Genomic DNA, 144179 nt, shown 5'->3' with positions numbered 1-144179 from the left:
AAGCATTGTGTTGTAAATTTAATCGGCAGGGTTTTTTTGTATTGTTATTACAATCGGGTTCGTTGTCGGGTTGGGCTGTTTAACTGTTTGGTTTGATTCGGGGTACAGAAGACGGTAAGAAATGATATTGTGCATAACAGTGCATTGTTTTCACAAATTTTTACCAGCGAATACAGAATAGACTTGGCGAAATTACAGGAGATGAAATAAAGAGTATTATTTTACCTATTTCCTATTTAATTTCTATATCAACTATATAGTTTTAATTTCCTCTGTTCTTTTATCTCTGATTAAAGCATGACATCTCGTTTACAATAGCTTTGAAATAGTTGTGTGCTTGGAAGCTTTCATAGAATAATACAAACCGGTAGGGGACGTGTATTGCTTATGCAATACTCTCAGAATGCTTGTTAAATTTACATCTATTAGTAAAATTATTGAAAATTGGCCTAGGACCCCTCCACCGAAAAAATTGGCCCCGCTTATGAAGCTCTCTACCATAACCGCATTTTTATACAAAGGGGGTGAATAAAGCCGGGGTTTAAACTATTGGTGGTGAAATACCCCCAGGGTTCAAACGCATCAGGTGGAAACGCACCAGGGAAAACAAAATCATTAAGATTTGCGAAACGGACTGCATTATTACTAGTCTTCTTAAATATTCTGTGTAAAAATAAATACAAATAATTATTTAGCTAGCTAGGGAGAAGTGAACATAGCATTTATTTTTAAATAAACTAGCTGCGCTAGCTAGCTAGAGCATGAATGAATGATCTTTATTTTGAACAGTTTGATGTCGCTTGGATACATGTTTTCAGTTTCTTGATTTGATTGGTTAATTTAGAGATTGAATCTCGAATTTTGAATCTCGAATTTCGAATTTCGAATCTCGTATTTCGAATCTCGTATTTTGAATCTCGAATCTCGAATAAGCCTTCTCGGCTTTCGTAGGTTATAAACGAGATGCACAGCATACAATTCTTCGTTATGTAAACAAGGATCGTGTCATGCTTTGTGTACATCAAAGTTGTTGAATAAAAAACACATAATCTTAAAACAAAATAAGAAGTGACAGAACAAGAAACTATTAAGTAATGATAATTTTTTTTTATCCCTATTTAAGGAACACTTGTATATAAAAAAAAAGAATTGACCTATAGGTCCGGTATTGGTTTCTGTCTATCCAAAAAGCAAATCAATTTCCATTCCTCTTGATTTTAGGTTCTAGTTCTCATGTATTGTGATTGAAAAAAAAGCTTCTTAGTCGAATTCCAAGAAGTATGAGTTATTGACGCTTTTTTTTACTTTATTATCTGTGAATTTAATTTTCAGCTTACTTTTTATAATACAATACGTGTACTTCATATGCTTTTATTTACAACCAGGGACATATTAGCGTGAAGCAACTTCGGTCGTTATATGCATCGATTTTGTTTTCTTTTATTGAAAATGATAAAGCATATCCATTAAAAGATAAGGAATGTGTTATTTTACAGTAACTTCATTTATGTAGAAGATCCAACAATCTCGAGTAACCCAGAGTGAATGATTCTTGTCCTCAATCAAATGGTTGTTACACAACGTTATAGTAACGAGTTATTGCTTTTAATTAAGTACCTACAGTTTTATAATGTCTTCAATTTGAAGAGCAAACGTGCACTAAAGAAAGAAAATCGGAGTATGATACAAAATACACATCCCTGTATTAAAATTATTAAATCGTGTTCATACAGACCGATAATTTATGAAAAGAGAAAAATCATGCAAATAGGTGGAATCGAACCAGGATACAAAAAACTCCTTTAGGTATGCGGTAAGCGACAGTGGTGAAACCAACTGAGCTATTCAAACCTTACAGGTATAACGCATATAGATAAACCATTATAAAACAAATTTTATTTTTTTTAATTTTTGTAGTTTTTTTTTTTTTTGCAAATTTCGACCTCAGGTTAAGGGTGCCCCTAAAAAGTCTTTCCTTAATTTATTCCTTTGATCAAAACCTATCAAAATATCTTTTTTATGGACAGGCCAGCTATGATAAAATTCTAAGCCAACATTTTTTAGCCAACTTTGAAAGAATGACAAGCGCAATATGCTAGGTTCTAAATGATAATTTGAAAAATTCAAAAATATGTACACAAGAAAATATCAAATGAATTTTTAGTTTTTAAAGTGATATTTTCCGGGAAGTTAATATCCCTTTTAGGACAATTATTTTGTTATATACAAGTGATCTTTTGTTGCATAACAAAGAATTATCGGCTCTTGTATCACACTTTGAACTTGACAACTGACAGAAAAAATTTAAACACCTTTGTACAAAATGTAAAATTTAAAAATAGAAAAGTAAACTTTTAAAAAAGAATCGTGACTCATGTCCCCCAGATAAATTGACATACACCTCGACTAACTGAATTGGCACATCCAGAGACCTTATCTACGGTAGCATAGTTCTGCCACTACTAGCTTATCAAATACTTCTGTTGACTTGTCAGATTTTCAAGTCGACTTGTCAAATATTTATGTCAACTTGTTCGATCTTTTTGTCGACTTATCAGAAAATGTTCACCATGACTAGGAAATCAATATTTTCTTATTCAATAGTGTGTTGTCACTATGGTGGCATAGCTCCATCACCACTTGATAGTTAGTTATGTTGACTTTATTCAGTTAATTTGAATCAATATTGTATTACCATTACACCATCACTCATTTGTTTGTTTAATTTTCCAAGTGCTGTTTAAAAAAAACCATGACAGTCTATCATAATCATTCTTTAAATGACCTTGCCTTTTGTTAATTACAATTTTACCAGTATTAGGTAAAGAATGACTGCACTTAAGGACAACTAAAACTTACGACAAAATAACTTTTAAAAATGGACATATTTCTTTTAATCGTAGGTATAACCAATGACTTAGCTGCAACTTTATCTCATAACATTAATCAAAAGATCATATTTACAAAGTATGAAGTTGTTTTTATTAGCAGTAGTTATAACATTTTTTTAAATCTCTATTGGATAATTCGAACATCCACTTTTTTTACTGACTTAATAAATCTGCGCAAGTTTGACTATATATTGTTCAACATTAAATGGTGGTTGTATATTTATTTATATCAACTTATGTTAAAAGGGGATCAATAGGCACTTGATTTATATCAATTTATGTTAAAAGGAGATCAATAGACACTTGATTTATATCAATTTATGTTAAAAGTAGATCAATAGACACTTATGCGCTCATGGTTAAAAAGAGAAAACTCTGTTTCTTCTTGTGTGTTTGCGTTCCGTGTTGTAAACGACCACATGGCTATTTCATGAATAATATAATTTATCACGTGATTTCTACCTTCAGGTAACTTTGTGAAAGCCGAAATTCCGTCACGTGACGTGTAAGGTAGCATGCGTTCTACGGAGCGATATTGATTGTCCATACCTATATCAATCGTTTCCCATCATTTCTCTACGATATCTTGAGAGACATCTTTTATCTATTTCAAAAGCCTTTAATATTTTTTATAATTGAATATTTTAGCGTATTTGCGGGTTAAGTAGTTTTATATAGGCTATAATCTCAGTGTGGTAAGATTAGTACTAGTCAGAAGATATTAGAATTATACATAATTTATTTAAATGATCAGGAATTTATGACAGTCATATAATTGTATAGTCTGCAACAAGAGAGCAACTGCTCCACATCGCCTTTCATCGTTTTTCGAGGGGGTAAAATTAGAAACATAACGGAAAGATATGTCATTGTTGTTGGGTAGGAACGTCACAGATTATGATTGCTTTTGTGGAGAGTGTCATAAACGTTATTCTAAGAAGAATTTATTGAACAAAAATATAACTGCTGAAACAAATGTCCAATTGTTGACTTTTTATTCCAGAACAAAATCCCGTAAGTAGTGTGCGATATGTGGCATAAAAGAAAAAACTTTCAAAGAATTCTACAGGCAGGACGTACAGACGTTTTGAGGCACAAAATATAAAGTTTTATGAAAATACACGTTCCTTGCAATTTTGTAGATAAATCTAGATTTAAGAATTCGGAAATTCTAAAATGCTCATTTAGGTTTAAGCGAAGCACAAAGATCATAACTTCAAATGGACTAATGGAACCCCTTACAATATGCAGAGAGTTACTTAAAAAGACAACTTAATTCTCAAATTAACTTTGTCAATGTAGATTGTTTAAGGGAAGAAGACTATGTGTCTCTTACAGACACGAGGCCCGTTTCTTTTATATGCGTACGTCTGTCGTAAATCCGGACCTTAGTCAAATATTGAGACTAAGGTCCGTTTCACTAAAATGCGTAACTTTTTTTTCATCTTTTATTTCTATTATTGCCAATCAATACAAAAGTTCTATGTATGAAGACAAACACACCAAAAAGACAGAACACAAACTTTCACTCTCTCACTCATTCTAATGTACATTTAGTAAAGGGGTTATATGCACGTCATAATTTCTCCTTTTTTTTGGCATCAATATACATGTTGATATAGATATATGTGTCATGCCCATTATAGCAAGTAAGCTTATGGAGATGATTTAAAAGAATTAAACATGAATGTTTGCAATAAGATTCTCAATAATTTTCCACCATAGTTTTTCCATAGTTAATAAAATCATCACATCTCATTTTTATCTCATTTTTATTGCAAACAACTTTCTCTCTATCAAATAATATGCCAATGACTTTACGATATCTAAAGGGTTTGGTCACATGCAGGGGCAAACACATAGGTACTAACTTTGTATCGTCACAGTGATTGGCGATAGCCCATTGCTTTATATACATGTACTTATCAGATTAGGACATTGTTTTAAAGATATTCTCTCTCTTTCTTTTCGAACAGAGTGTTTCCATATATAACAGGCTCTCTTCCGCACGTATAAAACCAAATACAATAATGATAAATTCTGGCTTCCCGTTTCACACGAATAGGGAGTTACTTTAACCAACTCAGTATCAACTTAAGGTAGCTCCATACTCGTAAAATTCTCTGAGGAAAGTTGAAAAACCGAACTGATTTCGACTTAATAGACTTAAATGTCATCAATTATTAGAAAAAATATACATGTCATCACACTTTTTGAGATGCCAGATAAACATAAACCAAAGCATATTTTAGCATTAGAAAAATGTATTTTTTTTCTGTTAAAAGTAAAATCTTGTATGCAGAAATTTCTTTTTCTTGTTTAATTTTAATGTGAACTTTATCAGAAAACTAAAGTTACAAAAATATTTTAAAATTAATTGTTGGAATAAGAAAAACTATAGCATTTAGACAAACAACTGAGAGAAAAGTCAGAAAAAGAGTTATTTCCCCTTTGCATAGATAAAATATATTAAAATTTGGAAATTTGGTATAAAATTAAGTGCAAAAATATCTTTAACGTGCCAATAATTCTAATTACATCCATGTGATTATATTCACATAAAATAAATAAAACTATTTTGCACAATTTTTAAAGAATTCAAAGTTTTACAAAAATGTGTGACGTCACAGAACACTGGATCTACTTTAAACAACTAAGATTATGCTCTTCCAGATTTGATAAAAAGGCTATTTTAGCTTGTGTAACATAAAGCGGATGAAATATTTTAAAAAAAACCCAAGCACTTGACACGAACTAGACCTGTACGTGCTATTCTTTAAGGTCGCATTCTGTACAATATTGATACCTTACTATTTAAAGAAAACAATCAAACTTCTGGTCAACTGACTAGACTACCAAGACGGATAAACTTGAATGATTAAAAAGAAAATATATTAAAATCCTTGTCCCTTAAATAAAAATGGCATATATGCATTCTATGTCTAACGGGTTCATTACATTAAATGTTGAAACTATGAAAATGAAATTCTCAAAACAATATTCTAAAATGCAAATTAAGATTTAACATCAATCCTCTGTAAAAACGAAAATTTTAAAAAACCCAGGGGTATTCATGTAATAAACTGGCAAAAATAATGTTCAAAACAACACCAGAGCGGCAAACATTTGAAAATAAAAAATAGTAAGGCGGGGGTCCGGTCGCTGTAAATTTTCTGTAAATGGACATGCAATTGGTGCAATTTGAAGCATATTTCTAGTCTCAATTTAATTAATAAATGACCCCACTGTATAATTAAAAAAAATCCCAGATAAAGTATAAAACAAATATATCGAATATTTTTATATTATTTTAATAATAATAGCACAAAAACCACATTGTCAGAACTTTATAATATTAGGTATATTAAGTTTCTTATTACTCCATGTCAATAGCTCAATATTTTGTTCACCCCCTCCCCCCGAATTAAACCTTTTGTGATAAAGACATATATGTGGCACTCTTTGCCCTTTTAATGAATTCCTCAGTGAATAGCTGTTGATAACACCGTTTTCCTTTGGAGGACATGTTCGTTTTGTTCACAAGGATTGATTCCAGTGCTAATGTTTTCATGGATCCTCTGAAATCACTGTGGTTCTTCCGAACTAAGGGGAAAACTTGCTCACATCCTGCATTACTGTGAGGAATAGACTTAATTAATTCTGAAAGTAAGTTGATAGCACACCAGCACTCAGTGATGGGTAAACTCAAGTCCACTTTTGACAATTTATCACACTGGTAGGAATTGAATTATGTTTGAAGATTATTCATTAATTCTGCTGTTGTAGTCCTCTCTTTCTTTAAGAAATGTTCAAATTTATCTGCAAAATACACCACAAAATCAAATGACTGATCACTCCTTTTCTCAATATCAGCTACTTCTGCATGTTTTAGGGTAACATCTGACAAGGCAATTTTTGTTTCATGTAATCCAAAACTGTCACATAGTATTCATGAACATGTCAATAAAATTCACCTTTTCCAATTTGTTTAAGTTTTTCTTTCCAATCATAACATTGGCATTGTCCACTCCAAGTGAAACACAGTTTTTTATGTCAAGTCCATTTAATGCACCACACAGTAAATTTGCAATGTTTTCACCTGTCGATTTTCCTTCTAAGTTTGGAACAGATAAAAGACAATTAACAATTTTTGAAAGTTTTTAATCCAAATATGTTAGCACAATTGGATATAGTTACATGTCACCATCGTTACTCCCGCCTATTGATACAGTGTAGGCTTTCACATTTAAATCTAATACCATGCAATGTCTAACATCTTTAGCCATTTCGTTTATTATTGCTGAAGTTTTAGTGCGGCCACAGCTATATTTTTTTGCCATTTCAGAGTCGGGAAACATCCTATGAATAAGTTTAGTGGCGTGGTCCGCAATACTTATTGGAGGATTGTGTTCAATGATTAATGACGTACACAAACATTCTGATTTTTTCTTGTTGTAGAAGATTTGGATTCTTTTTTTTTTACAAAGAAATTGTCCATTCTCTTAGATGAACATGCACTTTTGCAAGCCTGTTGATGTGTTATATGCTTCTTTATATCGTTTTCTCCCTCAAACCATACACTTTGCATATAAAATACCTCTTTCTGATTTCGAAATACAGTCGTATTTAACATTGTAGTCCTCTTTATACTTTCGGTTCCATTGTGTCTTTTTTTTTACAGGGAGTATTGTTATTTTCGTCCTCATTGGCATTCTGATTTAATGTTGACCTTTCGGCGGGTTCCATTTTGTTTACGATAAAACTTTAACATGAATATGATTGCAAATATCGACCTTCTAAAAGCAAAACAAGATACAAGTAAGCGCTGTAGAGAGTATTACTATATCTATTATTATTAATAATAGTCAAACGGATATGAAAATTCCGGTATTCCAGATCTTGATCGAAAAAAAAACTGAAATCGGAAGAATAAAAAGAAAAATCGTAAGGCGTATTTTATACGCTAATTTCATAAGCCTTACGTCAAAATCGTAAGAGTTGGCAGCTCTGCAAAACCAAACTCTCAGTTCCCTGAGTACATGCATTTGTATCTAGCTAATTTCACCCCAAAAGAGTACAACTATCCTTTCGTTTGCTTTGAAATGCTGTCAGGCTGAACAATAAACAATTACATTAACTGAAGTCATTTTGAATAAGTTGACTATGAAAAAGTATTTTAAGACCCTGCAGAATCAGCTGCCAATGGCAGTAGTAGTTCAGCTATATGAGACCAAAAGTTGCGATCAGCATCACTGAGACTGAGATCTCGTATATAGTATAGGAAACCATAAAAATAAATATAGAATATCACACTGTTGTTTTGATCTGGGCCCTGGTATCAGCCCGAGCGGTTGGTATCGACCAAAGCCCGAGGGCTGATACCAGTGAAGAGATGAAAACAACAGTGTGATGTTGTTTATATCATATACCTAAAATCAAAGACTTTTACTTTAATTCAAATTCCAGATATGGAATATAATTCATCATGAAGAAGCTATAGATTTTTTTCGGATTGACAAAACTCGTTCGTTTTTATTCATTTGTATATGTGTTAGGAACTGTAAGAGTTGCCGGACTTTGTTGACAAACCATCGTCGTTTGAAATACAGTAGAAGGGAGACTGTCGTCTGAAGAAGCACTATCTTCTAGAATTCAAAATTATCGAGAGAGAAACTTCCATCCTACACAACTTCGTAATGAATTTGAATAAGGTGACTATGAAAAAGTATTTTAAGACCCTGCAGAATCAGCTGCCAATGGCAGTAGTAGTTCAGCTATATGAGACCAAAAGTTGCGATCAGAATTACGGAGACTGAGATTTCGTATATAGTATAGGAAACCATAAAAATAAATATAGAATATCACACTGTTGTTTTGATCTGGGCCCTGGTATCAGCCCGAGCGGTTTGTATCGGTCAAAGCCCGAGGGCTGATACCAGTGAAGAGATAAAAACAACAGTGTGATGTTGTTTATATCATATATCTAAAATCAAAGACTTTTATTCTAATTCAAATTCCAGATAAGGAATATAATTCATCATGAAGAAGCTATAGATTTTTTTTCGGATTGACAAAACTCGTTCGTTTTTATTCATTTGTATATGTGTTAGGAACTGTAAGAGTTGCCGGACTTTGTTGACAAACCATCGTCGTTTGAAATACAGTAGAAGGGAGTCTGTCGTCTGATGAAGCACTATCTTCTAGAATTGAAATTATCGAGAGAGAAACTTCCATCCTACACAACTTCGTAATGAGTCAAATTCTTTCACTGGGATTTCGTAAGTTTCCTGTCAGATTCCATCATAAAAATCCATACATAGTTGTTTGAGAACGTTCATAAGCGCGTCCATTACTTTAACCACTTAACTTTTACAATCTACACTGTAAGCTCTGGTTTTCTAAGATTAAGTCTCGTTTCATTCTTCTCTATATCCTTCATAATTTAAATGTTGATTGATATTAAGATAGACGTGCTATTGTTCTAAATACACAACCATTGTGTAGGTTACCTCCCCTTACTTAGATACATATCACTCTTTGGCGCTCTTTTTGAATTATTAGCAATAAATAAAAATATTCAGACCTTTTAAGGCGATGCTTTGTATTATTTATTTGTTATTCTATCGTTATTTTACAATCTAGTCTTATTTAAAACAGAGGTAGTTGGGAATTAGCAATTTTAAATTTGAGGGCAAAACAGCCCCTTGACGTCGGGCTGAGACAGAGAAATATAAGCCCGGAGGGCGATACAGCCCTGGCTTTCAGTTGCTGTCTCACCTAGTCCAAAAACGTGTATCAGGGCCGATACACTACTAGGTATATGATATAGATAGTTATTTATCATATAGAAGAAACTTTAAATCAATTCTGTATCTACTTATCTGATGACATGTAATGATAACGAACAGGGACCAAAATCAAACGTCTAAGGGAAAATACATAACATAAGAAGAGCAAACACGAATATCTGATAAAAAAAGAGGTATGATCACGTGCCATAGAGGAGTGAGTCTCCTCTGCTGATCAGTCACATTCGGTCTGTGCTCTTTTTGTCGTAATCGGGACAACGGAAAAAATCCGTAGACAACTAGGTGAGTAATTATGGTCTAACAATAAGTATGAAAAACGTCAGTTAGCGTGCTACCCAGTGGAAGATTGTTTTTTCTTTAAAAAAAAAGGTCGTTGTATCGACAATAAAAGTTACGAAATGGTAACTTCAATCGAGATTGCTGTTAGTCCTTTCTGTCAGTAATTTGCCTCGCCATAGAAACTGTTCGTATGTAGAACATGTCAGGCACGTAGCACCACTTTTTGCGCATCAAAGATTTTTCTTAAATCTACAAACAAAAACCTTAATTAACATGGAGTTGCCCCCACCCCCCCCCCAACTCTTTTATGGAACCATGTAAACAATTGAATTTAAAATAAGGATATGAACAGTGAAATTGAAGTTAAAGGTTTACTTGCACCCTTCCACCGATTAGGTTTTTCAGGATTTTGGAAAGAATGCTATGTTGTTTTTTTCTTTGCTTGTTAAGATTTTTTGGATGAGTCTGCCCCCCCCCCCCCCACTTTCAAAAAATATGCTACGTGCCTGCATATCCTTGCGTATCGAACTAACTGAGAGACAAAAACTCCATATGCAGGTGATGAAGGTATCTAGCTACATAAGTAGGGAAAGTTGACCATAGAAAACTTAAAGTCGTCCGGGACGTTTATCCTAATTTTTCTTGTTATCTAACTAATCAAATGCAATTCCTTTTTTGTTTTAAAGATAAGTTTAGGTTGTGTTAATAAATGAGGAAAAAAACTGAAAAAAACAAAAACAAAACATTACTAGTATTCAGGTGCCAACCTCCTTAAGTCCGAATTTACGCCAGGTGTAATTAGGTTACACCGGGTTTACGTATTTCAGTGAAACGGGTCCCAGGTCTGTAAGACACATAGTCTTCATCGCTTAAACAATCTACATTGTCAAAATTAATTCCGGAATCGAGAATTTTGTTTTTTTTTAAAGCAACTCTCTGCTTATATTAAGGTGCTCTATTAGATAATTTAAAGTTATGATCTTAGTGCTTCATTATAACCTAAATAAGTATTTTAGAATTTCCGAATTCTTAAATCTAGATTGATCTACAAAATGTCAGGAACACGTACGGCCCTTTATAATATCGGGCCTCAGCATTTTAAGAACATTATTCGATGGAAAAGGTGAACTGAATTTAAGGTGGCTCACTACACTTTGAAATATTTTCTCAAATCAGCAGAAAAATTCTAGATAATGATAGATGCCATAATGAAAAGAAATATTTAAGTCAAATAGGCAAAAAATTATATTTTCGAAAATATAAGTTCAGTAAACATGAACCAAAGCTTCAGGCGGATTCGGACTCATGATCTGCGGTTCAGAAGCCCAATACTTTAGCCATTGAGCTACGACGATATACAATCGAATCGAACGATATAAACAGTTTAACAAAATATTTAAATCGCCATCTTGTGACGTAGTGTCTTAAAAAGTTTAAGTCTGGGTGTAGTGAGGTACCTTAAATTGAATAATCAAAAGAGCGAGAGAGGTTTTGGTGACTAATTTTGTCCCGAAATATCTTGGCTTTGAGAATATTTTTTTATGTTCCTTTGTTATTAAGAGAAAAGACGACTGCACTAGATTTTTTATGAAAATAGAAACACATAACATAGTTGAGGATGAAAATAGGCCATTTATTAAAAAAAATGACAAAGATGTAAAAAACAGTAAATATTGAGGGGGTCAGACGGGACTAAAAAAACACCGCTGATACATTTTCAAAATATTTGGAAACATATAATATAGCATCTGATCCCTTACATAAAAAAGATAGAAAAGTATGACCCTGATACGCCAATCATTAAAAAAGGGTGGGATATACAACATATAAAAAACGCAAACATTATACAACATATTAAAAGTTAAACTAATAACCTAAGGTGGAAGAAAGTTGTGGGTGTAGGGTTTTTGCCGAAAATAATTCTTAGCCTATTTGAGCGTGGCTTCTCCTCTAATTTACAAACATATGAAGTCACGTGACCTGAGAAGCCACGCTGATTGGTCGAATCCTATCGAATTCTAAGAATCGATTTAAAAATAGAACATTGACCCAAGGACAAACAAATACGCAACCTTTGGGGCTTTTCTGATTGGTTAAAAGTTTTGTATAACACAGGGCAGTTGAATTTAGCAAATAAGACCAAGACCTAGCATTTGCTATTACATAACACTTGTCGAAACATTTTAGATGAACAAACAGAAACAATAAACATATAAAGATTTACATGTAGACAAAAAGACATTCATCAAATAAATTCACATGTCACATTCAGGGTATTATCATTTGTCAATGATAATAACTATTTTATGTTCCTTTGTTATTACGAGGCAAGATTGCTGCACTAGATTTTTTGATAAAAATAGAAACACATAACATAGTTGGAGATGAAAATAGGCCATTTATTTAAATAAATGACAAAGATGTAAAAAACAGTAAATATTGAGGGGGTCAGACGAGACTAGAAAAACACCGCTGATACATTTTCAAAATATTTGGCAACATATAATATAGCATAGAAAAGTATGGCCCTGATGCGCCAATCATCAAAAATGGGTAGGATATACAAAATATAAAAAACACCACAATCCAATTGCAAGTTGGATCCCCCCTACCAAAGGTTGTTGATACGAAACCCTTTGAGCTTATTTTTGTAGTTAATAATTTATTGCTAACAAACGCGTAACATTCGCAAATTCGCATTTTTTGTAAATGGTGCTAAATTTAGCATCTTCTAAATCTTGAACAGACTTGCCTGCCTCATAACGAAACTGAAGGAAGTATTTTCAGGTGTAAGATTTTTTTTCAAATACCTTTTTGCCGTGTAAGTGGTTTTACAATATATACTTGCAATTTAAATGCATGGCTTACCCAATCAAACATACTTCTTATAATAAGAAATTCATGAAATTTTGACAGAGTCAAACGGATCATATTACAAAATGATTCTATCAGTTTTATCAAATTTGACCTTTTTGTTTTCTCATAAGAGCAGGTCAAGGTCACTACCTTTTTCCTCAACGTAAAGGATGATGAATGTAGCTCTTTGTAGTTCTATAGTCATTTATTTAAGATATGAAGATTCTATTCTTCAATGAAATGATAGAATATTAGAATGTCTATCAGCTTATACTACTAAATTGGAATAACTATTTATACTAAAACTGATATTGCTTAGCCCGCATTTCCTCTAATTTTCTTAAATTTTGAGGGAATTTATATTATTTTTTCATGCTTCCAATAATAAAATATTTATTATTTTTTATGTATAATAAAGACTTTATAAAAAGATATAAATTGACAGAAAAGCTAATAAATTGACCATTTAATAAGAGAGAAAAACTGATTTTAGTTATTTTTTCACAAAAATCAGTGTATAGAAGGGCAATTTAAAAAGCCTATAAAAATGTAGTTTGATAGGCAAATCATATTTTAAACACATATTCTGAAACCCAAGAATCATATCATTTGTTTACATTAGTGAAAAAATCCAACATTAATGTTACTATTTTTGAAATGCTAAACCAGACTCATTAATCTGCAGCAATTCTGAATTCCGCAATATGTGATATTTTCCTACGCCAATATTACGCCAAAAATATAGTCCTTGTTAGATTCTAAACTTTGATTACTTTTTTAATGCCAAGTTGTTCGATAATAAAAAATGAAAGAAAAATACTCTATTATAATTTCCTTTCATCTTGATTTAATGAACAATTAATCAATTTTACGTTTGACAAGTCAAAAACCATAAAAGACTCCTTCCTTAATGCTTAATGACATAATCTTATGTACTTTCCTTTTATTTCTTGTAAATTGCGCTATATTAAAAATCTTCTAATCATTACCCATATCTTAACAAAACTAGCCTGTCTCATAACGAAACTAAAACATACCCCACGTCTTAATGAGGAATAAGGATCGACATTTTTGAGTGGATTCTTTAAATGATAAAGGAAGCATTTTCAGGTATATAATTTTTTCAAATACTCATTTCCCATGTATGTGGTTTTACAATGATATACTTGCAATTTAAATGCATTGCTTACCCGCTATGAAAAGGAGACTTTAAGATATGTTTTAAAGAGATGCACAAAGAAATTAAAATTATACCTTGTTTAAAGTAGACATGGGTCCATTTTAGTGTCTTCTTTTCAACGTTCAATTTGTTATTTTTAATTCATAATTCAATCAAAGTTTCCTCAACACAGAATGAAATATACAGTAAATTGGGTTATGTATGAACGTAAGTTTTGTGAAAGAAATAATAGAACTAATTGCGTAATGAAACAGATAGGAATCATTTTGCAATGTAATGATTTTTTATGTTTTTTGCATTGCCAAGGGAAGCAACAAAATTAACACAATCTGAGGAATAAATGTATCTATCACATATTTTCCTGCATAAAAATACAATGATTACCTCTTTTAGAGATATGGTGGCACACAAAACCATATCTCGAATTTTTAAATGATTTTCACATATTTCATATATTATGTGAAAAGATAAACTTTTAAAAAGTATTTAAAATCAAAACATATTATCATGATAATTATGACTATTAAATACTAAGTAACAGTCACTGATAACCAGTGAACTAATAATCCACACAATCAATATATACATACTCGTTACAAAAAGAATTAAATGGTTATATTTTTATAACGACATTTCTTCAAATGTTTCAGAAACCAAAGCCTATTTTGAAATTTCATCGGCACTTTAAATCACAACCTTTTCAAAACTGCTGCCATGACCCATTTGAAATAAACATACATTTATTTAGCACCCTTTGCAAGTTTGAATCATAGTTTATTTTATTAAAATCCTACATTTACAGTGTAAATTAACATTTTTGTATTGTTTTGCTGAATCTATGAAAATGTTATGTTTTTTTTGGTTGAAAAATCATAGTTTCAGTTGCTTTTGTTCCAATCATGAGTACAAAAATTCTATTAGACCAGACTAAATAAATTTATTTATTTATCAGATTCTAAAAAATTGATTTTAAATAAAGAATTTACATATAAATAAAACAAACTAACAAAAATAATGTTCATAAGCAAAAAGAACTTTCAGTTTTATTAGTATTTGTTCCTAACTAATCTCACCTTTATTGAGTTCAGTTATCCTTCTTTTTTAATTGCTTTTGGAGACTTCAATTTTTCACTTTTATACATTTATTCATTCGAATATTAATAACTCTGTATATAGCCTTGTCTAAACCTTAAGTGTTAATTAATGACATACTTTTAATTGACTATGTCATTATCTTGATGATCCTCAACACACCTATGAAAATGGCATTTAAAATTCGAGTCTACATTTCAGTAAGTTCTGTATTTAGTTTACTGAGCTCAATTTCAATAAAGGGTGTGTGTCATTTTTTTTTGCTTCACTTGAAATGAAACGTTCCTATCCAATTAAAAGTAGAGAAAGGTCGCCCGTTCAGACAGCTCTAGGAGAGTGACGTATAATGGAGCATGTATTTTTCGTGTAGAATTTATTCATGTTTTTAAAAACAAAAAATATTGTTTTCGTTCAGTCCTCTGTTTATAAACTTTTAATTAGAACAAATGTGTAACAAGATATGTTTTTTATAAATTTATTATACATTCATGTAAATGATTGTTTTTTCATGATACATTTTTATATCTCTTGGCAGATAAAAAATGTCGAGTATCCTAGTTGTGGCAGCTATAGATTTTGGTACAACCTTTTCTGGTTATGCATTTTCATTTCTACATGACTACAAAAAAGATCCTTTGAAAATATCAGCCAATACATGGACAGCAGGTGTAGGCAATTTGGTGTCGTTGAAAACCTCTACGTGCGTTCTCTTTGACTCGAGACAAACATTTAACTCATTTGGCTATGAGGCTGAGGAAAAGTATTCCAACTTAGCCCTTGATGACGAGCACCACGATTGGTATTACTTCAAAAGATTCAAGATGATGCTGTACAACAAGATGGTATTAATTTACACTTTGTAACTTACTTATAACAATTGGTAAGAATACATGAAATTAAAGTTTACTAGTATTTGGTAAATAAGAGAAACTCATTTTGTTTCTTTATGGAACAAATTGATTGATTGAAGATTTAACATAATGTATAAAATTGAACTGAGGCAATTTTTTCATTTTTGCGTCATATCATTGAAAAAAGGCAATACAACATAAAAAACAATACTATTTTTGTTGTTCTATGTTAATTCGAATATGGTGGTTGTTGCATAGAACTGCTCAAAAATTCACATCAGCAGCCTTTGTAATACAGGTACTTTTGTAAAATTCGCCGTTCATATAGTTTATTAATGCTACTGTTTTAATCTCTATTAACTTTAGTTTTATTACCATCATTTTATTGTCAATTTTTTCTTCTATATCTCAAGTCTTTAGAGAAAGCATTTTATGCTAGCACGCAAATAATATATTATACACCGGAGTATTTTAGAAATAAAGAAAAAAGATTTCATGAAAAAAGACTTTGAGAAAATGGCATCAGAGTAATGAGACTACAGATGGAACTAGTGCTGATGATTCAAGACGGATCATTATATGGTTGCTTCGGTAGAGACCGTTATTTGCTTACAATTGCAGAGACAGGTTTTCTTTAAAGATGTGTCTAAGTTTACTCTAACTGTACAAAAGTTTAAAACAAGTGAAAAACAAACAATATTTTGCGTAGAAGAGTATTGCAGCTATTGTTAAAGATATGTTGTAGTGAGAAAATGCATGTGATCAAAAGATGTCCTTTGTAGAGATAAATGTAAAGTAAGGCTTTCAATATGAAAGCCTTAGTTGGTCAATATAAAATTACGCTATTGAAATAAAACACTCAGCTAGTTATGTTTTCAATAAACTCCTGTAACTATGAAGGAGAGCGTACTCAATATTGTCCCCTTGCCCCCAAGAATCTTCAGAGATTGACTGATTGAATAATTAATTAAGTGAATGGGGTAGGATTCCGCAGCTTACCAACAATACACTCATCTAGTCATTTCATTAGGAACGTTGGCCGGCGAAGAGTATATTTGAGTTTTCATAGTAACATATGTACATGTAACCATAACAAATTCAAAACATTAATTTCGGGTCATTTTATCTTAACTTTTTTTATTTATAGTGCGAAGAAACACAGATAGAGCGATAATTCTTCGAAAATTGATTTTTTTTTTTTTTTTTTTTTTGCAATTTATGAATACATTTGGAGTAGGAGAAAATGTTAAGGAGTGTAAATATAAGAGTATACAGCGTGAAAGACTTGATTGTTATAAAGAAATTATATCATGAAAATGTAATTTTGAAAATCTATCTTAAGATTATTATTTTACAGGGGCTGACAAGGGAAGCTCTTCTTGAAGATGAAAAGGGAAAGAAAATGGAAGCAATGAAGGTATTTTCTTCAGTGATTGGTTATCTAAAGGACCACATGTGGACTACCTGCAAAAGCCAGCTGAGTGACATACAAGATTCTGACATAACATGGGTATTGACGGTACCTGCTATTTGGAACGATTCTTCAAAACAGTTCATGAGAGAAGCCGCTGAAAAGGTATATTGTTTTTTTAGTTTTTGAAGATACCGTCTTTTAAAGACCAAAGTTTTAAATGTGAATGCAACTTAACGTATATCAATACAAATTTTATAGGTTGGAATCTGTGCGAATAAGTTGATAATTGCACTAGAACCGGAAGCTGCTTCTCTGTATTGCATGCACCAACCAATCCAGAAGAATACCGAAAATTCTATATTTGGGGTCTTTAAATCAGGAGCAAAATACATGGTTGTTGATGCGGGTGGTAAACACAATCATTTTCTCTAACTTTGCAATCCTAATATTTTTTAAGTTGTTGTTGTTTTTCTATATAATTACATAAATTTGTTGATATCAATCTAGGTGGAACAATAGATATTACTGTCCATGAAGTTCAGGAAAATGGAAAAATAAAAGAACTCCACAAAGCCAATGGTGGTGATTGGGGTGGAACCAAGGTTGACGAATCATTTAAAAGTCTTTTAGCCGATATTGTAGGACACGACGTTATGGGGGCCTTTGGTTCTATTCACAAATACGATTTTCTTGAATTTTTAACAGACTTTGAGGTAAAAAAGAGGACAATATATCCCAACCTTGCTGAGAAAGTGACTTTTAAAGTCCCAATCAGCTTGCTAGAAACATATCGCGAGACGAATCCGAGATGTAACATCAAGACAGCTATCACGTCAAACCCCAAATACGAAAACAAACTGACCTGGACTGGCGATAAGCTACGAATGGATGCAGAACTAACCAAGGCTCTCTTCGATGAAAGCTGTAAAAAACTAGTTGACCATTTGAAGCAGCTCTTTATGCATTCCACGGTAAAGGATGTGCCATCTATTTTACTGGTAGGGGGATTTGCAGAATCTCCCATGTTACAGATGGCTGTAAAACAAGCATTCAAAACTAAAAAAGTTATTGTACCACAAGACGCAGGCTTGGCAGTCCTTAAGGGGGCTGTATTGTACGGACGCGAGCCTAAAACAATTTCTGCTCGAGTTTGCAAATATACATACGGTGTTGCTATGTCGAAAATATTTGACAGTGCTATACATCTCGAATCTAAAAAAATCATATGTAATGGTGTTGAACATTGTAATAATTTATTTGATATCCATGTACGCGTGGGGCAGTTGGTTAAAGTAGGAGAACCACAGGTTAGTCAAAGTTACTCTGTTGTAAAACCCGATCAAACGGAAATTGATTTTGAAATATACATTTCAAACAACAAAGACCCAACATACACGACAGAAAAAGGTTGCACATATCTGGGTAAACTTACTTTCAACTTGCCAGACACAACGAAGGGAATGGGTAGAGGCGCACATGTTCATATGACGTTCAGTGGTACTGAAATTGTAGTCACAGCGGTTGATAAAGATGATCCTGAAAAAGTTGTCTCGACTACCGTTGATTTCCTTGGATAGAAGAAGACTGTTTTGTTCGGAATTTCGTATCCGCCATTTCAGCATGAATAAGCAATTTAGAATTTTGATTTGAAATCAATATATCGTATTAAATTAAGGTATTAAATCAGGTTCCAGAATTTTTTTTTTTATATTAAGGGGATCAGTGGGCAACAACAACCCCCCCCCCCCCCAATCTAACCTGGTTATAAAGATTCAGTCTTCTTAATACATTCTTACATGTGTACAGTAGCAAATCTTAAATCATTTCTTGATTGCTTTTTCTCTCGTGATTCACATTAACATTTTGGAAATTGCTTAATTCAATTTTTAAGATTTATAAACAAAATGTTATCTGCATCATTTCCATGTGTATAATTCGCCTATATGGGGCAATTGTAAGTCTCCTAAACAAAGCAGTGACATCATTAGGCTAGGAATTACCCACATGGATCAAACACTATTGTATAACATATGAATAAAATACACTATTATTTCTAGTTCTAAAATGTCAGGGTGTCTCCAAGGGGGCATAATCGATATACAATTTTACGCGCAATGACACAAAGAGCAAAAATAAATTATATGGTTTAGGGATGAGGATCTCCGATCTCAAAAGTTAACAAAATATACAGTGTATCATATCATTTCCTATTTCATAAAGGCGCGGGGGGGGGGGGGGGGTTAAGACAACACCTGGGGGGTCATTAATGTACTTTACACCATTTGATGCATCATAATGACATTAGAAGATATTTTGTATTTTCCTGTTTTGTGGGGTCAGAACAGTCCCATAATGTCATGACCTACATTGTATTTGATGCATTATTATACATTAAGAAAGAAATACTCCTTCCTTCCTATTATAACTCATATCAAAATGATAAGTGTCTACACCTACTTACATGTAATACATAAATTTAATAAGAAATTGTTTATACAGGGTCAATATGGGGTCAACTCAATAGTGCATGCAGACTGACAAATGAAAAAAATAACTTTTGCAACTAAAATGACAGAAACTTTACAAGTGCGATAGGATAGGTAACGATGACAAGCTAATCTAAATATTAAAAGATGATGATACAGTATGCTGTCAAAGGGAGATCACATTTAGGAAGTGAAAGTAGAACTTATATATATATATATATATATATATATATATATATATATATATATATATATATATATATATATATATATATATACTAGTATATGCTGACATCTCATTATATTGTGCTACTGCTACTACATGTATAATGCTTACCTAAATTGGTCAACATCATAATGACAATCCAATTAAAACACAATAATAAATTCCTTAAGCTGATCTTAACTAATCCTTTTCTGCATACGGAAAACACAGACATGTATGTATGGGTGTTGCTAAAACAAGGAACGGAAAACTGAACGGAAAGCGGAACGGAATGGAAAATATCATCACGTTTATCGCTTAAAAAGGGTATAGACCGGCCAGAAACGATTTACTTTGTATCTTTTATTTATATCTAATGAATGATTATCAACATGTTGTTATCTTATTAATATTCATATGAATGTCTATCAATTATAGCATTGTATTCATTCGGCTTTAGTTGAGTACGAAACGGAAAAAATCAAATGTATACGAATTGTGAAACATTAAAATGATTAAACGAGCAAATTAGCTATAACTTTTTACTTATTTTTCTTATATGGTATTGCTGGCATATTAGCGTAACGTACGCAGTTAGTGAAAGCGTTTTATGCGTGTTTTGAGTATTTTTATATTTCAAATATGATGTACATGTATATACTTACATCAAAATTGAATTTTCGGTGTTCTAGACGATCTTTCATTATACAGACGATACAGTATCATTGAGATGGAAGAAAAAAACCCGTAGGATTGACGACATTAAAAATTAAAATACAGTAAACATTAAAATACTCGGTAATTTGTGAAACTAGTAATTTGTGAAACTAGTATTTTTAGCAATGCAATTTTGTTTACGTTTGCATTACTTAGAGCAGTTGTTTATTCCAGCAACTATATACATATGATCCGAATAGAAAGCTCTAGACGTTGCCTGGTTTGATTTTCCGATTATATATTGGGACTATAGTCTGTCGATTCCAAAATATTCATGCAGCACATTTGGACGATTTATAATGGAAAATGTTGACATCTTTTCTCCATTTGGAAGTCACTCAGAAGACCTTGCACAATTTTTCAACACTATCATCCGGGTCTGTTGAAATGCAAAACCCCGTAGACCAGCTGATAAGCTAGAGAGGACGTTTTAAAGAAAGAATAATGAGAATGTTTAATGCTTCTAAAAGAGAATCGCTTGAACCCTGAGGTATATATAAATATACAGCAAAAAGTGAATCGAGGATATTTTGGGACAGAATATAGTGGTCAATGCATGTACTGTTCATTTTGAGGAAATAAATATTCTTGAATAAATAATCTAATATTGCTAATCTTTCAAAAAAAATTAAAAAGGTACATAAAGTATATCGTTTTAGCATGATTAAAAAATATATGAGGTAAATAACATTAGATAAGATTTTCCGTTTTCCCTTCCGTTCCGTTTTCCGTTCCGCGTTTTAGCAACACCCATGTACGTATACACGTGAACCCATCTAATCGAAGAGCTGGGTAAAACTAGTACCCGCTAATGAGACATGCAGACCTGTGTTGTGTACGTAACCTCAGACGAAGATTATTCATTTGTAACATGCATGCATTTTTATGACCTATTCTTCAAATCTACTTGCACTATTTTATTAGGTAAATAACAGCAGGAGACCTGCATATTGTGATGTACATGTATACTTTCTATTGAGATAAACAATATTAAAGTATATTAAATATTGATTAAATATTTACCCCCCAAATAATGTTACCTAACATTGAAGCGCAATGGGTTAGAGCGTTTACATGTCTGTAAAAGCATTGGGGTCAACGGTGTATTTTTGGTAATTTTACAATTCATATAAATGAATTTTCATGCGGAGGGGGGGGGGGGGGGGTCTGAACCCCTCACACCCACCCCTTCTCTAAATCAGTGCACACGATGATGTACATGTAGGCACACAGAAGCAATTCTAAGACCGGCAACCGGCATGGGGAGGGGGCATAATTTAATTTTTAATTTTGTTTGTAATGATTATATAGACCATTATACTTTCTATGACATGAAATGTTAAGATTATTGAAAATTACTGAAAATTCACTGCAAATAGTTCAACCCCAAATTGCACATAAAGTGCTGCTCATGTGTATTATCATATGGGACGGGATCTCATCCTTCAGTTATGAAAATTATAATTTTTAATTGTATTACCGGAGCTTGCATGTGGCCTTCATTTTTAATTAAACTGGTACAAAACAGTGTTATTTAGGGGCAAACACTTGGTGCGGGTATTACTGTCTAATGACAGCATTTAGTTTTAAATTACATTCAAAAATTGTCAAATATATGACTTGGAACCCCCACCCCCAAACAAACTCAAATATAAACTGTTCTCTCCCCCCCCCCTTAATTGTCGAATTATCTATTAAAATCAAAATATAATTTGGGTGTCAAAAAACTTTTAAAAACTAGTAAAAAAAGTTATTCTTAAAAAAATTACATTTATAACACCTTGCATATTTGACAAATGATCTAATGAGATATGATCAGAGGTCATATTTCTACCTTGGGATCAATAAATAGTATTCATTGACAAGTTAAAATTAATTACAATAAATGATTCAAATTATAAATATTAATACTCCACATTCACACACACCCAATCTATAGCTAACATGGTTCTAAAGATTCAGTCTTCTTAAAACATTCTTACGTGTGTACAATAGCAAATTTTAAATCATTTCTTGATTGCTTTTTCTCTCCTGATGCACATTAACATTTTGGAAATTGCTTAATTCAATTTTTCGTGGGGTCAGAACAGTCCAATAAGGTCATGACCTAAACTGTATTTGATGCATTATATTACATTAAGAAAGAAATACTCCTTCCTTCCTATTATAAGTCATATAAAAATGATAAGCATCTACACTTACCTACATGTAATACACAAATTTAATAAGAAATTCTTTATACAGTGTCAATATTGGGTCAACTCAATAGTGCAAGTCTGACAAAAAAAATATCTTTTGCAACTAAAATGACAGAAACTTTACAAATGCGATAGGATAGGTAACGATGATAAGCTTATTTAAATATTAAAAGATGATAATACAGTATGCTGTCAAAGGGAAATCACATTTAGAAAGTGAAAGTAGAACTTATGTATGCTGGCATCTCATTATATTGTGCTACTGCTACTACATGTATTATGCTTACCTATATTGGTCAACATCATAATGATAATCCAATTAAAACACAATAATGAATGTCTTTAGCTGATCTTAACTAATCCTTTTCTGCATATGGAAAACACAGAAATGTATGTATACACGTAAACCCATCTAATCGAAGAGCTGGGTAAAACTAGTACCCGCTAATGAGACCTGCAGACCTGTGTTGTGTACGTAACTTCAGACAAAGATCAGTTATTTGTAACATGCATGTATTTTCATGACCTATTCTTCAAATCCACTTGCACTATTTTTTTAGGTAAATAACAGCTTTAAGGTGGTGCAATACACCTGCATATTGCGATGTATACTTCCTATTGAGATAAACAATAAAGTATATTAAATATTAATTAGATATTTACCCCCCAAATAATGTTACCTAACATTGAAGCGCAATGGGTTAGAGCGTTTACATGTCTGTAAGAGCATTGGGGTCCAATGTGTATTTTTGGTAATTTTACAATTCATATAAATGAATTTTCATTGGGATGGGGGTGGGGGTGGGGGTCTGGACACCTCACTCCCACCCCTTCTCTAAATCTGTGCACACGATTATGTACATGTAGGCACACAGAAGCAAATCTAAAACCGGCAACCGCCACGGGGAGGGGGCATAATTTAATTTTCAATTTTGTTTGTAATAATTATAAAGACCATTATACTTTCTATGACATGAAATGTTAAGATTATTGATTCACTGCAAACAGTTCAACCCTAAATTGCACATAATGTGCTGCTCATGTGTATTATCAAATGGGAAGGGATCTCATCCTTTAGTTATGAAAATTATAATTTTAAATGTTTTACTGGAGCTTGCATGTGGCCTTCATTTTTAATTAAACTGGTACAAAACAGTGTTATTTAGGGGCAAACACTTGGTGCGGGTATTACTGTCTAATGACAGCATCTAGTTTTAACTTGTTTTGACGCAATAAATAAATAGTGACATCCTACTGAAAGTCCAAGGTCTTGTTAAAATGGTTCTATAAATAATTAAAACATTTTTGTTTTGTAATCCTTTATGTTTTTGGTACATTATATAGCGTAATATATTTGGATTTTTAAAACCTGTACATTAAGTTACCTGTAGCTGTATATTAAGTGGGAAAAAACTGTCGATTCTTAATTTTAAATGTTGAAAGCAATACACACACATGGTCCTCCAGAGTTATGAAAATTTACTTTAATTAAAATATAAACATAAACACCAAATTGACAACATTAGCATTTAAAATACTATTTTACAACAATATGAATTGATCATCTCTGGAGAAAGGCATACATGCACAAAATTTGCTGACCATTTCAATGAATGGTTCTGTAAATATGACTCCAGAAACATCAAAATTTAAATGAGAAAAACATATTTCCAGATGAAATATTAATTTCACTTGGTGCACTGCTATTGGAATCACAGGGATCGCACATTTTCATCTTTTTTCACACTGGCCATCACTTGAATTTCCTTCTTTTCCATTACTTGAATTTCCCCTTTTCCATGAATTATTTCACTCACTGAATTCATTAATTGCCCATTTTGTTTTCTGCTACGTATTTTCTGAGATACCTTTCTTCCCCAAGTTATCTAACTCTGGTTGGTTAAGCGGTTTTAGAAATCTCCATATTTTCCACACCTTGACTAGCTTCTATTTATTCTTTTTTCAGATACATTTGAGAACAAATCCAATCTTAAATCAAACCGTGTCGGTGGTTTGCTGTTTTCTTTTTCCATGTCTAAAATGTCACGCAAAATGCCATCCGTATTTACACTTTCTTCTGGATCACTAAATTTTGATTGCGTCAAAAAATATACTTTAAGACATCTTTTCTTATTGTGTTTTACCCAGAGAGTAGCCAGAAATCACCTTAGGTATTATTTAGATATAAACGTACATGGCACTGTCCATTAAGTTCAACAATACACCATTATCTTCACCCCTTTTGTTGTTGTTTTTTTAAATCGACAATCAAGTGTTACGTAATCTTAGCAATCATTCAAGCCGACACCTGAGACAGTTTTTTTAAGGTAACAATAGAGAAACTGTTTTAAGTTGGAGAAAATCCGAAAACTTGCCATGATTCTGTGAGAGAAAGAACTGTTCGAGGGGCGAAGGGCCGAGAACAGCTCTTTCTCTCACAGAATGGACAGTTTGAGAATTTTATCCTTTACCTAAACGACCTGACCGACGAGACAGTTGTAAAAATATCAACGTATTTGATTGGTCAGCCACTTTGGCGGGTCGTGCATTTTATAAAAACCAGTTAACAGGTTCTGAGAGTGACCAGACCAGTTACGACTCAGGGCGTGGGCAGTGCATGATTCTAGCCATTTACATAAATAGTTATTTACAGCAAGCACAGTAAGTAGTTTTTATCTCGTACTAATATTTCCTCTTTTGAATGGGTGAATGAATGAATGCTTTTATAGTCTGCCATACTTATATAATAGTTTAGTATTCTAATAATTTTACTTCATAAACAATAAAAACGTAATCCATGTACATTTTAATTTAATTACGGCACTGTTCCATATATAGGTAATTGTGACTGCTACATTGCCCAGAGATATTTATGTACACACCTCACAGCCTTATTAGCATAATCGGAACCTTTCTGGTTTTTATATTCACGAAAGAATGAAAAAACCCGAGAAAGTCAAAACTTCGTATATCTCGGGATTTTAACGAGACCAGTCTAATACTCGTGAAAATCGAGAGAGGAGTTTAAATGGAAAAAGTAAGTAAATGTTTTTGTATCTTATATTGGCAAGCTTTTAAATTATTTAAAGTTGCAGAACAATTGTTTATTAATGTGAATTCGAAGTTTGGGGTGATTAGCCTTATCTCGTTAAATTTTGTTCAGCATGAAACAGTCTGAACAGCCATCCTCGATTTTGTCAACAATCTAAAACGTGCTAAGGAGTAGTCATTCGTCGGTAAGAACACACTTACTTACATTGTTAAACTACTCAAAAACTCTTTTAAAAGCCTACAATGCATTGAGTCTAGTACACATGTTACAAAAATGTCGATAATTAATGGTCGTTGTGAAATGTGACTTGAAAGACATGTTTTTGTATGAAATGTGTATGCAGGGTTATTATAGTCAGTTTTTACACATATTGTTACGTAGCATACGTTTAAGAAATATTGTATGTTTTTCCTAGATTATTGAGTTGGTGTCAATCATGCTTCCAGTCATTTCCATACAGAATTTCCTCGACACGTACATGTACAATGTACACTGTACATGTGGTTTTGATATCTGTATCTCATTCAAACTGTTAACTTTATGTCTTATTTATCTATTAACGATGAGAGTGTTTATGAATCAAGGGTCTGCATTTGTTATGTAAATATAACATTATACGATTGAGAGTATGAAAGAGAGATAGACTCTCAGAGAGAGAGAGAAAGAGAGAGAGAGAGAGAGAGAGAGAGAGAGTGTGTGTAATTACAGTGTACATGTAATTGTTATTGATTGCCTTGCTTCCATGAACCATATAAATATTTCAATAATGCCACATTGCACTAGAAATATTGCTGACAAAGATGTTGAGAGAGATCATGGAGAGAGAGAGAGAGAGAGAGAGAGAGATCATGGAGAGAGAGAGAGAGAGAGAGAGAGAGAGAGAGAGAGTACGAAAAGCCATAACAAATTTTATAGTTATATGTCATTTCCCACTTAATGAGTTGTTATAGCTGTTATCATGGTAATGTTTTGACCATGTCTCCAGATACTGCATGTGCCCATAAAAAAGTGTAATCTAGGACACACCCTTTTGTTTTGATAATGACAGCATTTAGCTTTGTAATGATAGCTAGTGTATCTTTTTTCTTCTAATTTACAGATTTACCTTCGGCTTCCAGATGATCTGAAGATCGGGAATATAGAAAATATTGTCAATTTGATATTGCTAATGACCCAGTCAAGTCTGCTGAAGCCCAGAAGGTACTTCTTTGTCATGTAATAAACTTACAACTTGTCTTCCATATGTAGATATATTTGGTTTAAGCTGATTGAAAGCCAAGCAAACTTTAAGAGATGTGTTTTACACTCTCTGAGAAAATGGGATTTGCAGTAATCCCATGAATTTCTTATGCTGGAAATATGTTTTTCAGATTAGTTTTTGTTATTGATGCAATCATATTTTGGTGTACATAGAATGTTGATAGTTGAAACTCATACATACAATCATATGTTACATAAGTGTTACATAAGTGTTTATGACTTTGATCTTTGTTCAATATATTTTATCTTTCTGTCCACTGGATATCTAAATATCTTTGAAGTTACACCATTGAAGTTACACATTCATTACATTTATCATGTGTGTGCAGAATTGATTAAGCCAGGTTTCCTGATGTTGTCATATAAGTGATACATTGTACTGCTTTAAAAAGTACCCGGTATATATCACTTGTGACTTACTGGTATATTAGTACATATTTCATTTGTAAAATCATTTGACAAATTTAAAGTGTTTTGTAGTACTGAAATGTTTTTATGGCTTTTGAAATTACTGAAAGTACATGCACATGATGCAACTATCTTTTGATGCTGTACATGTATATATAACAAAAAGAAACTGTCAGCTGGGTTTAAAATTAGTGGCAAAATGATGTAATACATGTATGTACAATATTAGAAAAGATTACATTGTTAGTAATTGCACATTCCATAAATAACTTCATTGAATATATACATGTAAGTATTTGATGAGTGCACAATGTTTGCAAAAATTACATGTAATTCTCTTAACACTTTATGTTTATTCTATTTTAGTTTCCAGACCATGACATTAATGAATATTTCTTGAATGGAATGCATGAGGATTAGAATGGAACCTTATTCTGCCCTTTTACCAACCATCTTTACAAGATTTATGGAGCCAAGTACAGAAGAATTTGATCCATACACATTCATAACATTCTTATTTATGTTGCATAACTTTAAATGTTACTGGATGAATTGTGTTCACATAATGAATACCAGCAATCTTTTTATCGAGTGCACTTAATTTGTATTTTTCCTACCCATCCATCTAACATATGTTTTTATATAACATATTCATATACATGTAACATTTTTGGAAACAGCTATTTTTTTTACAATTGGAATTTAGCCTTACTATTTTATACAAGTTTTTTTTAAAGGGACTTGGACACGATTTTAGATCAAAATTTTGTTTTCAATTTCTTTATGCATAAAATGATTTACTTGCACATTTTGAATGATTGACCATAATTTGAATGTTAGAAGTCAAGTTATAAGAGAGATACAGGGGTAAGAATTTATTGTTATATATTTACATTCTACTGTGGTTTTCCATTAAGTTCGGTGATGTTTAAATGCCTCTAAATGCAACACCTATTCACTGCGTATGAATTTACGAGTATTTTACATAAGTAGTTCTCAAACAGTGATTTCAATGTTATCAGTTAAAAAATGTATTTCATGAATGTTGTCAAAACACCATGTTTTATAATTATTCAACAAAAAAAGTTGACTTTATTGTTAAAAGCAACATTTAAAGAGTTATTTATCATGGATTATATTTTCATGCTCGTCGATCTTATCTCAATAGTCTATGTGAAAACCAGTTTTAAACGGTTTTACAAAACAGCTGCTCTTGCTGTTACTTATTCACTCCCTCCGTGATCTGCACTTTAAATCGATTTATTTAAGTAAACAATTGATTTCCTCAGTAAGGGAATGTAAATATAAGCATTAAATGATTCATTTTTGACGTCGTCGTGTCAATAACCGCCGTCGGGTGAGCAGACAAATTATCATAACACGCTAACGCGAGTTATTCAATTTGTCTGCTCACCTGGCGGCAGTTATTGACACGACGACGTCAAAAATAAGTCATTCAATGCTATAGTAAACAAAGCTCGAGTCTTATGTTTGTTTACAAATAATATAAAGTATGAAATTACCACTTCTTTGAGAAAATGATTCATAGAAAAGAAGGTAAACTGATTCGATGTGATCATAAATGATAATATTAATAGAAAAAAGCAACATTTGAATGAAACTTACACCAATAAAACACAAATGTAAATAATAACAAGACTTGTGCTTTGTTTACAAAACAAAGAATATTTAATTCTTTATCTTTCTTTTAACTCAGTATTTGACTTTCAAATTTTGACAAAGCATTAAAAATACCCACATCAACCATTCTAAATATTGAAAATGGAAATATAAAATTTTGAATTTTAAGCTCAAATCGTGTCTAAGTCCCTTTTATATACTCTTTTGTATACAAACAGAACAAAAATACTTAGTTACAATGGGAAATGGACATAATATATATAAAAGTGTCTGATAAAAGTATAGGTCTTGTTCATGAACAGAAGAAATTGACAGAAAAATATTCAGATTTAGCCATGAAATACAAATATTAATATTTTTTAAGAATATTATTTAATCTAAATAAGTTATATAAGGTTTTTTTCCTTTATTCCAATGTTTGGAAACAAATCCAACATATAATTAAAATTGCTGTACAGTATATCCTATTGATTCCTATAATATATCACTTTAGTTTCTTGAACAGCATGTTTATTACTTTTTTTTCTTAAAATGATGTATGTACAAGGTCATTAATTTATTTTCATTATATTCAACTAGATACAAATAGGCCTTCTGCAACCTTTTCATTTTTTGAATGGTATGGGGTTTTAATTACCTTTCATATGAAAAATGACATCTAAATCTTAAATTGCTGTACATTATATCCTATCCATCTAATGTATCACTTTATTTATGTTGAACATCGTGTCTATTAGTATTATGTTTTTTTTTAGAATGATACATGCAATTTCATTAATTTATTTTTCATTTTAAGAAAATTCATTTTAAAAAAGATCTCTTACAACCTGTGTATTTTTTTTTCAGTTTACATAACACAGTGTATTAATTGAATGTAGTTGTGTAGATTTATGCATGTACCTACAAGCAATATACATTTAATATTCACCAGGTACATGTACCAGCCTATATTTGATAAATAAATGTACTTCTTTCATGCCTTTTTCATGCCTTTTACTCATTGTTATATGTATTATTTATAATTAAAATACTTTGAAAACTTTTCTCAATTTATTTATTTTAATAAGATTAAGAAACGGACTATAGTTAATGCACGTTTTCAAGAGTTGTCTCTCTTGGGGACAATAATGAATGCTCCCCAGGGTTCATGACCCTGAATATTGAGTAGGCTGTGAGGTGTGATGTAGACTCAGCTCGATTCCATAAATCGGTACGATATCCTTAGAAATGCACATTATTACATTGGTATTATATGTAATTCTAGATTCCTATAGCTAGTTATAACGAGTAACTGAATACATAGTTGCGGATATCATTTTAAATTATCAATTTCAAATCATAGACGAGATTAATTTTTTACAAATGTTAAAGGCTGTGGGACTGTGTGTTTTGTTATACCCACACTTTCTAAAGAAAGTTCGGTTATATTGTTGTTACCCTTTTCCGTCCGTCCGTCCGTCCGTCCGTCCGTCTGTCCGTCCGTCCGTCTGTCACGTTTTACTTTCTCAAACTGCTCTTACATCTTATAAACCAGCAAACTGAACTCTTGGAGTTTGATTTGGGGTATCATGTTGTTTTGTAAAAAGGTTTCAAAAATTCTCTGTTAGACCTGGGGGTCAAATAATTGGTAAAAAATGACGTTTTTTCACAAAAAACCTTCTTCCTCGAACTCCTCCTACATTTTCAAAAGTAGACAAATCATCTTTTGGAATATGTTTTAGGGTATCCTATAGATGCGCAACAAGGTTTCGGAATTTTCAATTTTGTCCTGGGGGTCATTTAATGGCTAAAAAATGACGGTTTTTTTTTTACAAAAAAACTGGTTTCAAAAACGTCATTTTTTTTAAGCAGTAGCCGAATGATCTTCTAGAATATGATTGGGGGTGTCATATTGAGGCATGATCAGGTTCCAGAATTTTTTTTTTTATTAAGGGGATCAGTGGGCAACAAAAAATGACGTTTTTTGGCCAAAAAAATATGGTTCCCAGAACTCCTCTTACAACCTTGTAGAGTAGCTACGTCATCTCTTGGGATATAATTGGGGCTGTCCTATAGATGTGCAATAAGGTTTTAAAAATTTAAATTTCATCCTGGGAGTCAAATAGTAGCAGAAAATTGACGTTTATCACTAAAAAAACAAACATTGATCCAAGAGCTCCTCTTATGATTTAATGGATAGACAATCATATCTTGGGATATGATAGGGACTGTTCTATAGATATGCAGTAAGGTTTTCAAAATTTAAATTTCATCCAGGGAGTCAAAATGCAGCAAAAAATTGACGTTTATCACTTAAAAAAAAACATAGATCCTAAAAATCCTTTTATGATTTAATGGATAGACACATCATATCTTGGGATATGAAAGGAACTGTTCCATAGATGTGCATTACGGTTTTGAAAAATTAAATTTAACCCTGAGGCCCATTACCTACCGGTACATACCTTTTGATGCCCTTTAAGGATCAAGAATATATATGGTTAAGGGGTGGGGACACATCATATCTTGGGATATGAAAGGAACTGTTCCATAGATGTGCATTACGGTTTTGAAAAATTAAATTTAACCCTGAGGCCCATTACCTACCGGTACATACCTGTTGATGCCCTTTAAGGATCAAGAATATATATGGTTAAGGGGTGGGGATCTCAACCGTTTTCGAGATATTCGTGCACTTCCTGTTCAAGGGGGGTCATGACCACCCCCAGGGCCCATGACCTACATACCGTTTGATGCCCCTTGACACAAGGAACAAGAATATATTGTTTAAGGGTGGGGATCTCAACTGTTTTGAAGATATTAAGGGACTTGCTGTTTGAGGGCGTCAGGACCACCCACAGGGCCTATGACCTACATAACATTTAATGCCCCTTGACATCAGAAACATGAATATATATGGTTTAGGGGTCATGATTATAACAGTTTCTGAGATATATGGTAATTTCAAATTCCTGGGGGGTGGGGATGACCCCAGGGGTCAGATCTATTAAACCCTATATATTGCCAGTAACAGCCAATATATGATTATGAAAACCCTATATTATTATCTTTGTCTGTTTTCAAGTAACCATTTACAATAGAGTCTATGATTCTTCCTACAAGGTTCAATGTTAGACCCCACACCCTTTTGCCACCCCCCTCCCCCCCCCTCCCCCGAAAAGTGGTTGTCTAACCCAAAATGAGAAAAATCAAACCAGGGTGCACAACTAGATTTGCAGGCCTATCATATCCTAGAGTTTTGTACAATTATGTTCAGCCATCTCTGAGAAACAAGTTCAGAGCGGGAAAGAAGAAAAAGAAGATGAAGAATATATACATGTATTAAGAACCGTACAAAAACAATAAGTCTCCAAACTTCATTCAGGAGACTTAATAATTAATAAAGATTAAATAGAGATAGGATCATCAAACATCAATAATTTAAAGATAATTGACAATTTCTGATTCTAAGGGGGTCAGGATGACCCCTTAGGGTCATGACTTACATGCCATAATGATCTGATGCGCCTGCATGACCTAAGGAGGAATAATATCTTTGGATTAAGGTGGGGATCTCAATGGTTTTTATGATATTTGATAATTTCAGGAAGAGCACTTGGGATCATGACCTACATACCATCTTAAATGCCTTGAACAAAGAAAAAATAATATAATATGTACATGATATATGATTCAATTTAAGAACCCAGATATAGATCATCATCTGTTTTGTAATACTTCCTATGTATATATACATGTACATGTATTAGTTTGTGTTTTGTTCTATACTATTCATGTTCATGACTGTAGTATGGCTTAGTCTTATTTTAAATTACATTAAAAAATTGTCAAATATATGACTTGGAACCCCCACTCCCAAACAAACTCAAATATAAACTGTTCTCTCTCTCTCTCCCCCCCCCTTCCTTGTCGAATAATCTATTAAAATCAAAATATAATTTGGGTGTCTAAAAACTTTTATAAACTGGTAAAAAATGTTATTCTTAAAAAAAATTACATTACACCTTGCATAATTGAGATACGATCAGAGGTCATTATAATTTCTACCTTGGGATCAATAAGTAGTATTCATTGACAAGTTAAAATTAATTAATAACAAGAAATGATTCAAATTATAAATGATTATACTCCACATTCACCCCCCCCCCCCCCCCAAATCTAACCTGCTTATAAAGATTCAGTCTTCTTAATACATTCTTACATGTGTACAGTAGCAAATTTTAAATCATTTCTTGATTGCTTTTTCTCTCGTGAGATTCACATTAACATTTTGGAAATTGCTTAATTCAATTTTTAAGATTTATAAACAAAATGTTATATGCATCACTGCTATGTGTATTCACCTATTTGGGGCAATTGTAAAGTCTCCTAAAAAAGCAGTGACATCATTAGGCTAGGAATTACCCACATGGATCAAACACTACTGTATAACATATGAATAAGATAAAATACGTACATTATTATTTCTAGTTCTAAAATGTTAGGGTGTCTCCAAGGGGGCATAATCTCCCGTACGAAATGAAGAGCAGGAGTGGGCACGGTTTAGGCACGGGTTTCACATGGTTTCCGTACGGGTTTTATGTGAAATAGGCAAAACCCGTGAGTCCAAAACACGGACACGGAATCTTTTGATAGAGCCGGTTTAAAGATTCCGTCTCAGAAGAGAGAATCCGTGTCTTTAAAATATAAAATCCGTGTCCTGCTTCATGGCTTCCATTTATGCATCCAAATAATTCCTGCATTGTGACACGGGTTTGTCAATCATAGAAATATGGCTAAAGAACTTTCACTAGATTACACGGGTTTTGGACGTAGTTTTCATTCTTATGCTACACACGGCTTTTCGACTTAGAAAATTTTAGTCTGAGTCCTGAAAAAGACGGCTTTCTGACTTAGAAATTTTCCCATCCAATTCACAAATGTAAGTTACCATTAATTGAATATTTTTTTCTATCATTTAACTTAACCATTCTAACAAATAATCCACCATTGTATGTTTATAGGGATATATTTATTTCAACAATGTCATGTAGTAAATTGTGAAAAAATTACAAAATCAACTTAAAAAAAACATACTAGTCACATTCAAGTTTGTTTGGGAACATACAAACATAACATGAGTTTGTTTTGGGCAAATCCACAAGAATACATGATGATTTGATACTTGTCACTGGAATTACTGTGACAGTATTTGTCTTTTGAACACTTCTAATATTTGTGTCCTCCCTGTAATTTTGACAAGACAGCTGATTGACAAAAGCAACTATTTCAATGTCATCATCACGTTCCACTTCGCAAAAAAAATGAACCCTACAGAAACCTTTCAATGTTCCAGTATCAAAAAAAACTGTGGAATTATCCCTTTTAATCATCCTTGAATAATCTATTCCATATATAAGCTGTTGTTTTAGCTCCAGTCTATTAAATGACAAAAAAGTATCAGTAAATGGGACAATTTCCAAATAGTTTGTTAATGCATTAAAATGTACATCATCAAGTTGCTTTCTCTTCACAGCACCCAAAATATACACTTGTTCACCTATTTGTTGCCCTCGCTTTATCACATTTGGATTTTCAATTGATTTACATAAAGTATCTTCAAGTGTATCTTTAAATATACATTTTTCTTTCAATTCGGGCAACTTTTGCACAAAAGATATCCCTGTAATTATTTGGGAATCAATGTTTTGAGTTCCTCTGATTGTCTTCAGTAGGAAACCATTTTTGTCCTCAAATGGAAAACAACTATGGGTATATAATGGACCCAAGGTTCTGACACTATCAGATAAATGAACGAGTTGGTGTATATTCAAAGTCATATAACATTCATCATATAAATTTGCAAATTGTCTACAAAAACTATAGAGGAGTATTTCTGCATGATCAATTTCATTGGTGGTTGAAGCAAATTTTAAAAGCAAAAATAATGCTTGAACAAGTTTTAAGTAATGCTGAAAATAATCAGGGCCAATAATTGACTGTAGAGTAGGAGCCCCATAGTACAGAAGAAAAGACCTATACTCTGACGCTTTCCAGTATTTAAGATCTTTAAGTGAGCGCGGGAGTCTTGAAACATCAGAAGTGGGGTGTATGCACTCTAGTAATTCATCTAGCTTGGAGGAAGAATTGTGAAAATTAAATGGTTTTCCAACAAATGATTTATCAAACCACAAACGTAAAAGCAATTTTTGGACCCCTAATAAAACCCCATGCATATAGTCGATAGCAATACCATCTACAACAGAAAAGTCAGGAAATAAAAGTAGCCAGGAAGGTCCTTTAACACCATGCAAATTTTGAATATTTTTTGTCTGTTTCAATTGAACAATTTCTTGAGCATCTTGTACAACATTTTCTTTTGTTCGTGGTGGTCCCTTTGGATCACCGTGACAAAATGGAAAAACATGGGTGTGACCCTTTCCGACTTTGGCTGTTTTCCCCTTTTGTAGGCATTTCCAGCATCCAAATGATCCATTATATTGCACTGAATTACATATCAAACTACGTGCAGGTAAATCCGCTGTACCAGCCAAAAGGAATCCACGGCACACAAAAGCACCCCGATCAGCAGATATTATTTCAACTCCTTTGTAAAATTCAAGCATAGTTTGTTTAAATGGTTTGAGAAAGGTACTCATAGATGGCTTCTGTTTCCCAAACCATAATCCAGCAAGAATCATGTTTTCTCTCATCATACGAATTTTGTATGGTAATTCATTGATGGTCATCAAAACTGGCCATATAGAAGTGTTGTTACTTTTAAAAACTGAAGCACCATCAGTATTAAAGACAAAGGAAATGTTCTCCGGACAGCTTAATGGTCCACCATTTACAAAATGATTTTTATACAGAGTGCCATCATAAATGTCTTTATATTTGTCATCTGCTGGTTGATGAAATCTTCCTTGTAATTGTTCGTAAAATCCACTTTGTTGGAATTTGCTGCGTATTTGTTCGATAACTGGAATCTCCAAAAAATATGGAACCTTTTCTCTGAATTCTTTCTTGCAAATTAAATGTGAACATGTTGTTTCCATTGGATTTTCTATATATCCTGAACAGGAAGGACAATAATAGTGCTTTTTCAATGGGTTTTTCAGGTGTTTAAAAAAGTCCCTGAATGCTTGTAAACTTACACTAAAGTTGTGTGTTGATGGCAGGATAAGTAACACTATCTGCAGAAGCTGTTGTATTCCATCCCCTGATATTCTGTGTTTGGAGGTAAACAACGCAAGTAATAGCATAAATGCTCCTGTTGTTACCCTGGCTCCTTCAAACAATGGCTGTGAATCTTCGTCATTGAAGATGTTTAAATTTTCGGCACTATTTAAATCACCAGAATCTAATTCATCGTCTTGAATAAATGACATATCTAAATCTTCTGGAACGTGGAACGACATGTCTGCATCCGATGTCAAAGTAAATTCTGAAACTGTTGCATCATCGTGTTCCCCGAAAAGATTGAGAAAATCATCATCACTAAAAGTATGAGAAACTTCTTCCAATTGTGTGTAACTTGCAGATGCAGCGCAAATTTCTGATTCTAACTCTGGTTCTTGATCAAGTTGATGCAATGTCTCTGTAGTGTCACCACAGGGGCTCGTCACGAAGTTTTTTCAACCTTCTATATATACCACCTCTATACTATAAAATACACAAGGGAGGAATCAAAACTCGAAAAAATCGCTACCTCTCGATTTCGGTCGCCTCGTTTTAATTTTTCTCGGACGTTAATCCTTGCACTCTAGGTAGCAATAGATCGGGAAAGAATCACACTTTTTAGAAATACCTGCGAAATTTATGCATCGGCAGCAATTTTAGAAGTTTTCAAGCATTTTCTACCAGTTTTCGCTCCGGTGACACTTTCTTCGATCAGCTACCGCGCACCAAATTTATCCGTGCGCTCTCATTGGTCAATTTAATGTTGATCAAGATAACTCGTACGCGGTGTCACAGAATGAAAATATTGCGGGAAAAATGGACAAAATCGAGGAAGCAGTGTTAGCAGGACATAATGTCTTGATTCTCGGAGCCGCTGGAACAGGGAAAAGCGTTCTTATTAGGAGACTGTCAGATAAATTGGGGACTAATAAATCAGTAGCAATAACTGCATCTACTGGCATTGCTGCATGCAACATCAAGGGTGTAACAATTCATAAATTCATGGGCATTATGGATGGCAGGTTTCAAAATGAAGAAATTGCATCAAAAATATTGAATGATGAAAAATTCTATAAAACTAAAGAACAAATTAAGAAAATTGACTGCATCATAATTGATGAAATTTCAATGCTTTCTTCGAAAACATTTCAACAAATAGAACATGTTTTAAGAAAAGTTAGAGGAATACATATTCCATTTGGGGGTGTACAAATGATCCTTTCTGGGGATTTCTACCAGCTCAAGCCTGTAGCAAACCTTAGGTACCAGGATCCTGGTGACATGGTTATTGCTGCTGAAAATTTTAAGGACCTCATACCACATCACTTTGTGCTGACAGAAGTTTATAGACAGAAAGAAGGTATATAAATATACACATCAAAAAATTATTTTTGAAATATCAGTTGTCTATGACTCACAAAGAACAAGATATCTGTGAACCATTGCAATACCCCCAATCTGATGTGAATATACAAAATAAGCAAAGTTAACATTGAACATGACCAGAATTAACACAAAAATATATCTCCCATGTGTGGATGCATGTGTATTTTATCTATCAGAATAACCATGATATAACCAGATTAACAATTACTTTCAGAGCAATTAATATGTGCTATTCATGAGCTTAGTAGAGGCACACCCTCAGAGGAGACTTCTAAGTTTTTGACATCCCTCCAGCATCCCTGGCCAGAGAATACTCAACCAGTCAAGCTTTTCTCATTGAATTATGATGTTGATAAATGTAATTCGGACAACCTCCTCTCACTACATGGTACAAGTTTTGGCCTGCTTGTTATTTACATGCATTCGTTCCGCTTTATTTTCATTTTATGAATCGGGGAAGCATTTGTATATACATGTAAATAACTACTAAGATATACATGTATAATTATTTAAGAATGGCATTTATTTAAGTTTTCATATTACATTTAATTGAGTGAGCTGTTTAAATGACAGTTTAGCTTATTGAAATACATGTACTTGCACCTCTATTTGTTTATCAGAGTGAATATTGAGAACAAAATTAAATGTAATTTATACAGATGCTTTCCATGTGATTCTTTTCAATTTATCATGTTATTGTTGACTTATTAACCATGTTCGCTGTTTACAGTACTAAAAGTATTTGGTTTGTATTTTTTTCAAGTTACTTTCAAAATAGTTGAAGATTTTTCCTTGAGATGATCTTTGAAGATGGACAAGATCTGCATGGAGATTAGAAACCCGTGTTACCAGGTCACTGAAATAAGGCCACATAAACATAATTACTTGTTCATCGGACCCCGAGCGCACATAATGCAATAAAACTGTACATAAATATAACCGTCCGCACAAATTTATTATATATATACTGCCTAAAAAATTGGCTTTCAAAAGAAAATGATTTTATTATTTAAACACTGGCCCGCTCATACTTGGATGTCCGACGGTCAAGAAATTATATAGGTGTGGCCTTAAGCATTGTTATTCAACTGAAATATTTCCTTAGCTTTTGAAATACAGCTTAATTATATAAACAAGATTACCTCTATATAACACACATTTAGAATGATGTTGTCATATTCCATGCAGACTTTCTGTTAAACTAACACCAGCAACATTTCAATATCAACTCTGGCAAAGTAGACTTTTTCCAATTCATTGTTTACGAATAAAATTATAAATATTCTCACCTTATTAACGCATGTCCTTAAGAATTTTCATTTTCTTGGCTGGAACTTGGTTCATACTGATGTTAGTGCTTATATTATAGCATGATGCTGCACTCAATCCAGCATTAGACTTGCGGCCTCTTGATTTTAGTGATTGTCCAATTATGACAGAATTTACAGTAGTACAATAATTACTGTATGTTGGATGTGATGTACAGCCATTGTACATTCCTCTTTGTTGACAAAAATGATTTTCTACGATGTCAGAATTTATACGAGAGGGCACAATATAGCTGTTTGGATATTTTCTTAGGTGGATCCTGCAGATCTCCTTAAATGTAAGAAGCATGCTGTCAATGTCTTCCAAACACTTGTATGATATGAGCATTTTTGTTGTATTAATTCCTGTCGATTTGAGAGTAGATATTTCTTGCTTCCATTCCTGGAACCAGTCAAACACTGACTTGAGGATATCTAGTCTAGGATCCGACATTGACATCACTGGGCGCTGGTCTCTGAAAACTTTGATTATTTTTGAAGTTTGTTTTAGCAGCTGAATTGAAGAGTTAAGGTATGTACCATCATGCAGACTGGCCTGGAAACATTCCATCAAGTATAGGAAATCTTCATTCAGCATTTCTTCTGCTAAATGGTTTCTCATCTTTTCTGCACTGTTTGGGTATAGATGCGAATCAGTGATTTTGTGACAGATTGGGCGAGTATTCACATCTCGATCCCATTGAACTGCAGATTTCCAATGGTCCCATATTATATCCTGTCCATCCTTCTGCATAAGTCTTTTACAGTGTTTTTTATGCCCACTACTAAGGATACTGTTTCGAATCTTTTTGATATTGTGTGAGAAATCCTGAATATGGGCAACCTCTCTGCTTGGATCCACTAAATTGGGACTTACATAGTTATGTTGAAGTGGGTCTCCACTGAAGTTGGATTTAATGAACTGTCTGTTTTCCTGACCTCCATCCTGAATGATAAAGTCCACATAAAATCCCCAATCATAGAGCATTTTTATTACAGACCATAGAATTGTATGAAGCTCAGATGCACTAACACCCTTCGTTGGATAATGGCACACAGGAAATCGAAATCCAGTGTAACCAACAAAAACTATTTGCAGAACGTGGGTTGCCAGGCTCGCCTGCAATGCATTCTTTTTTAAAACAGTAGCATGCATATTCTCCTCCCCTGTGTCAACCCATCCAATCAGGTTTGGATAGCCTCCTTTCATGCTGAGTACTAGACCTTCCTGTATCTTGGTCTCATCATGCACCAATCCACCTGAATATCCATTTTCCTCCAGGTTTTGTTCTTTGGCTGCTGAGTACATCCAGTGGAGAATTTCATCATTAATTCCAGATTTTTGGGGCACTTCATTTTTGTATTTTCTCAGCTGTCGTCCTGATGGGAGAATAAGAAAATTACTCTCTCTGAGCTGCTGGTAGTTTGCTGGACTTCTTATCCACATTGATAAGCACAAACTCAAAATTTTTTTGTCCCATCTAATGGACTTTCTGTTTTTACACTTCAATGCTTGTGCTTGACTTTGCAATAAAGTTTTCATTTCGGTTGATGCTCCAGGAAAAACACTTTCAAATATTTCTGTTAGGTCTTTCTGGTCTTTTTTACTTAGAGGTATTGAATCACCATCATTATCCTCATTTACCTCATCATCCAGACTTTCATCGCAAATACTTTGCAATTCCTTGTTTATTGTGATTTTTTTCTGGCATGTTCGACACGCCTCTGTAGAAGACCCCCACTTCAATGTTTGATCACAGTTAACATATCTAAGTTTTGTCACAGAGGTGTTCTCATCTCCAGATATACTGATGAACTCCTTTATTACTGTCTTTTTGTTAATATCTATGTACAAGTGATCCACATCTGTTATTGTTACTCCAGTGCACACTTTTATTTTATTCACAATTTCAAAAGTTTTCCTCAAACACTCTTCCGTATTGATGAATGTGCTGTCCACTCCAATATCTTTAAGATTGATGTCTTTCCCTCGAATGGATAGATTATATGTTGAATCCTTGATAGTAATTCTTTTAAACAAAACATTCCCATTTACAATAATTTCTGTAGGAATACCTATGGTAACGTAGTTTTGTAAATGTGACTGTACATGACATGAAGATGGAATATGCTTAGATATGTCTGTCAAGTCAAATGGAGTTTGGACACAGTCATCTTGAAGTTCTAAATTCACATATGCTGTTTCTTGCTTTCCAGTTACTTTGTTTCTTGGATGACTTGTTGAAATATTTGGAAAAAGTCTCCTTATAAGGCGGCCCAATTTCACTAGGTCGATGCTAGCATTGTAGATAGTTCTATACCTATCAGATATCTGTGATGCTCTCAGGACACTGCCAGTGTTGCTTTCTCTCAGTGTGGTCATTAACCTAGACATGAAATGACACAAAATTGTAAATAATGATATATAAATCTTTGAAAACATTTTAACTGTATTTTTGACAATGTATAACAGTCAATTAAAAAAAATTTCTATTTAATAACTTTCATTATTTCACAATCTCACTTTTAATGCAGGGTAATTTAAGGTAAAGTAGGGTAATTAATGCTAAAATATTTACCTTATAAGTGCTAATATAAGGTAATGTAGGGTAATAAACTGCATGGGTAGGAATATGATATAATTTTGAGTGATGATGACAATTTCAAATACCCAAACACTTTTAACTTATTTTCTTTTTTAAACATTTATAGGAGAAATGGTTGAGTTCAGAAGTGCCGATGATGGGGATACCAAACAACTCCGGTCCTGTGAAGCTCCCTCAACATTGTATCTTAAGTTGAATGCCAAAGTTTTTCTGATGGTCAATTTGACAGATAACTTAGTAAATGGTAGCAGAGGGATAGTTAAAGATTTCACAAAGGATTCCGTTACGGTTTTCTTCGAATCTATAAACTCCACCGTAACTGTAAGAAAACATTTATTCACAGTGTATGACATAAATTTAAAACGTGAAGTTGCTTCACGAAAACAAATTCCATTGAAGCTAGCTTATGCTTTCACTGTACACAAGGCTCAGGGAATGACATTGGAGCATCTTGAAGTAGACTGTCGCAACATGAATTTTCCAGGTCAGCTGGGAGTAGCTATTGGAAGAGCAGTGTCTGTAGAGGGGTTAAGGGTGCTCAATTATGGAAAATGTCATTTACGAAAACAACCAGTTTGTATAGACCAATTTTATTCTTCTGAAAGCGAATCAGTTCTGCCGGGAAAAAATTGTTGTAAAAAAGAGATTTCTAATATTTCAAGCATCAACATTCCAAGAGAATGTGAATTAACTTATGATTCATCAGATTCAGACCCATTTGATGATGAAGGCGATGAAGAGATTATGAAAATAATAACCAATACAAGTGATGCTGATGTTCAGTTAGGTGAAATGACTGAATTGCCCACCGATTTGGAGTTAGCCTCTTTCATTGAGTTATGGATGTATAAAAGCCCGGTAACACAGAATCAGGTGCATCTCAATGAAGATCTTCAATATCTTCTCATGAACATTGATGCAACTTATACATTTAGTAAAGAATTGTGGAGTGTAATGCTAAATGAATGTCAGAAAATTTTACCAAATGAAAACGAGCGTGTGGATAACAGACACATCATAAATTTTCAGAAGGCTGTGACACAGTTCATTGGCACAGAAGTTTACAAAATTCTTGTTGCGAAGATGTTTAATAGAATTGACATTACCAGCAGACACTTCAGAGCTGCTTACAGTATTGTTGAAGAATTAAGGAAGAGAGTTATACAAGAGAGAACTAGGGAAATTATTCAAAAGACCAAAGATTCCATTGCAGAGGGTAAACAATTTAAATCATCAAATGCCGGGAGAGCTAAGATAAGATACATCGCAGGTTGGTGTGTTGCCTCGTTAAAAAACAACAAGAGAAAATATGTTAAAAGAAATTTGTACAAAAAGAATAATCAAGGAAAGGTCAATTTAATCGATAAAGAGATAAGATTTTTGGAGGAGCTCATAGTGTCAGAAGAGGAAATATTTGAAAAGTCAACAGAGATTACTTCTCTTATTGAAATTCAGAGGAAACAAAATATACGCCATGGGCTTACTAATGTGACTGATGCATGTTTTGAATTTTTTATTGAAATGGACAAGAAAATCCGAGATCTTGAAACACTTAATAACCTAACTTTATACACCAGTAACATTTATTCCTTTATTTCAGCCGAAATTAGCGAGTCTGAGTCAATTAATCAAAAATGGAGAGCTTTGTTCACTGAGAATGAAAACTTCAACATCATATCAAGTCTTTTTCAGGAAATTTTGTCAAAATATTTAAAAATGTCTTCAAATCAATTTATAAGGGAATGTAATCAACGCTTTGCAGCAGAAAAGGAAAAAGCTCACAGAAAACAAGTCATGCAGAAAAAGACCAAATCATTTGGTTCCGAAAAAACATGGTCCATAGAAAAGTGTATTTCAGATAACTCAGCTGGAAAAATGTCCACGCATAGGTATCTTCAAAGTCTGTTTGAATCTGACCAGTCATTTTCTATTGGCAGTCTATTACAAAAGAGGGACCTGGTTTTGTTATGCAAGGCTTATGGTATTCAAAGTTCTAAATTTAAAACAAAACCCACACTATCAAATATCTTAAGGAACACTATACTGGGATGTGAAAAAATGAAAAATCCAAAAGTGTTTGAACCTTGTCATGGTCCATCTTCATTGGATGATAGTGTTGAGGATGTAGAAGAGGAGCCTACCACCTCAGCATGTTCTCAAACTTCTAGTACACCAGATGAAAATATTCAAGCACCAGACAAACCAGAAGAAAAATCCTTAACACGTTCGAAGAAAATCCGATCAAAATCTACGGGAAAATCAGTCCAGAAGAAAGCCTTGAAAAATCCAAGAGTGTCCGAATCTTGTCATGGTCCATCTTCATTGGATGATAGTGATGAGGATGTAGAAGAGGAGCCTACCACCTCAGCGTGTTCACCATCTTCTACACCAGCTGGAACTATTCAAGCACCAGACAAACCCAAAGAAAAATCCTTACCACATTCAAAGAAAATCCGATCAAAAGCAAAGGGAAAATCAATTCGGAAGAAAGCTAAAACAGTAAAATGGCCATGTGGTATTTGTGAGAACGATTGCATTACTGACGCTGTATGTTGTGAGTTATGTGACACGTGGCATCATTTTACTTGCCTTTTTATTGACATAAATGACCCTGAATTGGAAAATGATGACTGGATATGCCCACAATGTAAGAAGATGGACATGTAGGGAATGATGGGTAATGGTGCCAAGCGCAGAAATATCGATGCAAGAGGTAAAATAAATATGTAATAGTTGTTTGGTTTTTAATATAAATGATGATACTAGGACCATATATAATAGCTTGGACATTAGGTAGTTGTCCCTCCCATTGTCAAACAGCAATGTAACTTAATAAATTAGGACTGTCTATTTCAATCAATGCATATTTTACTCTTGAACCAGTTTCTTATTTTACTTGCTTTGATGCAAGAAATACATAGTAACGTCCTACCAAAACTCCAAGGTCTTGATACATTATAAAATCTTATACATATACTCAATACTCACCATGTTATAAGAACTTCTTCACTCATTGTTTGAATATCCCTCCAAAATACAGTCCTCGTACGAGTTATCTTGATCAACATTAAATTGACCAATGAGAGCGCACGGATAAATTTGGTGCGCGGCAGCTGATCGAAGAAAGTGTCACCGGAGCGAAAACTGGTAGAAAATGCGTGAAAACTTCTAAAATTGCTGCCGATGCATAAATTTCGCAGGTATTTCTAAAAAGTGTGATTCTTTCCCGATCTATTGCTACCTAGAGTGCAAGGATTAACGTCCGAGAAAAATTAAAACGAGGCGACCGAAATCGAGAGGTAGCGATTTTTTCGAGTTTTGATTCCTCCCTTGTGTATTTTATAGTATAGAGGTGGTATATATAGAAGGTTGAAAAAACTTCGTGACGAGCCCCTGTGGTGTCACTGGCAAATGAGTGCTGCAAAAGAACATCAATTTTGATTAAGACCTACAATCGTTAATTTTATTTTGATATTATTTACACGTGGATCAAACATGGCCTCTCTTTGTTGCTCTGTTTGTCAAATTACATGCAATTGTATTTAATCTAAAGATGGTTTACCGTTTTTGCATATCGAATTTCTCCATCTCACGTTTTATCGTTATCGTTTGTTTATGTATACAACTTCCGGTAGAAATAATATTGAAATGTAGACGTTTTGTTTCCGGAAAAGTTTCAGCGCCTTTGAATAGGACCAGGCACAAACATCGTTTATAAAAGTGGGAGAAAAAACCCCCCAACAAAAACAAATCCTTTCTGCAAACTTCAAAATTCTAATCTTATTGAGAAGGTGATTAGCGATAGTACACAAAAATTCTATTTGTTAGATTGTAGTTGTTGCGAGAAAGGGGGGGGGGGCACGTACCGCCACCCCTCCACTGATGCTACCCCCTTCCCCGATACTACGCGCCTGCAAATGATACCGTGGAAACGCCATAAACAATGAAAATGCAACCTTACCTCTTTTTCACTTGAGGATTGACTTGTTGTAGGACCAAGCCACTTTTCTTCTTCATATTCCTTCATTACTTTGTCGGGAATTCTCATCAGCGCATCATCTTCTATTTTCTTCTTTCCGTATGGTCCTCTCCTCTTTGTTTTTTTCTTTTCCATAGTTTTAGTTATTTTTACTTCTGTACTTCTTCAGCTATCAAATTACCTACACGTCATATTCAGCATGTATTCTAATTCGTGTAAGCGATGCAAGCCTATCAGTGAAGCAAGGGACTCTACGGGGGCCGTGAAACGGGGGGGGGGGGGGCAGTAATTGTATTCAATTTATAATTTCATGCTACATTGTCTCTGTTGGTACCTGTACAATTGTTTTAACTAATTTCAAGTTCAGTTTTCATCTTAAAATCGAACATGTTGTGTTATTTCAATGACAATTTTTTTGGGTCTTATAACTTGTTACCAGATTATCTTAATTCAGTGAGAGGGTTCCCCTTACCTCCCCCCTAGACCATCTTGGCCAGTTCCAATGATGTCCAAGCTTCCCGCTGAGCCTAGCCTCTAACAGAAACTGAAATCTGATATCGAACCGCGTCTTTTTGGATAGAAATTGCGCAAAGTCGGTCGTAGGAGTATTGAATTTGAAACATGTTTGCTTGTATATATTTTTCGGAGGATGATTCCCTTAGTGTTGTCGGTAAAGCTGACAAAAAACTTCAGTTTCGTGAAGATGGATGGAAGGAAAAGGAGCAAGTAGAAATGAAATGGTGGAGAAAGGACTACAATGGAACGATAATTCGAATCCACGGTACGTTTTACTTAACATTCAGCATGTACGTGTTACACAGTGATGTATCAAGCATCAAAATATCAGCAAATAAATATGAGTTTAACGTCATTTTCCTTTATCATATTCCTTTATCTATGCATAGTATATCCTACACTTATCTGATTATACGTTTTGTAAATCTATACAAGTTATACAATTTCAAATATAATTATATACGTTACTGAATTAAATTGAACCTATTGGTTTAGTGCGTGCTGCAAAAGTTTTCTCTTATTTTATCATTATTTCTTTGGGTTTTTTAAAATAAGCATTTTATAGTGAATTCATCTTCCCTAACTTGTATAATGTTACGGTCTTTCGGAACATCCTTTTTCTTATCAATAACGCTCATGTATGCAAGGAAATCGCCCGAGGTTTGTCAAATATTAACTAAGCTCGTAAGATAAGTACCGAGGTGTACCGAACGAAGCAAATGTTCGGAACATCGTAAACTCTCAATCGCAACTTCTCGGGCCTTTCCGGCAAGCTCGGAAAAACACCTCGAATGTATTAACATCACCGGATGTTAGAATTTTATACAAAATGGAGTCGCTTCCCATTAAAATAAGTATCGGCTAGACAGTCTTGTATGTCGCTTCTGTGTTATATTTTATTGTATACTGGCACGCCAGTATCGTTTACTTTAATGAAGTATAGCTAACATATCAACAGATCGTAAAATGTGTTCTATTTATTTCAAGTTTTACAAAAAGGGGGGTTGTCATGGACGCCTAGGTAATACTTTCGAGGTGTTTTTCCGAGCTTGCCGGAAAGGCCCGAGAAGTTGCGATTGCGTAAACTCTGTCTCTATCGAACGAAAGCTGTATATCGCGCATAACAGACAGGCATTGCCAGTCTAGTAAACATGCTGTCACTTTTCATAATCATAACTCATTAGCCTTCTATTTGATGCCTGATCAAACAATGTAGGTATGTTTGTTAAAAATGTCTTATTTATAATGTCGCCCTGAATAAAACTTAAAATGAACAATTACGGCTAATTTCTGAGATGATAGCATGTCTAACCGAATTTCCTCGCTAATCTGTTGCGACATTTGATCACTGTTCACGATGAATTAATCCTTCATAATTAACAATTTATCTTTTTTATGATTCTTAGATAATGAGGAACAACTTAATAAGTTTGCAAATGCAGCAAACAAAAAAGTTCTGCTAAACAAAGACGTGTGCACCGAAAACAAACTGAAAGAGCTCCTAGCCTTTTCCTTTAAACCGGCAAATGCCGATCATACAACTAAGAGGATTCGGGTGCAGACAGAAAAGGTAAAAGAAAGCAAGGAGCAGGCCGATATATGTAGCCCCAAGAAAAAGAAAAAGGAAAGCAGTTGTGCCAGTGGCAATAATGAAAGTCCAAAAAAATCAAAGGAGAAGAAGAGAAAGGATGAATCTGCTGCTGCAAGAAGAAAAACGGAGAAAAAAAATCAGGAAACAGTAGCTCTATGTACTGAAAAAGAAATCCTGTCGGATTTAAGCAGTCAGTTCAGCTTGGAATCTGAGCTGAATAAAAAGTCAGAAGAAGGAACATCTCTCACTTCAACATGGAGATTGTGTAAACCAGCCCTTCAGTCTGAAGTAATTCCTGAGACACAAAGTCATGTGCAACAAACAGTCAGTAAGTATTATTTACATTTAGAAATTTAAGTAGGATGCTGTCAATGCTGTTCTGAATAAAACGAAAATTCACAACATCTGTAAGTAAAGTTTAAACAAAAGTGGAGCATGGGGTTATTTCAATAAAACCACTTGAGGCAGTAGGGACAATGCCAAACAAAAATAGTTTTATTTTGGCCTAAATGAACATGTTTATATACTGTTTTAAGGTATAAATACCTTCCAGTAAATTCAATTTCTTAAATTGCACAGATGCACACATACCACCTCCTCAGAAAGTTTTGCAGCTTTTTTCATTGCTTCTCGATCCAAGTGTGACTGGTTATATGAAGAAAATGGTTGATCAGTTTGGAAGTCAGAATATCCAGGTAGTATAACATTTTATAATTATGTTTTTTAGCTTTAATATTTTCAATAATCACTTGAACATTTTGTCATTGATTATTTATTTTGAGTTTTGAGTATATAATTGAAGTGGGTACACTAATTTGAATAACTTAAATAAGTTTTTGCTTATTACAAGTATGATAAAACAAGTGTTAAATTGAATTCTTTGCAGTTATTATAAATGCCTTGGAACTTTTTAATATTGACAGGAATGTGCCTCCCATCATGGCCATGAGTCGGTGTTTTTGAATTTGGACTCACCAGAACACAGTAAAGGATTCGACCACAATGCTTGTTCATCAACACCACTCATTTCCTTAGATCAACTGCCTATGTCAAACATGCTTTCTGAAGCAAGTTCAGATAAACCCTACTTTGATTTGTCTCAATCCTTCGAGATGCCTTATAGTGCCACACCACCACAGACAGTGACACTCAGAAGATCACCTCGGAAAAAAATTAATTTACCAGCCATGCCTGTTGAAGATGAACTTCCCTATGATCAGCCTCAGCAGTTCAACTTATCTAATGACTCTCGACCTATCTCGATTTACTTGCCAAGGACCCCCTCAAGAAAAACGAACATTTCTTCTTGTCCTGGTCAATTCAACTCACTGACTGAATCCCCTCTTCCCATCACTCATTCGCAGATCAACAACATGGTTACTCCGATGGAGGCACAAAAAAACTACAGCAAAACGGATCATTTCACCTTCCCCACTAATTCCCCAATGGCTACCAATACCACAACCTCTTCAAATTTCAGGACATCCCCAAGGAAGATTCCAACCTCAACCCCCTCTAACAGTAGGATATCTCCAAGGAAGATGTCATCCAAGAGTACCCTTGAAGTTGATATCTCAACAGAAAAAAACAATGTGAGTAAATTGTAAAATTTTAACAATGTGTTATTCAAAAGTTAAAGATCAAAGCAATTTTTATTTATGGTAAAGAATTATTCCATTATGAATTGAAAATACATTTAAATGTTATTTTAATAAATTTAAAACTGTAAACATTAAATTCATTTTAGTTCCTATTTTAAATGTACAGTTCATTCATGCAACTTTTCGCTAAAAAAAATAATTTTACAGCTCAGTAAACTTCTGGGGAACAGTAACATCACCATCGACAAGGAGGTATTGGCTGTGGCTGTCAGGCTAGCCAAAAAATCGGCCAAACCAGCTTACACCTTGACGATGAAGTTGATGCCTGGCCTCTTCACAACTGAGGAGATGGCGCTGTCAAGAGGTCAAGGCCTTATAGCCAAAAAAGGGGACTTGAGGCCAGCTTTAGATAAAGACAAAGTCTCAGTTTTGAAAGGTATAAATGATTGATATTGTTTTAAGTGAAATAGCTGATTATTCTAATTAAGTTCAATTCTATAGATTCACTTAAATGGGTTATTCCTTGCAGATTATGTCAGATGCTGGTGTAAAGCCAATGGTTTCAGTGACCCCTCAGATAGTTTGATTAACGAGGCCATCACTGAAAAAATCAGCTATGCTAGAAAACAACTGAAAAGGAAGCTGTATTCAGCTTGAAAGAACAATTTATGGTGGATTTCCTTCGCGTGGAATATAGTGAAAGTGACAGTGAGATCTGAATAATAGTGATTGAAACGAGTAATTTTTGGTAGAAACAATTAACTTTTCAAAGTTTAATTTCAGAATAAATGTACTTAAGTAATGAAAGCATTTTGATAAAGAAATTTATAAATATATATATATTCTTCACTCTTATCTTTTGAAAAATGACTAGATGCTTAAATTTGTTGGATATACATATTTATGTACAAGTCATGTGCAGATTTTCTAAAGCAGTACTCCTACAAACAGGTTCTAAATATGGCAGAGACTCACGGGTTTTGGCACGGCTTTCTTAAATCCGTGTGCTAAATATGGCAGAGACTCACGGGTTTTGGCACGGCTTTCTTAAATCCGTGTGCTAAATATGGCAGAGACTCACGGGTTTTGGCACGGCTTCCTTAAATCTGTGTGCCAAATATGGCAGAGACTCACGGGTTTTGGCACGGCTTTCTTGATTTTCTGTGCTATATTTAGCAGATTCACGGGTTTTAACATGACTTTCTCACGGCTTTTGGGAGTCCGTGTGAGCGAATTTAAATAATTTGGTTAAAATCCCATGCCATAGCCGTGCCATTTTATTGAGGGGATTTATTAAGAACAGGAATCTAAGAAACACGGTTTTTAACACCATGATTCCGTGCTCATTCCGTGCCTTGGCCAGTTGGCTCATTTCGTACGGGCTTACAATACAATTTTACGCGCAATGACACAAAGAGCAAAAATAAATTAAACGGTTTAGGGATGAGGATCTCCGATCTCAGAAGTTAACAAAATATACAGTGAATCATATCATTTCCTATTTCATAAAGGCGGGGGGATGGGGGGGGGGGGTTTAAAGACAACACCTGGGGGTCATTAATGTACTTTACACCAGTTGATGCATCATAATGACTTTAGAAGATATTTTGTATTTTCCTGTTTCGTGGGGTCAGAACAGTCCCATAAGGTCATGACCTACATTGTATTTAATGCATTATAATACATTAAGAAAGAAATACTCATTCCTTCCTATTATTACTCATATAAAAAATATAAGTGTCTACACTTACTTACATATGTAATACACAAATTTGATAAGAAATTGTTTATACAGGGTCAATATGGGGTCAACAGTGCATGCAGTCTGACAAATGAAAAAAATAACTTTTGCAACTAAAATGACAGAAACTTTACAAATGCGATAGGATATGTAACGATGATAAGCTATTTTAAATATTAAAAGATGATGATACAGTATGCTGTCAAAGGGAGATTACATTTAGAAAGTGAAAGTAGAACTTATATACGTGTGTATGTATGCTGGCAGGAATCCCATGCTGGCATCTTATTATATTGTGCTACTGCTACTACATGTATTATGCTTATCTAAATTGGTCAACATCATAATGATAATCCAATTAAAACACAATAATGAATTCCTTCAGCTGATCTTAACTACCGTAATCCTTTTCTGCATACGGAAAACTAGCTGCAATAATGTAGCCCTCTCCCGATTTTTTTTTTTTTTTTTTTTTTGGGAGAGGGCTACAACTCCATAGGATCTCCGTAATGGTGCAAGTGCGGGAGTGATTCACTCCCGCAACGATTTCGTCTCAAATCGTTTATAAATGACAATAACATTTGCATTTCTTACCTGACCTCAAACGTTGTAGATGTCTATGGCATAAATTAATCCAAAAATATCAAGTATAGTCCATATATCGGTTACTTTTCGTGTATGTCAACAACGAAAGTTGAATTTGTCCGCCATGTCTACTGACCTTGACCGGTTTTATTTTGGGACAGCCAATGAGAATTCAGGAGCGGATCTTGAACTGAATATAGGAATTCCCCTATTATAAACATAATTAACGCGGTAAATATGAATTTTCCATTATATACCATTTCCTTAAATGATGTTTTAGTGATATAACGAGGTAAGATCAATTATTAACACTGACATTTGCGTTATCAAGCCCATCAAAACTCCAAGCGTACATCCCATAAAATCACGCGAGAACTGTCATGGCTGCTGAAAAAGACGACTGGTAAACATGCTGATGTATTTTATCTGGTTTTGATTTATATATGATTAATTTGTTCAACCTGAATTAAAAAATCATTTTATCTCAAGGAAGACAAATATAAAATCGATCTTTTCAGACCGAAGTCAGCCGCATTAAAAACTTAATTTTGCACCATTACGGAGATCCTGTGGAATTGTAGCCCTCTCCAGTAAACATCAGATATAAAAAATCGGAGAGGGCTACATTATTGCAGCTAACGGAAAACACAGACATGTATGTATGGGTGTTGCTAAAACGCGGAACGGAAAACGGAACGGAATGGAAAATATCATCACGTTTATCGCTTAAAAAGGGTATAGACTGGCCAGAAACGATTTACTTTGTATCTTTTATTTATATCTAATGAATGATTATCAACATGTTGCTATCTTATTAATATTCATATGAATGTCTATCAATTATAGCATTGTATTCATTCGGCTTTAGTTGAGTACGAAACGGAAAAATCAAATGTATACGAATTGTGAAACATTAAAATGATTAAACGAGCAAATTAGCTATAACTTTTTACTTATTTCTCTTATATGGTATTGCTGGCATATTAGCGTAACGTACGCAGTTAGTGAAAGCGTTTTATGCGTGTTTTGAGTATTTTTATATTATTTTCAAATATGATGTACATGTATATACTTACATCAAAATTGAATTTTCGGTGTTCTAGACGATCTTTTATCATACAGACGATACAGTATCATTGAGATGGAAGCAAAAAACTGTAGGACTGACGACATTAAAAAATTAAAATACAGTAAACATTAAAATACCCGGTAATTTGTGAAACTAGTAATTTGTGAAACTAGTATTTTTAGCAATGCAATTTTGTTTACGTTTGCATTACAAAGCATGCAGTTGTTTATTCCAGCAGCTATATACATATGATCCGAATAGAGAGCTCTAGACGTTGCCTGGTTTGATTTTCCGATTATATATTGGGACTATAGTCTGTCGATCCCAAAATATTCACGCAGCACATTTGGACGATTTATAATGGAAAATGTTGACATCTTTTCTCCATTTGGAAGTCACTCAGAAGACCTTGCACAATTTTTCAACACTATCATCCGGGTCTGTTAAAATGCAAAACCCCGTAGACTTCTTTATTTTTAATATATACCAGCTGATAAGCTAGAGAGGACGTTTTAAAGAAAGAATAATGAGAATGTTTAATGCTTCTAAAAGAAAATCGCTTGAACCCTGAGGTATATATAAATATACAGCAAAAAGTGAATCGAGGATATTTTGGGACAGAATATAGTGGTCAAGCCATGTACTGTTAATTTTGAGGCAATAAATATTCTTGAATAAATAATCTAATATTGCTAATCTTTCAAAAAAAATTAAAAAGGTACATAAAGTATATCGTTTTAGCATACTTAACAAATCTATGAGGTAAATAACATTAGATAAGATTTTCCGTTTTCCTTCCGTTCCGTTTTCCGTTCCGCGTTTTAGCAACACCCATGTATGTATACACGTGAACCCATCTAATCGAAGAGCTGGGTAAAACTAGTACCCGCTAATGAGACATGCAAACCTGTGTTGTGTACGTAACTTCAGACAAAGATCAGTCATTTGTAATATGCATGTATTTTTATGACCTATTCTTCAAATCCACTTGCACTATTTTATTAGGTAAATAACAGCTTTAAGGTGGTGCAGGAAACCTGCATATTGTGATGTACATGTATACTTCCTATTGAGATAAACAATAAAGTATGTTGAATATTGATTAAATATTTACCCCCCAAATAATGTTACCTAACATTGAAGCGCAATGGGTTAGAGCGTTTACATGTCTGTAAGAGCATTGGGGTCCAAGTTGTATTTTTGGTAATTTACGAATTTTCATGGGGAGGGGGGATCTGGACCCCTCACTCCCACCCCTTCTCTAAATCTGTGCACACGATGATGTTCATGTAGGCACACAGAAGCAAATCTAAAACCAGCAACCGCCACGGGGAGGGGGCATAATTTAATTTTTAATTTTGTTTGTAGTAATTTTATAGACCATTATACTTCCTATGACATAAAATGTTAAGATTATTGATTAACTGAAAATTCACTGCAAACAGTTCTACCCCAAATTGCACATAAAGTGCTGCTCATGTCACGATGTGTATTATCATATGGGCAGGGATCTCATCTTTCAGTTATGAAAATTATAATTTCTAAATGTATTACCGGAGTTTGCATGTAGCCTTCATTTTTAATTAAACTGGTACAAAACAGTGTTATTTAGGGGCAAACACATGGTGCGGGTATTACTGTCTAATGACAGCATCTAGTTTATATAGCAAATACATGTGAGTGTGCAAATGAAATTGTTATTTGTCATATTGTATATAATTATTTATGTTGATTATTGTAGAGCTGATCCCATATATATTATAGTCCTGGGATCAGGCTGATAAATTAGATAACCCACAACCGGACTTGTTTTTATCATATTAACACGGGATTCATAATGTTATGATATTAACAAATGTACGTAACTTCATGTGTATTAATTGATGTATGCAATACATATAATATGTATGTTTAACAAATCGTTTATTTTGGTTTTTAAACACATGAAACGTTTTCATGTGTTAACAAGTAAATCTAGATCCCCCTTTTTTTTAGCTATAGTTTTTTCTTGTCTTGCTTGGTTTTATGTCCATCAGCTGCCTTGTTTCTTGACCAAAAATAGCATCTTCCATATTACAATCATCAATGTATTCATGAACAAGATAAATTGTGGTTGGTGCTCTAGCTACAGCCAGGAATAGAACAATGTTTGGGTGACGGATCCTAGAGCTGATGTTTATCTCTTTTTCTACCATCTCAAGCATTATACTTCGATTCCTTTTGGTAACAGTGAGTGCCTTTACTGCAACAACTGATCCTGCCTATTTGCCTTTGTACACTGTTCCAAATGCCCCAGATCCTAATGCAGTTGAATAGTCTATGTGTAGGTCATCAACTTTTACTTCAGGAGCAGCAAAACACAAATTCTCTTTGACACATGAAGAATTCTTTTCTTAATCATCTGGATTTCTCATCCAATCAGAGTTTTCAATTCTAACCTTCTTTGAAACAGGAATTAATTACCTCTGACTGCTGTACTTTTTGTAATGATATGCCTGAAACTATAAAACATGTTTTTGCAACTTGCAAGAAAATCCAGCCTCTATGGAATGCACTTAGTATACTTATATATGAGAAATGCAACAAAAATGTTAGTTTTGATGTCTGTTATGTATTATTTGGTGTTTATCCCCTTGATTGGGAGAACAGAATTCTAAATTTTGTAATCCTATATACAAAGCAATATATATTTTTATGTTTAAAACAAAATAAGACGCCAAATTTTTTAGGGCTTTTACACTATTTAAATCAAAGATACAAGACTGAAAAGTATATTTAAATTCAGAAATCAGAAATTGATGAATTTGAAAAAGCATGGTCTCCTTGGAATGATTTTATTAATCATCCGGCAGTTTAGAACTAACATGTGTACAATAATGCATCAATTTAACATTTCTTATATTTTTCGTTTTTTGGTTTTTTGCTGGGTTTTTTTCTTTGGTTTGTTTGTTTGGTTTTTTTCCATAGATTGCAGTTTTACTGCTTAGGCATAACTATCACGAGCAACTACCCTACTCTTTATTTAATATTACAATGTGGGATGAAAATGTGACCATGTGAGAAGTGAGAGAGTGAATATTTCATAAAACGATTTATATATTCAACCTTTGTTTAAAAAAAAAGAAGAAAAAAAACATTCCCCTGTGGGAAAATTGACTTCCTTTGCTTACTGAATAACAGCTTTTCCATCAAAATCTAGTGAAGACCACAGGGGCCAAGCCCGTTTTAACATTAATTTCAATGTAACCATAAATAAAGAAAGGAGTCGAACTCCGACCCAGATAAAAAACTACCAGCTCGCTTCAAAAGCCTAATAAATCAATTATTTTTTACAACATTTGCAATATGCATGTATTTTTCAGAAAAGTAATGTCTAAGATACACTCATGCCGAATTTCAAGTTGATGGGTCTTAAAATAGCGGAGATATACGTCATTATTCTCTCGAAGTCGCCAGTTTATTTTTACTCGGACATTTACCGGTCCAGGGCTCACAATGGGATTTTGCCGATGACAGCAGCAGTAATGCAACATGTCGAGAAAAATTCGCAGTAATCTTTTAAAATCTCACATCAAACGCATGCTACTTACATCCTTAAATTCCGATAAAATTCCGTAAATACTCTCCAAACTGAACTTTTATTCTGCAGCCACATCAACTTCTGACCAGCCCGGCCATTTTGACGTCTCGAGAAAGACTGATTCTGATTGGACCATCCGGAATATTAACCAATGAAACTGAGTTTAAACATTTTCTATCACAATGGCCGGTCTGGTCAGAAGTTCCGATTCCGTGTGTACTTTTCATTGTAGGAGGATGTAGAATCAATATTTCTCTGTAAAAAAAGGAAGATAATTGAGACTCAGATGAATGAATATGCAGTGGATATATCATATCACATGTGGGTTTTTTTTAGTTGGTATATTATTGCCTAAAAGTAAGGCCAAAAAATGTATATGCATGTATATGCATTGGTTCTTGATCAGGCACTGCTGCTTTAAACAACTGCTGTTGCATTAAGTTTTTTTTTTCTGAGGGGGTCTGTACCCCCTCTCCAAACTAAGCATGCAGCCATCAGATGCACAATATTTATGAAATATTTTGCATGAATTGATGAGCAACTCATTAATTTTTGGGGCCTTATTATTATTTTAACTACACGTATTGCTAATGGTCAATGCAGATAACACAACATTACCTTCTGTGGTTGTGCGCATGTTTTTTCTGATCTCTAATTTTTTTCATGATATTAGCAATTCTTTCATCTCTCAGACTAGTATTTTCAGCTTCTTTTCCTTTTAAAGTAAAAAAAAAACCAAGTTAAATTACAAATAAAATTTACAATAACAAATAATTCAAAGCAATATACATGTATTAACATTAGCTTATTACATGTAATAATCTTTCATTAACATTAAAATTTTGATAAAATTAAATGTCAAAAATAATGAATAATAACATACCTTTGACTACATGAAATGTTCGTCTTTGTTTGAACCACCTCCCCCCCCCCCCCCTTCTGGTGTAACAAATAATCCATTTTTGGATGGAATTATTAAGGTCTTCCGTTTTCCAACGGAAGACCTTATTGTTTTCGTTCGGTTTCTTTTTCCCTATTATTATTATAATTTTTTTTTCTTACAAAATTTGTGCAGGCGATTTCTCGGAAACTTTCAGATCAAATACATGTAGATATTAATCCGAACTTAATATATATCTTTTTATTTTGATGACGTCATTTCCATTCTTAAGAAAATGGCCCAAAGGGCTTTAAAGTCTTTTACCTGTAGCCCTTAATGAGGGATATTTTGTGAAAAATTATAGAAGCAAATGTGTTTATCTTACAGTTATGTATCCAAGTAATGTAATGATTTTATCATGTGTTAGGTAATTAGGGGGTTTTAGGGGCCAAAATTCCAGAATTTTGATCAAATATACATGTATCTCAGAAAGGAAAAATATTTTTGAAATGCAGTATAGAAGAAAAGATGCTCAATATGATGTATTAAATCATATGCAATTTTCAAAATTTCGTTGAACGGCCCCTAAAAGGAGTTAAGGGATCAGTCCCTAAAATGTTCTTTCCCATATATCTCAAGAACGGTAACGAATTTCTACACAGTTGTTGAACAAAATGTGTTGAGATTTAAATGACCTTTTATTTGATATCAAGAAAAAGGGACTGGCCTCTAAAATTAGGGGACTAAAGGGCTCTAAAGTCTTTTATCTGTAGCCCTTTACTGAGGGATATTTTGTGAACGGTTATAGAAGCAAATATGTTTATCTTACAGTTATGTATCCAAGCAATGTAATGATATAATCATGTGTTACATAATAAGGGGTTTTATGGGCCAATATTCCAAAATTTTAATCACCAATATCTCAGAAAGGAAAAATATTTTGAAATGCAATATAGAAGAAAAGATACTCAGAATGATGTATTAAATCATATGCATTTTTCAAAATTTCGTTAAAAGGCCCCTATAAGGAGTTAATGGATCAGCCCCATAAACGTTCTTTCCCATATATCTCAAGAATGGTAAAGAATTTCTAAACAGTTGTTGAACAAAATGTGTTGAGATTTAAATGACCTTTTGTTTGATATCAAGAAAAAGAGGCTGGCCCCTCAAATTAGGGAACTAAAGGGCTCTAAATTCTTTCATCTGTTGCTCTTTACTGAGGGAAATTTAATTAAAGGCTATAGAAGCAAATATGTTTATATTACAGTTATGTATCCAAGTAATGTAATGATTTCAAATGTGTTATGTAATAAGGATTTTTTAGGGGTCAAGAGTCCATAAACTATGACCACCTATATCTCAAAAAGGAAAATATTTTGAAATGCAGTAAAGAAGAAAAGATGCTCAAAATGATGTACTTTACAAAATGCAACCTTCAAAATTTGGTTCAGCGGCTCCAATAAGGAGAAAAGGGACTGGCCCCTAAAACTTTTTTTTTCTCAGATATCTCAATAACGGTGACGAATTTCTAAACACTTGTTGAATAAAGCTCTTATCTCTGAAACAAAATAGTATCTGGCCCTTCGAATGTAGACCCTATTCTAAATCATGTTTAGCTATCTGAAATTCTAAAATCAGACGGAAGACCTCCTCGTTGCTCGCAACGAGATCGTGTCTAGTTATTTTTTCTTTTTCTGTGATGTTATCTGCATAATATGCCATTGACGTGGCTCCAGGGAAAGCTTGAGCTGAAGAAAATTGAAGAATATACAAAGATCATATTACAAACATTAAAAATCATTTAATCACATGTAAATTAAGGTCTTCCGTTTCCGACGGAAGACCTTATTGTTATTCTTCGGTTTCTTTTTAGCTCACCGAGACGAAGTCAAGGAGAGCTTATGCTATACCCTCGGCGTCGGCGTCGGCGGTGGCGTCGGCGTCGGCGTCGGCGTCCGGACCTGGTTAAAGTTTTTGTTGCAGGTCCTGTATCTAAGCTATTACTTGTCCTGTCTTCACCAAACTTGCATGGATGATGCATCTGGACCTACTTATGGACTTGAAAGACTTGGATGCTGAATCTGGGTCCTAAATTTCAGATGCTGGAGGAGGTTAAGGTTGTTGGACCAGGTTAAAGTTTTTGTTGCAGGTGCCCTTTGATAGCAATATCTTAGTTACTGCTGGTCCGTACTTCACCAAACTTGCATGGATGGTGTGTCTTATGATACTGATGCACCAGACAGGTTTGAGTGCTGAATCTGAGCTATAGGTTGCGGATGCTGGAGGAGGTTAAGGTTTTTGGAGCAGGTTAAAGTTTTTGTTGCAGGTGCCCATTGATAGCAATATCTAAGTTACTACTGGTCCTAACTTCACCAAACTTGTATGAATGATGCGTCTTATGATACTAATGCACCTGACAAGCTTGAATGCTGAATATGAGCAATAGGTTTCGGATGCTGGAAGAGGTTAAGGTTTTTAGAGCTGGTTAAAGTTTTTGTTGCAGTTGCCCTCTGATGATTATATCTTAGTTACTACTGGTCCTAACTTCACCAAACTTGTATGGATGGTGCGTCTTATGATACTGATGCACCTAACAAGCTTGAATGCTGAATCTGAGCAATAGGTTTCGGATGCTGGAGGAGGTTAAGGTTTTAAAAGCTGGTTAAATAAAGTTTTTGAAACAGGTGCCCTCTGATGATGATATCTTAGTTATTACTTGTCCTTACTTCACCAGACTTCCATGGATGGTGTGTCTTATGATACTGATGCACCTGACAGGCTTGAATGCTGAGTGTGAGCCATAGGTTTCGAATGCTGGATAAAGTTAAGTTTTTTGGAACAGGTCACAAGTTTAATAGATGATAGTACTATTTCAAACTTGCATAGTTGATTTAACTGTAATATGAATGAATCGCAGAGGTAACTTCAGATGCAGAGCTTGATCTCCATTATCAAGGATGCTAAAAATAAATCTTAGTTATTACAGGTCCTAACTTCACCAAACTTGAATGTATGGTGTGTCTTATGATACAGATGCACCTGACAGGCATGGATGCTGAATCTGAGCTATAGGTTGCGGATGCTGGAGGAAGTAAAGGTTTTAATTGCTAGTGCCCTCTGATGATGATATCTTAGTTATTACTGGTCCAAACTTCACCAAACTTGCATGGATGATGGGTCTTATGATACCAATGCACCTGATGGGCTTGAATGCTGAATCTCAGCCATAGGTTTCGAATGCTGGATGAGGTTAGTTTTTTGGAACAGTTCACATGTTTTATAGATGAAAGCTTGCATAGTTGATTTAACTTTATTCATAAATTAAACGCAGAGGTTGCTTCAGATGCAGAGCCTGATCTCCATTATCAAGGATGCTAAAGAAATCTCCTACCTCACTCAAACCAGCTTGATAGATAGATGTGTTTGTTGATAAATGATATAACATGATTCCTATGATATTGTATGATATGAAACAATATTGTTTGATATGATACAATATGATATCATATGTTATATTATAAAAAGTTATACGATATGATATGATATTGTATCAATTTTTGTGATATTTTATGATATGATATTGTATCATGATATTGTTATGTATAGTATTGTATATTATGATACAATATTGTATAATATTATATTGTATTTTTAATTTATTATTTTATTACATGGTACAATTACATAAGATATTGCAAAATATTATATTGTATCCTATGATACAATATTGTATATTCTATAATATTGTATCATACAATATTGTATAATATGATATTGGTTTCAGTAATATAGAATTATATCACATGAAATTGTATTATATGATATTGTAATATTATATAATATTGTATCATACGATATTGTATGATATGATATTGGTTTATATAATATATTATCATATCACATGAAATTGTATTATATGATATTGTAATATATATTATTGTGTCATATGATACTATATGTATAATATAATAATGTATTTTATAATATTTTACTTTATCACATAATATTGTATCATTTGATAAGATACAATGTTGGAATCAAATTATATTGTATTATATGATATAATATCATATAATGTATCAAATATGTTTCAGTGTCCCTCAATACAATATCATACTATATTATACAATATAATATCATGTTTCAATGTTATGATGTATTATGTAATATGATATTGTAATATAATACTATATTGTATTATAGTTTATGATATTGTATTATGTGATCAAATACAATTAGGTATAACACAATACAATGTCATATCATACGTTACAATATCATATCTCATTATTGTTTATTACGGTATTTTATTGTATTATATGATATATATTATAAATATGACATGATGCAATATTTAATTTTATATCATTGAATTGATTAACATATGAACATATGATTATCATAAAAAAATTTATCAGATGATATACGATATTTTGTCAAAACAGAATCCATGAATATCCAAGATCATAAAGTATGATTTTCATATAAAATGATAAAGGTGGTCTTATGAAGGTGATGTCTCATAAGGGTGATGCTCCGTCTCGGTGAGCTTAGTAATCTATGATTACCTATGTTTCCCTTTTATTATTATCATTTTTTCTTCCGTTTTTTGTGCACGCGATTTCTCGGAACGGCTCGGTTGATCTTCATCAAATTTTCAGATATGATATATTTTGGTGTAAACTTGATAGCAAATTTTTTACATTGATGACGTCGTATCCGTTTTTGAGATATTGAGATTTTTTGAATTTTTATATGGGTATTTTGTCTGCGGACGTTCTCTTAAACTATAACAGATATTGCGCTCAAATTTCTAGGGTTGGTAGAGGAAAGATTGAAGTTTTGCATGGTTGTAGTTTTATATGTCTAGCACTAGATGCGTGAAAGCTCGGTAGGGCTCGAAAATTGAGATTTTAAAAGCGTCGTTAATTTTCGTGCTTTTCATTGTTTATCTCTTTTCTGGAAAATATTTTGTTAAAATGTTTAAAAGTTTAAATTTATAAGACCTTTCAGCTGATGTCAAGAAAAAGGGGCTGGCCCCTCAAATTAGGGACCTACAAGGCTTTAAAGTCTTTTATCTATATCTCGTCAACGAGGGATATTTGATATTAATTAGGGTTTTTAGGGGCCAGAGGTTAACAAGTTTAATCTTTTCTATATTAATTGAAAAGATTGCAATTATTTAAAAAAGCAATGTAAGATAACTTATAAAAAGCGATATAAAGAAGCATTAGTACTTCACTCCTTTTTCCATATCATGTTTTGTTGTCGAAAATCAAAGTCGATGATGTTATATTTCCTTCTAAAAATCGGACGGAAGACCTCCTCGTTGCTCGCAACGAGATCGTGTCTAGTTAAAAAAATATCATTGTAAACATGACTCTAGAACTGCAAGAACTTATTTGAACTGTTCACTTAATAAGGCTGAGTATGAAATATATTATCTTTAATTTAATTGTCTAAAAAATGCTAACATCAGAAAATTACCAAAAAAAAAAAGGACCACTTGTCTGTCATTAAATGGTTTAACTGTTTAGCCACTCTCTAATTTACTAGCTCTGTTTGGCTTTTAAACTGTGAGGACAATATTGATATTCTCTGCATAATATGTCAGATATGAATTATAGGTGTATCTGGGTTTTTTTCTCTCTCAAAGACTTTTGATGATGCTATCTTTTAGGATTTTATACATCTACATGACTATCTTGTTTAATTATGAATTAAATGTACTTAGCAAGCGTGGATTTGATATGTCCTAATAAGCACTGACTCAAGATCATTGTTGCTCTTTCAGGTGATGGTCCATGTAGCATGTATCTCATGTCTTACAGTATTTTAGTAACTCTAGATCTTACTCAATATACATGTACATGAAGTCAATTTTGTGCATGATATCCATTGATCGTTGCATTATATCATTATACAAAACTGTCCTACTTGGTTTATCATGTTTATATACATGTATAATTATTTAAACAATAACATGCTTTCTTTGGTGATCGATTTATTCCGGATATTTCGGACTACATTGATTCATATGTCATGCCCGATGACTGGATATGAGGCCCTAATTTGGTAAACAAATTATATTGCATTCTATTCATAATAAATTTCATCCCTCACAGACCCTGATAGACCTAATTACCTTATTCAGTAAATACATGACATGACACCCACAAATCAATTTCATTTAAGTTTGGATGTATTATTATTCATTAAGTTTAAACCCTGATCCCGATGTATAATGGAAAAAATGCATATCAACTCCTAGTTTTTCAGGATATTCAGAATTATGATTAAATTGACAGTTATCATCACATGCATGTACCAAGGAAATAGGCTCTTGACACCCGAAAAATGCCTTAAATCAAATTAAAGGAGGTCAGAGAGAGAGAGAGAGAGAGAGAGAAAGAGAGAGAGAGAGAGAGAGAGATCGGGGGGGGGGAGGGAGGGGGCATCGAAAATGGGACCAAAATAGAGTATGTGCAGATACAGATTTTTTTTTTTTGGGGGGGGGGGCTGTTTAAAGTTTAAACAATGGAGACATCCCTCAACATTCCAGAGCTGAACTGTCCTGGAATGACTGAAATATTTCTTTCAGTCTTTTCTTGCGCATCATCACTTTTGTAGGTTAATCAGCATTCTTTCTACATTCCAAACAAAATGTTGAAACCTTATTTATTGCTTGATATCCTCCGTGCTAATTACTCCTTTCAATGTTTTTCTACCATAATTTCATTTTGGAGGGAACTTAATTGGGGCAGAGGCAATTCAAAAGGAAACTCGTAATATACACAACTCTTGTACAACAATCATAAAATAAAATAGCTATATATCGTGTAATATAAATTGGATTAAGAAAACATTTCTAAGCAAAAGTTGATAAAAATTTAGAGTAAATAATCATGATTGAGGTAAATAACATAAACCTCTATGGAACCTCTTTCACAAGTTCCCAGACTTGGTGTGTAATGCATTGACATTTGGGGAAAGGGACTCCCCACAAACCCTGTGCAGCTGAAACCAACTTAGGGGTGTAAAATTTTCTAGGTCACTCTCGGCCTTCATTAACGAATTAATTGAGTTTGCCAGGGGGGTTTCCGAGTCATATTTTTGGTAATTATAAATATTTGAATTTTGTAGGGGGTGGGCTAGACCCCACCTAATACCCCTTTCAAAATCAAGCATGAGACAGTACTGAGTATAAATTGAAATGATTTGATTTACAGCCTCAAGACTAGTTATGTATTCATAATGTGCACCTTGTTCTAACTAGCTCACCAGCAGATTTAATTTGTACGGCGGTTTAGGAAACGTTTCTAACCCCCCTCCCCCACCCCCTTTACACACACCAGCTATTAAATTTCACTTACTTATAACTTAGAAAGGATATATTGTGGTTGGGGTTCTATGAAAAAATCAAAGATCTACTAATGGAAAAAAATACAGCATGACAAGGACGTAACACGTGCAGCAATTTCAAGTGCGCCAAGTAATTCTGGCAAATAGAAATGAGAACGTAAATTTGGGTAGGACCATCTTCACACATGCGATGGTGCAGTTTGACTTATCTAGTTCCTCTAGGTAAAATGTGTTCTGCCTTATGATAAAGCTGTAATCTTTGAGTCCATCTGTGATACTTATTTTATGAGGTTCTATGACTTTTATTTAAGGCGATCAATTTGCCGACGTTATAAGATAGAGCATTTTATTGACATTTCATTGGTTGGTTACAGATATTGAATCTCGAATCTCGAAATTTCGAATCTCGTATTCTTTTAAAATGATTAATTTTTTCATTCGTTTTTGTCAAGCAGAATGGAGACTGATGGTGTATAATTCTAAACATTTTTAGAGATCTTAATACATCAGTGATTCATACCACTCTAAATGAATAAAATATGAAAACTTAATGAATACAATGAATGAATTAATGAATCAATTAATGAATTTTGAAAAGTCCATGACCATCACTCTTTATTTATGTAAACTTGATGGATCAACGTGGATGTTCGATGTAGGATCAATTTTTTGGGAACGTATAAATAAACAGATGCATGCATTATGAGGAACTCCAAAAATATCCTGCTAAATTTGATACATTCACAAATAAAATATAGATTAATATTGGTTCATCTTGTATATGACAAATTCAGTGCACAGAATACAAAATTGAAGTGAACAGCTAATCAGCTTTGATTTGATTTGAACATACAATGTCATGTATTTTATTGAGTAAATTACACAAGGGTTCTTTCATTTCAAATTTCATGATATATACAATCTATACAATTGTCATGGTGATAATTCATCATACCTAGTATAGTTAGAGACTTAATAGTAATCATAGACATATATACCATTTAAAAAATAATCGTGATTATATGGTAAATAGTGTTAATATATAGTAGAAAAATAGCAATAACAATAAAAGAAACTAATATTATCAAGTCTTCCAGACTCTTTAAAAAAGTTTTTAACTGCTGAAAAAATAAAGCAGTTTGTATTATAAGACGGATTGTCAATACCCCAAAGTAGTAAATAATGTATGTGTTAATTAAAATTGTTTCATTAAGTCTATCAAAAAGTAATTAAAAGAGATTGTCACAGTATCTTGCATTTACATTATTCTTGCATACAAAAGAGAAGTGATAAAGATCCTCCTTTAGACCTCAAATACAATTAGGTGATTCAATAACATTTCTTTTATACAGATCATTACTCAGCATGCAGTTCAATACACAGAAAGACGTATTTAACCAATCTTCTGCTCAAACATTAAATAATAGAGAAAATGACAGAGTATAGTGGCTTTGATAAATTTTACACACTAAAACGATATAACATTACTTGGTGCAGTTAATGCTTCATAAACCACAAAGCAGTTTATAAGAAAGCGTTAACTGTTCCAAGTAATAACCAGGTAGGAATTGATATTATTCCTTATCTTTTAATTTTCGACAACCGAATTCAGAAAATATAACACATTATTTTATAGAATGACATGGATTTAAATGTTGCGTCAAGCGATTTGATCCGATTTGCACACGCGTAATATAATAATGTGATGCAGGCAAGTTATACGCTATATATTGATTAATTTGTTGAGCCAATCAAACAAGGTATTGCAAAGTGAAATAAGATATACATGTACACACTAGAAAAAAAAACGAAAGAAGAAAATAATAAAATGAATAAAACCTTAACTTTCTATGGGTAAGTTTGTGAGTGTAATATATCTTTTATTAACAGGCTATTTTAAGCCTTATCGACTTAACATATCTTATGTACTTTCGTTTCATTCCTTGTAAATTGCGCTAAATTTAACATTTTCCAATTGTTAACCTTATCTTGAACAGACTTGTCTGCCGCGTAACGAAACTTATACATACCACACATACGAGAAATCAGGATCGACATTTTTGAGTGGTTTCTTTCAATGACAAAGGAATCACTTTCAGGTATAATATGATTTTTTAAATTACTTTTTTGCCATGTACATGTACTTGGTTTTAGAATAACTTGAAATTTAGACGCATGGCTAACCCGCTTTGAAAGGAAGACTTTAACATAACTACACTTCGACATATGTTTTAAAGAGATGCATAAAGAATAATCGTACCTTGTGTAAATTAGGCAATGATCCATCTTAATGTCTCGTTTCTTACGTTCAATTTGTTATTTTTAATTTAAAAATTCAATCATAGTTTCGTAAACACGGATTAAAAAAGACAGTAAATTGAATAATATGTGAAAGTTTGTTTTTTTGTGAAAGAAGAAATAGAGCCAACTCCATAAAGTAACAGATCAGAATAACATTGCAATGTAATGATTTTTTGCACCAAGATTACACTTTTAAGAGACATGGTGTCACACAAACCAATGATTTACCACATATCGAATTTTTACATATTTGATATATCATATGAAAAGTAATATTTTTTTAAAAGTGCTTAAAAGCAACATACATTATAATGACTATTATGTATCTATGACTGTTGAGTACTAAGAGATATACCAAATAACTATGAATATCAACATACTCGTCACAAAAAGCACTTCACAGAGATATTTATATAATGACATATCTTAGGTTTTTGAAAACCAAAGTCTGTAAAACCCATTTAAAAATTCGATCGTCACATTAAATCAGAGTCTTTTCAAAACCGCAGCCATGACCCGATTATTTGTTCCTCTCTTAAGTGCAAAAATGGAAATTCAATTCAATCAGGCTGAATGAATTTATAAAATGTAAAAAATAAGATTCTACAAATGAAGATTTCATAAAAAAATATACATATAAATATAACAAACTAACAAAAATGATGTTAATTGGAAAGCAAGTTAGCTTTCATTTCACCCTGATAGAATCAGTTACTAGTATTCTTCCTCTTGAATTGCTTTGAAATGCCTTCAACAAGAACATTAAACTTTGACTGAAGTCATTTATGTCACGTGACTAAAGAAGAGCATTTACATCCTGCAGAATCAGTTGCCGGTGGCAAAAGTAGTTCAGCAGACTCCAAATGATGTGTCAGAATTAAAGGAATAAAAATGTCGTATATAGCATTGAAACCCGTACAAAGAAAGATTGCAATTTATCACGTTGAGGATACTTTTAACTATCCTCCGATCAACCTATTTAAATAAAATTATGCCCTTCCTAATTTGTTTATAAAGATTATTTTAGCTTATGTAAACATAATGCGGATTAAAATAAATAACAAGTACTTGAGACGTAAGACATGTACGTGCTAGTTTTAAAGGTCGCTTTCTATATGATATAGTTACCTTATTATTTGACATTTTCGGTTGGGTGATCATTTACTACGGATAGCTACTATCGATAAAATATATGGACCCCTCAAAGCACTAAAATTCTGTATTTCGTATAAATGATTTTTTTTAACTGCTGCATTTTTCAAATATGGCAAATGAAGTGGTATTTTATGTCCAAGTTCCCAATAATACACCAAAAGTCTATTGAATTAGGACAAAAAATTACAAGACAAAGAGATTTTACATTTTATTCTATCCAAAGCTGCATGTAATATGTAGCGAAACTAACTGCTTTCTTTATCGGAACTAACTCCAAACTTTTTTGGTTATAAAGCTGTTGTACGCCGAGTGGTTTTCCCTCACGAGTTCCAACAGAGGAGTGCGTTTTTCTTGCCGATAAAATTTACCCAAACCGTTATCCCATTTTAAGACGAAAATACAGAAAATACAACAGAATCATATTATCGCACAGATCAATTGTTGAAAGTCAAATGCAAAACTGAAAGCCTATAAAACTCTGAACAGTGTTTGGCGACATCCTAGATCCAGGCTGTCTTCTTTGTGGAAATAACATCAGGACTTGTCAATTGAAAAGAGCAATAATTATATCATGAATGAAACAATATATTAATGTTGTTCACTTGTTTTATTATTTGTTGGGGATGGCTTGAGGGGGAGGGGGTTTACTGTCTATATATGTGCAAAATAGTTAAAGTACTAATATATGTACATATATATGAAGCTGTCATAAAATCTAAATGACCCATTACATATACATATGCCGATAGTAAAACCAGAATTTATATTTTCCGGTCAGAACAACGATCGCAGGGTGGATGTAAGGATGTTATCGCCAAATATATCGTAGAACTATTGTCATGTTTAAAATTGTGTACTTCCACCTCGTTAATCCAAAATTAAAACATGACACTGTACACTTTTAGTCAGAAATGCGCTCCATACTGACAAATCGTACTCGCGATTTAGGAAGTGTTCACTTAACCGAAAATGTCCAATATTTAAAGAAAACAATAAAACTTCTGGTCTACTGACTAGACTACCACGATAGACATAACTAAATGATTTGTTTTTGTCAATTAGGTATGGTTGAGACGATTTTTCTTAATTTTATCTTAATTTTATATTATTATATTTTTATGAGTGTACTAAAATTTTCACGCAAGTTGTCTAGTTATACACTTAATGAAAATTTCACAATTCTGTATTATATAAACAAGGTTTATGCCATGATTTTGTTTTAACTAAGTTGGTGAATAAAAAATACTCAATTTATAACAAAATAAGAAGTGACAGCATTAAAAACTGTTTAGTTATGTTCATTATAAACTTGCAGAAACAACATTATAAGGAAAACAAAGCTTTTATTAAGAGATTCAACAAACATGGCATGAGCTTTCTTTACATAACAATGAAATGTGGGCTGTTGTGTACACTTAGAACTTGACAACTGACGGTAAAATTTTAAATACCTCAGTGAAAATTACACCTCTTCCAACTGAATAGGTATATCCCAAGACTGACATGTATCATATTCAGTTAAATTAAATCAATGTGTAATTCTATAACTAAATATTGTTTCCAAATAATTTTTTGAATCAATCTTTCATAATTATTATTAAAATGACGTTAAAGTTTATAACTGTTTAACCAGTATCAGTTGCACTTGCAAAAAAATTACAAATATCACGAGGTTGGATACATATATGTTAAACCTCACAAACGAACGCAGTAATAATATTCAAAGCAAATATATTAATATAATAAATTAATAAGTCAACAAACCTTGATGAACTTATATTAACTTAAAGAAAGAAAAAAGATGTGTTCCAATCCAATTAAAAGTAGAACGTTGTCCGCAGTTAAGACAGGATAGTTAATACATTGGACAATATTTTTCCGTGTAGACTCGAATCGTCATCTTTAATTTTCCATTCCCGTCCTTTAAAAAGCACGTAGCATAGTTTTTAAAAGTTGGAGGACCAGACTCATTCAAAAGATCTTCACAAGAAAAATTAAAAAAAAAGGGGGGGGGGAACTTCCAAAAATCTTCAAAATCATAATTAGGGGAGGGGGCTGGCGTAGTATATCTTTAACTTCAATTTCACTCTCCATTTCAATGTTTTCATTTCAATTTTTTACAGACTCACAAAAAAAGGGGGGGGGGGGAGACTTTCAAAAATCTTCAAAATCATAATTAGGGGAGGGGGCTGGCGTAGTATATCTTTAACTTCAATTTCACTCTCCATTTCAATATTTTCATTTCAATTTTTTACAGACTCACAAAAAAAAGGGGGGGGGGGCAACTCAATGATCATTTAATTTTTTATATGTAAATTTTAGAAAATTAGCTGCTGCAGTTGCCCTGCCCCCCCCCTTTGATACTACATGCCTGTTTTAAGACAACTAGCAAGAAGACATATTAAAGAAGAAAAATGCTGCAACTCTCCAGACGGCCCTCTGTTAAAAAATAACAACATTTATCGATAACTTTCGTGTTCTAAAACATTTGTATGTAATATTTTGATATATACCGGTATATTCATATATTCAAGAAGATGAATTTTTGCTCGTGATTTATTTACATCCATAGACAGATAAAACATGCCGAGTCTCCTGGTGGCAGCGATAGACTTTGGTACAACCTTCTCTGGTTATGCCTTTTCATTTCTTCATGACTACAACAGAGACCCTTTGAAGATATCAGCCAATACATGGACAGCAGGTGTCGGCAATTTGGTATCGTTGAAAACGTCGACGTGCGTTCTCTTTGATTCAACACAAAAATTCCATTCATTTGGCTATGAAGCTGAGGAAAAGTATTCTAACTTAGCTCTTGATGACCAGCACCATGATTGGTACTTCTTCAAAAGATTCAAAATGATGCTGTACAGCAAAATGGTAGGTATTTCATCGGAACAAATGATGAGTTTAACTAAGTGAAACACTTACGTATAGAAATAATCATATTTATTCTTAATGTAAAATTTTATTTAGTTGACTACATACACGATCATGTTACTTTACATATATACATGTAATAAGAGTTATTTCATTATATTTGTGTGTCTAATGACAGAATATTATCTATTTTTTTTGGAGTCATTGTAAATGACATTTATTTAAAATAAAGACTGCGTTTTGCTTATTTGCATCGATAGGGACCGCTTTCATACTAAATGTGACTTAAGTAAACAGGATCTTTTTTACAAATGATTAGGGATGACAATCTCTAACCGGTAAACCGATTACTCGGTCGGAACGATGGTAAACGGTTACAAAATCTGTAGCGGGATAGTGAAATAAAAATTAAAACATACTGTATATTTTTACGCTATTTCATATTAAATTTGATGTGTTGTCTTTTGATACTATATCTAATCAAGTTAAATTGGAGATTGTTGGACAACCAGGCCCCGGGGCCATAAAACTTAGATGAGCTCACTTTTGATCTCAGTCTCACTTTTCCCACTATATGTTTGTTTTGTAAAAGTGAGACTTAGATCAAAAGTAAGCTCGTCTAAGTTTTATGGCCCCAGGGCCAGAGCTAAGGACTTAGAGGAAAATTGTTCAGTAAGTGTTCATTTTAATGACTGTTGAGACTTGTCTGTTTAGCTTTTCATAAATCATTAATGAATGATACTAATAACACTGTTAAGTACCGTTACAACTATCATGATTGTAATCTCATCGAGATTCGTCGAGACTGGAAATTTTTGACGATGCCACACAAAGTGATTCGGGAAAATTTGCCCCAACTTCGGCCGGTTGTTACGACAGAAATACGCTGAATTAAGGTATTTTAATTGTCGCATGACGTCATTGTGAGCATTCCGGAATATTTTACCGTTATCGGTTATATTGATAGGGAGTTGATAGGAAGTTGAAAGGATGTTTTAAAGTAAAAAGTTGATGTGTTTCTTTTATTTGTTTCATTCAATAGGATATGAATTAATTGCATAATAAATGCTTATGTCTAAGCAGGTACATTCATGATCAGTACATGTTACATTATACAATTCAAAACTTATTTCGAACGAGATATTTAACTTTTCGTGAGCAGACTTTATTTTGAGAAGACGAACTGACTACGGTATCGACAGGGAATCAAGGAACTAATTCATGAATATTTACATTCTACTGTGTTTTCCCATTAAATTCCGTGATGTTTAAATGCCTCTAAATGCAACACCTATTCACTGCGTATGAATTAACGAGTAATTTACATAAGTAGTTCTCAAACAGAGATTTCTATGTTATCAGTTAAAAAATGTATTTCATGAATGTTGTCAAAACACCATGTTTTATAATTATTCAACAAAAAAGTTGACTTTATTGTTAAAAGCAACATTTCAAGAGTTATTCATCATGGATTATATTTTCATGCTCGTCGATCTCATCTCAACAGTCTATGTGAAAACCAGTTTAAACCAGTTTTACAAAACAGCTGTTCTTGCTGTTACTTATTCACTCCCTCCGTGATCTGCACTTTATATCGATTTATTTAAGTAAACAATTGATTTCTTCAGTAAGGGAATGTAAATATAAGCATCGAATGATTTATTTTTGACGTCGTCGTGTCAATAACTTCCGTCAGGTGAGCAGACAAATTATCATAACGCGCTAACGCGCGTTATTCAATTTGTCTGCTCACCTGACGGCAGTTATTGACACGACGACGTCAAAAATAAATCATTTAATGCTATACTGTTTGCTTGTCATTATAGATTTGTTTTTGAATAATGATAATGAGATATCAAACGACCCAAACAATTTACGCTCCGTAGATTTGAATATAGGAGTGTGGAGCAAAAATAAATGATTATTTAATAAAGACAAAACGTAAATTCTTCACAGAAAGTCGCTATTTTATTTTCATTTGAAAGGGGTTGACGAGAGAAACACTTCTTGAAGATGACAAAGGAAAGAGAATGGAAGCAATGAAAGTATTTTCTTCTGCAATTGGCTATCTAAAAGACCACATGTTGACCACGTGCAAAAACCAGCTGACTGACATAGAGCAGTCTGATATCATGTGGGTGTTGACGGTACCAGCCATCTGGACCGATTCGTCAAAACAATTCATGAGAGAAGCAGCAGAAAAGGTTGACCTTGTTAAAAACTCTTAGCTAATGAATCATACTTATTAAATGGGGCAGTTTGAAATTTGTGATACAGATTTATCCAATATAATAGTAAATATAATAATAAAATTTCATTAGGTTGGAATCTGTGCTGACAAGTTGATGATTGCCCTCGAACCGGAGGCTGCTTCTCTGTATTGCATGCACCAACCAGTTCAGAAGGATAACGAAAATTTTACATTTGGGGTCTTCAAATCCGGAGCAAAATACATGGTTGTTGATGCGGGAGGTAAACACAGCCATTTCTAACACTGTTATCTGAATATCTTTTATATGTAAATGTCTAACATAGAGGATATCTACATGAATATTGTGTGATTTTATATTTGCTTTATCCAAATGAGTTAAAATGGTGTATATATTCGCAAGTCATGCTGGCGAATTAACCATTTCAACGATTTGGATAAACCAAAAATAAGATCACAGTGTATATAGATGTTCTATTTATCGCATACGATTTTTTTGTGTAATTGGTGATGCAACGTTGTGTTATGGGGTTATTGTGACAATGCACAATTTAGTACATCATTTCGGAGATAAATATTGCTGTTTTTATGTAAAGTTTCATTTAAATAGACCTTAAAATGATATTTAATATATGTTTTCCTCTTAGAGCTTAATCAATCACTAAAATGGATATACTGAAGACTTGAAAATAAGTTGCGAATGCTCGTTTGTTTGAATTGAACGAGAAACAGTTGTTAAATGTTTAATAAAAAAAACTTATGATTTGGAGTTTAAACTTTTGATTAAGGCTTCTTGTTAGTGGTAATATGAAAGTCTTAGAATGCATTGATTATGTTGTTGTGTATAGAAACGCAACCAGTGCGTTCCGTTTTCATCGCGTCGTCATGATCCTAGAGAGCTAACGTGATTTGCAATTTTATAAACAACACACCTTTGTGTTTTTCTTCATTTTGAAATTTAAATATTCCACAAAATAATTTCAGATCAGTTTTTGGTAGTAGAAATAGTGATGTGGAATATATAGGAAAATCTTTAAATCTAAGTCACTCAAGCGTTGACGCGAGGAACTTTTTTAATCGAATAGAGTTCAGTCCTAAAATATTTTAATAAAGCATCGCCCGTTGATAAAGCAAAGGTTTCTCACACGGCTAGTATACAACACATGTTTGTAGATAAAAACATAAATCACATGTTTAGTTCAATATGCGGCTGATATCACTCATGGGATTTTTCATATTACAATCCTTGTGTATTCCTACGTCAATTGACGTCATAAAACACTGCGTAGCTTCAAGTCGGATGACTGACTTAGATTTAAAAACCCAAGAAATAAAAAATCTGAAAAGTTTATAGAGTCATAATTGTGAAGCCGGTAACTTTATTATAATTATATTTTTCCTTTTCAATTGATAAGAATAATATGTTAAAATATTATATATAGGTGGAACAATCGATATTACTGTCCATGAAGTTGAGGAAAATGGAACATTAAAAGAACTGCACAAAGCTAACGGTGGTGACTGGGGAGGAACAAAGGTAGATGCAGCATTCACAAGTCTCTTGGCCGATATTGTAGGAAACGATGTTATGGAGGTATTTAGTTCTATGCACAAATATGATTTTCTTGAATTTCTGAGGGAGTTTGAAGTAAAGAAGAGGACCATAACTCCCGAACTTACAGAAAAAGTTACATTTAAAGTTCCGATCAACTTGCTAGAGACTTTTCGCAACTCAAATCCGGGAAGTGATATCAAGACAGCTATCACGTCAAAATCTAAATACAAAAACAAGTTGACCTGGACGGGCGATAAGCTACGAATGGATGCAGAAATTACCAAGGCTCTCTTTGATGAAAGCTGCAAGAAAATAGTTGATCACTTGAAGCAGCTCTTCAGGCATTCGTCTGTTAAGGATGTGTCATCTATTCTACTGGTAGGTGGATTTGCTGAATCACCTATGTTACAGGTGGCTATAAAAAAAGCATTCAAAGATAAAAAGGTGATTGTGCCACAAGATGCAGGATTGGCAGTCCTGAAGGGGGCTGTATTGTATGGACACGAACCCAAAACAATTTCTGCGCGAGTTTGCAAGTATACATACGGCGTTAGAATATCGGAAAAATTTAATGTGGCTATTCATCCGCTTTCGAAAAAATTTGTAGAGAATGATGTTGAACGTTGTGACGACATATTCCATATCCATGTCCGCGTGGGTCAAGCGGTTAAAGTAGGAGAACCACAAGTGAAGCAAAATTACACGGTCATAGCTCCAGACCAAAAAAGTATTACATTTCCTATATTCACTTCAAACAAGAAAGATCCAACGTATACAACAGACGAGGGCTGCACACATTTGGGTAAATTGACTATTGACATGCCAGATATCTCAAAAGGAATAAATAGAGGAGCAAGTGTCCACATGGTATTCAGTGGAACCGAAATTGTTGTCACAGCTGTAGATCAAGATAACCCTAAAAGAAGTGTCTCTACCACAGTTGATTTTCTCGGATGATGATTTGTCTATAATTGGCATACCGTACAATTGTTTTACTTTATCACTTTACATTTTATGGTCAGTTACAATACAAATTAAATTACCTTAATTTCTGGAACATTAAAGTTTGATTTGTAATATTTCTATGTTCACTTTTAGTTGTGTTTCTAAATTTAAAAAACCCCACCTTTTTCTGTGAATAAAATAAGTGCTTATTCTTACTAAATGGATCTCTCTCTCTCTCTCTCTCTCTCTCTCTCTCTCTCTCTCTCTCTCTCTCTCTCCTTATATGCTGTCAATGAAAAATTGATACGACAACGAAAGCTATTAATTATTGAATTCATCAAGCTAACCCAGCACTATACATTATATTTGTTTGAAAGACACAGAGCCTGGCAACATTCAGGAATTATAAAATAGAACATAACAATAAATTGTATGAGAAATATTTATTACTCCGCTATTACAAACAATTGGGGGATGTTGGCCGCATAATGATTTTTTGTGGGGTAACTGGGGAGCCGACCAGTGTGCCAGTTTAACTACCCATGAAGGGACACATTGTGGGCCCTAGTATGAAACAGTGCCCGAACCTGAACGATCCCCAGCGTTCTAAAGAGGGTAGTGAGACCTGCCCTTCTCACCCTGTCTCCTGCAGTGCTACCTGGTTTAGAACTTTGCATGACAAAGCTACTTTATAAACCAATTATTACATGCACCAGCTTGTAGCATCCCCTCACTGGAGTAAGGTGGGTGTGGCCCCACCTATACCCAATGTAGGCCCCACGGTAGACGGACATCTCGGCCCAACGACACCTCGGCCCAGGGCGGTTGACACCTCGGCCCAGACGGGTCGGCCCAAAACTATTGACACCTCGGCCCATGTACAAGACACCTCGGCCCACAGAAATTTTTATTTAAAAATATGTACAAGACACCTCGGCCCAAAGAAACAATGATTCTTAAAATATTTGATAGACAGTCGAACGTATGTTCTTGTACTCATAAAGACACAATTAATTAAATACAATTTTTTGATGATAAAAGTTTCATCCAGTATCTTACAATACGTATTTTTCTAATACACTAACATACTTGCTTTGTTCCTTAATTGACAATGTATTATATTATTATTACGTGTCCCAAAATTTAATTAAAATTTCATTAAAAATAATGAATTTAATAGACTCTTAAAAGTGGATATATACTAGAAGCATTTCTAATGTTTCTGGTGTAAATTATTGCAATATTTTTTTAAATTATGACTATAGTCAATTATTTTTTTTTTGAAAATGAAAAGCAGAATTTATAAACAGTAAACACAATCCTTTTTTCTTAACCTTGGATCATTTTTGTTAAGTTTATCACATTCTTAAACAAAGTAAAAAACTGAATAATTCATGATTTAAGTTTAATAAACAGGGTGAGAATATTGCTGCTTTGTTTGTCTAGACATGGTTTTATTCATTTGCGTAAAAGACCATGGAACATTAACTGGCAAGATTGGAAATATACAGCTTACTAACACAGAATATACAAGATCTATTCAACAGGTGTGTCGTGTGCCCATGTGCGCGGGGGGAAGATTGGAAATATACAGCTAACTAACACATAATATACAAGATATACTCAACAGGTGTGTCGTGTGCCCATGTACGCGGGGGGAAGATTGGAAATATACAGCTAACACAAATATTTTTTAAATTACAAATTATATATATCATATAATTTATATTCAATAAAATATAAATAAAACAATAAAACATGAAAATCATTGATATTTTATTTTAATTCTGCTTGAGCCGAGATGTCTTTTGCTTGGGCCGGGGTGTCTCAAAATTTGGGCCGACCCGTCTTGGCCGAGGAGTCCTGGGGCCGAGGTGTCCTGGGGCCGAGGTGTCGTTGGGCCGAGGTGTCTGACATTCGGCCCCACTATACAAAAAACCCAATTTTACATTGTAACCACATGGCACAGTTAACTGTAGTAACTTTGCCTTTTATAAACCATATTGAATGATTTTATCTATATACTATCCCCTAGCTTTGAAAGCAAGTGGGGGGAAACACCCAGGTTTTGGAGCAGAAAGTGTCAACACATACCACTGCGGACTCCCCAGTTTTGCTGGGAGTTGATGGCAAATATATATACTAAATTATTGATAACTGCTCTAAAAAGGCAACACGTGCTCCTTGCTAAGATTCAATGAAAACTATGGGGTTTTTGCAGGGGCTTTCAGATAAGCCAATTGTTAGCTCGTACCGAGTTTTTTTCCGAATATACAAAGTGTCTCAAAATTAATGCAGACTACATGTATTTGATATAAAAACAAATAATCCTGATTATCAATTTGTTCGTATCATATAGAAATCGAATATTTTTTAAGGTATTCATAGATAGGTTTCCTTACAAACTATGATTTTAGATACATCACATCATACATGTGGGTAATGAGAGTAGCGATCGTTGCTGAATTAAATTCACATAAACCGAATTTACGATTATGTTCAAGCACAGTGTTTAGTGAGCGTTTAAAAATTACCTCGATTTGTAATTATAGGTCCAAAAATTGATTAAAATAAATTGTTACATGCGCATGAATTATGCGCGTACGGCTTGTCATAGAATTCGCGTCAATAAATTTTAAAAGCAGTATTTTTTAAAATTAAAACATTCAGTGTAATTAAAAAGTAGTTCCGTTTGGTAGGGTGACAGTTGTGTAATAAGACTGCTACCCCAAGAGGGGGATAAACCCTGCTCCTGGGACAGTCGGGTACGGGGATGACTACTACTTGTCTGTAGTTGCTGAATAGTTAAGTTACACAAAGTAAGCAAAAATAAATGAACAAAGATCAAGTTTTAAATTGATAATGAATTTATTTGCAAATGATGAATAATGTAGATGAGAAACTGGCGCCTCCATTTAAACAAATAAATGGGAAAAAAATTATGAAAATGACAAAATATTACAATGAAAATACTTCAAAGTTCACTTTAGAGTTAAAATTTAAAAAATCAAAAAAAAAAAAAAATTCCAACTAGTTTTTTATTCAAAATATTGATTAAGTATGGCGCCTAATCTGAAGAGGATAAACTTCTGAGAGAGAAAAAATAAGTTTTATTGAACATTGCCTTATCAAAATTAATACTGAAGTCGGTATAATGTGCTCCAAACGGGAAGATGAGCTTACCCGAGAATTAGGCTGCTATACGCACTACTCTAAACACTCCTTTGTATAGTGTAAGTACACAAAAGAAAAGATCGGCAAACCGGGAAATGTTATGTAGGATTAAGAATCATAGACTTTGAATGTGATATACGTATACATTTGAATTACAATGTATATATAATTATGTTGATTAGTTTGTGTGTATTTTGATCGGGACGATAAAATTCAAAGCAGGGGAGTATGTCGGCAGATTTAGAATTAATCAACTATTTATCATACAAAATATACTTATGAATCAAGGTACGCTTGTTCTTGTGCGCAGGTGGATTGAGTTGCTGAACACTTTCTTTACTCTTCCATTGGCCGATGTTCTCATTGATAAGTATTATATCGAATCAGATCATTTCTATTATTATTAATCCCGGCAGGCTTTAATACTGTTTCACCGTGGGTCCGGCGATTTTGTACATCAACACCTCTTACAAGGTATTTATTGTATTAATTCAAAATTTATAGATAACTTATAATTTTTCTTAGTGCTAACATAAAGGAAACTAAGATTTTGATAAAGTTTAAAGGTTTATTAAAACTTACGTAATGAATTACTGTGTACAAATAGTAAAAAAAGGATTTACTGTTTCCTAATATAGAGATGACGAGATTTTTAAAGTTTCTTTAATTTAAGGACAACACATTCAAGCTATAGGAATACCTCACAGATATGACTATATACTATCCATCTAAATACTGAAATTTAAAGAAAATATCTGCCGTATTTTTCAAGTTTCAAATGTCAGCAATGTGTGTCTAATGTGTGTATATAAACTGTAATTTAAAGAGAGAGAGAGAGAGAGAGAGAGAGAGAGAGAGAGAGAGAGAGAGAGAGAGAGAGAGAGAGATATTCCTAATCAACAACAAGGTGTATCGTATATCCCATCCCGTCCCCTCTCCAATTTGGGATACCCCTAATTCATATCGGGAGGCTTTATTACACCTGCTGTCATTCAACTGGCCGTGTATACACGAGATCTACTGTTGGCGTGTGTATACTAACAACAATACACACATACGCGTGTTTGGATTTGAATTGTTATTTAAAGAATAAATTCAAAGGTCAGGCGCGTATGATCGTTTTAAACGTGGGAAGGAGGGGGGGGGGGGGGCAGACTCATCCAAAAAATCTCAACAAGCAAATAAAGAGGAAAAAAGGCAGTTTTCCTAGATATCTTAAAAATTATAATCCGTAAAAAAGGGAGGGGGTGGGGGTAGCGTAGTGTTCCTTTAACTTCATTCCCTCAATTTTTAACAGTTCCCAAAAAAGTGAAGGTGGGGGAGTAGGCCAACGCCAAGATAATTAACTTTTTTATATGAATATTAAAGAAAACTGTTTGATGCGAGAAAAAGTAGGGGGGAGGTGCCCGATACCCCCCTCCACCCCATGCTACGTACCTGAAGTTCACCATATACTATAAAATCTGGGTTGCCTTTTACAAAAGAACTTACAACAAAGTCGTAAGTATTTACATCCTCGTAAAATGATCTTTAAAGATCAAAACTGACCAAAAACCATTTGTTTACAAATATTTCCATTCCCATAATTGTATTTTCCAGTCATAAGAATAAATCATTGATTAGTTGGTGATTAAGTTGCATTCATTAATTTGGTCGTAAGTCGTAAGTTCTTTTGTAAAACGCACTTCTGGAGTGGATTGTTTTATATGTGGCAGACATCACATATTATATGACAATAATATTTAGATATCCTCCTCTATACAATTATTTATTTTAAAAAATGATCTTTCACGATTGGTGATTTTTTTTTATCTTTGATATGTTGTATCCATGAATAATAAAATACTTATATACTTAAATCATGATTTATTTCAAATTCTGATTGTTGAGAGCAGAAAAAGGTCAATAAATGTCTGATTCCTGAAACATCAACTCATGTCAGTACTTTCAGTACTTTGATTTAACACGTTCTGTTGATATTTCAATGATCGACTGGCAATGCCTTCAATACTTCAATGTCTATATAATATGCGCGAGCGATACACATATCGTACGATATAGACAGAAATAAGTTAGAACTATTTGCATTATATCACACATTACTATCATTTCACGTTTATGCTCAAAATCCGCTCCAAGGATACGATAACATCCATTCGCAACTTTTCGGGCCTTTCCGACAGGTTCAGAAAAACACCTCGAATGTATTAACAAGAATTTTATACAAAATGGAGTCGCTTCCCATTAAAATAAGTATCGGCTAGACAGCCTTATAAGTCGTTCTGTGTCATTTTTTACATATGTATTTACTTTATTGAAGTCTAGCTTACATTTCAACAGATCGTTAAATATGTTGTATTTAAAAAGGGGGTTGTCATGGACGCCTATTTAATACATTCGAGGTGTTTTTCCGAGCTTGCCGGAAAGGCCCGAGAAGTTGCGATTGTACGCATCTTAAGTGTATTGGCAATAGTTACTCTACAAAATTCTAAATAACCAGTCCGGATAAATTCAAATTACCGGATTTATCGAACCTTTTTGCGATATCCCCTCTTCCCGGCTCTCAACGACATAATATTTGACGTCCGTTCAGTCCGATACAAATATTACGCAAGGGATAACATCTTGTTATGCAACTTACATGCCGAACAGTGGGTACATTAGGTACACTATCACATTTTTATATTTTTAAACTAAATGACTTTAGCACATGACAATTTACATAGCTGTAGGTTTGTAGTTCCCAGAGGTCGTCCATTCGACTTTTTTTTCAGACCAGGAGCGGCATAGAATTACATTCAGGTACAATTTACATAAAGTTCAAAATCCACTTCAAGGATACGATAACAGCCAATCGCAACTACTAGGGCCTTTCAGACAGGCTCGGAAAACACCTCGAATGTATTTACATTACCGGATGTTGGAATTTGTTACAAAATGGAGTCGCTTCCCATTAAAATAAATATTGGCTAGACAGTCTTGTATGTCACTTCTGTGTTATATTTTAGAGTATATCGTTTACTTAAATGAAGTATAGCTCACATCTCAACAGATCGGAAAATGTGTTCTATTTATATCAAGTTTTATAAAAAGGGGGGTTGTCATGGACGCCTAGGTAATACATTCGAGGTGTTTTTCCGAGCCTTTCGCAAAGGGCTGAGAAGTTGCGATTGGATAACAGCAGAGTTCACTGGGTTTTTCTAAAAATATTTTTACGCACATCTCCATTCGGAACTTCTCAAATAGTTACGTTCATAAATATGAAACAAGGTTTGCCCCATATAAGTTGTCGAATTCATAGGCAGCGATTGAACAAAAACTACTTTGATTTGTTTTATTCTTTAAACATCAAGAAAATTTTTTAAAATATATGTATAAATAAAGATTAGATTGTTTAACCATTTCAAATTGACAATCACGCAAACAAAAGCTGGTAATGCATCCACTATTTTCTTTAGCGCATGAATAATATAGTGCAAAATTTTCGCAGAAACGGCTATGACTCGCTCGCTTCGAATTCACGAGCCGATTCAAAAATCAACCATAACTTTGATAGCGCACAAAAATAACTGTTTTGAAATAAATCAAACTCTTGGATATGATTATTTATATTGTTTGTTTTAATAGTATAGTCTTATTCAAATCATTTTCAGGCTAAATTGTTCAATTAAATTGAATAATATGCATTTAACCTGATTTCCAAACATCGGAAACGCCGCGAGCGATTATAATTGTTTTGATGATAATTATATGTTAAATTTAAACAGTTATTGTTTCTAGAGTGAGAATTTGTTTAATTTTCTAGGCTTTTAAACAATCAACCTTATTTTTCTAACACAAGTAAGACGTTTTTAATCATCGCTAGAGCAGCCAGTTTTTGTTAGTAATCGAAACTCTTTTCGTTTACGCACTTATCAATTTGTATGTTTGGCGATTTTAAAAGGTATTACAATACGAACAAAGTGAATTTAAAGCAATTTACTTTTTCATAACTATAAAATTCCATGAAAAACACAAAAATATCACTTTTAAAGCATCATCCAAACGTCCAACTTCGTAGATAAATACCTTTCTTAAGTGCAAATAAACCCCTATTTCGTGCAAATACGATCGATAATAAATTATATCCTGGGTCTTTTAAAACATGTTAGAAGTCTGCCAACACATGCGGTAATATGCGGGATGATTCTTGTGGACCCCATGTTTTCATCGAAAAATCGCCATATTATGTACAAGTGCGCATGCGTAGACTCCCAAAACGGAGTCCAAAATGCTTGCAAAAATTCACTTCCTTTGACTCCGTTTTTTGGAGTCCGTCTAGAATGTTATTAGGCCTAGTACCATTGCACTGTACATCTTAAGCACGCAAATTTAATCCAAAGATGACAATATTGGAAAATTATCGTATTTAAACAGTTAATAAGACGGTTTCAAATGTCTTGTAAAAAAAGTGACTGATTAAAAAAAACTTAGCTAATTATATTAAGCTTTAATTAAATAATAATAATTACATTATATATTTACATATCAAAACTTACCTTATACGTGTACATGTATATAGATATTGTTTTATTCATGCTTTACACATTTATAATAAACCACCATCTAAGTGTTACAAACACTATTTATATAACATCGACTTGTAAAAAATTATGTCATCTTGTAAAAAATTATGTCAAATTGTCAGATCCATATGTCGACCTGTCAGAAAAGAATGATGTTAACTGGATATCATAAATTGAGCGTGGACGCGTTTTCATGTTGAATTTTTAAACGCGTGAATAAGTGGCACATTGACAAAAAAGATCTTACAAGTCGACATAATTATCTGACAAGTGGTGGCAGAATTAGGCCACCATACCTGTCTGATATGCGCGATCGCGACGGAGAACCAGTCTATAACAACAAGCTTGCCTCAAAGCGAAACTTACACTAAACAGGTAATTATTCAAATTTGTATTAATTTTATTGTCAAAAACATATTTAAAAACGCCAACAAGATAGTAACAAAAATACTGATACAAAGTACTGATACATTTAAACAATAGGTAAGTGTAGGCCTATTTGTCAGAAACGGGGTGTTACTAAATCGCGAATCGGAAAACGGAACTGAATTAAAAAAAAACAACAAAAAAACCAAACTAAAATTATTGCATGAAAAAATTAAGGACGTAAAATCGGAATCAATGCTCTGAATACATAAAAATGTATCAATAAACATGAACTTATTTTATTCGATTAAGAGCTTTACACGATAGTCTCAATCGGAGCTATATTGATTCATTACTTATATTCAATAAAATCTTTTGTGATATGCTTGAGGATATTGTGCCGTGTTATTTACTGGGTCTGTCTTTTCAAGGGAACATGGGTATTATATTTAATTTTTATTAAATTTCCTTTACCTGAGTATAAATGATTGGTTTACAAAATAATAATTATAGGACTAGGTGAATAGCCGGTCAAGTTGCACTCTGTTCCTATCCAGCGTTTCTATTGTGTTATGGAGTACCAGTTTATGTCAAGGTGTCATAAAAGTATTTCACTGAAGGTTCACGTCAAAACATGGCCGAGGCAAAATAGTTCCCCGAATTCCCCTGAATTTGGAGCGTTTCCGCATGCGACAGGGGCGGATTTTTTATGAGATGAAAAACAATGTGTAAGAGTTCTAACTATTCCAGTTTTTTAATAATGCGAAGTCTTTTGAATTTTTGGTGTGTGTTGTTTTCGGGGGGGGGGGGGGTATGAAAAGGCCCGGGCTTGATTTTCAAGCACATGCGTAATTTCGAGATAAACAAAGTCTCACGCCTTGCTGGATGCACATGTGTATTTTGCTAGAAAATTGTAAATAAAGCGTTGTTTTAAAAGATGTCAAGTAGATTTTTCCCAGAAGTTCGTTCTGATTTTTTAATCTGTATCTTAAGTTATCTAAAGCAATACACATTGCACAGTGCTTCTCATGGGCGCTGTACTATATAAAATGATGTATAACAGTTTGTCCAATCATAATTAAATCAAAATAAAAAAGCTCCAAAAACTGATAGTTTAAGGTGTCTCGTACTGGCTTCTCAGTCATAGCTCATTGAAATAAACAAGATTTGTCTGACATACGAGTTAAACATACGCAATGGGTGCAAAGGTATGATTGCAAATAACAAAAGAATTGACCTAAAGGACCGGTATTGGTTTGTCTTTAAAAAAGGATATCTAGACCAAATTCCATGCAGAAATATACCATTTAACTGAGAAAATTCTGTTTTAGCCAACTTTGAAAATTAATAATAAAATTGCAAGAGCAAATTAGATAGTTTCAAAATGGAAATTCGAAAAATTTAGAAATATGAACGATAGAAAATAACAAAAAAAACTTTAATTTTCAAAAGTCATTTTTCCGTGAAATGCATCTTCCCTGTAGGTCAATTCACAATAGTACCTTTTGCCTAAAGGCAGCGTCATTTTCAACTTGTTTTGACGCAAGCAATAGACAGTAACGTCCTATCAAATGTCCAAGGTCTTGTTAAAATGGTTTTAAATGTCAAATACTGCCAAAAAAGCTTTATTATGTTTTTATAAACAATATATAAATCAGAATGAAATTTTTTAGATACATTTTAATTCTTTGGCATTTGCTATCGCTATTCAATCATATTTTAAAAAGATGTTGAATCGGAATTGTGACACGGGTATATCTCAAACAAACTTATGCAGATCTACTTCGTTCTGATTCCCAAGTTAATTCTCCAGATACCAATACTGCTGGTGAAACTCTATCTAACTCATACCCTAGCCTTTTCTGACGTTTACCTTCTTACAGTTCTCCTCTGTATCAGTTTCTCTGCCGTGTTGCCTTTGAGCTTGTCAGCAGACAGCCATTGATGCAGGCTGAGCTGACTTATATATCCTTGGGGTAGTTCATTCTAAGGGGTGTCAGGTCATTCTGTTTTTATGGGTGTGTTAAATTAGTTTCAAGTGCATTAGTGGTCAGAATCATAACCATTAATTATATATTAGATATATTACCCTGTTACTTCTGAAAAACAATGTGTATTTTACCCCTCTAAATATTTGATCATTTGTTTTTCACTTCCTTTGAATTTTATTTATTTGGTTATCTAAGTCGCAATTATGTTGTAAGGCTGAGAAAATTCGAATGCAATCTTTGAAATCAGGCTTTTAACAAGAAGACTGTACTAGTGCGAATAAATATATAGATAACTAATAACTATTATTCGACTTGAGTTCATGCAGATTCTTCAGGATTCGCTTTGTTTCCATGTTGTATATTGTCCCCCGCTTTAACTCTAAATGGGCAATATAAATTTAGCTCTGTCCGTTCGTTCGTCTAAATGTCATTCTGTTTGTGCACTTCCGATTATCAAAGTTATAAATTCTACAACGAACCTTTAAATAAAAAATTTCTAACTCCTACTTATTTTTTTGTTCTAAGCGATTCATAACTTAGGCACTGCAACCCCCTACACCCTTATATTATTTTGCGGAAGAAAAATATATGTTCACACCAAGTTGGAGACATAAATTCATTTAATAAGTCCATTATGTTTTGTTTCAAAATGATTTTGTATCGCATTTAATAGGTACTTTAAAATATGGTGTGTAAAACGTTCCATCATTAAACTTTTTGGTTATTTTTATTAAAAATCTTTGCTATTCTAATTCTTAAACATACAAGTTTTATTCGATAAACCATGATTTCTATTTGATAAGTTGATGTTTTTATGCAAAAAGTTATTCACACTCAATAAATTATATTCTAATTCCAAAAAATGTTATTCTAAAACATTTTTTATTGCAGCTCTCCATCATATCTGTATATATTATAAAATATTTGACGTGCTTACAAATAGATCATAAAATAAACGTAGAAGAGTATCTAATTTTGTTTTAAGAGAGAGGGGGGGGGGGGATTTGATATATATTTTTAAACCTTATTTCAAAACACGAGATGCCTTTTCGATGATCTTTGTTATCCGCAAATTGCATCACTCTTTTTCTTTAAGCATAGAATTTATAAATAATTATATAACTTGTTATTCCTATTCGAAAAATTCCAGTTCGAAAACATATCATTTCTATTCTGGAATTAGCGTTAATGAGAACAAAAGTCAAATTGAAGAGGCAGAAATGTGAATACCAGAAAAAAAGTTATTATGCATACAGGTATGCGAAAATAATCTTACAGATCTATATCTAGATGACAATTCATATTATAATACTCTTTTTTTATGGTATTTTGTGTTCTTAACTTCAAAGAACTTTTTAAGGTGAAAAAAAAATTAATGAAACCTGGCCTTTTAGTTATTTTAACCTTCACAACATTTACTATACATCGAGTTTCGGACTAATGAACATTCAAACTGCTGGGCCTATGGACTTATATATGTATGAATCTTTAGACTACTGGACCTTCGATTTAATGAAACTTCGGGCCATTGGGCAGACCCCGAATGGGCACATGCGAAATTGCAACATTTAAAACAGTACTTTTTCAAACATATTGTATTATCATATCATAAATGGTCAAGATTCTGACCACTAATTAATATAACTTTATATCATTAGTAGATAATGTATCATAAGTTACTACAGAGGTCACGATGAAGCTTTCTCTAATCCCTGTTACTCCCAACATGCAAGGAAGGAGTCTTTTTCTGGTTTTCGACTTTTCAAAAAATATATTTGATTAAATGTTCATTAAATCAAGATGAAAGAAAATCAAATTTCATAATTTTCTTTTTTTTTCTGTCATACTATTTGGCATAGAAATAACAGTCAAAGTTTATAATCTAACATTGACTATATTTTTGGTGCAACATTGGCGTAGATAGATATCACATGTTTGTGCATTTCAGAATGGCTATCGATTCATGAGTCTATTTAGCATTTATTAAAAATAACATTAATGTTGGATTTTTTCAACTAATGCGAACTAATGATAAGATACTTGAGTTTCAGAATATGTTTTTAAAAAATGATTTGCCAATCAAATTACATTTTTATTAGCTTTTTTAAGCTCATTCTAAATATAGATTTGTGTGAAAAATTACTTAAATATGATTTTCTCCCTTCCCTTATTAAAAGGTCAATATATAAGCTTTTTTGTCAATTTATAACTTTATATAAAGTCTTCATGATATGTAAAAATCAGGAATATTTTAATATAAGAAGCATAAAAAGTTCTCAAAATATCTTCAAAATTTAAAAAAATAGAGGAATTGCGGGCTGAGCAATATCAATTTCAGTTTACATAATTATTTATTCTCATTTATTACAAAAAACTGAACTTTACTTATTTTACAACGATTGATAAACAAGTTCTACAACTTATATTAATATCTCTCGTTGGCACGGATGTTAGCGCGAGGGGGTGATTGGTGTGGGAAGAAGCCGGAGTATCCGGAGAGAACCCACGTGTCCAAGCGGGCGACCGCCATACCCTATCACCTACAACCACTGTCGATCACGGGGATCGAACTCGTGTCGCAGCGGTGTAGTATTTAGTAGCATAAGCTGATGGACATTCTGATATTCAATCATTTCATTGAAGAATAGAAACTTCATATCTTTAAACAGATGTCTACATAACAGCCTTTACAGTCAATTCAAGCATATCTTTTACAACATACACCATTGCATAAAATAGCACTGGAATCTCATACCATAGCATACAATCTTATAGAATCTCATTCGTCATATCATATCATAACATACCATAGCATATAACATTATTTAAACTCGGTTTTAAATGTTTTTTATTTGAAAAAATAAATGTTCACATTGCAGATTTGTGGTAACGTTTGGCTTCTTATTATTTTACTTCGAAATGTGTGAAACTCTTCTCTGTATGAAGATGTTTTATGTTCAAATCTCATAGCGTACTATAGCATAGCATAGCATACCTTATCATTAAGCCTTCATTTCAATTTCTCATAGCATAGCATACAAATCTACTAGAATATCATTAAAATCCGTACCATAGCATAACATTTTAAAAGATAGGCATAAAATGACTATAACTACATTTATTTTTATCATCCTTTAAGTTAAGGAACGAAGAAGTGACTTTGACCTGACCTTTATACAAAAACAAGGTGGTCAAATTTGATAAAATTCAATGAATCATATGGTTATATGATCTGTTTGACTGTGTCAAATTTCCTCAATTTCTTAATACAAGAAGTATGTCTGATAACGAGAAGACCCCTTCCATAAACAAGCGACGTATTTGCGCTGGCGAGCTTGTTAAACTACTTTTACATACCAATATTAAAAATAATACTCCTTTCTAGTTACATTTTTAAGAGTGTGAACACAACACTGTTTTTCTGAATCCATAACACAACTCTCTGTAACCGAAGACGTAGATCACAATAAATAACTTTTTTAAAATTAAGATGGCTCGCTACACCTTAAAATAGTTCCCCAAATCAGCAGAAAATTACTTGATTTTGATAGACAATATTGTGGATAAGAAGTAAATGAGTCAAATATGCAAGACAATGTGCAACTTTGAAGAAACAGTTATATTTTGAAAGAGTTAATTCAGTAAATGTGAACAAAAGCCGCTGGCGGATTCGAATTCATGATTTGTAGTTCACAAGCCCAATACTTTAACCACTGAGCTATGATTATATTCAACCAAATTGATTGTTACAAACAATTTAACAAAACATTTGAATCGCCAACTTGTGACGTAGTGTCTTAAGCGTATACGTCAAGGTGTAGTGAAATACATTAATAAAGGTGTATGTTTAAAAATGATTTTGATCAAAAAGTAAACGTTTAACAGTTGATTCACATTTAACATTTGGTGGAAGCGGATATATAAATTTATCATCATAACAGTCACTGTTTCTTGATCCAAAGAAACGGATCATTTTTGTTGTGATCCGATCATCTGATTTAAAAAATATAATAATTGTTTTTTATGATTTACGAGTTTTTCTCATTTTTATAAACTATCATACGACATGATTAAAGAAAACTAGATTTACAAGAATTGATATATATATATATATATATATATATATATATATATATATATATATATATATATATATATATATATTTATATATATATAAAACACATAGGTAATCACAGATTACAAAGCTCACCGAGACTAGGCATCACCTTTATTAGGCACCATTTCTATGAGACCACCTTTATCAAAATCATAGTTATTAATCTTTGATATTTAGGGATACAGTTTTGACACAATATCGTGTATCGTATGTTGAAAATAGTTTGATTATTATCTGGGTTTTTTCATACGGGATTGTAAGATACAATATTTATCAATAAAACAATACAAAACACGATATTGCATCCTATGATACTAAATAATATATGTCAAATACAATTTAATAATGTAAACTATAATGATGCAGTATGATATTTTTACATATGATATTCCATTGTATCAAGGTACAATTTTGTTCATACAATATGATATAATATTGTAACGAGTTATACATTATTGCTTTTATCACTTAATATTATATCATAATATATAATTTATGAAACAATATAGCATCATATGATACAATATCATATCACAAAAACATCACAATATTTAATCATATGATACTATAATTTTTGATAGTGTATGATATTGTATTGAATGATATTGTACCATAACTGATACATACCATAATTTGCATTAAATGATACAATATAATTTGACACAACATTGTATCATATCATATTTCAAAATATCATGAAATATATAATTATATAAATTATATAAAATAATATCATTTAATGAAAATCATATTATTTGATACCATATTTCATTTTATAATATCATACGATACAAGATCATGTGATAGTTTAATATATTATATAATATATATAATATTTTGTTATATACCATTTTTGAATAAGTTTTCTCGTTATGTCACAAATGAGACAATTTTATTACTATGCCCTGAAAATTGCTGAATCACACCGGAAACAGTTATATTGCCCTCCCGGAAACAGTTATATTTCACAGGAAATAGTTATATTGCCCTCCCGAAACTGTAATATCACCATCGCGTGCAAGAATTCTGCATATTAATTACGTCGGGTTCGAAATCCAACGAGCCAGTTGCTAAGCAAACGTAAACAGATCCGCAAATTTTAAACATGTCAGGCCAACATCTGCGGTTTGTTCATCTAAATTCAGATGAACTCGATAGTTAAACTGATGAAAAAAAATCGGCAAATACGACAAGAGTGATAAACTCAAGCGTGAATGTTTTAAAAACATTTGCCTCTGCCTTGTGAATTAAATAAATATGTTGATAACCCGAGTTTGATTTGTTTAAAAATGTTATATAACATATATTACATGTCTTCTCGGGCGACAATACCAGAATATTTGCCCCTCGGTGACAGGAAAGCCTGGAGTGTTATGTCGCCCGATGCCGAAGGCAGAGGGCGACATAACACTCCAGGGCTTTCCTGTCACCGAGGGGCAAATATTCTGGTATGTTGCCCTCGAAGCCATGTAATATATGTATAATATTCAGTAGTAAATTCTCACTATATAACTCTATATAGACGAATAGTCAATAATTGTAATATTAGCTCGTCCGAAAAATATATATTGACCGGTCAATATTTTTAAAATATTGACCGGCTAGGAATAATACCTTTGTCGAGCTGAGAAAATCACGACGATCTGTTTTTAATTACTTTCTTAAATTTTGGTTTGTTTCTTTATATAACAAAACAAATGTTGACTGTGTTTTCGGGCAACATTGATTATATTAGCCCCCTTGGGACGAAAATATATTTCGTCCCTCGAGGGATAATATAATCAATGTTGCCCTCAACTCCAGTCAATATTTGTATAATATAATACAGTATCATATAACACAATATTGTATCATTAGACACAATAACAATATATGTCATAAAATTCAATATCATATATTACAATATCATGTGAAACAATATCATGTAATACAATTATATATAATACAAAATCATATTATACAATATTGTATTATTATATACGATACGATCTTAATGATATCATGATACAACATCATAATATACAAAAAAATTGAAACAATATCATATCGTATCGTATTCATTTTTTTCACAATTATATCTGATTTAAAATTGTATCATGTAAAACAATAGTGTATCATATCATACAATACTATTCTATCGGAATCATGTTATATCATTTAAAAACAAATACATCTATCAGGCAAGTTTCAGTGAGGTAGGTTTTTTTTAGCATCCTTGATAATGGAGATCAGGCCCTGCATCTAAAGATACATATGTACCTCTGCGATTCATTTATATTATAGTTAAATCAAATATGCAGATTTGAAATAGTACTATTATCTATTTAACATGTGACCTGTTCCAGAAAACTAAACCTCATCCAATATCCAATACCAATGGCTAAGATTCAGCATCCTAGTCTGTCAGTCTATCAGTATCATAAGACACACTATCCATGCAATTTTGGTGAAGTTAGGACCAGGAATAATTAAAATATAATCTTCAGAGGGCACATGCTCTAAAACCTTTAACCAGCTTTAAAATCCTCATCCAGTATCCACAACTTGTGGCTCAGATTCAGCATTCAAGCCTTTCAGGTGCATAAGTATCATTAGAGTGCAAGTTTAGTGAAGTAGTAACCTAGAAATAGGTATCAAAGGGCACCTACTCTACAAACTTTAACCTGCTCCAAAAACCTTAACCTCATCCAGCAACTAAAACTCATGACCAATATTCAAGATCCATGTCTTTCAAGTCTATACGTAGGTCCAGATGAATTATACATGCAGTTTTGGTGAAGATAGGACAAGCAATGACTTAGATACAGGACCTGTATTATATAGTTAACCAGGTTCGTACACCGACGCCGATGGTATAGCATAAGCTCCACCTGACGTCGTCTCGGTGAGCTAATAAGGTTAAACATGAAACTTTAACTAATAAAATATACAAATTAACTTATTAGATCTACAAATTTCGTTAAAAAATTTATGAAAAAAAATATCAGTTTTAATATAAGGCAAGTTTACATCCCAATAGATTTGTATAAATAATATTCAAATCAACAACAAAAACGATTAAAAGATTATTTTTAGTGGTAAGAATAATTATAACATGCTAAGAAAAATGATACATGTTTTCATTTTTTCCAAATAAACACGAAGGACTTTTAATATAAAGCATAATTAAGAACACTTTTATATATCTAAGCTTAGTAGAATATTGTTGGTAGAAAGTTTTCCAAATTAAAAAATTGTGGATTTGTGACTTTTGTAATGCTTTTTTAAAAAGTAAATTGATTGAGATGGCTGATCGTGCTGCTATTGATTAAGTTCATAGTAGAATGATCTGAAAAATCATTGTCTGGATCACATATTCTCTCCGTAGTCCAATCTGATCCATACTTCACCAACAGAGTGTCTTTGGTTAAAGGGTGTGCAGTGACCTTAAATGACGTTTCTGGTCAATTGTCAATGTCATATCAGACCACGCAAAATTTTTGGAGCAGTTTTATTCTCCCCTTAGCCTTATTTGGCTCGTACTTCACATAAACAGATCTATTGGGTAAAGGGTACCGACCTTAAATCAAGTTCAAGGTCAAATGTAAAGAACATAGCAGATCTCTTTAAAATCAAGGTTAAGACCACAAACTATTTCCCACTCGCTTAATCTTGCTCATATTAAACCCCAAAGCGCTATTAGTAAGGGGTAATGAGCTTCTTTTAAAGTTCTATGCCATCCTGAAAGTATCTAAGTCAAATGTCAAATTCAAAGCAAAATCGGAAGAGGGGTACATTATTCCAACTACCTTAGCCCTCATCCATAAAGCTATAAAACTCATAATGACAGCTAAAGTCTTCGTGTCCTATTGCTATCTGTTTTCGTCTGTCTTGGTGCGTCGTGCATTGCGCGTCGTCCGTCGTGCGTTAACAAATTTACATTTTTCAACTTCTTGAAAACTTCAAAGCACATTGTTACCATTTTTGGTGTGAAGCATCTCCTCTATGTAGGAGGACTCTAAATTGTGAAAACCATGGCTCTACCATCCCCGGGGCAACACAGGTGGGTTCAAATATGCAAAAAAGCCAAATATGCAAAAATTTTTTTCTCTTCTACTCTCACATATGTGAGGGAAAAACAGAATGCATGGTCATGATGTCCATGTAGCCCTCTACCAAAATAGTAAAATTCATGGCCCCTGGGTCATGTTCACGCTCTGTGGTTGGGTCAATGTGGCCATAAGTGTAGTAAAATTTGATAAATTTTAGAAAATCTTCTACTTCAATATATATTTGCTGAAAACTAGATGCATGGTTGGTTGTGATAGCCGTAAAGTCTTCAACCTAAATTGTGAAATTCAAGACCCCTGGGATAGGGGTTAAGACCTTAGGACGGCGCCAATATAGCCATATAGTGAAACTATTAAATTTTAGAAAATCAACTTTTACTCCCACGCATATGGAAAAAAACTGAATGTACGGTTATGTTGTCTACGAACTCCTCTACCAAAATTGTTAAATTAATGGCCCTTTGGTCAGGGGTTTATACCGTGTGGGGCATATAGTTGTTAGTGCATATAATGTTTAAAAATGTTCTTCTCTACTCTCACACATTTGTAAGAAAAAAACTGCATGACTTCATAATTGTGTTAACCAGGAAGATCGTACTAAATATGTGAATTTCATGTCCCATGGAGTATGGGTTTTGACTCTAGGCCGGGGCCAAACTGGATGTTTAATGTTAATGCTTATAATAATGTTTTAAAATTATCCTCTCTACTCTCACATACCTTTAAAGGGCATGGTCACGATTTTGGTGAAAAATTATTTTTCCAAATTAATAATTACAATGCTTTATGGGCAACTTCTATTCAAGGTCATTGGAAGGAAAGATTCATAATATATGCCCGCTCTATACCTTTCTCATGGAGAAACGTTTGAAGTTCCTACGTAAGATTGCTTTTGACCAAAAGGTATGTCATGAACGTGACTCAATGTCACTCTTGCAAGTTCAAGGTCATTGTTTAAAAAATCTATAATTCCTGTCTACACTATACCTTTTAATGAAAAATTGATTAGAAACTAAGACTTGACAAAAAGATCGTTTTTTACCTGTAAATATTTCTTTGACATTGAGCTTTTGATCACTTGTGCAAGTCCAAGGTCACTATATGAAAAATGGGGCATCGATTTCTTTCTAAGAGAGAAATACTTGAGTTATTATATATTCTTAGTGGGGAGGTGTAATCTTGCTCACAGTACCCCCAGTTATTATAAGAATAAATCAAATACATGTAGCTACTGTACATAATTAATACGAATGTAAATTTGGTATGCTCCATGAACCGCGAAGTTGAAAATATAAATGTATTTTGACAGAGAGGACATGTCTAGAGGACTCCTTGTGGCAGCGATTCAAATCGATACAGAATTTTCCAGTTGTGCTTTTTCCACCGTAAGCGACTTCAGCGATGATCCAATGAAGATTATGGTCAATTCATGGAGGGCAAACAATGCTATTGTATCGAATACGACTTCGACTTGCATTCTTTTTGACTCTGGAGGAACATTTCATTCGTTTGGTTATGAAGCTGAAAAACATTACTCCGAGTTGGCCCTGGACGACCAGCACATTGATTGGTATTTCTTTAAGAGATTCCCAATAAAGCTGTTCAAATCCAAGGTACGCATACAACACACACACGCTAGAGCACACACACACACACACACACACACACAAACCATTCTCTCACCAGAGGTCGAGCCACACAAGCTTCGCTTACACCTCTGTCAACGCCCGATGTACAAACTTGAACGATGGGTAAAACGTAATTAAAATCTATGTAATTATACCCTATGTCTATGAATATGATTATGAATATCAAATTTAAATCTTTAACGCCGTTATTTTTTTTTTATTTCAATGTCACTGGGAGAACTATTTTGCGGAGGTAAACATTTAAATATGATCACATGATCTAGTTTGACAGATGTTTGAAAAATCAGTTTCTGTATGCTACCGATTCATCGATGATTTTACATAAATCACCAGCAATGTCATCTCCTGTGATGTTGTTAAACGTGCCCTCAAAGTCATGGCATACTCTAAAACCTGGCCTGGCCTGGCTTGGCCCCATTGGCCTGGCCTGGCCTCAAAGTTGGCCTGGCCTCACTTTTGGCCTCAAAATTGGCCTGGCCCCAAATTTTGGCCTGGCCTCAAAAATTGGCCTGGCCTCAAATTTGGCCTCTACAAAAATTTTTGGCCTCAAATTTATTTTTATATTTTCTTTACATATTTGACGTTTTTATTGATGTTTTATTGATTTATTTTCAATGCACATTAAACATCACTTTTGGTGCCTATAGTGTCTTAAAGTGATAATGTATCAAAAATAATAGTTACAATTGAAAATATAGTACTAACAATGTATATCTATGACTAAAAGTATGTTGAGTAATCAATTCTAACAGATTTTTATTCAGTATGATTTAAATTCTTAAGAACTTAAGAATGTGATTTTGCCCTGCAATTGTATAACGATGGCATGTTTTTGCAATGTATTTAGATCAAACTGCTCTCAGGATTAGACACTATCTATGCAACTCTTCTTTTACCAACGACTTGTTTGAGAAAAAAGTAATGGAAGAGGCCAATATTTGTTTATTCTATCAAAAATCACAAAATGTTCTGCTTTGTTCAAATTCCGATGATGACAATTCCCCATAGGAGAACAATTATTTCCTAAGTATACAAGCAACACATGCAGGAAACTCTACTCTATAATCAGGAGGTGATGAATTAATGAACACCGGGTCAAGCTATCGAGGGATGCAATGTTGCAGTCGTTCACAAATGCCATTAATTAAATTAGACAAGTGAAATGTTAAACAACAGGATAGGCAATGAATCTGACCCAAATGTAATAGATTAAGGACAGAAAAGGTTGATATTAAATTTCTGCTGGGGAGGGAAATTTGGGCTTGATTGGTGTTGACAGGTAACATAAACAAACAGCAGATTTTAAAGTGCATTACACAGTGATAACAATTTAATGCTATGTACCAGTTTACAAATGTTTTGGATATCAATCAGGTCAGTCTCTTAAAATGATGTTTAAATTTTAAATGGGAGATGGGAGTGACAACTTAATCGCTTTAGTATTGGGAAAATCTATTTCTTATAGTAGGAGCAGTGCTGTGCATGCATGTCATAGGTATTTTTTGTGTGTTTAGACATGGATTAAAGTAATTCAACTTGAAAAATCGGTCATCTTGTCATATATATATTTTCATATGATTATTCCTTAAGAATATTCAATTCTGAAAGAAATCAATAAAAATTCAATTTTAATCTAAGAAAATGAGAAAAAAAGAAAATTTAAAATTTGAGGCCAAAAATTTTTGAAGAGGCCAATTTAGAGGCCAGGCCAATTTTTGAGGCCAGGCCAAAATTTGGGGCCAGGCCAATTTTGAGGCCAAAAATGAGGCCAGGCCAACTTTGAGGCCAGGCCAGGCCAATGGGGCCAAGCCAGGCCAGGCCAGGTTTTAGAGTATGCCCAAAGTCATCGCCCGTCGATGACTTCCCTTCAAGCTGATTGTACAGAAGAAGCGAATCAACAATGCCATGTGATCGCCATGCTTGTTTTGATCATGTGACAGACTTTTTCTGACAGAGGTGTAAGCGAAGCTTGTGTAGCTGGTGAGAGAATGACAGAGAGAGAGAGACAGAGAGAGATTTATTAGAATAAATTCAATAAATACATACATGTAGTTTTAACGAGTTTTAACTAGGTCGGACATTTAATGCGCTATAAACCGTGACATTTTTATGAGTATAAATTCTGTAGCTTTGTATTTTAATCATTGAATTCCATTCTCTAACATCAACCACGGAAGACGAATAAACGTAATAAAAAAACAAACAATAAATTATGTACAAATTCAAACGTAATGTCAAGCGGATGAATAGTTTTCTTTTTAGCACGAGAGATTAAGACTTAATTAAAACAGTTTATACAAGTGTAAGCTTAATTAAAATACATGTATTCATGTCTTTTATTGAACAAATGCAATAGGATTAGACAACCGACATAGTCTATGTATTACAAATTGATTTATTTAATTTATTCAAATAATCAGCTATACTAAAGGAGGTTTAATGCTCAACATAATCCATTAGATCTATCTAAAATTTTGAATATTTTTATCCATGAAATATATTATTCAGTAAAGATTAAATCCAATTATTTCAGGTTTAAAAAATTGATATACTACGATGTCTTTTTACAGAAAAATAATATAGTCTAAAGATGGTCATGGTCATCCTGCCATTTTAATAGATCTAGATAGGAAACGCTTAATATGTGATTCAGATTAACAAAATACGCTGATGGAATGTGTACCGTTACATGCCGTGACTCAGCTATATTTTTATGTTGGATATTACAAAGGAGAGGCAAATACATCATTTTCTAAAATGAATAATTTAAATAAAAAATAAGACATTAAACCTATGAATTGCATTTCAGTAGCTGAAAATTATTAAAAGTGTCTGACTATTTACAGACTTTTTTAAACAACTCATTATCAATAACGTAAAGAAAACTTCTTGTAAATTCATGTTATATAATTTATACATTGAAGTTAAAGTATTACTTATCTGATTGCTGTGGGTTTTTTACAACGCAGAATTGCTGTGATTGAAATAAATGTAAAAGATAAAGTCTAATAGTTAACGTTTCTTTTCGCAGCGTTTAACTAGAAAGACAGTTCTTGAAGACGTGAATGGCAAAAAAATGGAAGCATTAAAAGTATTTTCTTCTGTGATCGGATATCTCAAAGACAACATGCGAAAAGAGTCTACTCAAATAAAGGATTGTGACATAACAATGGTATTAACAGCACCTGTCATTTTGAACGATACTGTGAAACAATTCATGAGAGGAGCTGCAGAAAAGGTTGAATTATCGTGTGTTTGTGTGTGTGTGTGTGTGTGAATTTTTATATAATATTTATATATTTAAAAGGGGTGAATTTGTTAGCATGTTTCAATAAATACATGTTTAAAATGGTTATTTTAAGTATTTTTCATACATTTTAGGTTGGTATCTGTGGAGATAGATTATTAATTGTTCCCGAACCAGAAGCAGCATCTGTATACTGCATGTACCAACCAGTGCAGCATGCGTATGATAACAGATTATTTGACCCCGGAGCTAAATACATGATAATTATTGCTGAAGGTAGCTTTCTCTATGTTTACATGACAGTTGGAGTTTATTTCAGTAAGACATTAAATTTTCATTTCTGATGTTTTTTTTTAATTCAAGCTAGGACAGTAGAAATGACTGTTTATGAAGTGCAACACGGTGTTATTTTAAAGGAGCTCTACAAAGCTGATAAATGTGATTGGGGTGGAACCATGGTAGATGAGTCATTCCTCAGTCTCTTGGCCGATATTGTAGGCAATGACGTTATGGATGCATTTCGATCCGAATGCAGTGACAGTTTTTGTGATCTTCTGAGAAATTTTCAGTGTAAGAAACGTTCTTTAAGACCCGATGAGACAAGAAAAATTACAATTCCGCTCTCAGGCGACTTGTTGTACACCTTTGATGAGATCAAACCTGAAGGTGAAATTGATGCAAACATTGAGTCAAAACCAAAGTACAAAAACAGTATAACCCTACTTGGAGATAAACTGCGAATGGAGGCACATATAGCCATTTCACTTTTTGAAGAGAGCTGCAGTAAAATAATATATCATATGCAAGAACTTTTCAGATATCCACATATCAAAGATGTGTCATCCATTTTGCTTGTTGGGGAATATGCAGAGTCAAACATATTGCAAGCGAACATAAGAAAAGCGTTTGACAATAAATTGCTTTTTGTACCACATCCTGCTGAATATGCGGTCTTGAAAGGAGCAGTGTTGTATGGGCACCGACAACAAAAGGACTGCAAATAAAGTAAGAAAACCACTGTATAATACAATTCAACGTACATGTATATAAATAAAAGAACAAAAGGCCAATATGGGTCCTATTTCTCATGACCAACTGCTATTCTAGGGACTTTTTAAAAAGTGTTGATAAGTATTATACATGTAGCTTTATGCAAATCTTACTCGGCAAGGAAAGACCCTAATGAGATAACAAATAGTAATAGGGAGAAATTCTTGACCTACTTTATTTGAATGAGAAACTTGATTATCTACGCGTGAAAGTGGATAGGGTTGACGAATATCTGATTGTTTAAAAGGAATTATTGACAAGTCAAAACGACCAAGATCAAAAATTGCTGAACTCCAAACAAGCTGGGAAGTAATAGACATCTTGTAAGTTCTTAGATTAAGAAAAATGATAAAATCAAGGTTTATATATTGTAAAACTCACTTTCCGTATATGCTTATTTAAAAATTGAAACAGTGTTATATATCACCAACAAATTCTTGTGAATTTTTACGAATACTCTTTTCTTATCGGAACCGACTCGCATCTTAACGCAACCGCGCATCTGTATCATGAAATATTGTCAGATTGAGACAGTGCCAAGAGTACCGAAGAACTGACGGGAGTTGATTTTATCGATGTTTATTTATTTAAAAATCAATGATATGTTACTTTGCATGACAAGTACAGGTAGTTTCTAATCTGTATTTGAATTACGAACATTTTTAAAATATTTTTATGAATTTTCGGACATTGTCGACACAAGAATGTTGATAAAACCCCATATGAATCATGTTAAGTAATATTTAAATATAGAATAAATTCAATCAACCTATGTATCAGTGATAGAAATATTTCTGGAAAATTTATGGATCCAAGCTATATTGAACTCTCGTCTCGTTCAACCAAACGCTCGGCTATTGCCGTTAATTCCCGACAAGCAAGAGAGACTCTCTGCTTGTCGGAGATTTACGGAGACAGCCGAGCATCGAGTTGAACGAGACTATATTGAACTCTGGCGTAAGAATACATACAACTACAAAAAATATCTAAATTGTTCGTACCATTTAAAATCTGACTATTTTCAAGGTATTTATAAATATGTTTCCTTGAAAAACAATGCTTTAGCATACATTATTTCGAATTTATCAATTATTCTCAAGAACTAATTCTTGTCAGCGGCGATGATTTGTGTTTGGCCCAAACACTGTTTCACTTTGGGTTTGTCAGATTAACTGCATAGGATAGTTGATTAAAATCAACTCCCAAAATATAGCTATAAGCTAAGTTCTAGTTCTGACAACAACCGAATTTTTTTTTAAAAATAGAAATAGGATCATGATGTGAATGAGTATTGGTGAAAATAACATATCAGTTATTTTTTTTTTTTAATTTTATGTTTTATATATTAAATGATATACAATAACTATCCTTGGATTACAAATTTGGGCGACAAATTCTATCGACTAAGTTATTTTTACTTGTAAGATTTGTTGAATTAATACTTTGTTCAACTGTAGATGTTTATGCAATATAAATGTTTTTTTATTTTATTTTTACATTATAAATTTTAGAATGTTTTGTAAATATTTATGTAATTATTCATAATTATATATATTTTACAATATGTACCGTAAAATTTTCATTTGTACTGTATGTCAGATTATTCATATGTAAAGGATAACGTTTTCATTTGAATTCTTTGATTCCAATTTTATTGTATTATTTTAGTTTTGAATCTAAGATATATTAAATAACATGTTTTACGATGCGACCGTTGGGGCGAGCGCAGTCTATGATTAAATATGTATATTCGTATCATTATGATAAATTAAATTATAAAATAGTATTTTTTAAATGGATGCAAAAGAAGTAAATGAATCTAAATACAAATTAAATTCCATATATATTCTATTTATTAATCATAATTTTTTCGCTACAGTATATAAGCAAGACTTCGATTTATTGATTTATGATTCTATGAGTATTGTAGAACTAGTTTAATCTTGGATAAAATGTCGTTGAATAATAAAGATTTTAACATAAATTTATGTTCAATTCAGAGTTGTTCTCCTTTTTAAAAGTGATTGTAACGTCAGTTCACCTTGGCATATTAGGTTTTATAGTGTTGTCTGGATGATTGAGTGCTGTAGAACTAGTTTAATTTTGGATAAAATGTTGTTGAATGATAAAGATTTTAACATTATAAAGGTCAGGAATACCAGAAATTTGTGGATATCACCGAAATCTTCTTAAAATCTTTTTTAAAAATGTGAAAATTCAAATGAGTTACAATTGTTTTATATCTCTCAAGAAATTGTTTTAGTGACCTACAAAGCATGAGTTCTATCAATTATACATTTTATTTGGTTCTCAAAAGTTCTACTCTGATTCTTGCGAGAAAGTGAGAACGCCATTTGCAATGCTGGGAATTGCTTTGTGGGTCGTAATTAATTTACTGACGCCGAAAAGTTTTGACGGATCAATGTGCAAGAAAATCATTGTGACGTAACTCGATTCTATTGATGATAAGAGCGATAACTCCGTCATTCTTATGTAATGGATCCTTGTACGTTGTTTACAATGCATGTATATATTCTTTAATTGTTTTTATCTTGGTTGTTCTCGTGAGAGCGTTAAATGGGAAACCATATTTACAGGGAACTGCTGGTCCGATAAAAACAGGGCATTACTGGTCCGAGTAACTGACGCCCAAAAATGTGCAACTGTAGTCTGTCCAAAGATATTTATGCTGCACATTTGGACGATTTTTAATAAAAACACACATACCTGTGAAAGAAAAATACAATTGAAATCGATAAAAGGGAAAGTTTCTAAGATAACGTCATTCACACATAATCATTTTTCCCTCGTAAAAATTCACAGGATCGAAAACAGATTTCCTACGGGGATTTATAATAGGGAATGTTTACAGCTTTTCCCCATTCGGAAGTCACTCGGAATACCTCGCACAATTTTTTCAACGTTATCATCCGGGGTTAATTGTGGCTGATGCAATGCAACTTCCCCCTAGACTTTCTATTTTTAGTCTTGTATTGAAACTTGACAAGCTAGAAGGGGCGTTTCAAAAGGGAAATCTTGGCATTTTTTTTCATACTATTGAATGAACATCGTCTGAATCAAGAGGTATTTTTAAATATCGAATAATTTAAGAAAATATGTGGCAAAAATATCTTGGGACAGACTACAGTCCGAATTTTCTATTTACACATGCCTTGCCGGTAGAGCTCGCATCGCTCTCTAATATGATTAACGTTGCGACCGTTAAGGCGAGCACAGCCTATGATTAAATATGAATAAACATATCATTATGATAAATTAATTACAAGTTAATCTTTTTAAAAGATTGGTGAGCTAGCGCTGCTGCCATCATAAAACACAGAAGTAGATTTCTAAAACATCGGTTTAATTTTCTGAATCGATTATTTACAACTAAAATAGCACAGCTGTAAACAAAAGTTGTGTTGGGGTGGAGGTCTCAATTCAGAATGCCGAATCTAAAGTGGGCTTCATATCGATCGGCCCTGACATATCTCAGGGGAGAGCGCTAGCAATAAAATACATGTAGCATGATTTTAAAAATGAATGCAAAAAAGTAAATGAATCTAAATACAAACAGGGCATTACTGGTCCGAGAAACTGACGCCCAAAAAATCCGTTGAATAAATGTGCAACTAGTCAGGCATATGTATTCACACATGCCTTGCCGATAGGGCTTGTTCGCTTGCTATTAACCAAACAAAATGATTTGTGCTGAATAGATAGTTTTTGCATACACAAAATTGTACACTACAGCCGTTTTTTAAGGTCAGATAATACGTTCTTCGAGCATCTTTTTTGTTTCTCCTCGTAATAAAGAGATTTTTATTAATAATGATTTTTAAAATGATTAAAATTTACTTGTTAAGGACATATGCCTAGATGGCCGAGTGGGCTGCTAGGAGCGTAGGTTCTAGAGGTTGTGAGTTCAAAGCCCGGACCAATATAGTGAATTTCGCTGTGCTGTATAATTTATTTTCATAGCAGCAATTCAAGTGTATTGTCAAAAAGATTATATAGTAAATTGCATTCTCTAGTATTTTGCAGAAATGCCTGGTAAGGTATCCTAATTTTTTGCAAAAAAAGCTTGTCAGAGTTGTCAGAGAAGTAGTAAATCATTAATAAATTCCTGGAAAATGTTATATAAAATTAAGGAACGTGTTGTCTGACCTTAAAGTTCATTTTGGAATAAAATTTTGAAATTACATTACATGAATAAGGATAATCGGAAATTACTACATTATTTAACACTTGCATAATTATACGTGTACCCAATGTATATCGTTTTTATCTATGCAAACTGTCAAACAAATTTGTATTGAGAATTCACATAATAAACAATTTAATCTCCTAAAACTTTAAATTTTCTGTAAATATAATTGCATGACATTTAAACTTCTCTCAGCCTGAGATAACGGCACGTGTAAGACGACAAATAGCCCCAAGCGGGTCTGTCTTTCAATGACCAAATTAACTACACGCTAAGACCCGTTTTTACGAGTTGATGTATATCAACTCAGTATAGTCACTGCAAAGGGGTTTCCCATCACTGGGTTAAATCACATTTTCGTATTGATGGCCAAACTAATATATCAATTATCAAATTGTAATGATATGAATGATGAAAGAATGACTTCGTTTATCGGAAGTAAAATTTGTTTTCAACGTATTTTAATCAACAGAAAATCATGATTATACCCGCACTTTCTAAAGAAAGTTCGGGTATATTGTTGTTACCCTGTTCCGTCCGTCCGTCCGTCCGTCCGTCTGTCACGTTTTACTTTCTCAAACTGCTCTTACATCTTATAAACCAGCAAACTGAACTCTTGGAGTTTGATTTGGGGTATCATGTTGTTTTGTAAAAAGGTTTCAAAAATTCTCTGTTAGTCCTGGGGGTCAAATAATTGGTAAAAAATGACGTTTTTTCACAAAAAACCTTCTTCCTCGAACTCCTCCTACATTTTCAACAGTAGACAAATCATCTTTTGGAATATGTTTTAGGGTATCCTAAAGATGCGCAATAAGGTTTCGGAATTTTCAATTTTGTCCTGGGGGTCATTTAATGGCTAAAAAATGACGTTTTTTTTACAAAAAAACTGGTTTAAAAAACGTCATTTTTTTTAAGCAGAAGCCAAATGATCTTCTAGAATGTGATTGGGGGTGTCATATTGAGGCATGATCAGGTTCCAGAATTTTTTTTTTAATTAAGGGGATCAGTGGGCAACAAAAAATGACGTTTTTTGGCCAAAAAATATGGTTCCCAGAACTCCTCTTACAACTTTTGGAGTAGCTACGTCATCTCTTGGGATATAATTGGGGCTGTCCTATAGATGTGCAATAAGGTTTTAAAATTTAAATTTCATCCTGGGAGTCAAATAGTAGCAGAAAATTGACGTTTATCACTTAAAAAAAAACATAGATCCTAGAACTCCTTTTATGATTTAATGGATAGACACATCATATCTTGGGATATGAAAGGAACTGTTCCATAGATGTGCATTACGGTTTTGAAAAATTAAATTTAACCCTGAGGCCCATTACCTACCGGTACATACCTTTTGATGCCCTTTAAGGATCAAGAATATATATGGTTAAGGGGTGGGGATCTCAACCGTTTTCGAGATATTCGTGCACTTCCTGTTCAAGGGGGGTCATGACCACCCCCGGGGCCCATGACCTACATACCGTTTGATGCCCCTTGACACAAGGAACAAGAATATATATGGTTTAAGGGTGGTGATCTCAACTGTTTTGAAGATATTAAGGGACTTGCTGTTTGAGGGGGTCAGGACCACCCACAGGGCCCATGCCCTACATAACATTTGATGCCCCTTGACACCAGAAACATGAATATATATGTTTTAGGGGTCATGATTATAACAGTTTCTGAGATATATGGTAATTTCAAATTCCTGGGGGGTGGGGATGACCCCAGGGGTCAGATCTAATAAACCCTATATATTGCCAGTAACAGCCAATGTATGATTATGAAAACCCTATATTATTATCTTTGTCCGTTTTCAAGTTACCATTTACAATAGAGTCTATGATTCTTCCTACAAGGTTCAATGTTAGACCCCACACCCTTTTGACACCCCCCCCCCCCTCCCCCGAAAAGTGGTTGTCTAACCCAAAATGAGAAAAATCAAACCAGGGTGCACAACTAGATTTGCAGGCCTATCATATCCTAGAGTTTTGTACAATTATGTTCAGCCATCTCTGAGAAACAAGTTCAGAGCGGGAAAGAAGAAAAAGAAGATGAAGAATATATACATGTATTAAGAACCGTACAAAAACAATAAGTCTCCAAACTTCATTCAGGAGACTTAATAATTGATAAAGATTAAATAGAGATAGGATCATCAAACATCAATAATTTAAAGATTATTGACAATTTCTGATTCTAAGGGGGTCAGGATGACTCCTTAGGGTCATGACTTACATGCCATAATGATCTGATGCGCCTGCATGACCTAAGGAGGAATAATATCTTTGGATTAAGGTGGGGATCTCAATGGTTTTTATGATATTTGATAATTTCAGGAAGAGCACTTGGGATCATGACCTACATACCATCTTAAATGCCTTGAACAAAGAAACAATAATATAATATGTACATGATATATGATTCAATTTAAGAACCCAGATATAGATCAATCATCTGTTTTGTAATACTTCCTATGTATATATACATGTACATGTATTAGTTTGTGTTTTGTTCTATACTATTCATGTTCATGACTGTAGTATGGCTTAGTCTTATTTTAAATTACATTAAAAAATTGTCAAATATATGACTTGGAACCCCCACTCCCAAACAAACTCAAATATAAACTGTTCTCTCTCCCCCCCCCCCCCCCCTTCCTTGTCGAATAATCTATTAAAATCAAAATATAATTTGGGTGTCTAAAAACTTTTATAAACAGGTAAAAAATGTTATTCTTAAAAAAAATTACATTACACCTTGCATAATTGACAAATGATCTATTGAGATACGATCAGAGGTCATATTTCTACCTTGGGATCAATAAGTAGTATTCATTGACAAGTTAAAATTAATTAATAACAATAAATGATTCAAATTATAAATGTTTATAAAATACTCCACATTCATCCCCCCCCCCCCCCCCCAATCTAATCTGCTTATAAAGATTCAGTCTTCTTAATACATTCTTACATGTGTACAGTAGCAAATTTTAAATCATTTCTTGATTGCTTTTTCTCTCGTGATTCACATTAACATTTTGGAAATTGCTTAATTCAATTTTTAAGATTTATAAACAAAATGTTATATGCATCACTGCCATGTGTATTCACCTATTTGGGGCAATTGTAAAGTCTCCTAAACAAAGCAGTACGTGACATCATTAGGCTAGGAATTACCCACATGGATCAAACACTACTGTATAACATATGAATAAGATAAAATACATTATTATTTCTAGTTCTAAAATGTCAGGGTGTCTCCAAGGGGGCATAATCTTACAATACAATTTTACGCGCAATGACACAAAGAGCAAAAATAAATTAAACGGTTTAGGGATGAGGATCTCAGATCTCAGAAGTTAACAAAATATACAGTGTATCATATCATTTCCTATTTCATAAAGATGGGGGGGGGGGGGGGGGGGGGGGGGGTTAAAGACAACACCTGGGGGTCATTAATGTACTACTTTACACCAGTTGATGCATCATAATGACTTTAGAAGATATTTTGTATTTTCCTGTTTTGTGGGGTCAGAACAGTCCCATAAGGTCATGACCTACATTGTATTTGATGCATTATAATACATTAAGAAAGAAACACTCCTTCCTTCCTATTATTACTCATATAAAAAATATAAGTGTCTACACTTACTTACATATGTAATACACAAATTTAATAAGAAATTGTTTATACAGGGTCAATATGGGGTCAACTCAACAGTGCATGCAGTCTGACAAATGAAAAAAATAACTTTTGCAACTAAAATGACAGAAACTTTACAAATGCGATAGGATAGGTAACGATGATAAGCTTATTTAAATATTAAAAGATGATGATACAGTATGCTGTCAAAGGGAGATTACATTTAGAAAGTGAAAGTAGAACTTATATACATGTGTATGTATGCTGGCAGGAATCCCATGCTGGCATCTTATTATATTGTGCTACTGCTACTACATGTATTATGCTTACCTAAATTGGTCAACATCATAATGATAATCCAATTAAAACACAATAATGAATTCCTCTAGCTGATCTTAACTACCGTAATCCTTTTCTGCATACGGAAAACACAGACATGTATGTATGGGTGTTGCTAAAACGCGGAACGGAAAACGGAACGGAATGGAAAATATCATCACGTTTATCGCTTAAAAAGGGTATAGACTGGCCAGAAACGATTTACTTTGTATCTTTCATTTATATCTAATGAATGATTATTAACATGTTGCTATCTTATTAATATTCATATGAATGTCTATCAATTATAGCATTGTATTCATTCGGCTTTAGTTGAGTACGAAACGGAAAAATCAAATGTATACGAATTGTGAAACATTAACATGATTAAACGAGCAAATTAGCTATAACTTTTTACTTATTTCTCTTATATGGTATTGCTGGCATATCAGCGTAACGTACGCAGTTAGTGAAAGCGTTTTATGCGTGTTTTGAGTATTTTTATATTATTTTCAAATATGATGTACATGTATATACTTACATCAAAATTGAATTTTCGGTGTTCTAGACGATCTTTTATCATACAGACGATACAGTATCATTGAGATGGAAGAAAAAAACTGTAGGACTGACGACATTAAAAAATTAAAATACAGTAAACATTTAAATACCCGGTAATTTGTGAAACTAGTAATTTGTGAAACTAGTATTTTTAGTTTTTACTGCAATTTTGTTTGCGTTTGCATTACAAAGCATGCAGTTGTTTATTCCAGCAGTTATATACATATGATCTGAATAGAGAGCTCTAGACGTTGCCTGGTTTGATTTTCCGATTATACATTGGGACTATAGTCTGTCGATCCCAAAATATTCATGCAGCACATTTGGACGATTTATAATGGAAAATATTGACATCTTTTCTCCATTTGGAAGTCACTCAGAAGACCTTGCACAATTTTTCAACACTATCATCCGGGCCTGTTAAAATGCAAAACCCCGTAGACTTCTTTATTTTTAGCCGTGTATTTATACCAGCTGATAAGCTAGAGAGGACGTTTTAAAGAAAGAATAATGAGAATGTTTAATGCTTCTAAAAGAGAATCGCTTGAACCCTGAGGTATATATAAATATACAGCAAAAAGTGAATCGAGGATATTTTGGGACAGAATATAGTGGTCAATGCACGTACTGTTAATTTTGAGGAAATAAATATTCTTGAATAAATAATCTAATATTGCTAATCTTTCAAAAAAAATTAAAAAGGTACATAAAGTATATCGTTTTAGCATACTTAACAAATCTATGGGGTAAATAACATTAGATAAGATTTTCCGTTTTCCTTCCGTTCCGTTTTCCGTTCCGCGTTTTAGCAACACCCATGTATGTATACACGTGAACCCATCTAATGGAAGAGCTGGGTAAAACTACATGTAGTACCCGCTAATGAGACATGCAAACCTGTGTTGTGTACGTAACTTCAGACAAAGATCAGTCATTTGTAACATGCATGTATTTTTATGACCTATTCTTCAAATCCACTTGCACTATTTTATTAGGTAAATAACAGCTTTAAGGTGGTGCAGGACACCTGCATATTGTGATATACAGTACATGTATACTTCCTATTGAGATAAACAATAAAGTATGTTGAATATTGATTAAATATTTACCCCCCAAATAATGTTACCTAACATTGAAGCGCAATGGGTTAGAGCGTTTAAATGTCTGTAAGAGCATTGGGGTCCAAGGTGTATTTTTGGTAATTTACGAATGTTCATGGGGAGGGGGGGGGGGGGTCTGGACCCCTCACTCCCACCCCTTCTCTAAATCTGTGCACACGATGATGTTCATGTAGGCACACAGAAGCAATTCTAAAACCGGCAACCGCCACGGGGAGGGGGCATAATTTAATTTTTAATTTTGTTTGTAATAATTATATAGACCATTATACTTCCTATGACATAAAATGTTAAGATTATTGATTAACTGAAAATTCACTGCAAACAGTTCTACCCCAAATTGCACATAAAGTGCTGCTCATGTCACGATGTGTATTATCATATGGGCAGGGATCTCATCCTTCAGTTATGAAAATTATAATTTTTAAATGTATTACCGGAGTTTGCATGTAGCCTTCATTTTTAATTAAACTGGTACAAAACAGTGTTATTTAGGGGCAAACACATGGTGCGGGTATTACTGTCTAATGACAGCATCTAGTTTTCTTTTTGTTAATTGATATCAATCCGCACAAGAATGTAGGTTCAAGAAAAATCTTCTGACACATTTCATATACTAAGGATACATGATTGTTGCCATCAATAAATTGTATAAAAGATACCAAGTATGTTTCTTCATAACCAAGAACATTTTTATTGACTGATGAAAATATCGCTATAATTAAATTTGACGTATATGCATGGAAATGAAACTTCAGTGATATCCGCGCTGTAATCGCCTAAATTATGCAAATTAGCTCAGGTCAGTGGTGAATGTTTAACGTTTTCCCACACAAAAGTTGAAATTCAGGAACATGATTGCTTTTCATTACTTACAATTTATCAAACGTGAAATCATTTTAGTGTGACAAAACAAAGAGGTGAAGCAAAGGAGTTGAAAATAATCAAGAGCGGGGGAGGAGGGGGGGGGGGGGGGGGGGGGTGTCTAGGTGATTTGATCTTTCGTCGAGTTGAAGGTCAGTGTGGCCCTGCAACATGCACATCGGGAAAACTGCGCGCCTGTTTATGTACGTCATAGATTAAAAATAGACTAGCGTGGTAGTTTATATTGTGTGGCGATTTATAGTTTTGAGCAGCGTTGATTAAGAAATAGTATCTTAAACATGATTTTTTTTTTTACAAATTGGTTTGATAAACAGAGGCAATCAATTTTACTTTATCTATAGAATAGCAGCTTGTAGTTAATGGTGTGCATTTTGGACATGAGTAGAATCTTGTCATTTTGTTTTCTGATGCAATGGTTTGAATTTTATACTAAGTATATTATATTTATATATCAGTGTAGACTAACTTTAAATGCTATATAATAGAAACAGCCAGAACTGAAATCAACACGCCCCGTTTATCGATTGGTCGAAACTTAATACAGCGACTTAAAAAAAAAGATCATGGACTGCGCGGAATATAAGATTTCATGATGATGACAGACTCAAATTCCCATTGGAGACGATTTTGGTGTTTCTTTTAGCTAACGTACTGATGTACATTAACAGTAATTTAGTGAATTTTACTTACTTTTTACAATCAATTTATTAATTTGTTAAAAGAAAGATGTAAATTTACACAGACATATTAAAGACACTAAAATGTAAATATTACAAATTGACCCTTATCATTAAAGATATTTTATATAAACAATAAAATGCTTCTTTGATGATTCATGCGGATTATGAAAGTAACGATCATTGCAGAAAAAAATTATATAGCCCGCTAACGCGGATTATGTATTTTTTTCTGCAATGTCGCCACCTTCATATCCCCCATGAATCACCAAAGAAAGCATTTTATTGTTTAAATATAACACAGGAACCTGACGTTTTTAAAAACTTCACTTTAAATGAAAAAAATCCTTGTACTATAATACAAGAATTCTAAAGAGAAAAGTTTAAAATGTCACGTGCATGTGATTTATAAAACCCTTTAAAATAGTGTGCCTGTATAGTTTTGTAAAAACGGTTTGAAATTTAATGTAAAATATTTAAATGGAACAAGGTTCTGAAAGGAAGTATAATAACTTGAGAAATGACAGAAGAAGAGACCATCATTTGATCATATTGACGATTTGCTCCTAGTGAAGTAGATACAGATTCATCATGGGCAGACGCGTTATACATTTTTTTCATAATAAAAAATATATACCCTCTACGTAATAATAAGGTACCGGTATAGAGGGTATATATTTTTAATTATGAGAAAGATATATAACGTGAGTTAAATGTGGCCGATTGAATGAACTTAACATTAGTTGTGTCGATCGTCATAACAATACAAACTGTCATGCACCTGTTCAAAGCTGCATGGTCTAATTTTTTGGCTACTACAGAATCAAATATTTTTCCATACAAACCAAATATCTTAGAGAGTTATAAACCCGCACCTATTTAGTATTTACACCAGCAGAATCGGTCTCCTTCAAAGTTAGAAATATTCAAAGTAAATAAAAATGATTTTTTATGAGCATACAAAAAAAAAACTGACAAAACAAAACAAAATGCATCGATTGTAAACAAAACAAAATTCAGAAATAATAGTGAACAAACTGTACGCAGGTTTATTTTTGTTTTGCCAGAACATTACTCACATTTACACTTGATATCAAAGTCGTAATACAATCATCCCCTCCTCGACATCAAGGCGAATTTTAATATGAGGTGAAATAACGCGATACTCTTTTTATGACGTTTGTTTTGTTAAAAAAAAGGTCATCATTTTTTTCATTGAAATATGGCTTAATTGACAGGGAAAACTACAGCAATGTCTGTTATTATACACATACTTAGCATAACCATCCTTTCAAAAGCGTACACAACATTTGATATAAAATCGGGCCATGCAGCTTTTAAAAAGGTGTTGTTCTGTTTTTGAATGCGAACTTATATTTATTGCCTTTTTTTCATGAAAACTGTTTTAGTCAGTTTTTGACCCTCAAATGTACAAGATGGCCGAACATCCCTCTATGATATTTCACGATTCATTATTTTTCATCTTTGATATGTTATGGCCTATGATAATATGATTCTTGTATACTTTATTAATGATTTATTTCAAATTCTGGTTGTTGAGAGCAGAAAAGGGGCAATAAATGTCTGATTCCTGTAGCATCAACTCGTGTCAGTACTTTCAGTACTTTGATTTAGCTCACCGAGACGAAGTCAGGGGGAGCTTATGCTATACCCTCGGCGTCGGCGTCCGGACCTGGTTAAAGTTTTTGTTGCAGGTCCTGTATCTAAGCTATTACTTGTCCTATCTTCACCAAACTTGCATGGATGATGCATCTGGACCTACTTATGGACTTGAAAAACTTGGGTGCTGAATCTGAGTCCTAAATTTCAGATGCTGGAGGAGGTTAAGGTTGTTGGACCAGGTTAAAGGTTTTGTTGCAGGTGCCCTTTGATAGCAATATCTAAGTTACTGCAGATCCGTACTTCACCAAACTTGCAGGGATGGTGTGTCTTATGATACTGATGCACCAGACAGGCTTGAGTGCTGAATCTGAGCTATAGGTTTTGGATGCTGGAGGAGGTTAAGGTTTTTAGAGCTGGTTAAATTTTTTGTTGCAGATGCCCTCTGATGATTATATCTTAGTTACTACTTGTCCTAACTTCACCAGCCTTCCATGGATGGTGCGTCTTATTATACTGATGCACCAGACAGGCTTGAATGCTGAATCTGAGCCATAGGTTTCGAATGCTGGAGGAGGTTAAGCTTTTTAGAGCTGGTTAAAGTTTTTGAAACAGGTGCCCTCTGATGATTTTATCTTAGTTATGACTTGTCCTAACTACGCCAGACTTCCATGGATGGTGCGTCTTATGATACTGATGCACCTGACGGGCTTTAATGCTGAGTCTGAGCCATAGGTTTCAGATGCTGGATATGGTTAAGTTTTTTGAAACAGGTCACATGTTTAATAGATAATAGTACTATTTCAAACTTGCATAGTTAATTAAACTGTAATATGAATGAATCACAGAGGAAGCTTCAGATGCAGAGCTTGATCTCCATTATCAAGGATGCTAAAAAGTATATCTTAGTTATTACAGGTCCTAACTTCACCAATCTTGAATGGATGGTGTGTATTATGATACAGATGCACCTGACAGGCATGGATGTTGAATCTGAGCCATATGTTGCTGATGCTGGAACAGGTTAAGGTTTTAATTGCTAGTGCCCTCTGATGATGATATGTTATAATTAGTTATTACTGGCCTGAACTTGCATGGAGATGCGTTTTATGTATACTGATGCACCTGACAGGCTTGAATAATGAATCTGAGCCATAAGTTTCGGATGCTGGATGAGGTTTAGTTTTTTTGGAACAGGTCACATGTTTTATAAATGATAGCTTGCATAGTTGATTTAATATTATAAATACTATATTATAAATGAAACGCAGAGGTTGCTTCAGATGCAGAGCCTGATTTCCATTATCAAGGATGCTAAAGAAATCTCCTACCTCACTCAAACCTGCTCGATAGATAGATGTGTTTGTTGATAAATGATATAACATGATTCCTATCATATAGTATTGTATGGTATGAAACAATATTGTTTAATATGATACAATAAAATATCATATGTAATATTTCAAAAAGTTATATAATACGATATGATATTGTATCAATTTTTTTGATATTTTATTTATGTTATGAGATTGTTACATGATATCGTTTGTATAGTATTGTATATTATGATACAATATTGTATAATATTATATTCTATTATTAATTTATCATTTTATCACATGATACTATTACATAAGATATTGCAAAATTTAATATTGTATACTATGATACAATATTGTATATTCTATAATATTGTATCATACGATATTGTATAATATGATATTAGTTTCTGTTATATAGAATTATATCACATGGACTTGTATAATATGATACTGTAATATTATATAATATCGTATCATACGATATTGTATAATATGATATAGGTTGTATAATATTATACAATATATTATACAATATAATATCATATGTTTCAATGTTATGATGTATTATGTAATATGATATTGTAATAGAATACTATATTGTTTTATATATTATGAAATTGTATTATGTGATCAAATACAATAACGTATAACACAATACAATGTCATATCATACGTTACAATATCATATCTCATCATTGTTTTTTATGGTATTTTATTGTATTATATGATATATGTTGTAAATATGATATGATCCAATATTTAATTTTATTGTATTGATTAACATATGAACATATGATTATCATACAATTTTTTAACAGATGATATACGATATTGTGTCAAAACAGAATCCATGAATATCCAAGATCATTAAGTATGATTTTCATTTAATATGATAAAGGTGGTCTCATAAAGGTGAAGTCTCATAAGGGTGATGTCTCGTCTCGGTGAGCTTTGTAATCTGTGATTACCTATGTTTTCTCTCTATAATTATATCAAAGCAAATGATAACTGCACTTAAGGAAATGCGATATTTTCGAGAAAATAAACTGTAGAAAGAAGAATTTGTGTTTCAATTGCAGAAATGATCAACATGGAATACGAGGTTGGAGAGATTTTAGAAGAGTTATAAATTTTGCTATGTGGATATCAAGACAATTTTTCGCCAAATCAGAAGCGCTGGCATCTCATCCAACAGACACTAAATGATACAAATTCGAAAAAAAATCGAACAATTTTACATCTCAATCATTGACTATTTGTCACGATAGGGTTATATAGTGAAAATATACGTCTACTTTGTAAAATAAAACAAAATTAAATTTAATAAAATAAGATATTCATTAGGTCTTGTTTAACAAAAGAATACATAACAAAAATGTTTTTAATCAAAATTAAACATCAGTTAGCTAATTGAAAAAGTAAGTAGATGTGTTACTCAAAATCATCGTTTCACCGTGCACCGAACAATCAATTGAAAATTGGTGTCATTTTTAAAGCTCGAGAAGTCGTACAAGACTCGGCCTTGTTTTAAAGTTTATATGTTCTCTTATAAATAATATCATGGCTGTATTGATTTAATGAACTTAAACATGCACTGTGAAATGTGTCTCTGAAGTAAACACAGTCGGAAAAAAACATGATCATGAAAAGATTTTCTTTCCTTATAGGCCATAAAATTTTAAGAAAATTTGAAACGTTTCACTCATAATTCGATAATTGTAATGCCATAAGTGTAATGTGATTAAAACCTTACCTACATGTCCCCTTTTTCTCAAACTGACTTATCAATTACATTTCAACAATTGTGTCGTCATTCAAAATGAAACGACCATATTAATAAAATTAAAATTGTTGCATGAACACTATCTTTACCTAGAGTTGTCTGTGGTTGATGTTATGATATGATGTCTTAGTTTAAATAATACAGGTAAAATATAATAAAAGCAGTGTAAACAGAAGACTACAGTCTATACTTCAACATTTTACAATTATTAGATTTCAGCTTTTTGTTTTCTGTTACACTGGGTTTTTTATCGAAGAAAGATAAACTGGGCGTACATATGTATCACATTAACAGAAATCATATCAAAATGTATAAATGCATAAACAAACTCGTGTTTAGTTTTTTATTATGTAGATTGCATAGATTTTTAGTGAACCCTAGCTTTCTTCCTCATACATCTGTATGTGCATTTCCATCTCCAAATGCTTCAAATCCAATAAAACCGGAAAATCCCTGCTGGTTCTAAAAAAAAATAAGAATAAATTACAGCATTGCTGTTGCATTTAATTTTTTTTTTAAATATAAAAATAAATAAATCTCACTTTTGGGGGTTTTTTTCAAAGGCGCCTAATATTAAAAATACTTCTTTTTATGATGAAATAATTTCCTGTTCTACAATCACAAGGTTTGTCACTGTTGCCATTTTGTTTTTGGATTTGCTCATCTGCCACGATTTTCTGGTCCCGATTCATGTATAATTGACAGATATACGAGGGTTGTCCCAAAATAATGTAGACAGGACACATAATTTATAATCTGTTCACTGCAATTTCATTAGACTTCTGTGTTTTCTTCAATGACCCTTTGGCAAACAATGCTGAAAAGTTCATATTTGTACTTTATTTATTTCTCGAGAAAATGAATAATTAGTAACAACAAGTTTTGTCAGGCGGCGCAATGTGCGACGTCGAAAATTTCCAGTTTTACGTTGTTGCTAAACCCTCCACATCGTTCAATATAACATTTACGTTTTATTTCCGAAAATGTCTTAGAAAAAATATTATCTTTGAACATGTACTCTGCGTGCACATTCAATATATATTTCTTGTTTTGTTTTGTTTTTAAATATTTTCTAAGTACAAACGATCTGTCGGCTCCAAACTTGCCCTGTATTACTTGTTGTCTAACGTCCGTCTCACCGAAATGTGTCGTTCAACATTTTGACGTCCATTGATATCGTTCGGGGTTTCTTTTTTCCACTTATTGTCATCATACTTGTTCAAATATTTTCAATGTTGTTTAACTACTTATTCACAAAACGCGTTTCTCATCGATTTTGTTAATTTCATTTACTTCCAAAGCCGCTTAGGATTTATTTCATGGTCTTTACAATATTGTATCAGTTACTGCTGCGCCGCCTTAAACGCTGACAACGTCATTTTATTACCATTAACTTTTCAACTTGTCACAAAACGCGCTGTAAAATATTTAAAAGTTTTGTTATAGCCAAAACATTTTCTGAGTAAATGAAAGAATTATTATCAAATATCAGTGTATGTTTTATTTGAATTTTTTCATTCGAAAAGTACTTTTCCGCCCAATTTTCAATTCATTATGATGATTTTAACTTTTTGCTTTTGACATTGCGCCGCATGTCGAATTTCTGATCTAACATGCTTTCATTTCACTAATTTAATCTCAAATAATATTCAATTTTAAAACATTATTTGAATGCAAATTTCTTGAACCCTTTGTGGCACAAATTTCATCTTCCTTTGTTTTCGATTAAATGAATAACGCTACTTGTCTACGCTATTTTGGGACAACCCTCGTAGATATCTTCGTTCCCTCTTATTACTTATATGTGTATACTTTTGCATCATCCAATTGAAAAAAACAAACTTAACCACTCCTTTTTTTTTTAAATTATCCTCCAAATTCAGGCTACTGTTATAATATATATAAAAAACCAAAAAAGGGGGCGGAGTTTTGTGAAAATAGATAAAATAAAATTCCGCTGCTTCATTTAAATATTTCATATGTTCAACTTTTTAACAGATGCCTAAGGTTTTTCTTACAATTTCATTGTCCAGCAGTTCGTCATTATTAAAATCCTGACTGTTCATACCGCAGTCTGAAATGATTCCATTTTCTCGTTCGGAAGGAGTTTGGAGAAGTTTTACCTCGGATGATTCGCGGTCTTTTATGGTGTAAATGTGCTAGAAATGAAAAAAAACACCATGCGTTCAAAAGTTGCATCGTTTCAAAAATAGTTTATTTGAGGAACAAGGAAACTTGAAGGGATATAGACACAATTTGAGCTCAAGATTTTAAATTTCATTTTTTCATATCTAATGTTTAGAATGGTTAATATGGGTACATTAAATGCTTTGTCAAAATTTGAAAGTCAAATATTTAGTTTATAAGCAAGGTTTGAAATTCTTTGTTTTGTTAACAAAGTTCGAGCCTTGTAATTGTTTACATAAGCGTTTTATTGGTGGAAGTTTTAATCAAATGTTTCTTTCTTCGCTTGATAATATTATTTATGAGCACATTGAATCAGTTTACTTTGTTTGCCACAAGTCATTTTGTCAAAGAAATGCTTAGTCCATACATTACATTATTTGTAAACAAATATAAGACGAGCTTTATCTACATAATAATTATGTTTTACCTCTGTATTTCTCTTAACTTAATTTATAGATATGACATTCAAATTCTGATCAATTATTCAAAATGCACAAGTAACCAAAATCTAAAATTGTGTCAAGTCCTTTAATACTGTTGACTGAATGGCATAATTATGTTATTCATCCATTATTCATTCCAGACCTTTCAGTAAATACTCTATTAACTGAATGGTAAAATTGTATCCTGTAAGAACAGTGTAGTGAGTTGTAAACATTACATTGTTATTAATTCCAAATGACACCAAACAATAAACAAGAGGCCCATGAGGCCACATCGCTCACCTGAGCAACACTGGCTTTATATGAGTGTTCAAAGGATATTGTGCCATATTGCTCCTCGGTAGAAAAACACAAAAAAAAGAATACCATAAAATAAACTATTTCCAAATTTTACACTTATTTTCCTACACTTAATCTTTGACATTGTACCCTTATGAAATACTAAATTTACCAAAAATAAGATCCTTTGCAAGATACCGATATAAAACTAAAATTTTGGTGGGGGTACACTGTTAACTTCCAATTCCCTTTATTTTAGTTCTACCCCCTTACTTTATAAAACGATCAAATTATATATGAGAATATGCATATAGGTACATATTCATTTTCAACTGCATTGTACTAGCTAGTTATTGTATTCTATTTTTTAAAAATCCTATATGTGAAAGAAGAAAATTGCAACTCAAGGCGCTCAAATTAAAAACATTCAAAAATTTAGTTGGTCTTCCGCATTATAAACGATTGTTGTTTACCAGGCGTGAACTCGTGCGACGTTTTATAACCTAGCTGCAGGTCTGTAGCTCTAGGTCTGAAAAATTCGGATGGACGACCTGGGAGCTACAGTGCCTCCCATAGTAAAAAAAACTACAATTTACGGCGCACAAAAAAATGCACTAGTTTTGGACTTATTAATATTAATTTATTTCTGAGCACATTCTGTACAAATATTTGATTCCAAAAAATTCTTCGGACATTTGACTACAGATATCGTCACTTTACTTGCCTCTAAAATTCTTTTAAATACCATCACCAGTTCCGTGAAATGAAGAGTTGCAGTTTGTTTAAATGTAAAAATGGCGACTCTCGATTTCGACGTGAATTTAACAAACTTCATTTTCCCAGGTCGGGAACTGTGTTTCGGGAAAAGTCTGAGGCAGGTAAAGAGACGACATCAGTAGAAAATTGCAAGAATAATTTAATGGTACTATTTTTTTTTCAGAGTTTGTGTCTAAATAAGGTAAATCAGTCCAAAACTAGCGCAGATTTTTGTGCGCCGTAAATTGCAGATTTTTACTATGGGAGGCACAGTAGCTCCCAGGTCGTCTATCCGAATTTTTTTAGACCGGAAGCAACCGACCTGCAGCTATTTATAACCTTACTCACTTGATCGACGAATACATTCGAATGAAAAATGTTGTCATGTGATATGTTAAAGAGCTATCATGTATAATCAATGCATAGGTGTCGGAACTGGGTGTAGCCCCCCCCCCGACTTTTTTATAGCCATACTCAAAATCTTTTTTTTTTTGCTTGTCAAGATTTCTGATAAGGTCTAGGTCCCCAATCCCACCCTCTCAATGAGCCTCAGACTGCAATTTATTGACAGGCATATCACTCTGTTTTACTAAGGCCCACCCTTTATTTTCATCTTTATTCAAAATCAACGTTAACAAATGGCTACAAATCAAGGTGATTTTCCTCTGTAACTTTTTTCTTAAAAATAGCGATAATACATTTAATCCCTTAACAGTAATGTTTTAAACTGTTTTAAAGACGTCGTTTTAATTTAACTGTGTCTGAAAAACCAACAAAGTTGGTGTGATTTCATCGTATAAGGAGGGGGCCCCAAAATGTTGTTAGAGCATATCATCCTTTAAATTTTTCTTTATAAATATCTAACGTTTAGTGAGACATTTCTAGTGATAAATCAAAATTTCAGCGTCAATCGTAGAATTATAAGCAAGATACAGAACTCACAATTGCTTGGTTTGAGTCAATTTTTTGTTCACAAGAGATAATTACATTCAACTTAAGATTTTTAAACTTGGTATTTCCTATTCAGAATGAACAAAAGAATGGCCTCATTTCTGTGAGCAAAGCTCTGTATCTTGCTTATATTTCGAAACTTGACACAGCTGAATGTGGTTAGTAAAGAGGAAATTGTAAACATTTAAAACGAGGAAACATGCACTAAAACAAAGAAAGAACACAATTTATTTTTCATTTTATATATATATATATATATATATATATATATATATATATATATATATATATATATATATATATATATATATATATATATATATATATATATATTTCTAGCAGCAAAAACAATCACCGTTTAGGATGAAAATGCAAAGCATCTTAACAAAACACGTTGCACTATACCGGTAATCAGCCATAACGTACATGTAGAGATAGAGATCGTACCGAATTACCAATGGAATGTATAGTATTTATAATATAATACGTTATTAGTGCATCAGATTTTGCTAATTTGGCACAGGTAAACAATTAACTGTCTGATTTACCGAAGTCAATATTTGATTCGATACGTAAAAATTCCAAAATACAGGCGATATTTCCCCTCAAGTTAAAAAGCATAAACGAAATTAAAACAACGTTAAACCACGGTCATGAGTGAAAATGTCAACGCAATAAAACATTTATCCTCAATTCACTTCACGAAATCGGCACAAATATATTTAGCATGATTCAAGGATCCCTTCGCTCGTAAACTGTGGAACAACAGACATATTCATCTTTGTCAGTTTGACCCGTTTGTCATGCGTCAACATTCAAACATGGCTGCCTTATACAAAGAACTTTCGTTTTCGATATGTAATACCGAACCCGAAGTTATAAACTGCGTCAATCGTAGAATTATAAGCAAGATACAGAACTCACAATTGCTTGGTTTGAGACAATTTTTTGTTCACAAGAGATAATTACATTCAACGTAAGATTTTTAAACTTGGTATTTCCTATTCAGAATGAACAAAAGAGTGGCCTCATTTCTGTGAGCAAAGCTCTGTATCTTGCTTATATTTCGAAACTTGACACAGCTGAAAGTGGTTAGTAAAGAGGAAATTGTAAACATTTAAAACGAGGAAACATGCACTAAAACAAAGAAAGAACACAATTTATTTTTCATTATATATATATATATATATATATATATATATATATATATATATATTTCTAGCAGCAAAAACAATCACCGTTTAGGATGAAAATGCAAAGCATCTTAACAAAACACGTTGCACTATACCGGTAATCAGCCATAACGTACATGTAGAGATAGAGATGGTACCAATGGAATGTATAGTATTTATAATATTATACGTTATAAGTGCATCAGATTTTGCTAATTTGGCACAGGTAAACAATTAACTGTCTGATTTACCGAAGTCAATATTTGATTCGATACGTAAAAATTCCAAAATACAGTCGATATTTCCCCTCAAATTTAAAAGCATAAACGAAATTAAAACAACGTTAAACCACGGTCATGAGTGAAAATGTCAACGCAATAAAACATTTATCCTCAATTCACATCACGAAATCGGCACAAATATATTTAGCATGATTCAAGGATCCCTTCGATCGTAAACTGTTGCACAACAGGCATATTCATCTTTGTCAGTTTGACCCGTTTGTCATGCGTCAACATTCAAACATGGCTGCCTTATACAAAGAACTTTCGTTTTCGATATGTAATACCGAACCCGAAGTTATAAACTGATTGACCGCGATTATCACTTTATTTCGTAAATTACTCAAATTTGAAACAGAATTCCCCGATAATTTTTGCAATTTATATTTTCCTTTAAATAAATATTATTTATGCGAAATTACGTTGAATTTGACTCAGTAGTTCTTGAGAAGAAGATTTTTTAAAATGCACCCCCCTTTTTCTACAGTTTCGAGGTTTTCTCCGTTTTAAATAAAGATCGGTCTTTCATTTCTGTAATTTATAATCACCTTTCTATAGGGTTGCTTTGTACCAAATTTGGTTGAAATTGGCCAAGTGGTTTTAGAGAAGAAGTTTAAAATGTGAAAAGTTTACAGACGGACGGACGGACAGACGGACGATGGACAAAAGGTGATCAGAAAAGCTCACTTGAGCTTTCAGCTCAGGTGAGCTAAAACACAATATCAAGAAAATGAGAAAATGTTCTGAACACAAAACTGTTTTTTTCGATATCAAACGAAAGAGGTATCCAAGCCACAAGATTACTCAAGTAGGGCTCGTCAAAAAAAGAGCTAGACATCGAGTATTTGTTAAAAATACCTTTGGAACAAGCTGTAGCCTTTTTAGAGTCACTTCGAAAGCACCAAACAGCACGGCCAAAACCAGACCGCCAATTAGAATGTAGAACACTCCGGCGACGTTACTGAGAGATAGAGATCTCTTCCCTGACGTCTCCTATCATAACAATATCATGATCAAAATATCGAATCACAATGAAACGACAAAAAAAACTAATATAAAGGGCTAAAACAGACACAGTAGCGAGACAAACTTTGTGTATTTTTTCGATGAATAAAAACAACTGCAATTTTTTTACATCAATATAAATGCTGGGTATTTTTCCTGTGATCATGCGCTTTAGTGTTGAAAATACAACACGTTCAAAATAAACTGGCATTTTAACATCTCAATATAAATACACATAAGTTGTTATACAAAATACAAAATGTTTGCTCCACGTCTTTCCCACCTACATTCAGATTAATCTATTGAAAACAAAAATGTTTTGCTCTGATACATACCATTCTTTTGACACAATGACGATAGTTAGTACTTTAACGAAGCTAGATGGTGCGTCCGTTCTCAATTCCAATCAACCCTCTTTTTGTAGATAGTCAATACAGTTTGGATATCAAATAGACGAAGTAAGATTTTTTTATGCAAACACCGAAGCGAACGGCTAGGCGTTTTAAAACTCACTACTAAATTCATATAGCTTCATTTTATAAAGATAAAGCAAATAAATATAAATCACACACAAGTAGCATTATTTACATATTTTGGTTTTTAATTCGATTACATAATTAATTTTTTTTAAATGACATTCTTCTTAAAACAAAATAATGTCTTATACAAAAAGGTGGTATATAAATTTTAAGCAAGGTGCTGCAGAATGACCAAATGCTAGATCCTTATCAAAATGTCTGCATCTTAATATATACAGTAAAACACGCTTATAACGAAGTCCCAGGGACGGACAATTTTACTTCGTTATAAGCGTAATTCGTTATATCCGTCAAGTTTCCAATATGTAAAGGAGTCTTGGGGAATGAAATTCACTTGGCTGTAAGCGTTAATTCATTATAAGCGTGTTCGCTATAAACGTGTTTTACTGTACTAGACTTTGACCCGTGCGTGCACGGGTTGACATTGCATATGATATCGGACATTTACGAAATAGATACATCGACACTATATAGAAATAGTGCCTATTTGGGAGGGTACCAGTTAAATTTGACACCCCGAGGACACCAATGTCAACCGACGCGAAGCGGTTAACGCTGAGGGTAATAGATAACCAAAATTGAAGCCTACAATAATGCTATAAGTTCATTTCACTACATTCTGCTTAGTTAGAATAACCAAACTGTGTCTCGAGACAGGCTTTCACCACAGTTAAAATGCCTCCCATATACACGTAATGTAGCAGAAAATTGCAGAATCGCTGAGAAACGATTTTGGAAAAAATTGATGAAACTGCATTGGAAATAACAGTCAAATTACTCATTACAAACGATGTTGACATTCGCAACTCTCGGTATTTTTCATATTAAATGCACTGAGCTAGAGTTAGCTTCCCGTATTTTCTTTGATAAACAAAATATATATAGCGAATTTCCAATGAAAATTTATACGCATTTGTATTTTCGTTTCTGAGTTAATCTATGCAAATGTGATATTGTGGACACATAAACTAAAGATCCTCCCGTGATTTATCGTGAATGTAATGCGAATGCGCAATATTGTAAAATCCAAAAAATCCAGATGATTTCCGGAATTTTTAAAGGAATATTCGTTAATATTTAATAAGCGAAGCCTGACTGAGAAAAAATAAAAACAAATTGGTTATTTTCAAGTACCAATTGTGTTTAAAATATATTAAACAAAAGACAGCACTCTTCCGATTTCTCGGTATTAAAGCCAAAAAAATTGAGTCTATTAATATAGTAGTATAAATTTATTCTATACATTAATACTAGCTCCAAAAATTTGAAAGTTGTATTATTGTACTTCGATAATGTAGCTTGTATGATGTATTTTATACTCTGCTGGCATAGCTTGTATGTGGTCGTAGTAATCCTGTAGTTTGATGATGTAGCTTGTATGTGGTATCATTACACTATACTTTGACGATGTAGCTCTTTTGAGCTAGTGGTATTACTATACTTTTGATGATGTAGCTTGTTTGTAGTATCCTCGATCTTTTATCATGAAGCTTGTATGTAATATTACTGAAGCTTGTATGTAACATTACTACAGCTTATATGTAATATTACTGAAGCTTGTATGTAACATTACTACAGCTTATATGTAATATTACTGAAGCTTGTATATAACATTACTACAGCTTATATGTAATATTTACTGTACTTGATTATAAAGCTTATACATTTTTAGCATAATTTTTCCTTGATGGTGTAGCTTGTCATTAGATAACTAGAATTTAATCATGTAAGTTGCATGCATGTACATGTATAAGAAAACGTTGTTTAAGCACGTGCGTAAGGCTAGCACTAAATAAATGGTTTAATCATTACATCCGGTAAGACTAATTTTAAAACCCGTCGGTCAACCCGGAAAATTCCGAACTCTTGAAAACTCGAACTCTTGAAACCTCGAAGTTTTTCCTCGGTCCCATGGACTTTGAGCTATCGAGAGTTACCTGTATATTGTAACTGAAATCTCATGATGTAGCTTGTATGTGTACTATTACTGTACTTCAATGGTTTAGGTTGTTTGCATAGAATAACTGTTTGTAATGAAGTATTACTGTATTTTGATGCTGTAAATTGTATGTAATACACATGTAGCAGTGTAATTTTGAGATATTTATAAACAGACCTGGTTGTCGGGAGCACACTGAGACTTATCTTGCCACCATCGTCTTTTAAGTCTGTGTAGTGTACCGTCCTCCTTTAGCTCCAGAACAACCAAATTCAGCTCGTCTCTAGTAATTTATAGGAAAAACGTATAGTTAAGCAGATTGTTTTATCTTTAAAGAAATTGAATTCGACTGAAGCATACATGTACATAATGATGATGTCGTTATTTTAAACCATAAAGCCAGAGTAATCTTTTTCTAAATAAATTCTAACCAAAATACACTTTTAGTTCAAAGCGCATAATTTCATACACATTGTGTTCCAAGTAATATGGGATCCATGTAACATATTTTGTTCTACCTCTATATCAAATGATACTAAATAACGTTTAGGTGACGCATGTTTTTTTATTGACCGATATGATTTTATGCTGTGCCGAATCATAAACAGGCACAATTGCGTTTAAAGACGATGAACCTTCTTCATTTCTACAACTTATACACTGAAGAGTATAAATTGTCATCTCTATAATAAAGAAGAATACCTCAGAGGTGAATTGAGTGGTGTCGCTATGCCGAAACCCTTCGAGTTGAGATTTCTTCCTACTTTCATGGTATCACAAGGCTCGCGGCTATTAGCGTATTCGTTTGATGTCGATTCCAAAAGGAAAGCGTATTTTCCTTTTGAATTTCTAACCCTTTTTATCCCTTCAGCCACGGTTTCAACAAAATAGTGATCGTTGAATTTCATAAATTCGCCCATTTTCCGGAATGTTGGAACCTTTGACATCTACAATGCAGTGGGTTTTTTGCTACTTTAACGGGATATTCACAAATACTTGCATTTTTTACAAAATGTTCAAGAATTACATTATTAACACATGTAGTTCGTTTGATAAAATCTCATTTCGAATTAAGATTAAATTAATAATTTTTTCATCAAATATTTGTCTCGCATCTTGATGCATGTAAGTGATATTTAAGTAGTTCTTATAAATGCCGTTTAAAATCCATGTTTGGTTATTGACACCATGCATTTCAGAGAAAAATTTGATATCGTAACATAGAAAAAAAAAACCTTTAATGTTTTTATTCATGATTAATTCATGCATGAATCAAAGCTATGTATTTCTTAAGTATAGTACACCAAAACTCCTTTTTAGATGTATTTATTTTCCAAAAATATATTTATATGGAAGTTAATGAGCACGCTACATTACAAAGCAATACCTCAAAGAATTCACGAGTAGATCCGGATCGCACCGTGCCATACTTGATTTCTGTCTGAGTGGCTAGATCGTCTGCGGACGCTATTGGCGTTACTAGGCGCTCTATGGTGAGGAAGGCGGCGAGGTTAGCGGTGTAGGTAGAAATTATGATCAGGACAAAGAACCACCACACCGTGCCGATAACACGCCCTGACAGAGATCTGGAAAATGTATAGTGTTACATATTGATACAGAAAGTTAATAGATGTTATGTTCATTTATACTGAGCAAATACTGGTATTGTTTGAAAATGGTGAAAATATTTAGGATTTGGATAAATTCATTTTTAAGAATTTAAAAGCAAGTATTTTCATCTTCATAATGATAAATCTAAAGAAAATGAAAAATTGATTTGTTTCTTAGTTTTTCATCTATGTATACGTTTTACGAGTATAACTCGTAAAAGTTATTGTACGTTATGACGCAACATAGTGTTGGAACCAATTTTCTCCAAAGACACTCTCGTCAATCAATTTAACAATCTTTGTTCGATGTATATGGACAAAACTTGCGTAAAATAAATTTACAAAAATGGGTCAAAATAATTTGTGCTACAGGCTCCAATACTGTATGACAAAAGAGATTATTGTACGAATTGTCTGTTTTATTGCCAAAACTATACATTAACGAAAAATTGTTACATTTCTGTGAGATTAATTAAAGATTTAATATTATTGATAGCAAATAATAGTAGATATCTCATCTTGACTTTGTGATACTTATAAAGTATTTGTACACCAAGTACCTTGGGCACGCATCGCTGCCTTGTAACATCAGAGCTCCTGCAGAGAACCAGAAACTGTTGACAAGTGAAAACTCGTTTTCGTATTTCAATATGCTTCCTTGAATTAATTTCCGCCATTCATAGGGACTAGCCCTGCACACAAAGAATAACCCGACGCTCACGGCCGCATATGCAAGAACAATAAACATCCATATTTGAATAGAAAATGGCTTCATAAACGAAAATACACCAGGCTTTTCTATTTCGGGTTTCTTGATCATTATACTGATTCCGACGTCCATGAATGGTTTGGTGAAGTCAACAACGTTTTCTCGTTTTAGAGTTATTGTGAGGGGAGCAACTGCCATATCGGCAACCTGAAAAAATCATGTTCAAAACCAAAAATAACCACAAATGAATCGATATATATAAAAAACACACAAAAAGTCATACGACTTTGAAAAGTTCTGTCTTCGTACAAAATTTACACAAACAAATTATTTTTTTATAAGACAATTACAAAATTTCATTTACGGTAAGTTGATTTCGAGGAGAGTGAATAGTGTCTTCTTTACTTTTTTTAAAATTTAATTTAATTTTATTTTATTTGCGGTTTTCAAAGGGGGGTGGTGGTATTTTTACATACTCCGTCGATTAATTCTCCCATAATGCCGTTCCATTTTCCAGTTTTCATATCTTGTCTGCCGTATTGGTTGTCATGTACAAGTTGAAATCTGTACTTCAAATTCAGTCGTTCCGCTATCTTTTCCATCAAATCAACCATGAAACCTAGCGACATGTACAATTTATCAATTATCATATCTGTGTCATCTTTTATAAATACATTGATATTGATATTCGTGTATCATATCATGGAAAACACTAAAAATAACGTTATGCTCTCGGTAGTTATAATTCTTTGCGTATTTATCTATAATTTAATTCTAGTTGTAACGCAGCATTTGATTGGATAGAAAAGTTTATATGTATAAACTGGTTCGCACGTCACAAGACACGTCCCAATACACCAACGTCAAAAACATACTATTCCGCATGACGTTACGTTTGAATTTTGAACAGATTAATATCATTTTTAAAAGTAAAACGCGCTCAATTTGTACAGTAAATTACAGAAAATTAAATTATAAGGATTGAGCACAATATCTAACCAAGTTCAATTAGTATAATCTGGGTTGAAGCAATTTACGCTTTTTATAATCCGCTTCGAGGATTATAAAGCGTAAACTACCCCGATCTAGGTTATACTTGTATAACTTGGGTAGACGCTAATTTCATTTCTTAAATATGAGTAACAAAAATATAACAGATATTTTTGAATTAATCAGTATTAAAGAGTTAACCCCACTGACACGAAAAAATAATACAACAATTAAGTTACCATATATCACAAGGGTAAATTTTTAAATATTTAAGAAATAAACAACGTTATTTAGTGAACATGGCGTTATATTTGCATTTCCATTGTTCTTTCCCACTGTAAGCCCATACGGAGGAGCTGCAATTATTTCTCTATAATCGCAATTGCTCTGTCAGTATACTATGACGTCATAAAGGTGTAACGTTATATATACTTTTCAATGACGTTATAGATTTAAACCACTATACGATACATCATGTGTTTTTCTCCATCTCCATTAAAATTGACGCATTTACATGTAATATTAAAACATGTTTTTGATAACAATTTAAAGGAATTACTGTTATAACATATCATTGATTCTGTTAACAAATCTATGTGAATTAAAAAGATACATTACAGTCTGAATGTTAGCTAAATGTCAAGGTCTAGGCTAATACAGGGTATTTGCGAGTGGTAAAATGCAAATATAAGTATTAAACAACGATTAATTAGTGAACATGGCGTTATGAATAGCAACTGCTCTGCTGGCATATTTTCCATGGAATATGCCAACAGAGCAATTGCTATTCATAACGCCATGTTCACTAAATAACGTTGTTTATTTCTTAAATGAATAGCAATTGCTCTGTTGGCATATTCCATGATGCGCGCTAGCGCATCATGGAAAATATGCCAGCAGAGCAGTTGCTATTCATAATGCCATGTTCACTAATTAATCGTTGTTTATTACTTATATTTGCATTTTACCACTCGCAAATACCCTGTATTAGCCTAGACCTTGACATTTAGCTATTACATCAAAAGTAAACATTCAGACTGTAATGTATCTTTTTAATTCACATAGATTTGTTAACAGAATCAATGATATGTTATAACAGTAATTCCTTTAAAATGTTATCAAAAACATGTTTTAATATTACATGTAAATACGTCAATTTTAATGGAGTTGGAGAAAAACACATGATGTATCGTATAGTGGTTTAAATCTATAACGTCATGGAAAAGTATATATAACGTTACACCTTTATGACGTCATAGTATACTGACAGAGCAATTGCGATTATAGAGAAATATTTATATTCTACTGTGTTTTTCCATTAAATTCTGTGATCTTCAAATGCCTCTAAATGCAACAAGTAGTCAAAGGTCAAATTGACGAGTTTTTGTTATGACGTCACAAACGTTAAACGCTGTAAACTGCAACGTCACAAGCGAAAATCAAAGTTCACGCTTGTGGCTGTTACTGTGGCTCTTCCATTAATATTAACTTACCCTTAGGATAAGATAGGAATTTTAAGGTATGAATCGCATTTGCAGACAAGGCAGGAAGTTAAAAAATTGTAAATATAAGCATTAAATCATGATTTTTTGAAGTATACACTCTCATAACTGCAGCGGTGTGTGCATACAAATTTTCATAACACGCTAACGCGCGTTACTCAATTTGTATGCACACACCGCTGCAGTTATGAGAGTGTATACTTCAAAAAATCATGATTCAATGCTATAATAATTGCAGCTCCTCCGTACTGATGGGCTTACAGTGGGAGAGAACAATGGAAATGCAAATATACATGTATATTGTATTCCTATCGTAAATGTAAGCGATATTTACAATTTCTCAAGAAAGTTAAATGTGACAAATACCAATCATCGACTACGAGTATTTCTTTTGAGAAAACTCTTGAATCGAATTAAAAGTCTCATAAAAAGGTCATCTGTAGCATTGAGGTACTAATGATCTACCTTCAAATCGATTGTTGTGATTTTTGTCGGATGCATTCCCTCCTTTCTTGTACTGAAGAAATGGAGCAACCTAGAGGCAATTAATTAAAAAAAAAAAAGATGTAATATCATCTAGTTTATGTTCATTAGTGAATTTATCTGTCTTTGGGGTTGGGGTAAAAATGGGACTCACCAGAATCGTGGTAATTCTAATGACCCCGTCACGTCTCGTGAAATTACTTTGGTAAAAGTTGTTCTCGTCTTCTCCAACAACCGTAAAGTGCCCCTTAGACCATTTGCCGATCTTAATTCAATGAAAGTAAAATCATTAGGCTCGCATTAGGTACGTAACCAAGGATGTACATATACGATTTTATCCTTTCAAGATAGTATATTTTATATTCTCGCTTTCATTCACATGCAATAGCCATGAAAGACTTAGTATATTGACCAACTGATTATAAAAGATTGTGAAATATTTTAACCTTAACATGATAAAAAATGAGCTGTTGCCATTTTATAAAACATCAACTGATAAATAACACCTCTCTCTCTCTCTCTCTCTCTCTCTCTCTCTCTCTCTCTCTCTCTCTCTCTCTCTCTCTCTCTCTCGTTCTACACATAGAAGGCTTTAAATTAATTGATGACTTCTTACCCTCAGCGGCGGCTGGTTAAGCCCCACCCTGGATACATGTATGTCATAGTTCTTCCTGTACCCATTCTCATCAAAGGAGACTGGTCCCGTTAAACCGTTGAACTCTACCTAAACAAAAGTTGGGATACAAAATATTATTTTTTTTTAAATTTTTAAAAGACCCTTGAAATAAAACTTTTAAAAGTTCGAGTATATTAATTTCATGATTTTATTTTGTATTTTCCCCCGTGGAAACTGTAAAAATGTGTTGGCTTTGAACAAGATATTTTAGAGCCTTCGATATGGAATAAACTAATGCCTATTAAATACCTTATATTCATAATCGTCAAAAAGGGTCATACATGTATAACGATTTTCTTTGTTAATTAAAAGATATTTATGAAAAACGAAAACAGTCGTTTGTGTATAATGTGAATATAAGTATAATTTTCAAAATTTCGTTTGTTTTTTTTTATTATTTTTTTTTTAATTTTCATCCGAATTTAAACATTTTCAATAAAATTCTCAAACTTTTTTTTTTTTATTTTTATCTTTATTTGACCATTTTTGACATGAATAATAATTTAATCACAGCATGCACTGATTGATACAGAAAGATATCTCGTTTTCACTTAAAACGTTTTATCCCGGGTTTTTTAATCGTTGAATTAAACAATGAAAAGCATATGATATAGAATCATATATCAAAACGGAAATTTATAGATCAGTTAAATAATGTGTCGAGCCATTTCATTTCTATCCAAAATGACATTATTTTAATGTAGGTGATATTTTCTTTCCTTTGTAAATCTAATTGCTTGTATGTTGGTTGATGGTGTTATCACCTTCTTGTATTTTTTTTTCTACATGAGATAATAACTTACTTCACCTCCATTTTCCATTAACCTATTAATGGTTTGTGTAAAGCTTTCAAAATAAATGAATCTAGACGATTAATGTTATAACCAATCATGTTTACCGACTTGAGTTCCTTCAGGATGTTTTGACCATGCTGCCAGGGAACAAAACCGTGTTCATTATTAAAGCACTGAATCCCTTTAAGGATTACATCGCCGTAGAAATTATACATCTGTGTCCTTCGGAAGTTTTCTTGAAACACGGAGTCTTTCTTGTCTAGCATCCTTCTAAAGGCGGTGGTAATAAGTTCCATGGCGTCCACCGCTAGGGCTGCTTCCGACTACAAGGGGAGACGGAGACACTTAGAGGTCTGCTCTCAGAAACCTTCTCACAATGGACTTATTATTGTACAAGAAGATTGCGGCTTTATATTTGTATTGCTGATATTCAAAATCATAATTGCTTTATATCTTCATTTTCTATCAAGCTTAAAGACGTCTTGATTGTATATAGATCTCAAGGATACGCCAAGTTATATAGGTCTATATTATAACAATGAAATCTTTTTAACATTCGTTCGGAAGAATATTTTCATGTATATTTAAAAACCATAATGTAGTCTGTAACTGCAAAATTAGAATTAAAGACGCTATATACACTAATACTCAGGGATATTAAAAAGTTTACATATCACATTCATGTAAAGTAACTGCATAAAGTAATACAGAATTAGAACCCTTAAAGGGGCATGATCACGAGTTTTGTCAAATTTTAATTTTCTATTTTTGTTGTTTACAATGTTGAAACATTTCTTACGATCAACCAAAAGTCAGTCCGGAAGTTATAGGCAAAATACATAGCTTACAATTCCTTGTCTCGTGTTATATTTTTGTTTAGATTCATTGGTTCAATATACAGGTAAACAAAAAAAATTCAAACTAAATTTTTTTGTCTGCAAATTCGTTTTGAACATCATTGAACAGTTGCTAGCGTTGGTCACATTCATTTTAAGTCTAAACCTGGAATTTTCATTTAACATTCAAAAAGTAAACAAAAACATGACCCGAGATTTGTTTACATAACAAAGAGTTGTATGCTCTGTATCTTGCTTAATACTCGACGACAGACACCCAGATTTTGGTTGACTATTAAAAATGCCTAATTGAGGCATTGTAAACGTTAAAAACGAAAAACTAAATTTCGAACAAATTCATGACCACGCCCATTTAAGCGTGCAGTGTTAATAAAACATCCTTAAGTAATGAGACTGTTGGGTGGGTGGTAACTGTATTTACCATCAGGGGGTGGCCAGCCGCTGGGTATATAGCTTGATTGGCAGTTCTCCATTTCCGTAAGAACGACTTTACATTTGGTTCCTCCGTGTTAACCAAATCAAAGCCAGTCACGTTCACCCCGCCGTGCAGAAAATGTTTAAAATTCAGTTTTGAAAAATCCTTTTAAAAAATGGTCAAGAATTAGAAAATAAAATGTATAAAGGGAAAATGTTTGAATTTGTTAATTGTGTTTGCTGTATCATACCATTGTAGCAAATAAATAAAAGTATTCCTCTTTGTTCATTCCCACTTCTGCAAGCTGAAGAAAATTGTTACATCAATAAGTTTTCTTAAACTTTGTTTTCATATTTTGCATGATGAAATGTACTAGTAACAAGTTATATAACAGATAATGTCATTTCGATCGTATTTCATACAAGTTGACTTTTTATTTACTTAAAAAAAAGTAATGTTTCTAACAAGAGGAATGTATTAAACCAATAAAAATTTGAAATACTAGAAATGATCATAGTGAAAACCATTGTTCACATACTTTCAGATTTCCTCAACATTTTGACGTATAAATCAATTGTTCTGAGCATCAGTTAGCAAAAAAACTTATTCTTCTAATTTGTTGCATTCTTTGTATATTCCACATTATCCTTCTTACATAACAGTCGTGAAATTTGCAAAGTTGTTTGCTCAAATTAAAATCTGTCTGACACTTATTGCGGTCATAACGCATAGTTTTATTGCTCAAGCCAAAATCTGTCACAATGACAGTATTCTGGCATTGAAAAAAAATTCAAATCACGTGTAGATGGTAATTAAGAAAAATATACCTGTTTCATGATTAATTCGTATGCTTCCTGGGACGACAAATCGAATATGATGTTCAGGATGTTTGGGTCGCCGTTCCTAAACCTAATGGAATCTATAAACCTGAGCTGCTCGTGCGCGTGGTTGATATCAGAGAGGCGTATGGCTAACATTGTTTCCTTGTTGGTCATGTCTTCGTAAAAGGCACTCATTACTTCGTTAAATCGTTGTAATCCTAGAATAAAACCAATACACGAAATTGGTTAATTTATTTAGCGAGCATTTTTTTTTCTGGTAATCCGTTAATAAATTAAACTTACAAGAAGTTTTCGTAGAGAAACAGTTGTGAAATGGTATGCAAAACAATGGATATGTCTTCTAAAAACAATCCTAGTATGCAAAATATCAAAACATAATCCTCTATATAATGTATATTTGTATGTAATACATACATATTTGAATATACATCTTGGTTTATGTATATATATATGCACTAGTGAGGCTATTGGCGAAAAGAGACTTAAGTATCAATGTTTGATTTATTTTTCACGTAGTACTTAATCAGTATTTGATTATACATTTAGTTAAAGAAAAAACTTCACCAAATGCAAGTGAAAAAAGAATTTTATCATACAAAATCGTCCCATTTTAAAATTTTTGCAAAAAATAAAATATGGCATTCGCGTATTATATTAAAAAGACCATTTGCTATTTCTAAATTAGATGAATAGGGTTAGACACTAATGTACTGCATCTTATCTGGAAAAAAAATCAAGATGAATGTTTTGATATTTTTAGCCTAGTGCACACCAAAACCATCGAAACTTTGGACAGCAATGTGTTTTATATCCTTTGAACTAACAGATGTCCTGATAGTGGCCAAAGTCGATATACAAACTGACGCTACGGGCTTCAGTGAAATCAAATTGAAATAGTGATTGATTTGCTTAAAATAATAATGTTTGCGCTTGACACAGTTATGATGTAAAATTATGATATGGGGACTCGCTCTGCGCGTCCGAATCCAATTGATGGAAATATTACAAACTCGATCCCAACATCTCAGTGCGGTCAGAGACCCGATGATCGCTAGAATTAATTTGATTCTTAACTGTTTTACTGTTGGAAACATACTGCTCGTGAACAATGTGCCAATGGTTTGAACAACAGCGGACTGGTTTTAGTTCTCCTCTTGGAAGCTTAAAGCATCAATTTGTTTGATCAATGGCAACTCGTTCCTTTTGAAAAGCGAGATGATAATGAATCAGTCTGAAATAGCTAGGTGTTCTTGGTAAATGACTTTTAGTTGATAATATCCGCTGTATAGTGCGTCAGTATTATTGTCTGTGTTAAAAAACAGAAGCAATAACGCAGTGGTTTAAAAAGGGATTCTTTTGTCTTTGTGACTAATTTTTGTAGAAGATTAAATGCCTCTACTCCAAATTGAATCTGTTTAATTTCAGTATCGTTAGCAGGAATATTATGTGAACTTAAGCAGTGCAACTTTCGCAAATGATGGAGAGTTAGCACAATAAATGTAAGAAACCCATCAAATTAGATATATGAGACTACTAAGCGCTATAAAAGAGCCAGAAGACATCTAAAACTACGTTGTTGTTTTTTTAAATCTCATTAATTCCCTATATACTTGCCTTCGGTGGAGTCATATAAATATATCATATTTCTCCATCTGTAATGGCGTATCATGTCAACTATAGCCATTGTAAATGGTGGCTTCATGTGAATTTGAAAGTTATTTTTTGGATCCACCACTTTGGTCAAGCATGGGCACACGTAGGGAACGTGGAACTTCCCGGTAAACGACTCGATCGTCTCTGCAGATTTGGTATCCTTGGAGCCAAAAAACAAGAAAACCCCGATCGCCATCTGATCACAGACTGTTAAAACGAAAGAAGATTGAAACGTAAGATTAATTTTATTTTTAATCACCCTTTCCCCTCCTCTAAACTCAGTCAAATATTAATAGTTGTACACCTTTGCTTTTATAGTGAAATAATACATTTTTAAAAATATTTTCCCTTTGCCTCTGAAGAATATTTCATCACATGCCCCATTTTTAAGTTTAATTAAGCTCTAAATCTTTTCGCTTAATCAACAAAGAACTGAGGTTCCGGGATCAGATAACATTAACGACAGTCCCGCTAGACTATCTCGACTCTCTCGAGAATATCGAAAGATTTTAATTGTCTGAAACCTGGCAGATTTACCGACTGACTGTATAAATTTTTTATCTTCAATTTCATTAAATTGCAATTTTTATTTGATTAGCTCACAGTTTCATTTCGGCATTTGTTGAAGTTGAAGTTCTCCCTTAAACATTTTGAAAAGATTTATTTTAGTTTTAAATTAAAAAGCTTAAAAAAAATTTCTGTTGCAGAAATGCTCTGATTGCATTCGACTTCTTTTGAGATCTAATAAAAAATAAAAAGAATTTCAAAGCTTGGGAATTGAAATTAAATGTGACAAGTCTCGTCATATAAAATATAGCAACTTTTTCCCTGCTTGATTCTGTTTCGCAGAATTATTCGAGACAATAAAGATAAAAATGCAGATAATTTCCAATTACGTTGATCGTAATGATTCCTGTAAACCAATGCATGTAAAGCAAATGGGCACTGAACCAACGTTTAATTGTTTAATTGCTCGACATGCTTACAAATAAATAAGCCCCGTGACGCGTAGAAGCATGTAAAATCCAGGGCTTCGTCGATATTTGGAATTCTATTATAAACACGCAAATGCAATTAATTCTCGTAAAGTCTTATTCCCCAAGCAGCATAGAGATGTGGTTGAATGGTAAATGCTGTCGACCCTCTAAAATTTATTGTTTAAACTTGATCACGCAAGCTTGAGTTAAGTGACAAATGCACTCGTACACGAAAGCATGTGGTAGCTTCTTAACCAAATCTGGCTTCTTTTTTATAGTCTATATCAGTCTCGGAATATACATGTATCATGCACGTTATTGTATTTTAATCAGTATGTGATTATACTGCAAGAGACAAAAATCCAAGTGTTTGGGATTTAATATACCTTTAATATACAATTTCCTAAATATATATCAAATTCTAAATAATTTCACAAAAACTTTTTTTTTTCTAAAATAAACATTTTAGAGGAAATTTGAAAAAAGTATTCAAAACATCGTAACGTAGAGTATTTATATTGATGGACTTTGTAAATGAATTGTCTATCGGGAAGCATCTGAAAAAAAAAGTTCTCCGAGACTCTCCAGCATTGACACCTACGTGAATTGGCGAGAAAACAACTGTTTCTGGTGTTCGTAATGTTCTCCAGCAGCTGAAGCTTGAAATTGAATTCTCGGGCGTTGAAGTTGGCGAACTCAAATTTAAACGCTGATCGCGGTTGCTGATCTGCATATCCATAGATTGTACCTAGAAATAAATACTCGATCAGTTCATTAGACCATTTTTTAAAATATTTATTTTAGTGATTTTATAAAAATGAATTGATGCGCATACGTACCAACAGGAAGGTTAAGAGTCACTGGTACCCCTCGTTTGGTCCGAAACAATTGAGATCCCCATATGCACCCTGTCGAGCATGAAAGAACTTAATAAATTCATATTACATTTATATGTTTACCAGTATATATATAGAGAGAGATAGAAACAATGAGTGTACAGTTACATTATAAACAAAGAAAAAACAATGAGTGTACAGTTATATTATATGCAAAGAAAAAACAATGAGTGTACAGTTATATTATATGCAAAGAAAAAACAATGAGTGTACAGTTATATCATATACAAAGAAACAATAAGTGCCCAACTGTATAATACGTTTCAATAAAAGTTCAACATATCAATTTAGCCTCCAAACGAATTTGAGGAATATCGACTGTGAATTCTATCTACATAGCTGTTTACACTATGATTTTCATAGGCATTGCATACTATAAACGTGTGTGTTACAAGATAATATTTCCCTTTAAACGATGACTACGATGGAGCAACGTTTCAAAGTAGTTGCTTTCGATAATTGGTTCTAATTTGCAATAATTTTCCTTCCCGAAATGGAAAATTAAAAGGATAGAACTATAATTCCCGACTACATCTCTACCGGTCACATGTTCTCAATTCACTGAAAGTATTAAAGAAACGTCACTGATTGGTTGTTAGCGATGCAAAACAAGATTCCAGTGCACGTTGAGGAAGATAAAAGGGAATTCTCTGAGGAATTTCTTTGTGTATTTACAAATTAGGCTTGATGCATGTTCGTCTTTTTTATACCTTGTACATCTTAATTGAGAGTATTCTACGACAAAGTTTGGTGTTATAACACCAGAAACTTTTTTTGGTATTTGGTTATCGCAAAAGAAACGATTTCCAGCCCTTCATTTGTAAAACATGTACATTGCAAGTTTGCTCTTTTACTGTTAGCTTTGAACGTGTTTGCTTTTTATGAAATAAAAGATTTTTTTTTTACTTTGCTGCAGTTTTTGACGCGACTGAAATCACTGATCACAATTTAACAATGCTGTCCTGCTTCAAATACATATTATTTGCAAATCTGCAGACATAGTCTATGAAAACTAACACTGCTGTATTGTTTCTTGCAATTTTTATCAATTACTTTCTTTAATCAGTAATATAAACAACTATTATACACAAAGTTTATAAAATTGGAGAATTGTTATTTTCATCAAACCGAATATCTTAGCGGAGTATTCCTGTTTTAATAATATCAACCTAACAATGCTTGACTGCAAATTTGGGCGTAGTAGTTATAGCATTTTACATCGATTTTAGAAACATACTTTTCCAAATCCATGATATATTCTCCTGTTGCTTTTTCATACAGAAAGAAGTACAAATGTTCAGAAACAACCAATTTGTGGATATGTAAGAGAGATCTTCAAAGCGATTAATATTCTACTTATTTAGGTCTGGCGGTATAGTAAGTTAGCAATGGGGAATTCTGATCTATGGAATGTTGCCTATTTTTACGTTTCTAAAGCCAGGAATATGCAGCAATCTGATCAATGGTTTTTTATATGGTAGGTTAAAAAACTCTCCCTGGAAGTACACCAGATGATATAACTTTAGACCCCGATGTTGTTGCAATCCGTTCCCGTTGCCTGACTCTGCCGAATTAATCACCGAGTATGGTATAATACATGGCTTTTTTCATCTACTATGCACTGATCTTCAAAAGAAATGCATCTATTGGCCTTATGTTACTTCTTTGTTTTCTATTCAATGAAATCCACAATTTTATATGCACTGTACTCTCTTCTATTGAGATATGGATCCGAAAGAAAGGATCAAAGTAACCAGAGCTTCAGTTGTCCAACAGTTCAGTAATTGCATTTAACTATAGAAATTTGTGTAATATTGGACTGTTCTCCTCATAAAAAGTTAATATATACAAAAGAAGAGCTGGAAAAAGTAGAAGTGAATGTTATCGATACAAAACCGCCAAATGAGTCGCTATTTATGATGAAGAACAGTACTTCAGAGACTCTTCCACTGTCCGGCTTTCAGCGCAGTGAAAGCCTTAAGTATCCGGAGTATAGTGCCAATAGGTAATTAGATAATACACTGTGATGCGAGTACGGTTTCTCTTGAATCATACTCTATTTGCATTTTCCCAAGGAAAAAAGTATAGATTTTCCATGACTGGATACGTTTATTCAAAGAAAGGCGTATGAAGCATATGATAGAGATTTTTATATTTGCTCAATTTAGGGCTTTATGTCCTATTGCTAATAGAAAAAGATCCAATAATTTCTGTATCTGCTCCATTAGATGAGAAAAACAGAGAGGTGCATACTGAATGCAATGAAATGCAAGAAATTCTGAAAATGCAATTCACTTCAGCGATGTAGCAAATCACGTCATATTATATAGCCTCGAGTTTTCGGAAAAACAGCTAGCTCGGGTTGTAATTAGGTGATGATGAAGAAAATAATCTTATTTTGCATATAACACAATATTGTATATTTCCTATGAAAGCAAAAGCCGCGGAACGTATTGTGTATGAAAATAGAACTTTAAAGTACCGCGGCCCACTGCTTGTACTATATATAGATTTTTTTGGAAGCGTGTATATGTACTTACCCTGGCTTCGGTGATGATGATAATGATGATGATGGCTGTGCGATGAAGAGATAATGATGACTGAAGATGACAGAACAAAGATAATCGTAACTGTGGCACAGTGGTCTTTCTTCATTGTCGACTTCTGTAACACTGTTCCTTCTCTCTATCTCTGCAGGCTTTGTAAGTAACACGTGGTTCACGAACGCTTCATTTCTTTTTTTTCTCCCCTTATTGATCCGAAAAGTTTTTTTTCCAGTAAATTCGGATTTTTGATTCCCCCAAACTCTATTTGGTAGTAAATTTACACGTCATTTCGTCACCCCTTGCGAATTCGGTAATGATTTAATTTTGCGCTATTTCCATCACTTCGACATGCAGTGAAATCTCCTTCTATGACTTTGCGGGGTTTGTATCATTCGAGGATTTTCGCCGATTATATCCTATTGATTAAGAATCCTTTCGTCTCTAGTATTATGGAGATTTTGAACACTTTCAATCTTTTTTTCAGTATTTCTCCAGGGGACCATTGTGGAAGCTGGTATACGTGCTTTTGGCCAAACTTTGAATCGGAAATAGGCAACGGTATCGAAATGCCGGTTCTTGTCTTGTATCTCGATCTCTATTGGGGCCCCGTATGCGTGATTGTTGCCTGGGGTCTTTATACGGCTCTAAATGTCTTGTATCCAACAGAGGGTTATAAGATGCCCCGTTATGAACGTCTGTTGAATACATCATTTTTCAATTACCACTGTATCAGTCTATTCTTTTATTTCGTCTTTCATGAATTATAATATTTTACTATCAAAAAAATAGATTTATTGTAAAAGATTACTGATTTTTTGCAAATGTTCCTCATTGTTTTAAACAGGTAGTCATTTAAATTATGAAGAAAAGTTGTTAGCGTACTAGATAACAGAAAAGCAAGTACAGATATTATTGTTTTTATGTTTTTATTTTTAAATCCCATGAAGTCATAGTAAACTGTAAAATATCTTGGGTTTCTTTTTAAATTTTAAAAGAATATATCATTTCATCAAACGTTGGCATCATCACACTGTGAATAAAGATGAGTTTGGCAAAAACTGTAAACTGTAAACTGTTCAAGTGTGGACTTACGATAGAATTTTTCGGGATATCCTAGAATTCCTTCACGTTTATAATTATGACCACGCATACATCCCGCAAAACCAAACACATAGATGCTTGCAAAAACCTGAAGAGTAACAAGAGCTTTGAAGATCCTGATTTGTTATGTCATTGACAGCAAAATTTAAAATTTTAAAATAAAGTTTTTATAAATTGTCTTCCGCGCGAGCACTATTTATAGGATAAAAGAAGACCCTACAATGTTACTGTGGTGATTAATTAATTCTCAATCACAGATAATCTTGTGTACCAGTATATGAAATCATTATCAATTGTTTTCGGCTACTAGGAACGGTGCCCCGGAACTTTGCTTCCTTACTCTTACAAATTACACGCCATAGTAAAAGATGTTATAGACAGTTTGCTCATATTTCGCAACAAGCATTAGGCAAGTAAAATCACAGTAGCGACGAATTAAATCGTTTTGTTGTTGGAATGCTATTATTGTCGGAATTCAATTATCGTAAGATATGACAACGTTGCTACTACATAATTTTCAATTTTATATGCAACATTTGAGTCATTATCTAATGAGAGATGTGACATCTTTCCGACATAATTAAATTTGATTTAATAATTTGATTATATGCAATAAAATCCTTACAGTCCATTTATATATATATATATATATATATATATATATATATATATATATATTACTTATATGTATATTTATTAATTAATATGTGTGTATGTATTTTGATACAAAATATATGGTTTTTTATTGTTTTCAAAATCGTTGACCAATGTTGAATATTTTATCTAGTGGTAAGATATGGGTTATGATACATGGTGTGTGAAACAAAGTAAATCAGTGATGCTGGATGGAGTGTAAGGACTAATTAAATTCTTAACGATCTAAACAAGAAAAACCAGACAAATACATGGGTTGTTCTCTTTTATTTTCTCGGGATCAAAACACCTGCAGTTTGGTGTCTAGTCCTCAACTGTCTCCATAATTAACTTTACGTACAAGATGAATTATCGCTCCGAAGAATGTCGGAGATGGATTAATCTTTTTAAAGTTACTCTTCCTGCAAGTGTGAAATAGACGGATGACTTTTACTATCAAATTAAGAAAAACGCGAGCAAAAAATAGCCGGAGCGGATATGTAATTATTATCCCTAAGTTTCATAGAAAGAGAGAGAAAAAAAAATAAACGAGAAAATACTTTTGTAGCGTAAAATACTTGTGATTAAATCCATTTTTTGCTACGCATTCAAAGTCCCGCAAGTATTACAAGGCAGTAGCAGAGGCAGAATCGTTTTATCCCCAAATCCATTATGACGCCAAAGCATTTTCAATAACACTTGCATTTGCAAAAATCACATTTACAGAGGGGAATTAACGGACTTGTGTTTGTCACAGACCGTCATTTTTCATTACTTTCCCCACAATTATTGCCAGTCTGAGTACAGAAAATGAATAAGTTTATCACTACGTATATATCGACGAGCAACAACCCTCTTGAAAAATACGTGAAATTGGTCATTTACTACAGTCGGTGTTGTGGGTAATAGCTTTGTCCCTATTCCTTTGTCGCCGGTATAACTTCGGATAAAAACAAATCATAGTGTTTTATTTATATGTATTTGTTTATTTACTGCATTGTGTTTATAGTTGTTCTACACTTCAGTTGTGCGATGTTTTCATTAATGTTAGCATAAATGTACATCAATATATTTTTATCTAGCAACAAACAGTTGCGTTCATCACTCCATGAATGCAATATTTAATTGTTTTCATACAGAGCTTGAAAAATAGAAAGAAAAAAATCATTATATAAACATTTTTTTAAACAATTTAAAAAAACCAACAAAATGGCGTTATGAATTGCGGTTTCTGAGATGGAATTTCAGAAACTCATGCTCTACCATAATGCTGACAAAACGCGAAACAAGGTTCAAATACATGCATCTTTTTAATTTTCTCGTTCCATTTTACTTTTTTTCTTTTAAAAAATATATTTTTTGGGTTGTATAAAATCAAAATATTCAGACTGGAATAAATTAAACTTAACGAGGTCGACTCTTAAAAATGAAACCTCCTTTTTCTTTTTTTGTTGTTGTTTGTTGGTTTGTTTGTCCATTGGATTAGTTTTGTTTTCTGTTAATTAACCGGTGTTTATTCATTTTTAAGCTAATAAACTAAACTATACTATACTATACTATACTCTACTCTACTCTACTCTACTCTACTCTACTCTACTATACTATACTATACTAAGTGTCATTGTATTTCTATGTGCAAAGGTCTGTTTTTACAAACAGGAAATTCGTTCAAAACGGCACTAATCATTAGAGAAATTAATCAAAACAACTAATTGTAATTTCTCCTTCATTTTTGAAGAAATACGGAAAATTGTGATTGAAAAACACAACACTACAATGTTCATCTACTATTATATTCAAAACTTTTTATGAATATTGGAGAGCAAGATAGAATAGGGAGAATATTTTAGGATTAA

At 33.1% G+C, this 144179-nt stretch overlaps 7 protein-coding genes and 1 long non-coding RNA gene across 11 annotated transcripts; 5 read left to right on the top strand and 3 right to left on the bottom strand.

The window, feature by feature from the left end:
- The first annotated feature begins 9874 nt into the window (after nt 1-9874).
- On the top strand, nt 9875-19042 carry LOC136269573 (heat shock 70 kDa protein 12A-like). 3 transcript variants are annotated; one of them, XM_066076644.1, is made up of 5 exons: nt 9875-9982; nt 15643-15949; nt 17316-17534; nt 17631-17781; nt 17880-19042. In XM_066076644.1, exons 2-5 carry the CDS (start codon nt 15650-15652, stop codon nt 18947-18949), a joined length of 1740 nt encoding a protein of 579 aa, XP_065932716.1. In that variant the 5' UTR covers nt 9875-9982; nt 15643-15649; the 3' UTR covers nt 18950-19042. The 3 variants fall into 3 exon arrangements, with proteins under 3 accessions (XP_065932716.1, XP_065932717.1, XP_065932719.1); XM_066076645.1 differs by lacking the exon at nt 9875-9982 and adding an exon at nt 14208-14357; XM_066076647.1 differs by lacking the exon at nt 9875-9982 and having other exon boundaries at nt 15850-15987.
- Nucleotides 19043-25843: 6801 nt separating this feature from the next.
- LOC136272357 (uncharacterized) lies at nt 25844-29017 on the top strand. Its single transcript, XR_010710344.1, has 4 exons — nt 25844-26015; nt 26142-26214; nt 27130-27230; nt 28065-29017. It is a non-coding gene; the product is annotated as an uncharacterized lncRNA (long non-coding RNA).
- Nucleotides 29018-34334: 5317 nt separating this feature from the next.
- On the bottom strand, nt 34335-36924 carry LOC136273017 (uncharacterized). The gene has a single exon (XM_066076642.1). It carries the CDS (start codon nt 36737-36739, stop codon nt 34415-34417), a length of 2325 nt encoding a protein of 774 aa, XP_065932714.1. The 5' UTR covers nt 36740-36924; the 3' UTR covers nt 34335-34414.
- A 2255-nt stretch (nt 36925-39179) lies between these two features.
- Nucleotides 39180-45913, bottom strand: LOC105317724 (uncharacterized). Its single transcript, XM_066071758.1, has 3 exons — nt 45761-45913; nt 44788-44912; nt 39180-41580 (listed from the first exon to the last, which is right to left on the bottom strand). The coding sequence occupies exons 1-3, from the start codon at nt 45911-45913 to the stop codon at nt 39180-39182; spliced, it is 2679 nt and encodes an 892-aa protein (XP_065927830.1).
- LOC105338371 (uncharacterized) lies at nt 45199-50863 on the top strand. Its single transcript, XM_066076643.1, has 6 exons — nt 45199-46559; nt 47701-48213; nt 48465-48580; nt 48809-49477; nt 49694-49922; nt 50016-50863. The coding sequence occupies exons 1-6, from the start codon at nt 46400-46402 to the stop codon at nt 50141-50143; spliced, it is 1815 nt and encodes a 604-aa protein (XP_065932715.1). The 5' UTR covers nt 45199-46399; the 3' UTR covers nt 50144-50863.
- Nucleotides 50864-66675: 15812 nt separating this feature from the next.
- On the top strand, nt 66676-75882 carry LOC136273016 (heat shock 70 kDa protein 12A-like). 2 transcript variants are annotated; one of them, XM_066076640.1, is made up of 5 exons: nt 66676-66802; nt 70732-71039; nt 73025-73243; nt 73361-73511; nt 74691-75882. In XM_066076640.1, the coding sequence occupies exons 2-5, from the start codon at nt 70743-70745 to the stop codon at nt 75758-75760; spliced, it is 1737 nt and encodes a 578-aa protein (XP_065932712.1). In that variant the 5' UTR covers nt 66676-66802; nt 70732-70742; the 3' UTR covers nt 75761-75882. The 2 variants fall into 2 exon arrangements, with proteins under 2 accessions (XP_065932712.1, XP_065932713.1); XM_066076641.1 differs by having other exon boundaries at nt 66687-66802; nt 70736-71039.
- Nucleotides 75883-83776: 7894 nt separating this feature from the next.
- Nucleotides 83777-104614, top strand: LOC136273015 (heat shock 70 kDa protein 12B-like). The gene is made up of 5 exons (XM_066076639.1): nt 83777-83862; nt 95321-95624; nt 98692-98898; nt 99042-99183; nt 99271-104614. Exons 2-5 carry the CDS (start codon nt 95328-95330, stop codon nt 99909-99911), a joined length of 1287 nt encoding a protein of 428 aa, XP_065932711.1. The 5' UTR covers nt 83777-83862; nt 95321-95327; the 3' UTR covers nt 99912-104614.
- Nucleotides 104615-116400: 11786 nt separating this feature from the next.
- Nucleotides 116401-141262, bottom strand: LOC105336269 (glutamate receptor 2). Its single transcript, XM_066076637.1, has 19 exons — nt 140584-141262; nt 137987-138055; nt 137749-137895; nt 136132-136377; nt 134503-134714; nt 133926-133979; nt 133682-133840; nt 132508-132726; nt 131550-131657; nt 131088-131198; nt 130916-130985; nt 128435-128577; nt 127810-128165; nt 127027-127225; nt 126342-126586; nt 125817-125922; nt 123015-123149; nt 118106-118246; nt 116401-116549 (listed from the first exon to the last, which is right to left on the bottom strand). The coding sequence occupies exons 1-19, from the start codon at nt 140696-140698 to the stop codon at nt 116478-116480; spliced, it is 2907 nt and encodes a 968-aa protein (XP_065932709.1). The 5' UTR covers nt 140699-141262; the 3' UTR covers nt 116401-116477.
- Nucleotides 141263-144179: the final 2917 nt, after the last annotated feature.

This window comes from Magallana gigas, chromosome 2 (assembly GCF_963853765.1).
Source record: "Magallana gigas chromosome 2, xbMagGiga1.1, whole genome shotgun sequence".
Classification (NCBI taxonomy): Eukaryota; Metazoa; Mollusca; class Bivalvia; order Ostreida; family Ostreidae; genus Magallana; species Magallana gigas.
The sequence above is the reverse complement of the archived record's forward strand: the minus strand, read 5'-3'. Positions and strand labels throughout refer to the sequence as shown.

Bases quoted from the DNA above. Each gene is read 5' to 3' on its own strand.
- LOC136269573 (XM_066076644.1), top strand. From the start codon at position 15,650: ATGTCGAGTATCCTAGTTGTGGCAGCTATAGATTTTGGTACAACCTTT. The intron at 15,950-17,315 runs GTATTAATTTAC...ATTATTTTACAG, and splicing joins TGATGCTGTACAACAAGATG to GGGCTGACAAGGGAAGCTCT. The intron at 17,782-17,879 runs GTAAACACAATC...ATATCAATCTAG, and splicing joins CATGGTTGTTGATGCGGGTG to GTGGAACAATAGATATTACT.
- LOC136273017 (XM_066076642.1), bottom strand. From the start codon at position 36,739: ATGTCGTTCCACGTTCCAGAAGATTTAGATATGTCATTTATTCAAGAC.
- LOC105317724 (XM_066071758.1), bottom strand. From the start codon at position 45,913: ATGGAAAAGAAAAAAACAAAGAGGAGAGGACCATACGGAAAGAAGAAA. The intron at 44,913-45,760 runs GTAAGGTTGCAT...TTCTTCGATCAG, and splicing joins AATCCTCAAGTGAAAAAGAG to CTGCCGCGCACCAAATTTAT. The intron at 41,581-44,787 runs GTGAGTATTGAG...TTTCATGTCTAG, and splicing joins GAAGAAGTTCTTATAACATG to GTTAATGACCACACTGAGAG.
- LOC105338371 (XM_066076643.1), top strand. From the start codon at position 46,400: ATGTTTGCTTGTATATATTTTTCGGAGGATGATTCCCTTAGTGTTGTC. The intron at 48,214-48,464 runs GTAAGTATTATT...TAAATTGCACAG, and splicing joins TCATGTGCAACAAACAGTCA to ATGCACACATACCACCTCCT. The intron at 48,581-48,808 runs GTAGTATAACAT...TAATATTGACAG, and splicing joins TTGGAAGTCAGAATATCCAG to GAATGTGCCTCCCATCATGG.
- LOC136273016 (XM_066076640.1), top strand. From the start codon at position 70,743: ATGCCGAGTCTCCTGGTGGCAGCGATAGACTTTGGTACAACCTTCTCT. The intron at 71,040-73,024 runs GTAGGTATTTCA...TTCATTTGAAAG, and splicing joins TGATGCTGTACAGCAAAATG to GGGTTGACGAGAGAAACACT. The intron at 73,244-73,360 runs GTTGACCTTGTT...AAATTTCATTAG, and splicing joins TGAGAGAAGCAGCAGAAAAG to GTTGGAATCTGTGCTGACAA.
- LOC136273015 (XM_066076639.1), top strand. From the start codon at position 95,328: ATGTCTAGAGGACTCCTTGTGGCAGCGATTCAAATCGATACAGAATTT. The intron at 98,899-99,041 runs GTTGAATTATCG...CATACATTTTAG, and splicing joins TGAGAGGAGCTGCAGAAAAG to GTTGGTATCTGTGGAGATAG. The intron at 99,184-99,270 runs GTAGCTTTCTCT...TTTTAATTCAAG, and splicing joins CATGATAATTATTGCTGAAG to CTAGGACAGTAGAAATGACT.
- LOC105336269 (XM_066076637.1), bottom strand. From the start codon at position 140,698: ATGAAGAAAGACCACTGTGCCACAGTTACGATTATCTTTGTTCTGTCA. The intron at 137,896-137,986 runs GTACGTATGCGC...ATTTATTTCTAG, and splicing joins GACTCTTAACCTTCCTGTTG to GTACAATCTATGGATATGCA. The intron at 133,841-133,925 runs GTATGATACAGC...ATTTTTTAAAAG, and splicing joins TTTATTTATTTGCTACAATG to GATTTTTCAAAACTGAATTT.